This window comes from Schistocerca americana, chromosome 2 (assembly GCF_021461395.2).
Source record: "Schistocerca americana isolate TAMUIC-IGC-003095 chromosome 2, iqSchAmer2.1, whole genome shotgun sequence".
In the NCBI taxonomy this organism is placed as follows: Eukaryota; Metazoa; Arthropoda; class Insecta; order Orthoptera; family Acrididae; genus Schistocerca; species Schistocerca americana.
Genome location: NC_060120.1, coordinates 955884453 through 956028631, shown reverse-complemented (window position 1 = coordinate 956028631; position 144179 = coordinate 955884453). Strand labels below are relative to the sequence as shown.

General features: G+C 41.4%; 1 protein-coding gene across 1 annotated transcript; it reads right to left on the bottom strand.

Annotated features, from left to right (window-relative positions):
- Positions 1-70703: 70703 nt before the first annotated feature.
- On the bottom strand, positions 70704-127475 carry LOC124595782. The gene is made up of 3 exons (XM_047134668.1): positions 127408-127475; positions 107594-107731; positions 70704-71341 (listed from the first exon to the last, which is right to left on the bottom strand). Exons 1-3 carry the CDS (start codon positions 127460-127462, stop codon positions 71202-71204), a joined length of 333 nt encoding a protein of 110 aa, XP_046990624.1. The 5' UTR covers positions 127463-127475; the 3' UTR covers positions 70704-71201.
- Between the last annotated feature and the right edge of the window lie 16704 nt (positions 127476-144179).

Below are 144179 nucleotides of genomic sequence, written 5' to 3'. Positions count from 1 at the left end.
AACGAAAAAACTAGTAAATGATCAGCTTGGAAGCATACTTACAAAAAGAATCTGATGTTAATATAAAATGACTCGTTCCACATCATAAAGATTTATAGTGCAAATGATAGATGGAACATGAAACTATGCAACTAACTATTGGTTTATCAGAGAGCATGGTATAGACTTCTGTACTTTGAAAACTTCAGAATGAAATTCAGAAGTAAAATGAAGGAAATTAACAAAGAAGGCGTGTATTCCAACTGTGATATGCTTGGTGATTCCTGAAAAACTAACAGGGTTACTGGTGAGAAATATCCTTGGAAAAGAAGCAAATAGGCTACTACTGGAAAGGTAAGACTTTACGTTACACAGGTTAGGCTATCATTTCTAAAGAAATAACTTACATCCAAGTTAAAGCAAAATATCCAGTTTACGGGGGTCTAATCGATTGAGGCCATTCCCTTAATCGCGCTTATAGTATGTTGGAGCATGTTTAAAACGTTGTATCCTCTTTTTACCCAATAAATTACTGTTACTGATCACACACTGAATGAAGCAACATAGGTTAAAATCTCAGAGTGGGAGGATATGTAAAGTACAATGAACTAATGCACTGACAGCCTAATAAAACAAGAACTCTATTCTGCTTAGAGGTACGTCTCCATGCAGCTCTGTTTCTTTGACATTTCAATAAAAGTTCACTTTGTTGCCATGCAGAAGAGACGATTGCGTCCCTTGCGTCTTCCCTCATTCCTCTCATTTATGGGCTAGCAAAGAACAAGTAAATAAGTTTTTTGTAAACATGAATATGAAAAATGTTATGCATACGAGTTGAAAAAGCTGAAAATGTAACGAACCAGAAGCAGCACGAGTAAGCAAACAAGCATTCGTTTCGGGGTTTCAGCTTCATTTGCTATCGATAAAAATACAGTAAAAATGGAAGTGATTCCGAAAGCATGTCTTTCACATTATTTTCTTCTCTTCTTGGTTACATCTACATCTACATCCACACCCCGCAAGCCACCCAACGGTGTGTGGCGGAGGGCACTTTAAGTGCCACTGTCATTACCTGCCTTTCCTGTTCCAGTCGCGTATGGTTCGCGGGAAGAACGACTGCCGGAAAGCCTCCGTGCGCGATCGAATCTGTCTAATTTTACATTCGTGATCTCCTCGGGAGGTATAAGTAGGGGGAAGCAATATATTCGACAGCTCATCCAGAAACGCACCCTCTCGAAACCTGGACAGCAAACTACACCTCGATACAGAGCGCCTCCCTTGCAGAGTCTGCCACTTGAGTTTGCTATCACGCTTACCAAATAACCCTGTGACGAGACGCGCTGCTGTTCTTTGGATCTTCTCTATCTCCTCCGTCAACCCGACCTGGTACCGATCCCACACTGATGAGCAATACTCAAGTATAGGTCGAACGAGTGTCTTGTAAGCCACCTCCTCTGTTGATGGACTACATTTTCTAAGGACTCTCCCAATGAATCTGAACCTGCCACCCGCCTTACCAACGATTAATTTTATATAATCATTCCACTTCATATCGTTCCGTACGCATATTCCCAGATATTTTACAGAAGTAACTGCTACCAGTGTTTGTTCCGCTGTCATATAATCATACGGTAAAGGATCCTTCTTTCTATGTATTTGCAATACATTATATTTGTCTATGTTAAGGGTCAGTTGCCACTCCCTGCACCAAGTGCCTATCCGCTGCAGATCTTCCGGCATTTCGCAACAATTTTCTAATGCTGCAACTTCTCTGTATACTACAGCATCATCCGCGAAAAGCCGCATGGAACTTCCGACACTATCTACTAGGTCATTTATATATATTGTGAAAAGCAATGGTCCCATAACACTCGAAATCTATCAGTAAAAAACAAGTTAAAGTAACGAGGCTAAATGTGTCGTAGTACTTGAGCAAATACGCATTTAAAAATAGAAAAACTTTCCAAATTGCCTTCCTGACACTGTTATTCATGTAAGAATCGTAATTTTTAGTACTTAAAACAGTTGTTGCGTGTACACGATAGTAATAATGAACAAGAAGCAATCGTTAACAGCAGCCTGCTAATGTTTTGAGCTATTTAAGACGGCGGCAGGCCCCGCCCACTCTAGCTTCAAAACAGTGTACAGCGTAAGTGTAGAACGCCATTTCCTTTCTTTCTTTTTTTCTCAACGGTTGCTATCTACAGAGGTTATCACTCATCACTAACATTAATTGAACAAGAGAGTAAATTATATCTCCGAAGATGCGATGTAAAACAAATATTATTTAAAATGGCAGACAAGCACACTACAGTTAGCTGGTTTTATGTAATATGGTGGTGGTTTTGATCCGAAAAGTTATTTATACAGTATTATCGAGAACGACGGCTCGTATTTTTTTGTAAGAGAGTTGAACATTTCTGTTACGCCGTTGCTAAGCGAGCTGCGTAGCGGTGTAGAGGCTGGAAGACTTTATTTTGTTGCTGTTGAGTGGTAAGGTCGAGTATCTGATTTTCTATCCAACGCATACTATAGTGCATAAGTGTGGTGTGCGTACTGTAAGACCTTCAATTCACACACCATCAGATTATTTGACTTGTCGCTCTAACGAAGTAGGTGAGTGTCAGCAATATGTCTCCTGGTCTTATCGTGGCGTGTTTATCTTCTGCTGTTAGGTCAGACGATAGAAATGCCACTTGCACGCTTAGAGTAGTAGATTGACAGTGACCAACATTAAACAGAACTTGATTAATTTTCACACACATTTATTAAAATAATAAAAAAACATAGACATTACGTAACTTGATTCTGAGTGGTGTTTACAATTGACAATCTGACGTTCCCTTGGTCTTGGTACGTGAATCTTATTCTCTCATATCTCTGATACTTGACTGTCTATTCATTTACCTTCATGGCTATGAACAGGAATATAGTAATCTTATTAGGCGCAGACTGAAACTTGACTACAGACTAATGCAGACTGGCTAATCGGAGGTCTGTACACTCGTTGTAATACCTCAAGTGTTCAGGTATCACTGCACGAGTGTGATCTGCAAGGAGAAAACGTTCTACGTTATCAGCAATTTCATTGGCTGCGAGACATATTAATACGCGGATCGGCGGAAGCAGAATTTGGTCCGTCTCTAAGACAGCGCCATCTCGTAGTGCGGAGACGGACGAGCGCTGCGCCTGCGCTGTTGTGCTTAGCGGGGCGCGCTCTAGTGGGAAAGTTGTGTACACGCTGACTACGCGGAACTATGTACACAACAATAAGCATTTTCTATTGAAGTTGACATCGTCTTTGGTGGTAGTTATTCGTACGAACCTCGTAGTTTTCTTTTGATAGTCAGATGCGTTATTAACATCATTATTATCAGATTCCAGTAGGTAACACTATCCCGTCAAACCACAAATAGTATCTGTGGCAATTCCGTAGCACACATCTTGTTAGTGGTACACAGTATGGGCTGTACCAAGAGAATTTCAACATCTGAGTAAAAGTGTCTACGTTGAGATCGGCACAGACGATATTTCCAAAACAGAAGTTTACACCTGTTGGCTATCTTAGGCGTAGTCTTGCCTGTGAATTCGAGTGACGTACTTCCACAACAGACCTAACATAGCAGATTATTGTGCTGTTCTTCTTGAGAACAACCGAGCGAAAGTAAGGGTTTGATTTCTGCTGTGCACCGTTACTTTCCTCATACGTGTCACTGTACCTCTGTAGTGTCTGTTGGCTCTCTGATTTCTACATAGGTGGTCATGCCTGTAGGATTGCGCAGTCCACAGTCCAGGTCATCATCCCTGGTTTCCAGACCATATGGCGTACGACAGTCACGTTTATATCCCATCCTTGTCTGAGGCTGCTCTAGAAACGTCTTCTGCCTACTGTTCCATTGACTGGACTAGAATTGTCTTCAGTGATGAGTCGGAAGTGAGGTCCGGTGATCGGTGAAGACGTGTCTGGAGACGTATTGGTAGGCTGTGGGATACCAACCTGCCTGTCGCTACCATAAGCCCGACAACCAAGAGTGACGGCCTGGGGTGCTTTATCGATCCGTAGGAGGACCCCTTTGATTGTCATCCGTGGCACACTTATAGCACATCGATATGTCAACTATACTCTACTTCCCGTATTGTTGACCTTCATGCCAAGCCGTCGTGGGCTTACATTTCAGTAATCTAAACTCCACCCACACACGACGAGAGATTTTGCTGCTTGTCTTCTTGTCAAATCCTACCTTGGCCATCAAGTTCACCACGTGTCTCCCCTACTGAGAACATTTGGTGCATTATGGGCAGGGCCGTCCAATCAGTTCCGTATCTTGACGATCTAACGCACCAATTGGACAGAATTTAGCAAAGTATCCCTCAGTAGGATACCCGACAACTCTGTCAATCAATGCCAAGCCAAATAACAGCTCGCTTAAGAAGATGGACCAACGCGCTATTGGCTTGCTCAGTTTGTGAAGCTCTTTCTACTGAATAAATCACTCAGTTTTTCCGAAATTATATTAATTAGTTTGCACATTCATGTACAAGGGTCACTCCAAAAGAAATGCACACTATTTTTTTAAAATCCATCTTGTATTCTACATGTTTGAAAGTTTTACGGTGTGTAGATACACACTTTAGGAACAATATTTTCATTTCTCCACATAATTTCCATTCCTCTCAATAGCCTTACGCCGTCTTGGAACCAGCGCCTGTATACTCGCACGGTAAAATTCTCGACCAACCTGTTGGAGGTACTGTTTGGCAGCGTGCACCTTGTTCCACGAAGAGAGTCTTTCAGTTTCCCAAAGAGATGATCGTCACATGGAGCCAGGTCAGGACTGTAAGACGGGTGTTTCAGTGTCGTCCATCCGAGTTTTGTGATCGCTTCCTTGATTTTTTGACTGACATGCGGCCGTGCAGTGTCGTGCAACAGAAAAACATCCTGCTTTTGCCGTGGTCAAACACGACTCAGTCGAATTTGAAGTTTCTTCAGTGTCGTCTCATATGCATCAGAATTTGTTGTGGCTCCACTTGGTATGAGGTCCACAAGCAAGAGTCCTTCGGAATCGAAAAACACCGTAGCCATAAATTTTCCAGCAGAAGGTGTGGTTTTGAATTTTTTTTTTTCTTGGGTGAATTTGCATGCTGCCACTCCATTTATTGCCTCTTCGTCTCTGGTGAAAAATGATGGAACCATGTTTCGTCACCTGTCACAGTTCTTCCAAGAAATTCATCTCCACCATTGTCGTACTGTTGTAAAAGTTCTCTGCATACCGTTTTTCTAGTTGCTTTGTAAGCCACTGTCAACATCCTGGGAAACCACCTGGCACAAACCTTTTTCAACGCCAATACTTTCAGTATTCTGCAAACACTTCCTTCCCCTGTCCCAAAGTAGCATGACAATTCGTTCACTGTGATGCGTCTGTCAGCAGTCACCAATTCGTTAACTCTCTGCACGTTGTCTGGAGTGTGTGCAGTACGAGGCATGCCGCTGCGAGGACAATCCTCAATATTGCCGTGCCCGCTTTCATCACGTAGCCTGCTTGCCCACCGACTAACTGTAGTGCGATCGACAGCAGCATCTCCATACACCTTTCTCAATCTCTTGTGGATGTTTCCCACTGTCTCGTTTTCACAGTACACAATTTCTATGACAGCACGTTGCTTCTGACGGACGTCAAGTGTAGCAGCCATCTTGAAGACATGCTGCGACGGCGCCACTCACAGGAACAGGTTGCACTAAGTTTAAAAACACGCAGGAAGGATTTATCTACACACTGTAAAACTTTCACACATGCTGAATGAAAACTGTATTTTTACAAAAATAGTGTGCCTTTCTTTCGAAGTGACCCTCGTACATTGCATCCACCGATTTCCGTGACACGCATATTTCCTTCATGGAGCGTCTTTTTTGTGGTCTTAAAAGGGTAGAAGTGAGGATTATGTTGTTATTTAAATGTATTTGCTGTTTTTTCTGCGGATGTCAAATCAGAAGAAAACAGTAAACAAACGAACGTCGGAAGCGCATGACAAACGTAAATCTGTGCAGTGAAACGTGTGTCCAAGCTACAGCAACATAATAAGATGAAGTATTCAGAAATTATCAGGAGAAAACATGAGTAAACACTGTAAAAATACGAAACATAATCCATGAATAACAAACTACACCCAATAGTTCGCCATGCCAAAATTTTACAAAATTTTACCTATGTCCACAGTCCAACAACTACACAAAACACCAATATCATATAAAAACAAACCTCTCACAGCTCAGGATCAGACAAATATTAAAACGGTAAGGTCAAAAATAGGCATATGCCACGATTATTTACCTGCACATACAATTTAAAGAGTGGATTATAAACAAAAATTCAGTGCATACGATATCCTAACATCCCTTATGTTTGCAGATGATATGGAGTACTAATTTACACTTGTGGCCGATTTTGGTTGGCAGCCACAGGACACACATAATGTTAAATATAAGATAAAATACATATATAGTTTAAATAACAATAAAATCCTATGTAACATATAGCCTTCCTAAAGATAATCTGTATGCATGTATTTGAGAAAAATAAAAGAAAAAACCCCATTGTGGACTCTACTTCTGTGGTGGAACATTCCTGGGTGTTCAAAAACAATAATTTATACTCTTTAAAAAAGCGGAGCCGTACTTAATTCATTGCTGTTTTCTGCAAGCACGGGAACTGGACTCAAAATTCCAGTGTGACTGTGATGCACTCTGTATGTATGTGTACCTCATAAGGACTGTATTATACACTTGACAAAGCCTTACTAATGTTGGCTACATAAGGTGGTTTTCCTAGATTATGTTGGGTGAGAGTACGTCCACTAGCCTGTACTCGTGCGTTTTGTATTTAGTGATGGTTGATTCAAATAAACAGCATGATTGTTATTAGAAGACACGACATTTTCACACAGAAAGAGAACGGTATGGTAAAACCACTGCAGAATAGCTGATAAGCCCTTCTATCCTGCCACATTTAGACTGGAGCGTATATGGTGCACCAGGCCTAGGATGGTACACACTGACAGATAGGACAGGTTGGAGGGAACTAGAAAAGCACACAATTGAATTGGCTTATCCCTGGAGAACCCAACTTTCATTAGCCGATTAAACTGAATGATTGAAAACTGACCAAGAAGTCGGTCACCATTCTAGGCTGCCCTCAACATTTACTACCGTCCCATTTAGTGCGACATCGATAGTGCTTTTATTTACTTCAATAATTACTTACTTACGCCTTGGCGCTACAGCCCCTGTAGGGCCTTGGCCTCACTGAAGATCACAGCCGAATCCTGACGATTTTTTGCTCGTTTCCTCCATCTCCTGACTCCAAACTTCCTCAAATCATTTTCCATATCCTCCAGCCATCGTTTCCGAAGTCTCCCTTTGCTCCTTTTGCCACCGGGATTTCCTGTGTACACCTTTTTGTCAGCTCGATCCTCTGACATTCGCTCTACATGGCCCAGCCATCATTATCTGTTACACTTAATTTCAGTCACCAAGTCAGGATTTCTATACAGTCCTTCCAATTCCTTGTTTCTCCTTATCCTCCATTGCCCCGCATCATACACGGCTCTGAAAACCTTTCTTAATATTTTCCTCTCCCATCTTCTCAAGAGTTCCTCTTCTGCTACAGTCATTGTCCATGTTTCTGAGCCAAACGTCACCACTTGTCTTATGACTGTTCGATAGACAGTCACCTTCGATTTCCTGCTCAGGCTACGTGACTGAAGCATCTTGATCAGGGCCCAGTAAGCTCTATTTCCTGCAGCAATCCTAGATTTTATTTCTTCTCTTATTCTGCTATAATCTGTAACCAGCACTCCCAGCTATTAGAACTTCTCATATCTCTCACAATTGCCTCTGTTCAACTTCATATATTTCTCTTTAACAACAGCATTTTTCCTGGAATCAAAGAGATACTATAAGCTAGATTTTGGTGCGTGTGGTTAAACAGAGTATACCTAGGTTATCAATCTCCACCCTTCGCATCACTCTCTCCAACACTATTTTGAAGAGTAGTGTGGATAATACATCACCCTGTCTTAACCCTTGGGTGACCTCAAATTCTTTAGAAAGTTTTCCTTCTACTTTTACCTGGCATTTTGTGCTGGTGAAGGTCATTTGTACCAGTCTGATAACTTTACTTGGGAATTCCATCTCCATTAATGTGTCGTATAGCTTTTTCCTTTAAACACTATCATAGGCCTGTTCAAAGTCTACAAAAAGTTGGTGTACATCCACATTATATTCATAACACTTTTCTATTATTTGCCTTATAATGAAGATCTGGTCTGTTGTTGATCTGCCCTGTCCAAAACCGCACTGCTAGCTCCAAGTATTTCTTCTGTTATTGGTGTTAAGTGTCATAGCAATGACTTTGGCTAGTACTTTGTACACCACGCTGACTAAAGCAATACCGCGATAATTTTCACAGTTTACTTTGTCCTTTTCTTATGAATAGGGCATATAATGGCCATGTTCCACTGGTCTGGCATCTCTTCCTTTTCCCATATTTCCACTATCAGCTGATGTACCAATCTTGTTAGGTGTTCACCTCCACCCTTCATCATCTCTGCTGAAATATTATCGTTACCTGGAGCCTTATTATTCCTTAGGCTTTTAATTACTTTCCTAACTTCCTCTATTGTTGGTATAGGTACAGATCTTTCATTCTGACTAACATTCTGCCACGGTTGGTGACCCTGTGTTTCATTTTCTTCCAGAACTTCTCTTTCTGTAGTGACATTCAGCAGCTCACTGAAATATTCGGCCCATCTGTCTAGAACCTGTTCTTCTCCTCCTATAAGAGTTCCTTCTTTATCTCTGCAGAATACCGTACGTGATTGGAAGAATTTCATAAGTTCCCGAACTCTCTTGCAGAATTTTCTCACTGTTTGATCATTATATTCTTCTTATAGCTCTGTAATCCATCTCCTCTCTAATTCTCTTTTCTTTCTTCTGCAAATCCTATCTGCCTCTTCCCTTTTCTTCATGAATTCTTCTGTGTTAGATCTTGTTGTCCTGTTTATCATTTTCATCCCTGCCTCATTTCTCTCTTCCACTGCCTTTTAACAATATTCATCATACCATCCTGCCCTTCTCACCCTTTCTTCTAAACCTATGACTTCTTCTGCAGTTTCTTGTAGAGCCTCTTTAATCATACTCCACTTCCCTTCGATGCTTTCCAGAGCTTGGCTTTGTTTAACCTCACACTTCTTCTGCAGTTCTGTTTCACACTTTTCGGATACTACCTTCTATTTCAATTTAGAAACATTGTATCTTCGTGGAGCTTTTCTATCCCTCTGGATCTATATATGGCTATGCGTTGTCCATATTTCACTCTTACCATATAATGATCCGAATCGCAGTCACCCCCCTGCAGCTATCAACTTCAAGGATGTCAGACGCATGTCCCCTGTCGATTACCACATGGTCAATTTGATTAAAAGTAGTGCCATCTGGCGAGCGCCATGTATTTCCCCATCTCTTGTTTGAGTCCATGCAGAGCTCCTGGTTTGTTCAAAGTTCTTACATTCCAAGTAGCAAAGTACATATCATTTCTCCGTTTACGTTGCCCTTTTCCTTGCATGGGTAGTTCATCAGTATCATCAGTCCGGCTGTTCCTATCTTTGAGTTTCGTAACAATATGTTATTTCCCGATATGCGGTTGTTAGCCCCATGATCAACCCCCAACCTGGAGAGCCTGGATTTGTATTGGGTTTACTCCCTTAGGGAGACTGGCTTCACCACGCCTCTAGAGCCCTCCCTACCGTATGTTGTAGAATTTGAAAATGATAAGGAAAAAGGATGGGCTTAGGATAGGATAGGACAGGAGACAGGTTATCGATAATGAGATTTTCACTCTGCAGCGGTGTGTGCGCTGATATGAAACTTCCTGGCAGATTAAAACTGTGTGCCCGACCGAGACTCGAACTCGGGACCTTTGCCTTTCGCGGGCAAGTGCTCTACCATCTGAGCTACCGAAGCACGACTCACGCCCGGTACTCACAGCTTTACTTCTGCCAGTATCTCGTCTCCTACCTTCCAAACTTTACAGAAGCTCTCCTGCGAACCTTGCAGAACTAGCACTCCTGAAAGAAAGGATATAGCGGAGACATGGCTTAGGCACAGCCTGGGGGATGTTTCCAGAATGAGATTTTCACTCTGCAGCGGAGTGTGCGCTGATATGAAACTTCCTGGCAGATTAAAACTGTGTGCCCGACCGAGACTCGAACTCGGGACCTTTGCCTTTCGCGGGCAAGTGCTCTACCATCTGAGCTACCGAAGCACGACTCACGCCCGGTACTCACAGCTTTACTTCTGCCAGTATCTCGTCTCCTACCTTCCAAACTTTACAGAAGCTCTCCTGCGAACCTTGCAGAACTAGCACTCCTGAAAGAAAGGATATAGCGAAGACATGGCTTAGGCACAGCCTGGGGGATGTTTCCAGAATGAGATTTTCACTCTGCAGCGGAGTGTGCGCTGATATGAAACTTCCTGGCAGATTAAAACTGTGTGCCCGACCGAGACTCGAACTCGGGACCTTTGCCTTTCGCGGGCAAGTGCTCTACCATCTGAGCTACCGAAGCACGACTCACGCCCGGTACTCACAGCTTTACTTCTGCCAGTATCTCGTCTCCTACCTTCCAAACTTTACAGAAGCTCTCCTGCGAACCTTGCAGAACTAGCACTCCTGAAAGAAAGGATATAGCGGAGACATGGCTTAGGCACAGCCTGGGGGATGTTTCCAGAATGAGATTTTCACTCTGCAGCGGAGTGTGCGCTGATATGAAACTTTCTGGCAGATTAAAACTGTGTGCCCGACCGAGACTCGAACTCGGGACCTTTGCCTTTCGCGGGCAAGTGCTCTACCATCTGAGCTACCGAAGCACGACTCACGCCCGGTACTCACAGCTTTACTTCTGCCAGTATCTCGTCTCCTACCTTCCAAACTTTACAGAAGCTCTCCTGCGAACCTTGCAGAACTAGCACTCCTGAAAGAAAGGATATAGCGGAGACATGGCTTAGGCACAGCCTGGGGGATGTTTCCAGAATGAGATTTTCACTCTGCAGCGGAGTGTGCGCTGATATGAAACTTCCTGGCAGATTAAAACTGTGTGCCCGACCGAGACTCGAACTCGGGACCTTTGCCTTTCGCGGGCAAGTGCTCTACCATCTGAGCTACCGAAGCACGACTCACGCCCGGTACTCACAGCTTTACTTCTGCCAGTATCTCGTCTCCTACCTTCCAAACTTTACAGAAGCTCTCCTGCGAACCTTGCAGAACTAGCACTCCTGAAAGAAAGGATATAGCGGAGACATGGCTTAGGCACAGCCTGGGGGATGTTTCCAGAATGAGATTTTCACTCTGCAGCGGAGTGTGCGCTGATATGAAACTTCCTGGCAGATTAAAACTGTGTGCCCGACCGAGACTCGAACTCGGGACCTTTGCCTTTCGCGGGCAAGTGCTCTACCATCTGAGCTACCGAAGCACGACTCACGCCCGGTACTCACAGCTTTACTTCTGCCAGTATCTCGTCTCCTACCTTCCAAACTTTACAGAAGCTCTCCTGCGAACCTTGCAGAACTAGCACTCCTGAAAGAAAGGATATAGCGGAGACATGGCTTAGGCACAGCCTGGGGGATGTTTCCAGAATGAGATTTTCACTCTGCAGCGGAGTGTGCGCTGATATGAAACTTCCTGGCAGATTAAAACTGTGTGCCCGACCGAGACTCGAACTCGGGACCTTTGCCTTTCGCGGGCAAGTGCTCTACCATCTGAGCTACCGAAGCACGACTCACGCCCGGTACTCACAGCTTTACTTCTGCCAGTATCTCGTCTCCTACCTTCCAAACTTTACAGAAGCTCTCCTGCGAACCTTGCAGAACTAGCACTCCTGAAAGAAAGGATATAGCGGAGACATGGCTTAGGCACAGCCTGGGGGATGTTTCCAGAATGAGATTTTCACTCTGCAGCGGAGTGTGCGCTGATATGAAACTTCCTGGCAGATTAAAACTGTGTGCCCGACCGAGACTCGAACTCGGGACCTTTGCCTTTCGCGGGCAGAAGTAAAGTTGTGAGTACCGGGCGTGAGTCGTGCTTCGGTAGCTCAGATGGTAGAGCACTTGCCCGCGAAAGGCAAAGGTCCCGAGTTCGAGTCTCGGTCGGGCACACAGTTTTAATCTGCCAGGAAGTTTCATATCAGCGCACACTCCGCTGCAGAGTGAAAATCTCATTCTGGAAACATCCCCCAGGCTGTGCCTAAGCCATGTCTCCGCTATATCCTTTCTTTCAGGAGTGCTAGTTCTGCAAGGTTCGCAGGAGAGCTTCTGTAAAGTTTGGAAGGTAGGAGACGAGATACTGGCAGAAGTAAAGCTGTGAGTACCGGGCGTGAGTCGTGCTTCGGTAGCTCAGATGGTAGAGCACTTGCCCGCAAAAGGCAAAGGTCCCGAGTTCGAGTCTCGGTCGGGCACACAGTTTTAATCTGCCAGGAAGTTTCATATCAGCGCACACTCCGCTGCAGAGTGAAAATCTCATTCTGGAAACATCCCCCAGGCTGTGCCTAAGCCATGTCTCCGCTATATCCTTTCTTTCAGGAGTGCTAGTTCTGCAAGGTTCGCAGGAGAGCTTCTGTAAAGTTTGGAAGGTAGGAGACGAGATACTGGCAGAAGTAAAGCTGTGAGTACCGGGCGTGAGTCGTGCTTCGGTAGCTCAGATGGTAGAGCACTTGCCCGCGAAAGGCAAAGGTCCCGAGTTCGAGTCTCGGTCGGGCACACAGTTTTAATCTGCCAGGAAGTTTCATATCAGCGCACACTCCGCTGCAGAGTGAAAATCTCATTCTGGAAACATCCCCCAGGCTGTGCCTAAGCCATGTCTCCGCTATATCCTTTCTTTCAGGAGTGCTAGTTCTGCAAGGTTCGCAGGAGAGCTTCTGTAAAGTTTGGAAGGTAGGAGACGAGATACTGGCAGAAGTAAAGCTGTGAGTACCGGGCGTGAGTCGTGCTTCGGTAGCTCAGATGGTAGAGCACTTGCCCGCGAAAGGCAAAGGTCCCGAGTTCGAGTCTCGGTCGGGCACACAGTTTTAATCTGCCAGGAAGTTTCATATCAGCGCACACTCCGCTGCAGAGTGAAAATCTCATTCTGGAAACATCCCCCAGGCTGTGCCTAAGCCATGTCTTCGCTATATCCTTTCTTTCAGGAGTGCTAGTTCTGCAAGGTTCGCAGGAGAGCTTCTGTAAAGTTTGGAAGGTAGGAGACGAGATACTGGCAGAAGTAAAGCTGTGAGTACCGGGCGTGAGTCGTGCTTCGGTAGCTCAGATGGTAGAGCACTTGCCCGCGAAAGGCAAAGGTCCCGAGTTCGAGTCTCTGTCGGGCACACAGTTTTAATCTGCCAGGAAGTTTCATATCAGCGCACACTCCGCTGCAGAGTGAAAATCTCATTCTGGAAACATCCCCCAGGCTGTGCCTAAGCCATGTCTCCGCTATATCCTTTCTTTCAGGAGTGCTAGTTCTGCAAGGTTCGCAGGAGAGCTTCTGTAAAGTTTGGAAGGTAGGAGACGAGATACTGGCAGAAGTAAAGCTGTGAGTACCGGGCGTGAGTCGTGCTTCGGTAGCTCAGATGGTAGAGCACTTGCCCGCGAAAGGCAAAGGTCCCGAGTTCGAGTCTCGGTCGGGCACACAGTTTTAATCTGCCAGGAAGTTTCATATCAGCGCACACTCCGCTGCAGAGTGAAAATCTCATTCTGGAAACATCCCCCAGGCTGTGCCTAAGCCATGTCTCCGCTATATCCTTTCTTTCAGGAGTGCTAGTTCTGCAAGGTTCGCAGGAGAGCTTCTGTAAAGTTTGGAAGGTAGGAGACGAGATACTGGCAGAAGTAAAGCTGTGAGTACCGGGCGTGAGTCGTGCTTCGGTAGCTCAGATGGTAGAGCACTTGCCCGCGAAAGGCAAAGGTCCCGAGTTCGAGTCTCGGTCGGGCACACAGTTTTAATCTGCCAGGAAGTTTCATATCAGCGCACACTCCGCTGCAGAGTGAAAATCTCATTCTGGAAACGTCCCCCAGGCTGTGCCTAAGCCATGTCTCCGCTATATCCTTTCTTTCAGGAGTGCTAGTTCTGCAAGGTTCGCAGGAGAGCTTCTGTAAAGTTTGGAAGGTAGGAGACGAGATACTGGCAGAAGTAAAGCTGTGAGTACCGGGCGTGAGTCGTGCTTCGGTAGCTCAGATGGTAGAGCACTTGCCCGCGAAAGGCAAAGGTCCCGAGTTCGAGTCTCGGTCGGGCACACAGTTTTAATCTGCCAGGAAGTTTCATATCAGCGCACACTCCGCTGCAGAGTGAAAATCTCATTCTGGAAACATCCCCCAGGCTGTGCCTAAGCCATGTCTCCGCTATATCCTTTCTTTCAGGAGTGCTAGTTCTGCAAGGTTCGCAGGAGAGCTTCTGTAAAGTTTGGAAGGTAGGAGACGAGATACTGGCAGAAGTAAAGCTGTGAGTACCGGGCGTGAGTCGTGCTTCGGTAGCTCAGATGGTAGAGCACTTGCCCGCGAAAGGCAAAGGTCCCGAGTTCGAGTCTCGGTCGGGCACACAGTTTTAATCTGCCAGGAAGTTTCATATCAGCGCACACTCCGCTGCAGAGTGAAAATCTCATTCTGGAAACATCCCCCAGGCTGTGCCTAAGCCATGTCTCCGCTATATCCTTTCTTTCAGGAGTGCTAGTTCTGCAAGGTTCGCAGGAGAGCTTCTGTAAAGTTTGGAAGGTAGGAGACGAGATACTGGCAGAAGTAAAGCTGTGAGTACCGGGCGTGAGTCGTGCTTCGGTAGCTCAGATGGTAGAGCACTTGCCCGCGAAAGGCAAAGGTCCCGAGTTCGAGTCTCGGTCGGGCACACAGTTTTAATCTGCCAGGAAGTTTCATATCAGCGCACACTCCGCTGCAGAGTGAAAATCTCATTCTGGAAACATCCCCCAGGCTGTGCCTAAGCCATGTCTCCGCTATATCCTTTCTTTCAGGAGTGCTAGTTCTGCAAGGTTCGCAGGAGAGCTTCTGTAAAGTTTGGAAGGTAGGAGACGAGATACTGGCAGAAGTAAAGCTGTGAGTACCGGGCGTGAGTCGTGTTTCGGTAGCTCAGATGGTAGAGCACTTGCCCGCGAAAGGCAAAGGTCCCGAGTTCGAGTCTCGGTCGGGCACACAGTTTTAATCTGCCAGGAAGTTTCATATCAGCGCACACTCCGCTGCAGAGTGAAAATCTCATTCTGGAAACATCCCCCAGGCTGTGCCTAAGCCATGTCTCCGCTATATCCTTTCTTTCAGGAGTGCTAGTTCTGCAAGGTTCGCAGGAGAGCTTCTGTAAAGTTTGGAAGGTAGGAGACGAGATACTGGCAGAAGTAAAGCTGTGAGTACCGGGCGTGAGTCGTGCTTCGGTAGCTCAGATGGTAGAGCACTTGCCCGCGAAAGGCAAAGGTCCCGAGTTCGAGTCTCGGTCGGGCACACAGTTTTAATCTGCCAGGAAGTTTCATATCAGCGCACACTCCGCTGCAGAGTGAAAATCTCATTCTGGAAACATCCCCCAGGCTGTGCCTAAGCCATGTCTCCGCTATATCCTTTCTTTCAGGAGTGCTAGTTCTGCAAGGTTCGCAGGAGAGCTTCTGTAAAGTTTGGAAGGTAGGAGACGAGATACTGGCAGAAGTAAAGCTGTGAGTACCGGGCGTGAGTCGTGCTTCGGTAGCTCAGATGGTAGAGCACTTGCCCGCGAAAGGCAAAGGTCCCGAGTTCGAGTCTCGGTCGGGCACACAGTTTTAATCTGCCAGGAAGTTTCATATCAGCGCACACTCCGCTGCAGAGTGAAAATCTCATTCTGGAAACATCCCCCAGGCTGTGCCTAAGCCATGTCTCCGCTATATCCTTTCTTTCAGGAGTGCTAGTTCTGCAAGGTTCGCAGGAGAGCTTCTGTAAAGTTTGGAAGGTAGGAGACGAGATACTGGCAGAAGTAAAGCTGTGAGTACCGGGCGTGAGTCGTGCTTCGGTAGCTCAGATGGTAGAGCACTTGCCCGCGAAAGGCAAAGGTCCCGAGTTCGAGTCTCGGTCGGGCACACAGTTTTAATCTGCCAGGAAGTTTCAGGTTATCGATAGGTCGTTGTGGGACTCACTTGGTCTGGTGCCTCCCCTTCGGGCCGGCCGGGATGGCCGAGCGGTTCTAGGTGTTACAGTCTGGAACCACGCGACCGCTATGGTCGCAGGTTCGAATCCTGCCTCGGGCATGGATGTGTGTGACGTCCTTAGGTTAGTTAGGTTTAAGTAGTTCTAAGTTCTAGGGGACTGATGAGCTCAGAAGTTAAGTCCCATACTGCTCAGAGCCATTTGAACCATATGAACCTCCCCTTCGCCCTGACCGGCATGGGTGACCCTGCTGGTAGCTACGCTACCGCTGGCATAGCCCTCCAGATCCAAAGCACGCAAACCTCCTCGCCCACACGGACAGTTTAGGTTCGAAAAATGTGCAGGGATGCTGCTTCAGAAGTCATTGTGCAGCAAAGACGAAGTCAATTATGCAATTATGACCGTTAGGCATAGGAATACCATATTTTCACGGTAGCCGGAAGCCAAGATGAAAGCACACGACGTGCGACAGCTGCTTTCGGCACTATGTGGCCGTGTCTTGCCAGCACAGGGTGTGTTTGGCTTTGGCTTGTGTAAGGCAACTGTCGGCGATGGTTCCTTCCTGTCAGACCCGTTTCAGTTGGAACCCTCAGTCAGGTGGTGCGAGAGCCGCTTCACGGACAAACTTGAATGGCGAAGGTATAAAGCCACCAATGTCTCGTTGTCCAAAGATGTCACGCAGTCGCCCTCATCCCAACTCTTTCACACCAAAAGGAGCAGTTTTTCCAAGAGATGAGCCTGTCTCGACATTTCTTCCGTTGCAGCATATTACTTCCTCTCAGTTCTGGTTAGCCCCCATTAAATTACCCCTGGGAGGGGGGGGGGGCGATTATACCTGTAGAAGAACAATGTGCTGTTTCCATGTTTCTGTACAATATGTGTGTGTACTCAAGTGTACTGCTTCATTTAATTTCAAGGAAAGCTTTGGCTGTAGCTAGAACATCATCATTATCATTCTGAACAGTTTCCCATCAGAGGCTGGATCTGTTTGGAACATAAGCCTCGCACATCTAGTTCAATTTTCCCTCCACCCTTCTTTGCTCACTCTCTTCCATTCCTCGCCTCCTTTTTCAACACACTCCTGTACATCTTTGAGCCATCGATCATCGATCCCTTGGTCTTCTTATTGATCTCTTCCTTCGCAGCTCCATCCTTTCAATCCTCGTCCTGTCTTTCCTTGTCAATCATATCCTACTTCTGAGGAACTTCAGTCACATGCCTGTAATTTGCTTACATCTATTTTCTTCATTACCCATGTTTCAGACGCACAGGTCAGTGTTGGGATGTAGCAACTTCTATATATTACTTGTTTTGTCTGTAGCTAGGTGCTAATTTCAATACAGTGAACCCGGAACTGGCAGCCCAATTTCCACTGCTAAGACCATCTATATACACACTAAAACAAAACAAACAAACGACTAACCACGGACGAGCTATCCGGCAGGGACGGAAAGTGGTAATATGTACATGGACAGATAAACAAATGATTACAATTTTTAAAAAATTGCATTATTTACTCAAGAGAAAAAGCGTATCAAATTGAGCAGATCAATAACGCTTTCGTCCACCACGGGGTCCCTATGCAAGCAATTATTCGGATTGGGATTGTTTGATAGAATTGATGGATACCTTCTTGAGGGCCAAATTCTGTCCAATTGGCGCGTTGTATTGTCAAAATTCCGACCTGGTTGAGGTGGTGCCATGTAAATTATACTCCAAACGTTCTCATTCTGGAGAGGTATCCGGTAACCCTTCTGGCTATGATAGTGTTTGACAGCACGACGACAAGCAGTAGAAACTCTCGTCGTGTGCGGGCGGGCATTATCTTGCTGAAACGTAAGCCCAGAATGGCTTGTCAAAACGGGCAACAATACGGAGCCTAGAATATCGTCGACGTACCTCTGTGCTGTAATCGTGCCGCGCATGACAACCATACGAGTCCTGCTTTGAAATGAAGTGGCATTCCAGACCATTACTCCTGGCTGTCTGGTTGTCGGGCCATATAATGGGTGACAGACAAACTGGTATCGATTACTGTTCGTGCAAGACGTCTTTGCTGACCATAGGGGCTCTGTTCGAAGCGTGATTGATAACTGAAGACAGTTCTACGCACTCAGTGAGAATCCAGGCCGAAGCCGTATCAGGAGACACCCCAGACAGCTGTGGGATATCTATGACTGTCGCCTGCTGTTTGCCCCGACAGTCAGGAGTAATGATCTGAGATGCCATTTATTTTCATAGCAGGACACCTTTGGTTGTCATCTGCGATACCCTTACAGGACAGCGACACGTCCAAGATATTCTTCGCCCAGTTTTGTTGCCCTTCATGACAAGGCATGCTGGGCTTACATTTCAGCAAGATAATGTCCGCCCGCACACAGCGAGAATTCCTACTGAGTGTCTTCATGCTTGCCAAACATTATCTTCGCCAGCAAGGTCGTCGGATCTCTCCCCATTTGAGGTTTGGAGCCTTATGGGACAGCTGGACAGAATTTGGCACGTTGCCCCTCAGTAGAACACCCAACAATTTTATCAGTCAATACTAAACCAAATAACTGCTTGCATAAGGAGCCAGAGGTGCACCAACGCGTTACTGAAATGCTCAAATTGTGAAGCTCTTCTCTTGAATAAATCAACCACTATTTTTCAAACTGTAATAATTTGTTTGTCTGTACATGTATATCACATCTGCCGATTTTCGTGCCATCCAAATAATTCCGTCGTGGAACGTCTTTTTTTGGCTTTGAGTGTAGTACTTTATTATTCTCTTATAAATACGACCTTCTTTAGTGTTGAGGAACTGTGGAAAAAAATATTACTCCACCCTTTAAAGTAATGGTAAATAGTAATAGTAAATCCTCTGTCCTCAGTGTTACAGGAAACGAACCTCTCATGCAAGTGAGCAAGTAAGTCCGAAGAGCTTCTTTCGTATGGGTCTAACTACTACGCTAAATGTAGGGTTCATGCACCGTGCCAGTCTTCAGAATATGGTTGTTCGTGGATTTTGGACCAATTTAAGCAAGTCTTTGCATGAGTAAATAAAAAGCGAATAGCTTCTCCAAGGGAATATTTATATAAACATTCTCTTTGTGTGTGAATTAATTTCACATGCAGAGCAACATCTTCCAACAAAAGATTATTCGTCCCTCAGCTTCCATCACTTCTGCTCAGCTCCACACCTTCGTTTTGCCACATTTCTCCCCAAAACTATCAAAAGAAAGGATGCGAAAAATACGATAAAGAGACACCATGATAAGTAATGTGTTAAGGCATCAGGAAATTGTAAAGTGTCAACCTTAGGTGTTATAGGTACCTGATGCTTGAAGCTGCGACAGCGAAACTCGCCACAGGATGGCCACCAAACGACATTTTCTGATTGTAGTGTTGGATGAGCAGCTCACGCAACTCTTTGGACGATTATTAGAACGCAGATATTTGCACAATGAAGGCTATTTGAAGGCATAATTTGGGTACAAAGCAGAACGCGTAGCTGGCAGATATCCAAGAAAATGAATACAACCAAAGACAATGCTTTCATAGAGAAATCTTCTTGGCTAGTGTGTATTTTCTTTACCATGGAAAAAGTCAACTTTATGGAACAACAGGAGATGATTTTACCAAATAATTAGACGTCACCAAAGAGCCACACAGCCGACAGGCTGCACAATGTCCTTGTCACAACATGCGCTTAAGAACTCCAGTCATACTCGACCTGCGGCCTGAGATGTTCTGCTCGCCTTACGGCAATAACTTCAACCCAGAAACACGAACAAGTGCTTTTCTTTAACATAATGAAAGAAATGTTGAAGACGGGTATTTGCAGATTTATGTGAAGGGTTTTCACAATGTTGATTGGACTACTCTCTTTGGCATTTTGAAGATAGCAGGGGTAAAACACTGGGCGACAAACATTATCCACATCTTATACAGAAACCAGCCAGCAGTTGTAAGAGATCAGGGAAATGAAAGGGAGACAGTCGTTGATGCGGGAGTAAGACGGAGTCGAATCATATCTCCAATGTTATTCAGTCTTTACATTAAGCAAACATTAAGAAAAATCAAGGAGAAAGTTGAAAAGGGAATTAAAGTTCAGCGAGTAGATATAAAAAGTTCAGGTTTTGATGATGAAAATGTAATTTTGTAAGGGACAACAATGGACTTAGAAGAGTTCTTTACCGCAATGGACAGTGGCTGAGAATCAGACTATAAACAGAACATCAACAAGATTAAAAGAAGCGTAATGGGATGTTCTCGAATCAAATAAGGCGATGCTCGGGAATTACAGTAGGAAATGAGGCATTAAAAGTATTAGATGAGTTCTCCACTTTAGGTAGCAAAAACCTTATGATTGTCGAAGCTGAAAGGATGTACAAAGTAGAAAAAGAGGATTTTTTTGCATCTGACATAAATTTAGCAGCAGCATTTCTTTTTGGAGGATATTTGTCTGGGGTTTGGCCTTGTACGAAAGTGAAACGTGAACAATAAGCAGTTCAGACAAGAAGAGAATAGAAAAGAATATTAATGGTTGCATGAGTAGATCGAATAATTAATGAGGAGATAGGAGAGAAATTTATACCACAACTTGACTAAAAGAAAGGATTAGCAGACAGAACACATCCTGAAGCATCAATAAATAGTCACTAAGCTAGTGAACTGATCTCTGAGGGGTAAAAATTGCTGAGGCAGACCTAAGTATCAACACTGTAAGCATGTTCCAGTAGTTATTTAGAGACGAAGAAGTTTACAAAGAATAGATTAGAATAAATTGCTGGTTCAAACTGGTTTTCAGACTGAAAACCACAATAACAACAACAGGCATTTTATTGTTTACTGACATTACTCATAATAATGGAAAAATATCCTAAAAGGAAATTAATTATGCTTGCTACAAGAAACAGATTTAGTTTGTGGAATTAAAGAGATTGTAATAAACTGTATTTATATATCTGTGAATGGTGTATATATACTTTGTATGCAGGGTGTAACAGTTATAAGTGGACATACTATTACTGGTGACTGAGGATACTGTATTGATCTACACTACAGCAGTATTTACTTCATTTGCAGATTGTTAATTGCGGCTGTTAGGAGTAGTATGTTTTTATGTTTGTTAGAGCCTCCAAGTACATGTAGCAAGAGCAAGTCATGTTTATTTTCCCTTGGGCAGCACGTCAGATTTTGAAGTGTGGACATCACAAATTCCATGGTACTAGAGAGAATATAGAGGGGAAAATTGTTGAAGACAGAGACTGAAATATTACGAGAAATAATTTCTACTTGTGTTACTACGTTACTTCGCTTCACAACATTGGCCCTAACTAAATTAATCACAAATTAAAAGTTACTAGAGAGGATATAGAGGGGAAAAATTGTTGAAGACAGAGACTGCAATATTAGGACAAATAATTTGGTTGTTAGGTGTGGGTGCTACTCTGAGAAGAAATTGCAGTACACCGTATCAAATCAGTAATAAGATCCACTGTCAAAAGAGGAGAAAAAAGGAAATAATACCTGACCAAGGTATTTGTTCATCAAAGCCCTTCGACAGCATTTCTTATTGTCGTAGTAAAGCACATTGAAAATGCGACCCCCTAACTCACGAGCTAATTCTTTGGCTGGCTTTGCTTTAGCGACGTTGGACCCTCTTAAACAGCGAAACATGTAAGTTGCTTAATAAGATATTTGTCCTCACCTTTTCCGGAGCACATTATGTGAGGTCTTCGAAAATGCTAGCACTATTGGCAAGGAGTAGTAGTAACAAAAAGCAGTGAATTTATGCGTGCCTTCGAGCAGCGGTTTCTCTAAACAGTCTTGCGAAATAGCCTATCATGAGGACTACAGAGCGCAACTATCTCTATAGTTATTTGATATGAGTGCACTCCATAGTAACATTGATGCTGAAATAAGAAAGTAATTACTCGGTGTTTGCTCTTTGTTTCCGTAATTAAGGCTCCTACATACAGCAACGGTACTCTCCTTCCGCCACGGAAAATCCCCTTAACTCGAACAGAGCGACCGCGTTAACTGAGCAAGATCCAGTTTTAAGAGATTTGTGGTCAGTTATCTCCTCTCTCTCTCTCTTCTTACTCCTTTTCCCTTCTGAACATCACCTTCGCAGTATGTGTGCAGGTGTGAATGATTGGTGTGTGTGTGTGTGTGTGTGTGTGTGTGTGTGTGTGTGTGTGTGCGTGGTGCATGCCAATTAGGTAGTGTTACAATGCATACTGACACTTCAAAGTTAAAAACAAGATCAGTTAAATTACGTCCGCTGTCTGCCTTACAAAGGTGTAATACACGAAATACAGTGGTATTACTTTCTCAAACTTTCTCTTTGATTTCATTCCACCTGTAATACGCTTTAGTTTTCAGCTAATCATGGAACATTTCAACTTTCTGTCCTTTGCAGGTCAGAAGCTAGAGAGCAGCTGCGTATCACCCCGTAAGGAGTCAAGACTTAGAACAGTTTCCAGCTCGTTGGAATTACTTGGTATTTCAGCTCTCTGATCGAGAACATACTTAACAATAATGGGAAATGTTGTTGTTGTTGTGGTCTTCAGTCCTGAGACTGGTTTGATGCAGCTCTCCGTGCTACTCTATCCTGTGCAAGCCTCTTCATCTCCCAGTACCTACTGCAACCTACATCCTTCTGAATCCGTTTAGTGCATTCATCTCTTGGTCTCCCTCTACGATTTTTACCCTACACGCTGCCCTCCAATACTAAATTGTTGATCCCTTGATGCCTCAGAGTATGTCCTACCAACCGATCCCTTCTTCTAGTCAAGTTGTGCCACAAACTTCACTTCTCCTCAATCCTATTCAATACCTCCTCATTAGTTATATGATCTACCCATCTAATCTTTAGCATTCTTCTGTAGCACCACATTTCGAAAGCTTCTATTCGCTTCTTGTCCAAACTAGTTATCGTCCATGTTTCACTTCCATAGACAGCTACACTACATACAAATATTTTCAGAAACGACTTCCTGACGCTTAAATCTATACTCGATGTTAACAAATTTCTCTTCTTCAGAAACGCTTTCCTTGCCATTGCCAGTCTACATTTTATATCCTCTCTACTTCGACCATCATCAGTTATTTTGCTCCCCAAACAGCAAAACTCCTTTACTACTTTAAATGTCTCATTTCCCAATCTAATTCCCTCAGCATCACCCGACTTAATTCGACTACATTCCATTATCCTTGTTTTAGTTTTGTTGATGTTCATCTTATAACCTCCTTTCATGACACTGTCCATTCCGTTGAACTGCTCTTCCAAGTCCTTTGCCGTCTCTGACAGAATTACAATGTCAACAGCGAACTTCAAATTTTTTATTTGTTCTCCATGGATTTTAATACCTACTCCGAATTTTTCTTTTGTTTCCTTTACTGCTTGCTCAATATACAGATTGAATAACATCGGGGAGAGGCTACAACCCTGTCCCACTCCCTTCCCAACCACTGCTTCCCTTTCATGTCCCTCGACTCGTATAACTGCCATCTGGTTTCTGTACAAATTGTAAATAGCCTTTCGCTCCCTATATTTTACCCTTGCCATCTTCAGAATTTTAAAGAGAGTATTCCAGCCAACATTGTCAAAAGCTTTCTCTAAGTCTACGAATGCTAGAAACGTAGGTTTGATTTTCCGTAATCTAGCTTCTAAGATAAGTCGTAGGGTCAGTATTGCCTCACGTGTTCCAATACTTCTACGGAATCCAAACTGATCTTCCCCGAGGTCGGCTTCTACCAGTTTTTCCATTTGTCTGTAGAGAATTCGCGTTAGTATTTTGCATCCGTGACTTATTAAAATGATAGTTCGGTAATTTTCACATCTGTCAGTACCTGCTTTCTTTGGGATTGGAATTATTATATTCCTCTTGAAGTCTGAGGATATTTCGTCTGTCTCATACATCTTGCTCACCAGATGGTAGAGTTTTGTCAGGACTGGCTCTCCCAAGGCCGTCAGTAGTTCTAATGGAATGTTGTCTACTCCCGGGGACTTCGTTTAGACTCAGGTCTTTCAGTGCTCTGTCAAACTCTTCACGCAGTATCTTATCTTCCATTTTATCTTCATCTACAACCTCTTCCATTTTCATAATATTGTCCTAGAGTACATTGCATACAAGTGGTTCTCTTTTCTCCAAAGGTCTCTTTAATTTTCCTGTAGGCAGTATCTATCTTACCCCTAGTGAGATAAGCCTCAACATCCTTACATTTGTCCTCTAGCCATCCCCGCTTAGCCATTTTGCACTTCCTGTCGATCTCATTTTTCTGACGTTTGTATTCCTTTTGCCTGCTTCATTTACTGCGTTTTTATATTTTCTCCTTTCATCAATTAAATTCAATATTTCTTCTGTTACCCAAGGATTTCTACTAGCCCTCGTCTTTTTACCTACTAGGTCCTCTGCTGCCTCCACTACTTCATCTCTCAAAGCTATCCATTCTTCTTCTACTGTATTTCTTTCCCCCATTCCTGTCAATTGTTCCCTTATGCTCTCCCTGAAACTCTGTACAACCTCTGGTTTAATCAGTTTATCCAAGTCCCATCTCCTTAAATTCCCACCTTTTTGCAGTTTCTTCAGTTTTAATCTACAGTTCATAACCAATAGATTATGATCAGAGTCCACATCTGCCCCTGGAAACGTCTTACAATTTAAAACCTGGTTCCTAAATCTCTGTCTTACCATTATGTAATCTATCTTAAACCTGTCAGTATCTCCAGGCTTCTTCCATGTATACAACCTTCTTTTATGATTCTTGAACCAAGTGTTAGCTATGATAAAGTTGTGTTCTGTGCAAAATTCCATCAGGCGGCTACCTCTTTCATTTCTTAGCCCCAATCCATATTCACCTATGTTTCCTTCACTCCCTTTTCCTACTACCGAATTCCAGTCACCCATGACTATTAAATTTTCGTCTCCCTTCAGTAAATGAATAATTTCTTTTATTTCATCATACATTTCTTCAATTTCTTCGTCATCTGCAGAGCTAGTTGGCATATAAACTTGTACTACTGTAGTAGGCGTGGGCTTCGTGTCTATCTTGGCCACAATAATGCGTTCTCTATGCTGTTTGTAGTAGCTAGCCCGCACTCCTATTTTTTTATTCATTATTAAACCGACTCCTGCATTACCCCTATTTGATTTTGTATTTGTAATCCTGTAATCACCTGACCAAAAGTCTTGTTCCTCCTGCCAGCGAACTTCACTAATTCCTACTATATCTAACTTTAACTTATCCATTTGCCTTTTTAAATTTTCTAACCTACCTGCTCGATTAAGGGATCTGACATTCCACGCTCCAATGCGTAGAACGCCAGTTTTCTTTCTCCTGATAACGACGTCCTCCTGAGTAGTCCCCGCCTGGAGATCCGAATGGGGAACTATTTTACCTCCGGAATATTTTACCCAAGAGGACGCCATCATCATTTAACCATACAGTAAAGCCGCATGCCCTTGGGAAAAATTACGGCTGTAGTTTTCCCTTGCTTTCAGCTGTTCGCAGTACCAGCACAGCAAGGCCGTTTTGGCTAGTGTTACAGGGCCAGATCAGTCAATCATCCAGACTGTTGCCCCTGCAACTACTGAAAAGGCTGCTGCCCCTCTTCAGGAACCACACGTTTGTCTGGCCTCTCAACTGATACCCCTCCGTTGTGGTTGCACCTACGGTACGGCTATCTGTATCGCTGAGGCACGCAAGCCTCCCCACCAACGGCAAGGTCCATGGTTCTTTGGGGGGGGGGGGGGCGGGAAATAAAAAAACTAAATAAAATGTTTGTTTGTTATAAAAATACCGTTAAACAGAATATTACAGTTATAATGTTCGTTGTAGAAAAGGAAAAGAAGAAGGAAAAAATTCACTATACACATTTTGCTCAGTCGATGTTTCTAATAGATAGTTTCCAGTTTTCAAATTTTTTGCATTTATCTAAATGTACGCGACAATGAAGCTATAGCCAAGACAATTACTCACATAGTTTATAGGGAAAGGTAAATCATCTAGCCCACAGTTTATCACTTCGTATCCGCTTTCCGGAGGAGACATGTGCTTCTTAGGATGCCTTTAAAAATTTGAAACGTGAAGTTAACTGAATATGAACTGCAACTATGAGGACAATATTTTCTAATTTTTCCAGCAATAACAAGTGTTAACGGACAAACGAGAACGAGACTCTCAATAAATTACAGTATGTATGGCGGTTCACATAGAAAGTGTTACACATGGGGTCTATTATTTTCTTTACCATCTAATAATCGTAACTGTCCCACTGGAGGACCAGACTAGTGATTCTAGTCCTGGATAGAACAGATCGTAGTTTTCTCTCAAGAAATATTGTGAAACACTCAAGAATCGCAAAAAGTTTACTAAATTATAAATACGTGTGGATATAAATATGTGTGGATATTTGGTAGGGGATTGTGATCTAGTAGTAGCGTCTTTTACTAATAATCAAAATATTCAGTGATCCGGGTTTGAATCAAGACACTGCTTAAATTTCGTATAAACATCACCAGAAATCGCTTTCGAACACTCCCAGTATCAGGCGTCACATTTGTTCTGCCAAAGGGTCGTCAAAGAACCGGAGAAGTGACCAGAAGATCAGGGCAACCTCTTATCCTTGGGAAACAATCATCAATGATGAACGGCATGAGGGTGACGAAGGCAATGGAAACGACTGCATCAAAAAAATACACACTGCTGGCACAAGACAAGTGGTCTGTAACCGGAAAGTGTCATGATGATGGAATAAACAACTTGGACTAGTGCCCCAATCGGATCTCCGGGATGGGCTGCAAACGATGAGATAAAAATGAGAAAAAAGGCGAAATAACAAATGGAAGATAACGTATTATAAATCGGAGAGTGGAAAATCAGAAGTTTCGAAGTGACAAGAAACCTAGAAAATCCGAAAATGTAAATGTAAAGACTCAATATATATGTAGTGGAGGAAAGTGAAGTGAAATGGAAAGAAGGCAAGGATACCTGTTCAGCCGATTATAGCGTAGAAAATGATAAAACGTGAATATGAGTAGGGAGGTAGGGCAGGGAGTGATTTACTGTGAACAGTTCAGTAATAGCCGGCCGCTGTGGCCGAGCGGTTCTGGGCGCTTCAGTCTGGAACCGCGTGACCGCTACGGTCACAGGTTCGAATCCCGCCTCGGGCATGGATGTGTGTGACGTCCTTAGGTTAGTTAGGTTTAAGTAGTTCTACGTTCTAGGGGACTAATGACATCCGATATTAAGTCCCATAGTGCTCAGAGCCATTTGAACCATTTGAAGTTCAGTGACATGGCTGTTCTCATCAAAATCGACAGTATAACAACGCCGACAAGAATAGGTCAGGTATAATTGCTGACGTTGCAAACAGACTGTGAAGAGACAGAGTCAGTGTATGAGGGTAATGAACGGTTAATTCAGTACATAGTGGGAGATGAATAATAATAATGATCGGGGTGTGGAATGTGGTTGTAGTGGAAGGAGAAGAAGAAAGGGCAGCAGGAGAATATGGGTTTAGTGGCAGGAATGAGAGAGGAGAAACGCTAACTGAGTTGTCAAATAAATTTCTGCTGGCATTAACAAAAGTACTGTTCAAAAATCATAAGATGACCAAGTATGCTTGGAAAAGGCCGAGAGGTACAGGAAGATGTCTGCTGCATTTCATCATCGTCAGGCAGAGATTCTGAAATCAGATTTTGGATTGTAAGGCCTACTCACGAGCGGTTCACAATATTTAGTAATGACATAGAGTAGGCAGAAGTTTAACAGGCACGTCCCTAAGAATCATTGTGCAAATACTGAGGAATGATGAGATAGGTTTGATGTTGTCTAATGCTACGGACACTGCGATAATGAATACCACAGTAGGAATTTCAGTTGAAGAAGAATGAACATTTCTAATAACGCCTACATCTTGAAAGCGTTCTCTATTTAAACTAGACTGAACTGCATGTGACTGCTTTAGTCTTTAATAAAACTTGCATCTGACTGCGTATTTAACTGAACCGAACTTTGTCTGACTGCATGAAAATACTGTTGGAAAATTAATACTCAAAATACACATCTGACTGCATGAAAGTTTAGTGGTAAAAATAAATGAAAGTCACCAACCCGCATCTGACTGCGTCTGTGGACTTAGCTCGTGCACTCCTTCCTGTTTAGCAGATAATAAAACATATATTCAACTCAGCTGTAGTGCAATGGCATAAAATTGTCATTCCAGATAACTTTACTCATTTTGGCCCTGTTTGTTACTTAATAAAAATTCTGTCCTGATCTGAATAATTTCCCACCTGTGCAATGGCATATAGATTATTTTACTCTGATAAATGAAATTATTAGTTTTACTCTTGGGAAATTTACTTTAATGTGCCTTTTGGTTCAATGCAAGCACAGGATGTGGAGAACGACACAAGGTGTGAGATGAAACTCTAGTTTTATCTAAAAAATATTTATTGTTCAAACTTTTAAGGCACATGTGAAAAACTAAAAAAAAACTTCTATAGCATGGATTTACGAGAAAGTTTCACAAAACGCTTATTGCATCAACAATAGGATTTCTATCTAGCTTTTAGACATTATTTAACCAAAGAAAACCTATTTTATTAATTATTCTTTCTAGTTTCCCCAGGTATGTGCCGAGTTTCGCTCAATATATAGCTTATTATGTGCGTAGCGCCAATTCTTACTTTGATGCTGTCACGACCCAGCTGCCTCCTGCAGGCATCTAGCTCCGACTCGAAACACATCTGCTTTCTCTGCGCATCTCCTCACCACTACTCAAACTTTTACTGCGTGCACCTAGCTCTGTTAGCTGTCAAAGATCTTACTACTCAAAGATGTACTACTCGCCCAACCTTGCGGTTGGGAACTATCGACATTTTTCAGTGGTTCTATCCTGACCGAATTTCAGCACATACCTTTCACAACCCTCTGGTCCGATGGACCAGAATTTTGTTGGGGAATCTGTGCAGTTAGCACAGATTTCCCCACAAAATTCGTAAAAAAAATTACAATGGAAGATACAATATGAAATATACATAGTATTCTCATGAAAAGACTATTACAGAGCAATGAAATTGATCAATAAACCTAGGATGTTAAGTAAAATGTATAATGCCATGAGATTTGCTATTCACAGTGAAACAAAGAACATCAAAATGTACAAAACCAAAACAGCTCTATACAGGACAAAAACGTCAGACATATAGGATATTAAGTGAGGTGTATCAAATCAAACTTTACCAACAGTCCAGGTTTGCAAGTCACAGTGACTCAAAGAACATCGAAATGTACAAAACTGGAATACCTGTTACATAATACCAAATGTTACCAAATACAAGCAGAGAAATATGAGGGAACATACCTCACATAACATGAAACTCTACCTAACAATTATGTAGAATGTGAGAAAAAATACGTAAAATAGCGAAATACAAGTGAATCATCAATGTCACACAATACTAAGTGTTACAAAATGGAAACATAGAAATATAAGGAAAAATACCTCGAAAAATATCAAAGTTTACCTAATAGGTACATCATATAAACTTGAATGTTACCACAGAGAAGTATATAAATATGAGGGAAAAATACCTCAGATCATATCCAAATTTACCTGATAGTTATATAGAATATGAGAAAAAATGGCTATAGTACAAGAAATGAGAAGAATTCAGGTGATGGGACACACTGAACCACTACTAATTTACATTGTACTATCTTGTCATGTCAGGTGATAGAACACACTGACCCCAACAGTGAGCTGTAGTACAAGAAATGTGAAGAATAAAAGGCATCAGGTGATGGGACACACTGAACCACTACTAACGTATATTGTACTATCTTGCTACATCAGGTGATAGAACACACTGACCCCAATAGTGATCCGTAGTACAAGAAATGTGAAGAATAGTGGGCATCAGGCGATGAGACACACTGAGCTGCCAATGATGTCCATGTACACAGCATGTCAAGTCAGGTGATGGAACACACTGACCCCAATAGCCAGCTGTAGTACAAGAAATGTGAAGAATAAAAGCCATCAGGTGATGGGACACACTGAGCAACCGATTGCCTGTTAAATCAGGGGATAACTCACCCTGTAACAGAGGTCTCAGGTGATTAAAAACCCTGAGCCATGGTAGTATCGAGTGTGAAATATATGTCCAGTCAGATGACAACACCTACTGACATTCAGTTACAATTATCAGTCATATAAGGCATGTTATGTCAGGTGGCAGTCCACACTGACATACTCTTAACATCATTAACTTCAATTACTTATAGTAGACATTTGACATGAACGGGTAGCCCACACTGACTTTTGTCACATTCTCTTAAACTTACATCTAGTAGTCTTTCAGGTGACAATTCAGTCTCTGTTATAATATTAAAAGCAATATACAATAGGCAGTGGACATTTACTGCAAAATGTGTTATCTATGTTTAAGTTAACAAGAAATTAATATTTAAAGTAATATACAAGAACTGTATGCAGTGGACATTTGCTGCATAAAGAATGTGTTATATATCTTTAAAGTAACAAGAAATTAATATTTAAAGTAATTTACAATAATTGTCTGCAGTGCATTTACTGCATAAAAATGTGTTACATATCTATAAGATAACACTAACGCTACCAACTCTCTAGCAAGAATAGTCTTGGGTTGAATAAAATCTATGTACAAAAAAATTCCTTTAAAAGGTAGTAAAACATGCTTGCACACTGTTTTTGGATAAAGTGCAGTAAAGTGATCCTGCCCAAATATAGTGGGAATAAATTGTACCTAATCTTCTTACATACAATGTCAATTGAAGTGCAAGAAAGTCATGCTGCTCAATTGCAGCAATGATTAACAAATTTCATACAATCTCCTTACATACTAGTTATGTCAAATTTAGAAAAGTCATGCTGCTCAATTGCAGCAGTAATCAATGTTCATGAAGAAATTCCTTACAAGATTCAACAGTACAAGTTTAGGTAAAGTCCTACACAGTAATTTGACTTCATAGTCACATCAGATAAATTAAATCTTCCATTTACATCATACAATATAAGCCTCTCGTTATGAAACAGTAAGATCAATTCTATCCCAAAAATTTGTATTCAAAAGTTTCCTTTCTTTTTACCATAAACACACATTATTAAATAGTCTTCACAAAGGTATTTCAATAAAATATTCACAGTGCAAACACTCCCAAACGTCTCACATTAGGAAACATCAATTTGATCCTACAAATTAGTATTGAAAAGCTTCCTTTCCTTTCTAACATGAACGTAATTCTCGAAGCCTTGCATTTTAAATCCTAAGGACAATGAAATGGGGCATTACAAATAGTGATTTTACTTAACAGAGACTGGTACACAGATATCTGACAAAAACAACAGAAAAAATATTTAGAACAGAAAGAAGAGTAGACTGAGAACTCAGAAAGGAAGACTGAGTTCTACAGAGCTCAAGGATACGGGGCACCAACGCCACATGGTGTGTCGGTTAAAGAACAACCTACCCTCTACCCCATTTAGTCCTGTTGTGTAGAACAAATGGGTAATGTTTTATCATGTGTTAATGTTAAAATCATGTCAATCATGGAAATCATGTGTGAGAAAAAAAAACAAAGTTAGTTATATAAATAACACACAGAGACAATAAAGAGCTTACTAATTACTGTAGCTGAAAATAATGGTAGTTATGGTGCAACAAAAGACTTGAGTATCATGGAATTAAAAACACAGTAATCTTGTATTGGTATAGCATGATAATACCACACTTAGGGAACAGGCATTAGGAATGGACAACACACTGAGCTCAGTCAAGGAGAGGTACTGTCATGTGCCAGCAAGTAGCAGTGTGACAAAACAGAAGTGTGCATAAATAGAAGCATATATGCATAGTATGTGACCACATAATCAACATCACAAAGTATAAAGGCAAAAGCATTGATTAAAAGATCCATAAGCAGTGTAGCACAAATACGAATAATAAATATGTACACAAAGTATGAAAATAGCTGTAATGAAATGCAAGAAGTTAACGTCAGATAATAAAGCAAATTAGCATGCCAACACAGAACAAAATTTTAGCAGAAAGCATATTGCAGATAATAAAGCAAAAATATCAGGCCAACACAGAACAAAATTTCAGCAGAAAGCATAAGGCAAAATTAGCAGGCCAACACATAACAAAATTTCAGTAGAAAGCATAAGGCAATAATAGCAGGCCAACACATGACAAGATTTCAGCAGAAAGCATAAGACATAACATTACTCTAATCCTGAAATAGGTACTCTTACAAAAAAATAAAAGTGCAGAAACACAGAAAGTCACACATAACACACATGATAACCAATGAGATAGAAACAGCTGTTTATATCTTGGCGTGAAACACACATGATAAGAGAAGAAGCAACATACAAGGTAGTACAGAGACATCGTAAAAGGCAATAAGTGTAATATTTTTGGTGCTGTAGGTATGCAAAAAAAGGATTAATAAAAAAATGCTGTAGTGTGGCATGACTTAAGTCTTCAGTAGGTCCTCAATAACGAGTCCAGAAACAATTCCAATTGGCCTCTAGTAATCCCAAGTTATCACATTATTGCATTAATGGCATCAGAAAAATAGTTGAGCATTAATAAGCAGTTTAAAATTGGAGACACAAAATGTTAAGTTTTCAGAAACGTGAATGGTCTTATTCTCAAAGACAAGGGTTAAAATAAAAGTTACTGCCGTAAAGAGAAATTGGATAATAGCATAAACCATGTGTGAACATATTACTCGTATTGTACTCATCATGAAAATACCTGAATATTCGATTGCCCAAGGCAACAAGAACATTAATCCACCATCTGTACTGGCAACATAAAATTAAAATATTCTGACAGAGGTAAATTCTGGTAAACTTTGTACATCATAAAATCGTTGATACTTATTAATAAAAGCTGTGAAAAGAAATTAACTGTTAAACAGTATGAAAGTGAAACCTGAAACTCGTCATATAACGATTTTTGACATTCCTAGTAAATGCAAAACCACATCGCTCACACTTCATATTTCTTTCGTCGTAACTTCAGCACACAGTATTTGCTAATCATCACTTGTAGCGTCCAACATCCCAAAGCCTCAAAAAAAATGCAACTTCAATACAACAATACCTCATTCTCCACATAAACTTCCAATATCATCTTAAAAACTCTTATAAACCCTCATTTTCTTCAAATACATAAAATTCATCGAGAACATTAGTCTCATCTTCATATCCTCATAGTCAATACTCATACTCAATACATGTAATACAACCTTAAGCACTAAGACCCTACGTAAACTTCAGGAAGATTGTTACCACTAGCTCAACATCAACATACAAAGTAGCCTTCGTTATGACAAAATCTTCATACAAGCAGTGTCATTATGTAATAATTCCATGTAATCATCGCAAAGTGACAGTGGTGAGCGACCAACAAATAAAAAAATAATAAGAGCAAAATTATCACGTAGTAAGTATCAACATCAAATTGATGAATGATGACCAACATACTCCACTGTAACGTCAACTTCGAACGCCAGCATGAAATGAGTCCCACAGAAAACAATTACGTAGTTTATTAGTAATGTACAGAAAAAATCTCAGTTTACTACAATACGTAAGAAATCTGTAAATCTCAAGGAAGAAAACAGGTAACATTAAGAAAGGTGTCTCCAGAAAAAGATGTCTCCGAACTCTTGTCTTTATCATATTCCCAGAACAAAACAGAATTGGTGTTATTTGAAGATTGTATATGGTCAGAATGTTCGCGCTCTGTAAACGAAAAGCGCACGACGCAGGCCGATGGACGTGAGAAAGAAAAAAGTTCTACCCTCCTGAGGTAGTTGACTGGGGCTCGAGAAAAAAAAGCCAAGTGGCCGACCACCTGTCGCTAATGTGGTTCCCAGGCAACGGTTGCAGCAACGCGCTACACGCTCGCTAACTGTACTCGGTCCAGGGAGAAATAATGTGAACAAACTAGCTGGACGTATATAGCTGGGATTACAGAAGTAAATGTAAGAAATAAGATTTAGAAAGTTCCCAAAGAAAGCAGTATTGTCTATTCAATAAAATGTTAGCAGTTTGTGATGTGATGTACACCACGTGATTTCTTTGTACATAGGGTTTGTACTTCAATTGCATTAGGATGTGCTATATGGATGACACGATATGGACCCTTATATAACAGAAAGAATTTATGACTAAGATTGCGGGCTTTATTGGATAGCCTGTGGGAGCGGACGAGAACTTTATCTCCTACTTGAAAATAAACATTTCTCCTTGTTGACTTCAATTAGCGCAGCCGTTGGTCAGCAGCTCGTTTAATATTCTGCAACGCAATTTGAATAATCTCGTGATGCCTTAGGCATCGAGACTGTGGGAAACGTATGAGTTCTCTAATCTTGTCAGGTGGATGTTGGTTCTTTAAAACCAGATGTGGAGACAATTGTGTGGAAGAATTTGGTAACGAATTTATTACATCCTGAAACATGTGGAGGTATTTATCCCAGTCATTGTGTTTTGCATGACAAAAGATCTTAAATAATTTCATCCACTCCTTCATTAACCTTTCTGCTGGGTTGGTAGATGCGTGGTACCTGGAAATGAACATGGGGGAAATTTTGTGATTCTGAAGGGTACGTCGCCAAGTGCGCGAACGGAACTGCGGCCCATTGTGGGATATTGCGGATGTTACATGACCCACTTTTTTAGGAAATGTTTAGTAAAAGCACGTGAAACAGTTCAGGTCGTAGCTTTACGTAATGGGGTGAAAGTGACGAATTTAGAAGTTAATTCCACACAGACTATAACATAGGTGTAACCTCTATTTGTAGTAGGAATTTGGCCAAATACATCAACGGCCACCAGCTGACGAAGACGTAAAGGTATGATGGGGAATGTCTGAGCAGCAAAGGATACTGTAGGTGGCTTAGCTTTTTGGCAAAGTCTGCACTTTGCAAGGACTTGGCGAATACGTTTTTCCATATCGAAAAAGTAAGATGTTTGTTTAAGCAGCTGATAACATTTGCGCGGTCCATAATGCGCATAGCTAAGGTGAACATACCAAATCAGTTTGTTAATTAAGTCTTCAGGGATACAAACTAGCCATCTTGTCGTATCTGGTTTGATACGGCAGAACAGAATATTGTTGTATATAAGGTAATACTGTCGTAGAGAGGTATTATTAACATCGCGCCATTGTTTCACGTCTTTCCAGATGGAATCTTTATCTTGTTCTGACGCATCGGAAACAAAATTGTCAAATGCGACCTGGCGCATATACAGTAAACTGAAATTGTTATGGCAGAAGGTGTTGGCTGGATCGTTGTTGTCAGTTTCTAAAGTGCGTGACAAAGCGTCAGCAACGACGTTTTGAGGCCCTGGTACATACACAATTGAAAAGGAGAATTCTTGTAGCAAGAGAGTCCATCTCGCTAAACGACCATGGGATAGTTTAGCTGACATCAAAAATTCTAGTGCTCTATAGTCTGTATATACTATGGTGTGTCTACCGAAAAGAAAAGGTCTGAACTTGGAAAATGCCCATACAACAGCCAAAGCTTCTAATTCTGTGATGGAATAGTTTCTTTTGGAAGTAGTTAATACTCGACTAGCAAAGGTGATGTTTCTTTGTACTTTAGTTTCACCTTCCATAAACTCTTGGAAGAGATGAACTCCTAGTGCTGTGTTTGAAGAATCTGTTGAAATGCAAAAGTCAGTCGTAAGATCAGGGTGAGATAACAGTGGTGCATCTATAAGCGACTGTTTTAATGTCTCAAATGTCTTCTGAGCAGAATTATCCCAAAGCCATATAGAATTTTTTCCAGTTAATTTGCACAAGGTAGGCGTATCTAACGCTTTGCTGTTAATGAACCTGTGAAAAAAGTTTATCATCCCAAGAAAGCTGAGAAGTTGTTTCTTCGTACGGGGAACCTGTATGTCATGAATTGCTTTCAGCTTATCAGGGTCTGGTTGAATTCCGGATGATGAAATGAGATGGCCTAAAAATTTGATTTGAGCTTGTCCAAAGTGAGATTATTCCAAATTTACTGTAACACCAAAGCTAGAGAACGAGTGAAGAAGTTGGGATAATATTTCATTATGCTCTTGCCAGGAAGAAACGGCAATAAGAATATCATCCACGTAGGTGGTAATCCTGTCTTTCAAAGGAGCTGGCAACACAGTATTTAATCCACGCATAAAGTCTGCAGATGAGATTATTAACCCAAAGGGCAGTTTGCGAAATTGGTAGCATGTACCGAAGCAAAGAAAAGCTGTGTATTTACGACAATTGGGGTGTAGTTCGATTTGCCAAAAACTATTTCAGAGGTCCAGCGACGAAAAAATAGATACACCATGAAACTGTTGTAAGATTTCATCCAATGTTAACGGCCTATCCGTTTCTAATATGATGATCGTATTGATTTGCCTTGAATCCAAAACAAGACGAATTGAACCATCCTGTTTAGGCACAACATGTATTGGAGAATTGTATGGACTGGTAGCAGGTTTAATAATATTGTGAGCTAACATAGATTGGATTTCCTGTTTGATTTTGTCACGGTGAACTAACGGTATCGGATAAGGTGGAACAGCAAAATGGGTGTGGATTTTTACTCTAAATTCATATACAAAATCTTTGATTGTACCTGGAACTGTGGCGAAAACATGGGAAAATTCAGTTAATATGGCACGTAAACCTACCTTTTCCTGAACTGAGGCTGAATTGACGACCTTGATTTTATCCTTAATAGTGTTGCTAATCTCTGGAGGCGTATCATTATTGTCCATATGTGGGTAAGGAACAAAGAATGAAGTCAGTGTTATGTCCGACGGGAGCTGAGACTGAATGAAGTTGATTTTGTTAATATCTTGTTCTGCTTTCGACAACTGTTTGTGAAAGTCCATAAAGAAGCAAACTCCATCATCACAGAGACGAATGAAATTATCTTCAAAATCTAAAATGGCTTTATATTTGTTCAAAAAATCGATCCCCAAAATGACGCCTGTAGTGAGGAGCGGAACTATTAAAAATGTTGCATAAAGAAGGTGTGTGTCAACTTGAAATTCCAGATAACATTGTTGTCTGATATCTATACTCTTGCCTGGGACAGCACCACTGATCTTGGTATGCGTAAGCGGAAGTGTTGGAATGGTAGAAATAGCAGCGCATTTTTGAAAGGCAGCTTCACTGATAACAGAAATGGGAGAACCCGAATCAAGTACAGCAGAGAATTTTTGTGTGCCAATCGAAATATGAATGACCAGATGATGAACAATAGGTCGCAATTTGGTTTTTCCCAGCAGAAAATCCTCTCGTATATCATCACAACGGATAACGTGTGACGTTAAATTTTCTGAAGAATCATGGCACCGCCCGCTCTGCGGAGAGCATTCAGTAGGCGGAGCAGTTAATTGCTATTGTTGGTATTCTGTCTCACGCTGCGTATCTGCATTATTACGTGGGTTTGGTGGACGAACCTCTACTAACTGTATTGTTAGACCGGATGAATTGTTGATATCTGGTCTGAGGTGGAACCGGGAATTTGGTTGCTGAAATGATACACGTCCGTCATTGCCGTAATTCTGTCGGCTGTCACTGGTTTGTCGCCGGTCCTGATTTGCATAATTATAATAACGATTTGGGAAATTCTGTTGACTGTGCTGATGAGTAGGTAGATGGTTAAGGGTTTGTCGTCGTTGGTAGTCATTATTGTTTCCGTATGGTTGGTGGCGGTTCTGGTGCCACATTTTGTTTCTTTGTACGAAAGCAGAGTTGGAATTATTCCGCTGATTATCCCAGGCTCTCTGACTATTACCGTACCGCCGATTATCTTGTGGGGTATCATTGCGCAATGACACTGAGGGAGAAGTGTGATAATTTTGATTCCTTGATGAATAGGCATTGACATCATTCTGCTGATACTGGGATTGTGGAAGAAACTGTCTTGCATTTCCATATTGGGGTCTGTTACTCGGAAACTGCCTACCGTTATTAAGGAAACGATTGTCTCTATTCCGTTGCGTTTCCGCGAAAGAGTGTTGACTAGATCGTGAATTATGAGTTTCGTCTAGTTCAAGAAGCAGTAAGACGTCACGGAAAGTGTTCAAGTTTTCTGTGCGACTCCCCGTCAGCAACGGAACTCGCAACGATCTTGGTAATTTGGAGATACAGAGCTGAATGAGACTAGACGGACTGTAAGGTACTGTGAGATGTTGGTTTTGTTGGATCATATAATCAAAATATTGCGTCAAGGTGCGGAATTGTGAGTTATGGAAAGGTGGCATATTTAGCAACTGATCTTTTACAGCACGCTGTGAAGTGGGATTCTAGTAAGCATCCAAAAATTGTTGTTGGAATGATTGGAAAGACAAGCATTGTCGTGCAACGTGTCGCATTCTCGTTGCAGGTTCACCCTCCAAGAAACTACAAACAAGTTCTAACTGATGTGCGACTGGCCAATTCGGAGGAAACGCAAAAGTAAATTGCTGAATCTAATGAAGCGGATGTAAATCGTTCGGGTTATTCCGGAACGTTTTGAATTTCTTAATTGGAAGGAAGTGTTTATAATCGACAGTGTCCTGGCGGGGAAAGGAAGAAACATCATGGGGTAGGGAAAAACTGCCTGGGAAGGTACTAACTTGTTGAGGGTAATCCTGTGGAAATGGAGCCTGTTGTTGTAGATAAGCACCATTATTTCCCTGGTGTTCTGGGACAAAATTACTAGAACTTAAAACTACTTAAACCTAGCTAACCTAAGGACATTGCACACATCCATACCCGAGGCAGGAGTCGAACCTGCGACCGTAGCGGTCGCGCGGTTCCAGATTGTAGCGCCTAGAACCGCTCGGCCACCCCGGCCGGCCGCTGTGAATAATCCATGAATCTGGAGATACATCATCAGACTTGCTGAAAAATATCACGCACACAATCCAGAAGTGTAAAATGACCGATAATTGCGATAAATACCGCACAATGAAGCTATCGACAGATGCACCAAAGTTGCAGACAAAAATAATATACAGAGTATCGGTAAAGAAAACTGAGGATATGTTAGATGACGACCAAATTGGCTTTCGGAAAGGCAGGATCAGGAGAGAGGCAATTCTTAAGTTGGCACTGATAGTGGAAGCAACACATATGGAGAGAATCAAGTCACGTAAATAGGATCTGTCGACCTAGAAAAAGCGTTCGACAATGTAAAATGGTACAAGATATTCAAAATTCTGAGAAAAATACGTGTCTGCTATAGGAAATGGTAGGTAATTCACAATACGTGCAAGAAACAAGATTGAATAATAAGAATGGAAAATCAAGAACTAAGTTCTCGGAATAAAAAGTGTGTAAACAGGAACGTAGTCTTTCACTCCTGCTGCTCGCTCTGTACCTTGAAAAAGCAGTGGCGGAAATAAAAGAAAGATTTAGAAGAGGAATTACAGTTCAGAGTGACTGATGACATTGTTATGCTCGCTGAAAATGAGGAAGAGTTCAAGGACGTGTTGAATAAAGTGAACAGGCTGATGAATACAGAATATGGACTAAGAGTAAACAGAACAAAGATGAAAGTAATGAGGATTAACGTAAGTGACGAAATGATGAAATTGGGGACAAAGAAGTAAACGAATTTAAGCAATTCAGCTACCTCGAAAGCTAAATAGCACATTACGGACGAAGCAAGGAGGACGTAAAAAGCAGACTAGCACCGGCCAGAAGGGCATTCTTGGTCAAGAGAAGTCTATTGGTATCAAACATAGACCGTAGTTTGAGGAAGAAATTTCTGAGAATGTACTTTTGGAGTGCAGCATTGTACGGTAGTGAAACAAGGACTATGAGTAAATCATAACAGAAGAGAATGGAAGCATGTGAGATGTGGCGCTAGAGGAGAGTGTTGGTTCTAGATGGACATGTACGGAGAGAGAGAGAACAAACATAGGGAAAAGCAGAGTTTGGAAAACATCGAACAAAGAAGTGAGTACGTAGGGTGTAACTGCTACTCTAAGAGGAAGATGTTAGCACACAAGAGGAATTCGTGACGGGCTGCTTCATACGCGTCACAAGACTCATGAACCCTCGCCCCTTACCAGGAGAAAAAAGAAACAGAGTAGGGTGAGTGTAAAAAAAATGCCCGATGTTCCAACTCGCCAGTTCAGGGTATCCACACAGTTCATTGTATTCTTATTTCTTGATCACAGATACATGTTCATTTAAGAGTAACCACACAAGACAAACGAGAATTTTTGGAAGACGTTATGCAGTATCTTGCGTTCCTCTATGAAACGTGATGGAGCCTGTTATGTTCTTGATGTATATGAATAATTTAGAAGAAAATCTGAACAGCCCTCGTAGACTGTTTGCAAATGATGCCGCCGTTTACCCTCTAGTCAGATGAAAGGAAGATCAAAACACGTTACTGAATTACCCTGACAAAATATCTCAGTGGTACGAAAAGTAGCAACTGGCTTCAGTAAAAAGTGGTTGATCCTCCAGTTAAATACTAAGAGAATTTCTTTCAATTTCTGTTACGTGGTGAACGACACAAGGAACAACTTGAACTGGAACAATCATATAGAAAATATTGCAGGAAAAATTAACCAAAGAATTAATTTTATTAACAGAACATTTAAAAATATATATAAAATCCACTGACAGGCTCCTCATACTACACTTGTACGTCAAGATCTGCGCAGTATGGGATTCCTGCTAGACAGAAATGTCGGAAGACATCGAAAAATTCCACGTTTAGTGTTAAAACAGTTTTAAATTTTCATGTATATTATATGTGAGTTGCTATCGGAATCATGAAAGCAAAAGCATTTTTCATTGCTACGAAATCTTTTCATAAAATTTCGGTCAATAACTTTCTCCTCTGAATGCCAAAACATGTTTTTGCTTCTCTCGTTAATGCTGGCAACAAGTACCTTCCGCCATTCACTATTATTTACTTGCGAAATACATGCAAATATAAACTTTTGACACCAAAAATCTCCTTTCTTACAATAAGCCACGATGGGAGAGCTACTGCATAGATTCTGCGCATTTACCATTCGTTGCGCTTTGCCTTCAGATTCGGACACGATAAAACTTCGATATATCTATAGACTGGAAACTTATAAATTTGCTAACAGTAAAATCTCGCACTGCATGGCAGACATCGTCTGTTAAATCACAACAACATACGAAAAATCTCTACATCCATCAGAAGTGAAAAGTGTCTACTTTCGGCGTCAATGAACCGGACGCAAAGCATTATGACATCTTCCCTCTTATTGCTGTCGAGCTGCGCTCTGATTAAGAAACATTCTGTTAATGTTTCCTATAATCCAACATCTCACGTGGGAATCAAACATTATGCCGTCAAGAGCACCCTACTTACCACATTAAAGTCTTAACTAGATTAACAAATTAGGGAGTGTCGTACTAATTCGCTGGACCTCAAGAATAAAACTAGACTAGTAATAGGGTAAATGAATTACCATGGCCCGTTATATTAGGTATTGTTTATGGTAGGTTTTTTATGAGCATGATTAACTCATGAATATTTAATTTTTGCTAATATACAAATCGTTAACAAAGGGTCGAAAGGATACCTAACTCTCTCTCTCTCTCTCTCTCTCTCTCTCTCTCTCTTACAAAAATGTGTGTTATGCATATGTCATGCATATGTCATACAAACATATAATCGATGAAAGATACTGTTGGTGAGTTATTTGAGAAATTCCATGCATTATATTACATGTGTACCGAGAAACTGTGAATTAAGGCCGTTAGCATCTTGATAAGACAATGACGAAAATCTCAGATACCTCTGAAAGTATGTATATTTCATATTATCATCTCGAAACAAAATTGCTATCACCCGATGATAATTTTAAAACAGTTACAACAATGATACTCAATACGACCAAGTAATGTATTAAACTAATTTTCATATGGATTCTGATACTCTCTCTAAGAAACAAGGTATTCCTTATTTAGATTCGAACGTCTTCTACAACTTGCCCATAAACACACTAAAAGAAAATGGATAACGATAAAAATTCATAAATTAAAAGCATTGCTCATTACTCACTCTTCTGCGAAGTATGTGATTATTCGCATTGTTGATTTTCAAATTCCCATACGCACTATAGGGTACAATGTTCTCTAGGGTACAATGTCCACTATAGACAAGCCTCCGACTGTAAGGAGTATGAGAGCTGTTATTATCAAACTGTAAGAAGTTCGTTCCCAAAAATGTGTAGATAAATAAACTATAAAAGCCGCAGCTTATGACAGGGGAGTGGATTCTATATTAACCCCGTAAGAAGTTTCAAACTTAGTGTTCAGGGACGTCAGTTAGTGCCCCTGGTACGGAAAATGTTTCACCTACTATTCATCATACTTAATTGTTAGTGCAATCTATGGAAGTAGTTTATTGTGCTTGTAACAATGTATGCCTTGACTCGTTTCTGATCATTAGAAATTTCGTCTCGTGATGCCAGCAGCAGACAATGGACTGAATGAATCATTATTGTGTTTACGTTGATAATTAAAATTTCAATGACAGTGTTAACCGTTCGTACCACAAAGCGTCAAACACACAGAGAAGTAGGAAGTTCCGTCCGACACACGAAATAACCACCATCGCCTGATCTCATCCGCATTCTATAAGATACACCAACAATTCCTCATCATACATGACAAATTTAAAGTTGTTCATGCGAAGGTAAATCGTCGGTATTTCAAATATTACCTGTCCAAACGACATGACTTGGTTACAGGAGCACGACAAAACGAGCCAAAGTGTTGAACCTAGACGTTACACTATTCTCCAGTATGTGTAGATAGCGAAGTTTCCTCTCAGACATAAAAGAAGTAAAAAGGTAAAGTGCTGCTCCTATCATTATCAGAACACACGTTAATATCAAAAGGTTCAAAAGAATGGTAGTCAATTGTGGTGCTGTCGTTGCTAGAAATTTTCACCATCTGGCTGGAAAAAGAGGGTAGTGAGGTGTTGGTGCTTAGTTCGTAGTCCCGATAGCGTGTATCACAACAATGACTTAAATCCAGTACCTTTCCATAGTGTCATGTTGGAACGGGGTATGTGCCACTGTGTGTAGTAATCAATCTGTCGGATGGAGACCTTATAAGCTCGACAGCACTACAGTCCGATTAAAATTACTTGATAGTTGACACTTCACGATTTTGGAGCTGGTTTCCTCCAGAGAACTCAACTTAACGTCCAAACCGTTCGCTGTTGCCAAACTGTCACAATAATTGGTCAAGTTCACTTCCAGTACCTTGTCTGGCATTCTTTGTTGTGTCTGGATCCCTGGCACTTTTATTTCGTATTTCATCAGACATGAAAACCACACCAATAACAACACACACACACACACACACACACACCCACACACACACACACACACACACACACACACACACACATACATGAAGCAATGCCAATGAAATCCTCACGTTACATATAAAGCACTAACCAAACTCTACTGGAAACTTCCAGACAAGACGCGATTCAGCGTACGTTTACAATTTTTCACAATCACAGAGATCGGCTTACATTAGAGAATCTTCGCACGATGTTGTTTGTGTAAAGCAGAATTTTCGAAGACCGCAATTCATCTTTACGACTGGGTCACGTCAGTCGTAAATATAACTACTTAATCCAGTGTTATGGCATATCGTAATGATTAGCGTATAAACCTGCCGTGTATAAGTTCTTAGGTTCGTATCTCGTAAAACGCAGCGAGACATTTTTGTTTTTAAATCTAATGAAAAGATTTTGATTATTATATATATTCAGTTAATTGATTGAAATGTAATCTGTTTTTGTTTCTAATTATTTGTCCCGTCATTTTCCTCAGCGTATTAACTTTTTCATTTGCTCTTTTTTCCTATCATTCTGTTTTCGTTTGAAATCTGCCTGTGTCGCCTATAATCTGTAACCTCGTCCCAGCGAGGACTGCACATCGGTTGGTAACGCGACAGCTCGTGTAGTAAGTGTCAGGACAGGTTGCTTTCAACGCTGAAACTGAAATTTTTCTGTACCGAGTTTGCTCGTAGAGGTTAGCTTTAATCGGTGTGAAAAAAGCGATCGTGATTTTAGATCTGCCGCACGTTGTTGATAGCTGTTTTCTCGTATACATTGGGCATCACGAGGTTGTGGTTAGCTTAGAACATGAGTTGAAATTAAGGTCTAAGAAACGAGTAGTTGCTGTAGTTAAGTCACTTGTCACTTATAAATTGTCGACAGAACATCTCGCATTTCCGACATACCCCGGGTGACCACTTCTAACTTTGCTCCGCGTTACACATTAACTGCATTTGTAAAGTGACCCGCCATGATTTGTGTCGCCTATAACTAAGCGGTAGTCGATGGCCGATATGACAAGACGGTAGCCGCTAGTGACAGACGTCAACTATCAAATAATTTTAATAGGACTGCAGTTGCTCTGTCACTAGGTTTCATCCCCTCTTCTCATTTTCACAATCATACAGAGCAACATAAACGAGACACATTACTGTACAACCTATTGCATAAATACTACACTCAGTCATTGACATGGTTAAGCTGCGCATTTGGCGCACCATCCATAGATCAGAGAATGGCAGTTGTCCACTGCGACTTCGAGAAGAGAACGCGGAATGTACCACCTTGTCACTACGCCGAGTAGTGCTTTCAAGGACCCTCTCAGGATCACCGCGAAGCGCATGAATCCGTCAAATACGCCAGTGGAAACTACGACTCACCCAACACACGTGGCACAGCGGCAGAGCAAAAGGCCAGCAGCAATAGTCGGCGCATCGTGTGGGACGGGTCCTCACCAGTCAGCAGACACTTGCTGTGTACTGTGGCGAGCAGAAGAGGCGACCAGCCTTGAACCTTCATACTGATAGTTGATAGCCTTCTGCCATCTTGAACACAGCAGCCACCTGCGTTCGGCTAATAGTAACTAGTTTCCTCCTCGGCTAACACTGATTGCCCGGCAAGGTCGTGAACTTTTCAACCATAACTCTTCTGTTTGTTCTCACCAGTACCCAGTTTTTTTAACTCGTCACTCTTTCAGTTAGATGAACACCAATTCATCCAGTATTTCCTAAATTTTTCGTTTCTGCATAGCCACTGTTCCCATTTTACTCTATAATACCGAGCGAGGTGGCGCAGTGGTTAGCACACTGGACTCGCATTCGGGAGGACGACAGTTCAATCCCGTCTCCGGCCATCCTGATTTAGGTTTTCCGTGATTTCCCTAAATCGTTTCAGGCAAATGCCGGGATGGTTCCTTTGAGCCGGCCAAAGTGGCCGTGCGGTTAAAGGCGCTGCAGTCTGGAACCGCAAGACCGCTACGGTCGCAGGTTCGAATCCTGCCTCGGGCATGGATGTTTGTGATGTCCTTAGGTTAGTTAGGTTTAACTACTTCTAAGTTCTAGGGGACTAATGACCTCAGCAGTTGAGTCCCATAGTGCTCAGAGCCATTTGAACCATTTTTTGGTTCCTTTGAGAGGGCACGGCCGATTTCCTTCCCCATCCTTCCCTCACCCGAGCTTGCGCTCCGTCTCTAATGACCTCGTTGTCGACGGGACGTTAAACACTAATCTCCTCCTCCTCCTCCTCTATAATACTTTTGCATATTCTAATCTTTGTTCATCGTTGCAGATTTACCCTCTACTGCTACATCCAGTGCCCAGTTAACTATTTCTGTCCGTTGTCGACGTTGTTGTTCCAGTATCTGTATTACTTTCGTAAAAACATAAACAAAGAGATATTAAGTAGGGTAGGACGTCAAACGGGCAGACTTGGAGGCACCACAGCACATTTTTAATTTCCACTGTCTATACTTTTACTAATCAGTTCATAAAACCTTGTCGCCGGCCGCGGTGGTCTAGCGGTTCTAGGCGCGCAGTCCGGAACCGCGCGACTGCTACGGTCCCAGGTTCGAATCCTGCCTCGGGCATGGATGTGTGTGATGTCCTTAGGTTAGTTAGGTTTAAGTAGTTCTAAGTTCTAGGGGACTGATGACCACAGATGTTAAGTCCCGTAGTGCTCAGAGCCATTTGAACCATAAAACCTTGTCAGAATGACCAGGAAGGACTCAGGAGTCACACTCATAGCGGTGGAAGTTCAAAAACATAACAAAATAAATTTTTTACATGTAGCTATAGGTACACTTTTCTTCATAAGTAAGAGAGATTCTTCACTGAATTTTGCCCGCATCTCGTGGTCGTGCGGTAGCGTTCTCGCTTCCCACGCCCGGGTTCCCGGGTTCGATTCCCGGCGGGGTCTGGGATTTTCTCTGCCTCGTGATGGCTGGGTATTGTGTGCTGTCCTTAGGTTAGTTAGGTTTAAGTAGTTCTAAGTTCTAGGGGACTGATGACCATAGATGTTAAGTCCCATAGTGCTCAGAGCCATTTGAACCATTTCACTGAATTTTGCGCAGCATACAAACCGTAATTACGGGTGTATGAAACTCTAGATTTTATTTAATTTATGAAAAAATGATTGAGCTGTTACATTTTGAACTTCATGTTTAGAAAAACTCAAAATTTATAGTTAATTATCTCAATTTTTACCACAGTTTTTAATAGATTTGGAAAATTCTAGAGTTTCATACACCTGTAAGTATGATTCGTATGCTGTGCAAAGTTCCTCGAAGAATCTCTCTTACTTATGAAGAAAAGTGTACCTATAGCAACAAATGCAGCCAGTAGTAAGTGAAAAAATGACGAAATTTTACATGTAGAAATCTATTTTGTTATGTTTTTGAACTTCCACTGCTATGAGAGTGAATTCTGAATTCTTCCTGGCCATACTGACAAAGTTTTATGAACTTATTTTATAAAAGTATAGACAGTGGAAATTAAAATGTCCTGTGGTGCCTCTCCTGCTCCAAGTCGGCCCATTTGACGTTCTACCCCCGTTAAACAGGAGTCTTGAGTGCCGAGATAGTAAGTTACTGTAACGTGCTGTCAGGGCAGTGATACTGAAGATGAAGAACAGTATGTAGTGAAAGGGGTCAGGCAATCCAGCTTTACGAAAACTTTACACACCGACATTATAGGAGAGCAAAATCTAGTGACGGGTAGGCATGGAGATGTCGAACAAGCTGAATAGTAACTCCTAACTCTTTGCAATAGGATGGGTTCGACACTTTCTAGGGATACTGGAAGTCACGTTGTTATATCACGTGTGAAAAGAAGGTAACGTCCACGAAAACTCTCTAGGATGCTCGAACAGTTCCACGACCAGTGGCACTCTCGAAAGCCACTTAGTGTCATGCTAACTGGCGAGCAGAGTGTCTGAAAGTACGGTCAGGAACAAACACGGAACACAGACAGATTGAAAGCACAAAGTATGCACAACACTGATCAAATGAGCGTAGGCCAAGTAAGCAAGAAACCAGACCAGTGTCAGTATGCAGCTGACTTCTAAGTCCACGTGGACGCACCAGGAAAACTACGACTCCGAAGTCACTGCTCACTGTATGCAACACTCACACAGATCAGTCCGACTCTCGACACCTCCTTGTCCGACATTCAGGCGTCTGGTTGAGATATAAAATCCTTCCCCCCATTAAGAAGCGCAAAGGGCCAAAGATGCTCCAGCCTGTGCCAGAGTCGCCGACTTAAGGGATGAGTACGTCCACTGGGGTTTCCTCCTGGGTACTTTGTCCACGGTGCTCAGGAGTGACGCTTGGGGTGACGACGGGCTTACGCTTCACTAGAGACTGGAAGTAATGGAATGGTGAGGATGAGGGCCAATGGCACTTTCTGCTACCTGTGGCTAAGAAGGAAGAACATATCCCACATTTATCAGACAACCTCCTACCTCTGGTGTGTTTCTCCAGGCAGGGGCTGCTAATGGCAAACAGGCAGTGGGATAGTCGGCAGGTGCCACTCGTTAGTTGACCTTCCTGCCTGTTTGGTTTGGTTGTTTGGGGAAGGAGACCAGACAGCGTGGTCATCGGTCTCATCGAATTAGGAAAGGATGGGGAAGGAAGTCGGCCGTGCCCTTTCAGAGGAACCATCCCGGGATTTGCCTAGAGTGATTTAGGGAAATCACGGAAAACCTAAATCAGGATGGCCGGACGCGGGATTGAACCGTCATCCTCCCGAATGCGAGTCCAGTGTCTAACCATTGCGCCACCTCGCTCGGTTTTCCTACCTGTGTTAACAGCTTCTATGTGCATACATATGTATCTCTGTACAGTTTGACGCAGAGGTAGTTGGTTCTTTTGGCATACCAGGTGCTGCTGACCTACCTCAAATGTATAATGTTGTCACAACTCAAGTCGCACCATAAGGCCTTGTGTCCATCCAGGTGCGTGCCCAGAAGATGAAACCTTGCTGATACTGTGGCATATCCTGTGCATGAGAGGTGCATCGCACAGGGACTATAGATCGAAGAGATCGTGAAGCTGATCGTCAAGCAGCACATCAGCTGAACTGTGTCCATTGACTGGAGGAGCTCAGTAAAGTTCCAAAAAACTGGACTGGACATCCAGTCTGGGTACTGCCAGAAATGTTTTCTTTAGTTGTGATTTGAACGTCTCGACCAACCGCTCGACCTCTGCAGTTGGTGTTGGATGTAACACCGCAGTGGACAGTTGCCAGAGCCTGAGTCTACGTTTGGGATCTGTTGTATCATTTGCGGCTTCGTACCCTTACCTGACGTGGGGCCGCTCTACGCTCTATTACTTTATTGTAAATTTCAGGTTATGGTATGTCTCGGCACAACTTTCAATGTAAAGTATTTATAATTAATGTTTCAATAAAAAAACTTTAAACGTTATCTAAATTGTTTCCCTTCTGGTATTTCACTTTCAGTGTCTTTTCATAAGAGTAAAACCTCAAGTTTAATATTGAACGTGTTTTTAAGGTACTTTTTAAGTTGAGCGTAAGAGGGAAATAAAATGTTGTTGTACAATAAATTGTTCTGAAAAGTACTTGGTAAAGGATGATGTTCAGTAGTTTTTTCGGCCATTCCTCTAGGACGTGTTGGTTGGTATCCTCTTAAAATACAAGCTCTTGTTGCCTGTATTAAGAAGTACAACCAAAACCAGTTAAAAACAGTATGAGACAGAAGCTATGGGCGACGAACACAAATTCACAATTTCAGGACAGGGAAAACTGTTAAGACATTGCAGAAAGTTAGTTCAATTGGATATTTGACGTGTTACATGGTAAGAGACATTCTTTGGCTTCAAGTTACCAGGTGGTGGACGACCGATGGCCTAATTGCCCATACGTTATGTAATTAATTTTAAAAATATACAGAACTTTACTCACCATTAAACTCTGTAACTGGAGAATTAACAATATCTTCCAAGTACCATTTAAATAAGTAGAACTCGTAATATTTACAAACAAGTCACAAAACAATTGTAAGACAATAATAAAAACTGTAGAAAATGCCGGAAACTGCTTATGGCGGCTTTATGTTGCGGATTCCTTCAAGTTATTCTAAAATCAGTCAAAAGACCTAAATGTCGACCAGGAACCATACATTGTCCTTAGTTACATCACCCTTCAGTCACCACGCCGGGCGAAGTGGGCGTGCGGTTAAAGGCGCTGCAGTCTGGAACCGCGAGACCGCTACGGTCGCAGGTTCGAATCCTGCCTCGGTCATGGATGTTTGTGATGTCCTTAGGTTAGTTAGGTTTAACTAGTTCTACGTTCTAGGGGACTAATGACCTCAGCAGTTGAGTCCCATAGTGCTCAGAGCCATTTTCAGCCTTCAGTCACCAAAACCTCCTGTAGCAGAATACTGGGGATTCTTACCAACCAGAATTTAGAGATGAAATGGACAACATCAAAAAAAGAGCAGTGCGTTTCGTTGTACATTTGTTTACTAAGGACGAGAGTGTCACGGAGACGCTCATTCAACTGCAATGACAAATGCTGCAAAAGAAGAGTTCTGTGTCACGCAAGGGTTGGCTGTTACAATTCCGAGAACAATATGTTACATCCTCCTACGTATATCTTATGAAAAGACCACGAAGGTAAAATTAGATAGATTCGAACTCGGTCAGGAGCTTAGCAACAACTGCTTTTCAGGCTCACCATTCGCGACTGAAACAACAAATGGGGGAATTGGCAGTTTTACACAAAACCATTGGGGGGGGGGGGGGGGGGGGGCGGGGGGTTCAGCTGAGTGTACATGCGGATTGCGAGCCTGCAAATATTTAGCCATGGCGTACATGGCGTTAATGTGCATTGTCGTTGACTCTCCTCACATTAAGCCAATGGAATTCGCAAATAGAGATCGCAATGGTAGGATCAGTAGCACAATAAGATTGTTGGCTGACAATGTGCAAGTTCCACTAGCCGGCCAGAGTGGCCGTGCGGTTCTGGGCGCTACAGTCTGGAACCGAGCGACCGCTACGGTCGCAGGTTCGAATCCTGCCTCGGGCATGGATGTGTGTGATGTCCTTAGGTTAGTTAGGTTTAATTAGTTCTAAGTTCTAGGCGACTGATGACCTCAGAAATTAAGTCGCATAGTGCTCAGAGCCATTTTGCAAGTTCCACTCAACGATGGAAAATTGGGGGAAAAATGTCATGTAGTCGCAAATTTTTGTACAGTGATAGGAGGAAATGTCATTAATAACAAACTAAAAATTCCGACTGGTGGAGTGGGATCAAAGGACTGGGGGTGTGAAGGGCACTTTAGATTTCCTTTGACTCGAAGAAGGCAGTTTCTAGCGAAAATGATTACACTACAAAATTAAATTACATTATAATTCTTACGAAAAACATCACATACGTTTTTTTGTCTGTGACTTATGGTTTCCACATTCTAGGGAATGGAAACGTACAAGATTATTAAAAATAGTGTTTTGAAGATATAAAATTAATGTTCATTTTTAAATGACGCGGGTTGAGAAGAAGTTATAAATACTTGTACCGCATGTAAGTGCAGTAGATTTGTATTTAGGGATGAACTTTGTTCTTGCGGTGTAACAGACTGATTAGCCGAGTGGTCTAAGGACCGTGCGGCTGGTCCCGGTGGAGGTTCGAGTCCTCACTCGGGCATGGGTGTGTGTGTTTGTCCTTAGGATAATTTAGGTTAAGTAGTGTGTAGGCTTAGGGGCTGATGACCTTAGCAGTTAAGTCCCATAAGATTTAACACGCATTTGGACATTTTTTTGTAACAGAGTGGAAAAGCCGGGGCGGAGCTTAGAAGCATCAGAGAAGATGGATCAAAGATTTTTTTTGTCTTGCACTTCCCTCTTTCAAAGGTCTGCAAAATGAAAAGTGAGCAGGAAGTTCCCCTTCCTCTCTACTGCACTACACCACAACAAGCAACTGAATAGTATTCCGCGAAGTTATAGCGATTCTTCCATAGCTCGCCTTATGAATCACGGCGACGCAGTGTGCAGACGGCCTGGGGATATTTGTTTTTCACAACAGTGTGTTAACACTACATGGAATACAGGTATGAATGACCAACAATACCAACGCAAGGAAAGCATACGGTGAGAATCTAGGTAAATCACTGCACAGTCTTCTGCAGTGCTACAGGGGAAATTACAGGTGCAGCGTTCTTCTGCGAAAGGCCACTTCCATTATCACTAGTGCTGCTCACTTTTCAGTTCACAGATACACTACACCTCCCCATCTCTTCCTGTGCAGTTCTATCGTGTGAGTAAGTAAAATAACTTCACTGAGCTAGTATCTAGGTAGTGAAGTTATTTTCAGTTTATTGACTATTAATGAGTGGTAGTCAAATGAAAACGAGGCAAATGGAGAAAATGTAAGTAAACTATTGTTATATCAAAAGAAATCACCATATGTGCTAATACACTTATCCCACAGCGAGACAAGATGGTCAATGCCTTCACGGAAAAATGTTTACTGTTGCGTACGGGACAAAGTGAACATCTTAGTTCAAACCAAATCGACTGCCAGGATTATCTTTCTTCAGGGCTCCAGTAATATGAAAATCGCATGGGAAGAGATCGGTCTGTATGGAGAATGTGTAAGGGCTCCCCATCAAAACTTGTGCAGAGTATTCAGAACAACCTTGGCAACAAGTGGGTGAGTTTTCCATCCCTCGGAAATTACTAGTGGTAGAGAAAAAATTTAAGATCACCTTTCTTGCAGACATTTTAATCTAGTTTTTATACAGGGAAGCATTTTCGCTTGAAGAAGCAGTTTTCAAGATATTTTATAAAATCCTAAAAATGTGCCCTTGAATGAATGAATGGCGTGTGACGAGGGCCTCCCGTCGGGTAGACCGGCCGCCTGGTGCAAGCCTTTCCATTTGACGCCACTTCAGCGACCTGAGCTTCGATGGGAATGAAATGATGATGATTAGAACAACACAACGCCCAGTCCCTGAGAGGAGAAAATCTCCGACCCAGCCGCGAAACAAACCCGGGCCCTGAGGATTGACAGTCTGTCGCACTGACCACTCAGCTACCGGGGGCGAACAATGTGACCTTTAGAAACGCACACACACCACCGATTTCCACGCTCAAACTGTCGTTCATGACTCGCCGCACTACCAGTGTAGAAAAATTTGCGACTACACTAATTTTTCCCCTAGACGATATTTTTTGTCTTCATTGACTGGGCTAACGCGTATAGCGAGACCTTCAGGGGTGACGGTCCAGACTGCTTTACACACCGGTACCTACCCAATAGCACGTCCTCTTGCACTGATGCATGCCTGTATTCGTCGTGGCATACTATCCACAAGTTCATCAACGCACGGTTGGTCCAGATCGTCCACTCCTCAACGACGATTCGGTGTAGATCCTTCAGGGTGATTGGTGGGTCACGTCGTCCATAAACAGTCCTTTTCAATCTATCCCAGCCATGCCGATAGAATTCATGTCTGGAGAACATGCTGGCTACTCTAGTGGAACGATGTCGTTATCCTGAAGGACACTTCCCTTGTTGAGAGGCCTTCCTGGCACAAAGTAACAATGCGGACGAGATCTAACCGTGGTATTGACCGTATAGGCATTGTTGAAGTACAGGTAACACGAGCCGTGTACCTCCTTCGTGGTGGAATGATGGAACTGATCGGCTGTCGGACCCTCTCCGTCTAATGGCGCTGCTCGTGCATGGTTGTTTACATCTTTGGACGGGTTTAGTGGCATCTCTGAACAGTAAACGGACTGTGTCTGTGATACAATATCCGCAGTCAATGTCTATCTTCAGCAGTTCTCGAAACTGGGGTGATGCAAAACTTTTTTTAATGTGTGTGTATGAAGTTAAGTACGTAAAACCCTTATTACTGGAGACGAAAAACCCTAATTAAGTTGCTTTCGATGGTTTCGGATTACTCTCTCACAGACAAATGAAAACGTCACAACCAAAACTGGTAAATCAAAAAATAAGTGATAATCGCTTTATCTGTTCATGTAAGACCTTCCTCTTAAACAGTCCACAGTGTCAGACCATTAATTTTTGGCTTGATCGTAGCAAGTGGTTTCTTGCGTGAACAACGGCAATGAAGTAAGTGATAAATTTTTATCCTTTATAATTTTGTGAGAAGTGTCGGCGAGAAAATGTTTCGGAAGAATTTGAAATTATGTGTGAAGTTTGTTTGAAATTGCTGAATACGCCTATTCAGAAATACGGGAAAATATAGTCTGGGAAACTTGCGCTTGATTTAACACTGCTCCAAGACGTACACGCAGTTTCTAACTTTAATACTTGATTTACTATGATAAACCTTTAAAGCAATATTATACGTCATATTCAGTAGATTATGACTGCACTTTAAATTTCTACGTTTAGTAAATAATCATATGAAATACTGAAAATCAGTTTGTTGTCGCTGCTGAAAGCCTTTGGATAGGCTTCTTATAACTCGAAGTGGGAGTGCGGCATGGGATAGCGTATACAGATGGCGGCAGTATCGCGTACACAAGGTATAAAATGGCTGTGCACTGGCGGAGCTCCTATTTGTACTCATGTGATTCTTGTGCAAATGTTTCCAACGAGATTATGGTCGCACGACCCGAGTTAAAAGACTTTGAACGCGGAATGGTACTTGGAATTAGACACATTGACATTCCATTTCTGATATCATTAGGGCCCTCAATACTCCGAGACCCACAGTGTCAAGAGGTGCAGAGAATACCAAATTTCATGTATTACCTCACAGCAAGGACAACTCAATGGCCGACGACCTTCACTTAATGACAGAGGGCAGCGACTTTTCACATAGAGTTGTCAGTGCTAACAGACAAGCAACACTGCGTGATATAACCGCGGAAACAAATGTGGGATGTACGAAGAACGCATCCTTTAGGACTACGCGACTAAATTTGGCAGATGATCGACGCGAGTGACTTCGCTAACGGCACATCACCTGCAGAATCTCTTCTGCGTTCGTGACCATATTGGTTGGATCGTAGAACACTGTAAAACCTTGGCCTGGTCAGATGAGTCCCAATTTCAGTTGGTAAGAGCTGATGGTAGGGTTCGAGTGTGGCACAGACCCCATGAAGCCGTGGACCCACGTTGTCACAGGGCACAGTGCAAGCTGATGGTGGCTCTATAAAGGTGTGGGCTGTGTTTACATGGAGTGGACTGGGTTCCCATCACCGACTGGAAAACGTTATGTTCGGCTACTTGGAGACCATTTGGAGCCATTCATGGACTTCATGTTCCCAAACAATTCAAAGAAGGAACTTTTGTGGATGACAATACTCCATGTAAGCAGACTAAAACTGTTCGTGATTGGTTTGAAGTACATTCTGAACAATTTAAGCTGATGATTTGGTCACCCAGATCGCCCAACATGAGTCCCATCGAACATGTATGAGATAAGAGAGAGATCAGTCAGTGCACCGCAATATTTCCGCAATGATGGACGGCTATAGAGACGGCATGGCCCAACATTCCTGTAGAGGACTTACAACGACCTGTTGAGCCAATGCCACGTCTAGTGGCTACAATACGCCGGGCAAAAGGAGATGGGACACGACACTACGAGATGTCCCATGGCTTTTGTCACTCCAATGCAGATCGTCCCAATGATTGGAGTCCCTATCAAGTGGGCGGGATAACAAGTATTCCAACGAATTCAGGGTCGTGAGAGTTCGATTCAGCTTATATGAAAGTGTAGCAAAAGCACTCGGAGAACTTGAATTGAAATCTTTTTTAAAAACTGACATATTACCAAATATATGAGCATATGATATTCGCAAGTGTTCGTATAATAATTTTTTACGTATCGATCGCTTACAATGTGTAATAATACCTATTTTTAAGCGATCTTAACTTAAAACACTATTACAAATATCTTGAAATCCTTGGAAAAGGAAACCTATCTGCTACTCCAAGAAGACTGGACGACTATTATACCTCCATCTTCGTACATCTAACGTATGGTTAATGACAGTAAGATGAGAGATATCAGAGCGTGTACAAAGGAGTATAGAGGTGATTTATACCTCATTCAATATGTGAATGAAATAGTACATTAAATCTCTTCTATTGATACGTTGCACCATCTGCCATACGCCATAGAGTGGTTTGTGGACTAAATATGAAGATGTACATATAGATGCCTTATCAACATTTTTTTATTTTTTTTTTTCCCAGAGGAACTAGTGAGAACGTTTCTGATATTGGAAGGCGTAGAACAGCGTACCAGCTTACACTGAAGTAGTCGATACGTATATCCGGCACCCTCCCATTGGATGCACCTATGATACTCTGTCAGGCTCCATAATTCAGAATCCACAAATTACTGAGACCAAAGTGGGCACGGCTACGATGTCGCTGGTGAGCTGAGTGGCAAAGTATAGGGTTCTGATAAGATGGCTGCATCATCTTGTCCTACCATAAAGGCAGCACGCAAAATATACCAACGGTTCGCATGGCGACCGTGATTAATTTGCGGAGCATAAAATTAACCAAGCATCAGAACAAAAACAAAAAGTCTTCAACTACACAGGCCAACGACGAAAAGAAGAGTGGCTGATTCTTGTGGTTGTTAGTGTGCTGAATCCTAATTATATAATAAGAAGCCATATAATCTACCACTTTCAAGATTAAGGCTCAATAATTAACACCATTTTTAGCAATTTAAATCACACAAGGTGAGCACAGTTTCTTTCAAGAATTATTATCATTTATTTATAAGAAACTATTTCACATATAGCTATGCGGGATGTAGCAAGTGGTAGCTTACCTCACAAAGGTTTTATGGAATAATTTCAACATTCCTATCCTGTTTTCTGAAATGATAGCTTAACTGAAGAAATTTTTATGGTAACACTTTCACGTGTGCTCTGATAGTAATTTCTTTCTTTTCCCTCTGTCTTATTACTAATAGCTCGATTTACGAGTGCTGTTGTCACAATTGTCCCTATGCAGGAGAAAGTGCAGTGCATTTTGTGCTTTTATGAAACACGGTCGCCTATTACATTTCAGCGACAGTTCTGAAGTACCTTTGTTCGAGATCCTCCAGATACGAAGTGCATCAGGGGAAGGTATGAAAAGTTTAAAGACAATAGCAGTGTTTGTAATAAAACAAGGAGCAGTAGAAGTGGAGCGAGCGGCGCTGTTGATAGTAGAGCGCTTCGTCGCAGACCTCGGAAATTGAGGCGTTGTGTTCCCACAAAAACTGGCAACCCTCAGAGCATTGTGACGAACGTATGACGAAAACGCTTGCATTAGTACTAATACACAATGCATTCCTGCAATATTTTTAGCAAGACGAAAGTCCAAACTTGCTGAGTTCTTTAGGAACACGCTCAAAAGAGTCGACGTAGACATTGAGTGCCTTGGTACACTTTGGTTTCTCCATGAAGCGACTTTTCACATCTCCGGACATGTAAACAGGCGTAATGTCCCGATCTGGGGATCAGAGAACCCATAAACGAGTATTGTGGGACAGCAGATAAGGGAAACCCGAAAGAGTATGTGTGTTATGGCTCGATGCACAATATAGTTATTTGACCGATCTTTTCTCTGACACTACCATTACGGCAACAATTTACCTGTACATGTTGGAAACTTTATCTTGGCTCACAGTTACAGGAGTTTCAACCGTGGGTAGATTTCACCAATGTGGTCCATCGACACAACGGTCGTTATTTATTCTCCGGTTTTCGGATAAAACCTTTCTGGACAAAGGCGGTCCAACATCATGGTCACCATGCTCACCAGACACTAACCCTCCTGACTTTTTTTTGTGTGGTTCCGTTAAGAATGAAGTGTTCAGTTCGCAAGCTCCTGATGTGTAAACTCTTACGCCATGGATAAGAGATGTTGTATAGGTGGTGATGGAAGAGATACTAGCGACGACATGGAGACAAACTGAATATTTTCTAGACGTTCTAATGCCGGAAACGGAGCACCTGTGGATTGGTATCCGTAAAAAAATTTATGAGATAATTTTACGAAATGCATTTTAACTTTTCTGTATTAAAGTCTACACATTTATTCCGACTGGTTTCGGTTTTCAACCATTTCCCAGAGACTATACCAAATAGACAAACAGGAACACTACATGCGACGGACGAAAAAGACTTAATCCATAGTCATTAAGTCCTGAAATATCATACATGAAAGTAACCGAAAACGAGTACTTGCAAAGCGAGAAACAATACGACTTTTACATTTAAAGTAAAATGCTGCAGAAAAGTACATTACTACAGGGCATATTATGACACACATCATTAGCTACCATCGAAATATTGTAATTCATTCAACTGATACACAGAGACTGAGGGTCAAGGATACTTTTAGAACGACCAATATGCATATGGCGTCGCAGCAAACAGTTTACCTGTCAAAGATACTTCAGTCTGGAACCGAGTTGCTGCTATGATCGCAGGTTCGAAATCTGCCTCGGGCATGGATGTGTGTGATGTCCTTAGGTAAGTTAGGTTTAAATAGTTCTACGTCTAGGGGACTGATGACCTCAGATGCTAAGTCCCATAGCGCTTAGAACCGTCAGACTTATATTAGCCGCTACTAGCCGCGGAATCACCCCATACATATGTGAAAAACCTTACTGTATTTATCATAAAAATGAAATAAGACTCACACATAAGAACAAAGTACATCAGCTTGGTATGAAACCAAATGTAATCATATGAATAAAATGATTGTTGAGGAATAAAAAGTACAAAATATTACATATCACACAAAATCCATACACGTGTTAAGTTGGAGAAGCATTACAACTTAAACAAAGTGACGCAGAAACAAGAAATGTAGTTTAGCACACGACAGACAAAGAGGGAATGCGTGGGTAAATCACCAATACAAAAATCTTTCCAATAATTTTTGGTCTAATGAAAGACATTCATACATAAATATACCAGCGACTTTATAACTACACCAGTCCCCTGACAAGTATAACATCTTAAACCCATATTCTCGTAAGAGAGCAGGTAGCATGATACGAACATGCAAGGGGAAAATGTGTAACAATATTAGGTACTTAGATGTATTTTTGGGAGTGATTATCATATAGGGGATAATCCATTCCCAAGGCGCTGCACAACACTAGTGAAAATAGTAAATCATTTCTTTACTGGGACGCATTTTATACAAGAAAGTGAATACCATTTTATGGGAACATTTTAACAATTCTGTAGCAAGGTACATGCTCTAACACCTAAGAAGTGAAGTGTTATTGTGAGACAAATCATAACTGAATTGTATCTGCAATTACATGAGGCAAATTGATCTGTAACTGTCATCCAAGAGTACCCAGTTTGGAAATCATTGGAGAGACCCACGAACGTAGATTCAGTGAAGACAACAATATTTGATGAGCCAGAACTATAACTGGACAGTATTAACAAGACACTAACAGTTATGAAAAGTAGGAAAATTAGTGAAAACCAGATTTAGACATCTACTTGTTGCAGTATTTGTAGCCACATGTGGTCAAACACTGAGGAAACATCAGTATCAAAATAAAAAATAAAGTAAGGCTGTAACCTGACATGAGGCAGTCCAGGTGGTGCTGTAAGCATGAGCTATGAAGCATTTATGTCAGTTAGGAATAGGAACTATGTCATACTATAGAAACAATTTTTATACTTCAACCTGATTCCATTAGAAGTTTATCAGCTGTATTATTTTTCTCTGTTGCCAGTTACTAGTAAGAGAGAATATTACTGTTGTCCCTCATGTTCTGCACTTATTTGACTTATAAATCGATTGTTCTATATGAGAGTCACTTCCAGAAATATGTCTAGGTACCTCATATTGTTACACATTTCCCATCTGGTTATTCACATCGTGCCATATATCCTCTTATGAGAATATGAGGTTTAGATGTTATACATTTTAGGGAACTAGTGTAATTATGAAGCTGCTGGTATATGTATGTATGACTGTATTTCATTGTTCAAAAAAAATTTTAAAGATATTTGTACTGGTGATGGCATTCCATGTTTGTCTGTCATGTACTGAACTACACTTTTTGTTTCTACGAGGGTTGGAACTTCAATAGTGGCATCTATTTCTTTATAGCTCGTACAAAATAGATACGTGTTTCAAAGATTTACTGACCTTCAAAGTAGTCACCAGCGTTGTGTATAACCCGTTGTCAGCGATGTGGAAGTCGTACGATACTCTTATCAGTGCCAGTTGTGTTGACAGTTTGAGCGGCGCGGTCTATTGCCCGACGAATTTGTGGCAGTTCTGAAGCGAGTTGAACTTAGGAGGTCTTAAGTCAGGGAAGTGCAGTAGGTAGTATAGCACTTAGCGGCCCCATCAGTCAAACAAATCAGTAACAGCTTGCACTGTACGTGCTTGAGCATTTCCTGCAAAATAATGGTCAGGTCCTGCAGAAAGTGTCATCACTTCTGTCTCTATGTTGTTCGTTTTTGAAAAATAACCTACGACCAATGATGCCCGTGTATACCTCTGTCTACTTGCCTAGCAATATAGTCGACAGCTTTGACCAATAAAACGAGGGTAATTTCCAAGAACGTTTGCCTATCGAAGCCGCGGGCTGCAACGACAAAAGAAGAACGTTACTAGAATACTTGTAATTACAAGGGAAACGACTTACCTCACTCGTCGTCGACATGTTCGTCATGAGAAAGTTCATTTGATGTGTATGCTACGGGAAGCATTCCCTAGTTGCTGTAACCTGGGTACACTCTGCCTATGTCAAGCAGAAAAATGGGTGGAGTGTCACATGTATCAACTTTTCCTTGCAACCGCAAGTCTTGGAAATACAGATACTGAAACAAGTAGAGTTGGTCTATTTCTCCTGGACGCCCTTCTCTTTTAATGGAAGAATTCGCCGATTTCCACAGCCGCTCGGTGTTCTGCGTGTGCACAGTGTAGTCACCGGAAGACACGAACGCTGCGGAGTGGTTGACGAACTCATGGTTGAATCCTTCTGCTTTCAGTGTCTTGTAGGACTGAAAGTCGACTGCAAACACTTTGCTACCGGGCAGTATGAAGCGCTTTATCAAACTGACGGCAGTTACCTTGTCTCTGGAGAAAATTCTCATCACAAAGCACTTCCGGGACTCTCGTTCTATACAACCAAATACCAAAATATGTTTCATTTCATTCTTTAAAGGTCGTCCTCTCTGGTTTCACCTTCTTGCTTTGTGCGATTCGTCCACTTCAACAACTTTGTTTGGTCCACCGATCGGTACACTGTCGTTCGTCACTGTTACATAACAAACTTCTCTGCAAAACCCGAAATAGTGGCACACGGTATTGGTAGATAAGTCAGTTTCCGATGCTGTTGCTCGCAAGGTGTAGTCCCTAATCCAGCATGATACAAGAATTACGATGGTCTGGATCGATAATTTGGAATAGTCAAACAATGTATTTTTCCTGATAGTCGTTCGTTTGCCACAGTTTCCGCAACGAAACTTTAAAGCCATCTCACTGTCAGAACTCTTCTTACGAACTCTTACTGACTTCGCCCCACCGCAGTCTACACAGTCACTCCCTTCGTCATCCGGTATTAGTCCATATTTCCGACAAAAATTCGAACAATTTTTCTACATTTCATAAGCATGGAATTAGATTCTTCCACGTGAGGCAATCTGCAGAAGAAACGTCTACAATAATAGTCATCCCACTCACTACCGACATAAATCGATTGGACTTCCCTAGCAACTCACAAATAATTTATCATAACGCCCACCACCACAGTCGCGTGATACATTTAGAATCGCAAGTTCGATATCTTTCATTTGGAGCCCGCGGCTTCGATAGGCAAACATTCTTGGAAATTACCAAAACGAGTAACATGATATGCAAATTTTTGTTAATACATGCTGGCTCAAGTCATCCAACGATGGGAAAAGACAACTATGTGATATTTATCTACGGCAAAGAGTAACTGATCAGTATGTAATCGATCTTTGTACACATAATTTATTTAGTATAGCCTTGTGTGGACCATACACATCGCATCGAAGGTTTGAATAGCTAAACGTTGGTACTTACAGCACAATATAGTAATAGGCTAAAAGAAGTTAGAAATCTCTTACCTGGGAAGTCTGTTTGTCACTGAGTATAGGTGTCAGTGGGTCACTGATGACGCTATATATGTCACAGCATCTCCAGAGCCTCAATTAATTTACGCTTGTTCACATATGTAGGCCCTTCAAAGAATCTCAGTGCTATTGGTCTGGCCGCGGTGGTCTCGCGGTTCTAGGCGCGCAGTCCGGAACCGCGCGACTGCTATGGTCGCAGGTTCGAATCCTGCCTCGGGCATGGATGTGTGTGATGTCCTTAGGTTAGTTAGGTTTAAGTAGTTCTAAGTTCTAGGGGACTGATGACCACAGCTGTTAAGTCCCATAGTACTCAGAGCCATTTGAACCATTTTTTTTTTTTTTTTTTTTTTTGCTATTGGTCTTTTGATTGCTATTTCGCAGATGTGCACTAAATTAGAATTTTACAATCTGCCTTGTATTTGTGTGCTCTCTTCGTCAGATGCAAACACGGTTACCTGTTTTCCCCATCAGAAACTTTCACAGTCATCAGCTTTGATATTTCCGAATTGTGCAAATGGTTCCGTTTTATGGGTGGTGTGCTGACTGTCTTTGACATCTTGCTGTCATTGTGGAAGCCGATTCGTACGTTAGTTTCATGACAATCAGGGACTTTTCTAGCTGATATATCAACATACTAAGACAAAACAATGAAAAGCTGAGGCAAAAGCGAAAAAGTCATCATTTCAAGAATTTGTTAAAGCCTTTTACTCGTATTTCAAGAAGTTTATGAAAAAACAATACTTACAAATAGTTTCACTAACTGGAGTCGTACCCATTTATGTAAGAAATATTCGTTCATATTAGAACCAGAATGAAAATGCTCCTATCGTGCCACAAAAAGGCGAATATGTCCTGGCCAGAGTTAGGGATGTAAAAGAAGGGAACTAGCTTTTTGAATTACCTGACAGCTTCTCAGACATTTAAATCAGAACATCTTGACATATTAGCCCAGAGCATCACGTTACACACTCCAATTTTAACTAAAAAGTGACTGAATGACAGGGATGTTTGGGTATCACTCATGGAGGTTGTTACCAAGTTCCGGGACAGTATAAGTTATTCACTTTTTATTCTGTTGGAAAAGTTCAAAACGATATTCTCGTCCTATAATCCGCAAATTTCACGTATGAACAGATACCGTGATTATTTCCCCGAAAATCTGTATGACGTCAGTCAGGAACAACGTGAGTGGTTCCACGAGATCATTAAAATTATAGAATCACAACAGTAGAGAAGCTGGAATATCCGTATGGTGAGAGACTACTGTATCACCAGGGCGAACAAGAAGCAGTTCATGAGTGAAAAAGTTGTATTAGACCTTTTGAGGAGAAGAGAGAACGGAAACATAAGACAATGGAGACTTCATACGGATGTAATAAAGGGATGTTCACGTGGTTACATTTAATTAAAATCTTTTTAAAACTGAGAAATTAATTTATTTTTCTTTCGATTTAGTTGTGTTTTGTTAATTTTCTCATTAGCAATGAGACCAGAACGTTACAAAACTGTATGCGCCGGGAAAAACCTTAAGTTCGATAAGCAGTTAGTGTAAATAAGCTATTACATAACAAAAAATTACCGAAATACTTTTTTTTTTGTTTTGCTTGGCTGTGTTGTTACTGACGACTGCACATTATGGTTTAGATAATAATCACCATTTCGCTAGATTAATGTTTCTTTGAGAACAACATCATCACCACCAGCAGCAGCAGCAGAAGCCATCTGACATCCATTATTGGGTAACGTACTGCTGTGGACTGCTCCCCTGCTCCCTTCATTGCAGTCTTCCAATAAATGCATCCATTTGTTCTTTGCTGTTTCCTAATGTCACCTACTCACCTTCAATGATGATGTGGTCTCGGTGCATTCTGATTTCGTTATATCCATCGAAAAACTTCATTTGGGCATTTACGATCTATCTGCCTGGCTGTTTGTCCTGCCCGCCTACATTTCACACTGTCTGATCAAAAAAATCCAGAGACCCTTATGTAACGCAAGACTGAACCCTAGATATCAAGAAAAGCGGACCCGCCGGTGTGAAAGGAGGTGGGGGAGTATCATGCTGTCACCAGAGAAGTAGGAACAGCAGAACGGCTCGGTCAGGAGAGTCAGTGGCTTCGAACGTGGACCCGTCATTGGATGTCACCTTAGTAACGATCTCACCAGGGATATTTCAACCATTCTAAGGCCGTCCAAGCTGACTGTTGATGACGTCATTGTGAAATGGCCACGTGAAGGAGGAACCACAGTCAATCGAGACCAGGCAGATATCATGTGCAGATGGACAGGGACTGTCGGGTATTAAAGAAGGTGGTTGTAAGAAATTCGATGAATTCAGAGGAAGTAATCACGTGTAAGTTACAAAGTACTACCAGCAATCCACCTAGCACAATAACTGCACGCAGGGAGTCAAAAATCTAGGGGTACAATGGTCGAGCAGCTGTTCCCAAGATATACGTTCCTGTGGTCAGTGCAAGTGTCGCTTGAGGGGGTGTAAACACCGTCGCCATTGGAAAGCTGATGGCTGGAAACGAGTGATGAGTCATGCTGCACCCTGCAGCAACCAACAGAAGGGTTTGCTTTGGCGAATACCTGGAAGAAGCTACCTGGCACCCTGTGTTGTGTCAACAGGAAATAGAGGAGGAGGCAGTGTTACAGAATGGGGTAGGGTGTGATCCACTTGTTGCGCAGAAGGATATGTAAATGCATGTGTTTAGTAGCAGAGACCGTTTGAAGTACGTTCATGACATATGGATTTACAAAATTTTCTTTTGTCTGGTTACTAGGACCTGAAGTCAGTCGACTGGGCAGAATTTTTTTAATTTTGTTGCAGTTCTGCAGTGATTATATATTGTGAGTATTGAATACAAATATTTTTAAAATGCATCTGCTGAAGTTCCATGTGTAAGCCTCATTTTTGTTAAGTTGTATTGTGCACTGTAATAGCTTACAAGTGCCTTTATATATATATATCAACGAAATGTAATACCATACATTTATATTGCTCATACTCAAAGTATTGTATTATAATTTCCTAACTGTGTTCATGTACAAGAGGGACCCTTAAAATTGGCTACAATAGTGTAATTTGACTGTGTTATTTATATTGCCTACATTCACAGAGTTTTTGTAACTGAATAACACATCCCAGTACTTGGCTAATACCGTTTAGTAATTTTTAAGTACCGTATTACAATGATTACTATACTATTTATTTTATTAATAACCTATTCTTTCTCTTAGTTGTTAAGCTCTGTGGTCAGTGGATTATTTTAAGAAAAAGAGCACCCAGCCACTTTTTATGTATTTTTATTTAAGCTAATACGCATTTTAGGCTTTCACCCAATCCTCATTTATCGTAGTGTATACTGGATCTTCAATAGGTATATCGTTAAAACAACGATGGTTGCTGCAGCTGCCTTTCTACTCTGCTTGTTGGTATTCCAATTTTCGCCTTTATAGATGTGACACTTTTCCACTTCTATATTGCACAAAACCAGCTTAGTATCCCGCCATGTTGCCAGATCACCATTCCGCCATGTGGTGTCGGCGACATGGCGCTTACTGGGCTGTTTTTGTGCAGTACGGAAGAGGAAAGTGTTTGTGCCATTCTACAAACGCTAAAATTGGAATACTAACAAACAGAATAGAAAGTTAGTTGCAACATGCAATTTGCTCTCGATGTTTTAACGATGTACCTACTGAAGACCCAGAGACGTGTGACGCTACTTCAAGATGTGTGAAAGGCCAAAACGCATATTAGCTTAAATAAGAACACATAAAAAGTGCTTTACTTTGCTCTACGCTAACCTGCAACTTCACCACAACAAACATTTGGTGCTAATTACAAATATCAGTCATTGCAAATCACTCTTTTGTAGGTAGTTAATGATCTGTAAGGAATTATTCAAGTCAGTAAACAGTTGCAGTGGCAGTTCTGTTTCTTTGTCTTCACTTCTAAATGATGACGAAGTATTTCCATTACGGGAACACAAGGCTGCCGCCTGCAGCACGTGCTCTTACTCAGAAGGTGACCACTAGAAAGTCGAAATCAGTTAGAGCAGTCTGAAATGCTCTTGTGATGTTGTCACAAAAAGCAAAACAACATGTGTGACTGTGTTGCGAACAATATGTCGATGGAAATGTTTCCTCACAAAACGACTTATACATTTCGTAGTACACGTATTTGTGCGGGTATGTGGTGTACTTAGTGTAATATAGCCTTAAAGTATTTTAGGTAATACACAAAACAAATTACTCGGCATACAAACAGGGAGCGTCAAGGGTTTGTTAAATCAAGCAGCCAACAAATCTGATGAATTTTGAAATATTAAATAAGAAAACACTTCCTAATTTTCCGCAAAATTATTTTTATTTGGTTACAAGCTGGATATCGGCATCTTATGCCATGTTCATGTGACAACTGAATGTCATAAACGTAGATAATAATCGTGTTTTATTTGTACTGAAGATACGAAAGTGTCATGCAGTGTATACGTAGGAAACAACTACATTTTTTTGTGGCGTAGGAGTAGTTGCGTTAACTAAAACCGCAACGAAAACGTAATCTAATAAAAGGGGAAAAAATAGCTTTAGCCTGATTATTGCCACAGCTCTGCCTGACTGACCATTATACATGTAGACACATTGCATTATACAAACTACTCTGAGCCAAGGTTTGTAATTTGTCTTTACTATTGAATAAAAAATGTTATATGTTGGTTAGGTTAGGTTAGTGTTGTTTAAAGTCCCGTCGACAACGAGGTCTTTAGAGACGGAGCACAAGCTCGGGTTAGGGAAGGATGGGGAAGGAAATCGGCCGAAAACGATTTAGGGAAATCACGGAAAATCTAAATCAGGATGGCTGGAGACGGGATTGAACCGTCGTCCTCCCGAATGCGAGTCCAGTGTGGTAACCACTGCGCCACCTCACTCGGTAAAAAATATTTACATAACGTAAGTATTATATAATGCATGTCTGTAGTTGCGAGACATTAAATTTTGTTCAAGATCATCATGAACGTTGTCAGTATATGGGATTAAGCACCAGGCTTTACAGGTATTGAGGGGCTGCTTTTAGTCAGAACACAGAAGTGGAGTATTTTTACGCTTTTTTTTTTTTTTTTTTGCTTAGTATATTATCGCTCAGGGTAGACCTATTGTCATTGCTGGAAGTGAAATTTTGGCGGTCTATAGTCCTATCTGGAAGCCTGTTTGGATAACAGAACAGATATTAGATGATGCTCCATCGAATGAAAACTGGCATGTTTGTGACTGATGGATGCTGGGAGCTTGCACGGACGTGTTTGGTAAATGCTGAATAAGTATCTCCTTATGGTAATATCTATATTAAGGTCAAATAAATTTATTGTAGGATCTCCCAATGCGATTTTGAAGTGAATTTTCTGTTTTAAATGAGTTTAATGTATTTCATTGTCTAGTGGTTCTGGTCCACATATCCGAATCATTTCATTAAAACCCAATTCTGTGACTGTTTTTGTACGAAAGTTTGTTCCAAATTGTCCATGAAAAATTCAGGTGGTATAGGACTGAGAGGTGAACCCATACCTAGATCTCAGACTGACTATAACACTGATCTCTGTAAAACTGTAACAGATCTGTTAATATGTTTGTAAACTCATTAGTAGGAACATTTCAAAATTAGGTAGTGACATCTAACGATATTTCTTTACAACTGAATTGGATTTACATATCTTTAATTTTATCAATAACAGCCATCTATTTCTTGCTACTGAAATTAGGTATCAAACTTGTTTCCTATTAAGTGATATAATGTAAACCTTTCCATAGTAAATAACAAGGTTCAGAAATGGATTACACTAATGGGCATAATGGAATACCATCTTTATATAATTTAAGTAATCTGTATAATGCAGGAGCCACAAGATTCACATTAACAAGCATGTAGCCTTGAGAGAGCTGGCCATGACAAACCTCTTCCATCTGGTAAGCAAGATGTGTGAGACAGGCGAAATACCTTCAGACTTCAAGAAGAATATAATAATTCCAATACCAATGAAATCAGGTGTTGACATATGTGAAAATTACCGAGTTATCAATTTAATAAGTCACAGCTGCAAAATACTAACGCGAATTTTTTGCAGACGAATGGAAAAACTAGTAGAAGCTGACCTCGGGGAAGATCAGTTTGGATTCCGCAGAAATATTGGAACACGCGAGACAATACTACCCCTACGACTTATCTTAGTAGATAGATTAAGGAAAGGCAAACCTACGTTTCGAGCATATGTAAACTTAGAAAAAGCTTCTGACCATGTTGACTGAAAGACTCTCCGTCAGATTCTGAAGATAGTAGCTATAAAACACAGGGGGCGAAAGGCTATTTACAATTTGTACAGAAAGCAGATGGTAGTTATAAGAGACGAGGGGCATGAAAGGGAAGCAGTGGTTGGGAAGGGAGTGAGACAGGGTTGTAGCCTCTCCCAAATGTTATTAAATCTGTATATTGAGCAAGCAGTAAAGGAAACAAAAGAAAAATTCGGAGTAGGTATTAAAATCCATGGAGAAGAAATTAAAAATTTGATGTGCGCTGTCGACATTGTAATTCTGTCAGAGACAGCAAAGGACTTGGAAGATCAGTTGAACGGAATGGACAATGTCTTGAAAGGACGATATAAGATGAACATCAAGAAAAGCAAATCAAGGGTAAGGGAATGTAGTCGAATTAAGTCGGGTGATGCTGAATGAATCAGATTAGGAAATGAGACACTTAAAGTAGTTAATGAGTTTCGCTATTTGGGGAGAAAAATAGCTGATTATAGTCGAAGTAGAGACGATATAAAATGTATACTGGCTATGGCAAGGAAAGTGTTTCTGAAGAAGAGAAATTTGTTAACATCCAGTATAGATTTAAGGGACAGGAAGTCTTTTACGAAAATATTTGTATGGAGTGTAGCCATGTATGGAAGTAAAACGAAGGTAATAAGCAGTGAAGACAAGAAGAAAATAGAAGCTTTTGAAATGTGGTGCTACAGAAGAATGCTGAAGATCAGATGGGTAGATCACATAACTAATGAGAAGGTACTGAATAGAACTGGGGAGAAGAAGAATTTGTGACAATTTGACTAGGAGGAGTGATCGGTTAGTAGGTCACGTTCTGAGGCATCAAGGGATCACCAGTTTAGTATTGGAGGGAAGAGTGGAGGGTTAAAAATCGTAGAGGGGGACCAAGAGATGAATACACTAAGCAGATTCAGAATGGTGTACGTTGCAGTAGTTATTCGGAGACGAAGAGGCATGCATAGGATAGAGTAGCATGGAGAGCTGCATCAAGCGAGTCTCTGGACTGAAGACCACAACAACAATAACAACAAGAACAGCTATTGGTTTAAGATACCGTGGTTTATTAATTTGATGGTGGATTGTATTTGTTCAACGAAATCTGCCATCAGAACGTTTGGTAGATGTTCAAAGACAGGACTAAGGAGGAATTGGTTCACTCAGACAATGCAATCGCCTATGTTCAAAATAGCTGAATGACATTCTTAGATATTGTTTTATTCTTAAACCTGCATGTGAACAGGTGTTGTAAAGGCGTAAATGCAGGTCTCCACCAAATATATTGCGTCAAAAAGAAAAACTGTGGCAGTTAACAACAGATAAAACATCGACAACACCTGTTCGTAACCAACAGTTATTATGTAATAGTAAAGATTTTGATTCAATTGTAAAGACAAATAGGCACAGAGTGACTTGTATAAAATTATACAGAAGCAGTGTGATACAGTATATATTGATCAGTCAGGCAGTGCTGTGGAAGTTAGGTTATCTAAAGACGAGAGAAGCTGGAGATTAAGGAAGAAAATTTCAGTCTTTGCCGTACATTGTTTTAACAGAAAACCTTTTGTATGCTGTAGAATGTAAAGTTTAAAATATGAATAGTAAAAATGTGGTCCTACTGGAAATACTGGAAATCAACAAACTCATGACACAAATTGACAGCTTAGTATTAAAGGATCAGACTCAGTTTCCTCTTTTCCACTTTTTTAAGGTATATTTTAATTACAAATACTAGATTCAAACCGTAAAATCATTTTGTTTCTCATCAGTTGTTAAATGAATCTCCACATCAGAAACTTTGTTCCCCTCCCCTTTTTTGTTAATGCTATTATCTCTATGTGATGAAGAAACAATATGTTCGTATGTAAGCACTGTATATCATTTTTTGTATCTTCTTTGCAGTTGATATCTGCAGAAGATGCACATCATTATTACAGTGCTTGCGACATTAAATTATGCCCTAAAAATACCCAAAGAAGCCAGAAGTCAGCCCATGACCAAATAAATATACTAAACATGGCCTACGAACCCGAAAGCCAGTACATTTTTGCGGAACATCAGGAAGCGCTTTTATTTTTTAATACGTTTTGATGCTCTGCCAAGCAAAGAAGGAAAATTCAGTTAATAAATCTTTGATAGTTTGTCAATAGAATTTGGAACGTCCCTACAAAATATGTGATAGCCTGGCCGTGTCTAAAGCTCTTATAAAGATGAAATAATGTCCTTACCTTTCTTCTCAGTTTAGCAGTACCGACAACATTTAGCTAAAGGTCCGTGGATTACTCAGTTTCACTGCGATAACTGTCTTACTACGTGACTGTCACAGCATCAGACAAAGGTATATTTGGCAAGGAAGCGAATCTGGGTTGTTTATTATTTTGTGAACAAGATGTACTCAAAAATGATCAAAGATACATTACCTCTGTACATCTGACGAATAAAGTCGGTAATTCTTCATATCGATCTCAATTGAAGACTGTCACTGAGATAAAATTGAGTAAATTACTGAAGCAATTTTCCGTTGAGTCAATATTGACATTATCTCTCTGAGACTACAGTAATCATTTATTCAGATTTTTCGAATAAATTTATAATTGGTTTCGATGACAGTTCCGTATTTCTACAGTCCAGGTTTTGATTACAAATAATCAACTTTAGTTATGCAAAAGTATTTAATCAGTGGAATATATATGTTGAAATAAACTGTTCATTCAAAAAGGTTCTGAATAGCTCAAATATTAATGATCCAGAGAGACATTTCATTTATTCTTTAGTACATAGTTACTGCCTGACATTAAGAGTTTTGAAACTGTTGCAGAATGTAATACATAACAAACAGCTTCAAATGCCCGTTCTGTTATTGGCATTCACAGTATTGAAAATAGACTTGTCATATTCTGACTCTACCAGTTATTTGTAAAAATTTACAGAATGAGTGTCCTTCCTGAACAGGTCTCTTTTGCTCTCCTATAATTATGACTCATAAATGTCCCACAATTGATACTGAATCTGCAGAGGACACGGATGATGATTAGATAAAGGCTGTAAATATATATGAAATTAAATCCAGGTAAATTTTATTCTGCAGTTTATTTAGTATATATTAAATGTTTTAAACATATGTGTGGCATGCTGCAATATACTTCAGTTTAGTAAGCATACGTGTGTCGACAGAAGACGTAATAGATAACAGAAGTGACGTCCTGACGTACTTTAGATGTCATCAGCATCATTTTCTCTTTACAAATCTATGTTGGAGCCATTGCAGCCATCTGCAAAGCAATAGCTGTTTCTGTACGGTGACCGATCACGCTTGGCACAGCATCCCAGTCTGGTGTCGGTGACGTTACATGAGCAACATCGCTCTATGCTATCTGGATCTAAAACAAACACAAGAAAACCATTAAAAAGGCTCATTATGCAACTATTCTGTCAAGCAAGGCGCCGAAGTTCTCTGTGCATTGCCTGTCATCTGCAGCCAACACTAACAAAAACACTTCACCATTACAAATGTTCATTATGCATTCTCTCCTACCCTGTATCACGCAAGTCACAACACTGAAGGGGGACACGTTGTTACTGTGTGTACAGTATTGCCGGTTACCATCTGAAAGCAACACAAACACAAATAAAACAGCATTAATAAGGTTCTTTATCTAATCCTTGTCGCCCTGCTCCATATGGAAGACAACCCTCCAAAGTGGAGGTGCCGTCCCTGCGTGTACAAGATTACTGTTGACATGTGGAACCAATATAGTCACAGACATAAGAGCATTACGAAGTTTCATTACATAATCCCTATGGCTCACATACCGTTAAAAAGAAAGTGCACTTAAACCATTCTATTAACAATGAAAAATGGACCCCAGGTATACTTTTTTCTCAACCTCATATATACACTCTGTAAACTCTACCAACGAAACTGCAATTCACTCCTTCCCCTAGACAAACGGATCAGTGTCAGTATTTATCCACACTGTCAACTCTACCTCTTTCCTCCCTATACTATTCCCTATGATGGTGAGGCTAAACAAACGCTGTATCGTTGTAAGAGGTGCAGAGGCGAGTGAGTGTACCTGTGCTTACCCCAGTTGATTACAACCTGCGCCACATGATCATAATGCGCCAGTGCTTAACATACAAAGAACCGCGTTTTCATCTAAGAATGAACTTAAAACATGGTTCAAATGGCTCTGAGCACCATGGAACATAACATCTGGGGTCATCAGTCCCCTAGAGCTTAGAACTACTTAAACCTAACTAACCTAAGGACATCACACACATCCATGCCCGAGGCAGGATTCTAACCTACGGTCGTAGCGGTCGCGCGGTTCCAGATTGAAGCGTCTAGAACCGCTCGGCCGCAGCGGCCGCCTGAAATTAAAAGTTAAAATAACTTTTCCAAACTTCGCCATTGTAGACTTAAGTATATTAATGTTAACATTGTAAGATCTCAGAATAACGAAATGAATATGTTAGGTAAAATATATTATCTTAAAGAAAAAATAAATAGCACTGAATAATAAGACTACAAAGCTAAAAATTGTTCAGAATATGCAAATATTTGTCACCACCTAAAAGCTACATGTCTCAACTTGATCAGATCAATATTTCGGCCAAAATTGGCATTTTTAAGAAAAATTGAAGCCGCTAAATATTAGACTCTGAAAGACAAAAATTCGTATGTAATCTTAGTTACATGTGAAAACATTATATATGTGACACCAATATGCATACTCCTTTTCAAGTTATTTACTAAAAACCAGATTTAGAACGAAAATGTCGTTATTCATGATAGATAAAGTATCATTTGTACTTGTAACAGAAAGTTCTACTTGTAGCACTCGATTATATTCATGCAATAATACAACTGTACCAAGTTTCAAGACTGTATCGTAAGTAATAATAATTACAAGTAATCCTAAAGAGGCAGTTCAGAGGTCACGTTCTACTGTCGGTTCCATTCAAAAAATACTAACTGATAAAGTTTCAATGCAGTCGAGGTAAAACTTTGTCAGTAACATATGCAAACTTAACTCTGTTTATATAAAAGTTAAGAGTACTGTTATTTGTTAGTCCATGGAGATATTAATTAATAAATTTTCGATGAAGAGGCCATTTAATTACTGCCTGCTGTGCCTAGGGCCGTTGATGGCAGATGTTCCGTTTGGCGGTCCGCTTCGCCGCTATATAACTGCAAGCAAAGAGACAATGAGAAGACACACTTCGCACCGAGATACCAGTCTGTTCACGTCAGTCAAACACCTGAGTGCATTGTTCCCCGGATGACGTCAGGATTGGGTTTTCGATAAAAGTAGTAAGTGAACTCATGAGAACCGTACGCTCTCCTGAATGACTTCGATTTCACGGATGTAACTGTTTGTGTGCCACCCATAGTGTTGCCAAACCCGCGTATCAAGTACGAAGATTATTTTCCACTTTTAAGGCGAGCAGTTAACGTTTGCTGATTATAAGTCAGGGCGACAGACTATTTCACTTGGAACCTTCCGTAGAGGTCGCCTCTGAACAGTTAACAGTGCTGTATCCGATAGGTACATAAGATAGAACACTAAGACTTATATTTTGTGCATATGAACTTTCACAAAATATATCAGTCAGTTAAAACTCAAAACTTTTATTTATAGTCATAGTTCCTGATCCTGCTGAGTAAACAGCAAGTAAGAACTTTTTCTTTCAGTGGGCACAAAGAGACTTGCAGACTGGAAATTAAGGTCATGATGTTCTCCATCGCTTTCTGGCTGACCGCAAAAATAGTTTTAAGACCCTTGTTAAAGGCGAAGGTAAGTGTAAAGCACGCACAGACAATTTAAGTGTTTTTTCGTAACGACGTAACGGAGATTATTAGATTATTACCCGCCGCCCCACAAGGGTTTCTCCTCTAAATACCCATTTTCTTTGTTCATTTCTAATTCATAGCGTGACCGTCTGCGTCACCCAGTCCACTATCCCATTTCTGCCCCCTAATATCCACTATCCTCCCACGCAATTCTGTATTGTTCACTGGATCACCATAGTTTTTCAAATGTTTTGTCATTTAAAGTCCATCTCCCACTGCCATAAATCAGAGTTGGCAATACATACACTGAAAGTAAACTTCAGTTTTCACAAATATCAGAAGTGTGTTGTTGCAGTCTTATGTGTTTTGAAAGAAGTACTTCAGATCATTGGGACCCTTCTGTTTGTTTCTTCCCTTTTGCATGAGGCCTTGTCTTCAAATTCTTAATAGACTCAGAGCTAGTTTTATGAAGTCAGCGTTACTTTCTACAAATTTATTTCCAGATTTTCTTAACACATTGATCTTGTGTTATTAGGACACATTTGAAGCCCTTCATTCCCAACCATAATCTTATGAGATCTTCCACTGTTCGTTGAAGTTTATCTGTACTGCAGGAAACAGCAAAAAGAATGATACTGCGCAACATACAGGGTGTAATATTACATATGGCATGCTCACACCTAAGTATGACATATCCTGTATTCTGCCAAACTCTAAGAGGGCAACTGTCAGTGCCTGTGGGTCTGTCAAACAGATTTAGTGCCAGAAGTCGGGTGTCAGGCCATTGACGAGGGAAGGTGGTAGACGGGCTATTGTATTTTCAACATATGTTCGCGTTCAGGACACCAAAACATTTACAGTGGCCCATGACATCTCTTACTAAAAAGCATGACGTGCTATTCAATTAAGCGGACATTTATATAGGTCTCATAAAAATCACTAAAGTTACAGGAAGTCGAATAAAGATGTAACACAGATATCGTTACAAATTGATTACAGCTGACAACATTAATCAAAATGTCAGCTTAAGAAGCTCATCAAAACACATGTGGCGGGGTTGCAATGGGACACTCTCCTCTAACATTACCTTTTTTATATAGAAATAACCGATATCATTTGTACTATCGATTCTTGAATAGGTGGATATTCTCAGCTGTTTAACTAAATGAATTTCAATTGATTTTGTATACAATGTATAATATTTCAGGCTAAAATGTATAAAAAGAAATTAATTTGTTACTTCTTCTAATAATTTGTTACTGTCGATATGTATGAGTTCTAACGGTTAAAATTACTCTTCTTTCAAAAAAGTATTTGAAACTACGAAATTCCTGGCATGCTTAAAATTCCTAGTATTAATGGCACACTCTGACACTAATCATTAAATTTATTTCTGGATTCATTTATAAAATAATGTTATATCTTGGTGATGATTCTTCTTTGTCAAGAAAGTTTGTAAACTCTTTTGCTTTGTAAACTCTTTGGAATGTTGTGAGTACCGCAGAATTTAAGGGCAGTGTGCATGCCTCTGATGGATGCAGACGAATTTATAATCTGTTCAGCAACATTGTGAATTTATGTTCTAAATCGGAAATTGTAAAGTCGATGTGATGTAGAAGAATGGGACAAAATAAAAGAAAATCATAGCAACAGATAGTACTTCATCAGTTATTTAGTCATCTGTAACCCAGTGAGTCAAAATTTCAGCCGCAATAATGTACCCCTAGACGCAACAACTGGAGCCAACAACAAGAGAAAATGAAGATAAGTAAAAAGTTATCCTTTTGTGTATATTACGCCTCATGAAGCTTTCAGAACTTATGCAAAGACAGAGAATTTTAATAGTGATGTGTGGGAGGGAAGAATTATAAGGTACAAGAATCTTTTTCACCAACTAAGTATCTCATTGAGATATGTCGGGTACATGTAGAATCGGTAGAAAAATAAGTTAATTTAAAATGGAAGACTGCTATAGTCACTAGTAACTAGACCTTCTAATATATCAAAGTATTTACAATGTAAGTTTTTTGTAATTTACCAAAGTAATCCTTAATTCAAATTGTATAGTATCTATGACAAAAGTATTTGCACTCACGGAACGAACGGTTCATTTTACAAAAAGATGAGATGCCACGTTTCTTTTAAAATATGAAGCATTGATAATCACATGATGAAAGTGTGCTTCCATCATGATAACCTTTTTCTAAACTTTGAGTGAACTATTAACCGTACAACCCCCGATAATACTCTATTTCAATCAGCACAGAAGTGTCCATCTGAACCTATAACTCCTAACTTTTGCGATTATAGAATAACTGTACTGGTGAACAGTCTGAGCCTAATGACTAGCCATAGAGAGAGTGCAATTTATGGTTATATAAAGATAATCAGAAACTGGAGTGGAATACTTGAATTTGGGATCATGAATGTCAGTCTACACCCCTGTTTGGCCTCGCGTACCCATTTTAATTTAGAATTTAATGTGTGGGTGCTGAAGGCACTTGAGATTTTTTCGGCGTTCTGTGGTTTTTCGAACTTTATCAGTTTCCTCATGTACTGTTGTGAGAGTGTGTACTGTTTGTCGTGAGTTATCCATGCTCAGAAATTTCATTTATTTTGTGGTTTAACATAGTTTGATTTATTTTGAGCTTCAGCGCTCAGGACTTGTATCATTACAGTTGTGACTACGTTCTATGGATACTCTCGACGTCTACAAAAGTTTTCTTTTACTGGGTGCATTTAGTGCTGTTGCACAATAATACTTGAGGAACAGAAACCATTTAAGCTTACCTTACATACCAGTAAATTGTAGATATAAACGTGTGACCATTTTCCTTTATACGAAATACAGTAATATTAATACAAATAATTTGTTGTTAGCTACTGTGATAGCTATTAGCTTGCCCACGAACAAACTAACTTTGTATAGCTATTTAGCTGCATGTTATCTGCGACTCTGAACTGACAAAAGAAGACAGCAACGAATTCGAATTGAAACTCAGTCAAGCAATACCCGTATTGGGATGAACACCGCCACGAAGTTTGATAAATATCTGTTTCCTCATGTGCAAGCGCTTTCCACATTCGATAGTGTGATTTTAACTCTGGTATCAGCATTTCAGGCACGGCGTAGATACACGCAATACGGTCTTTCCCCTGAATTTAAGGAATAGCCAGTAGGGAACCATGACAGTTTCAGTGCAGCTTGCATTATTGTCATTTTTCCTTGATATTCTTTCTCTCTGGTTTTATGCCAATATATTGCAGATGGAATGAATGAAAGGCTACGTTCCCTAGTACATGACACCTCTTCCAGTAACTGACATCCCTAGTGACTGGCATCGTCTTTTTGATTCATACACCAAAGTTATATTCCCATCTCTCTGAAGTGGTTACTTAATGAGGAAAGAGGCTTGTAAATGGAACGAAAGAAACACGGTTGCGAACTTAATAACTGCTGCTTAACCCACTGGTTTTATCAATAGTGCCAGTATGTAGGCTGTTTCTTTCTTTTAAAAATATTTTATAATAACTGAATTATGACAGTAATATCATGTGTGACTTGTGCTTGAAGTCCGCCGTAATGAAGCAGTTTTAGTTTGCAGCAAAGTTTGAATTTTCGCTTGTGACCAGTTTTTGTGAATGATGTATTTTCGAATTATTTAATGTCGACGGATGATGGCGGCTAGCTTTCAAATGTTCAGCAAACACCAAGTGGTGTATGGCCTGATCAGTTTTGTTCAATAAATGTTTGCAGAATCTCGTCTTAAACATCCTACCTGTTTGTACAATGTAAGCAGCATCCTATTCAGTGCAGTTGCTCCTATAAAACTCAGAACCATTAAATTCGTTCGTCATGAATATAACAGCTGTGCACGTTATTAGCCGACTATACAGTGCTTTTTTTGGGTCATCAGTCTACTGACTGGTTCGATGCGGTCCTCCACGAATTCCTCTCCTGTGCGAACCTCTTCATCTCTGAGTAGCACTTCCAACCTACGTCCTCTATTATTTGCTGGATGTATTAAAATCTCTGTCTTCCTCTACAGTTTTTGCCCTCTACAGTTCCCTCTGATGCCTCATCTCTTAACAGTTGTCCTATCATCCTGTCCCTTCTCCTTATCATTGTTTTCCACATATTCCTTTCCTCTCCGATTCTGCACAGAACCTACTCATTCCTTATCTATTCAGTCCACGTAATTTTCAACATTCGTCTATAGCATCACATCTCAAATGCTTAGATTCTCTTCTGCTCCAGTTTTCCCACAGTCCATGTTTCACTACCATACAATTCTGCACTCCAGACGTCCATACCCAGAAATTTCTTCCTCAAATTAAGATTGATATTTGATATTAGTAGACTTCTCTCAGCCAGGAATGCCCTTCTTGCCATTGCTAATGTGCTTTTGTTGTCCTCCTTGCTCCGTCCATGTGGTTATTTTACTGCCTAGGTAGCAGAATACCATAACTTCATCTACTTCGTGACAATCAACCCTGATGTTAAGTTCCTTGCTGTTCTCATTTCTGCTACTTCTCATTGCTTTCGTCTTTCTTCGATTTACTCTCAATTCATATTCTTTACTCATTAGATTATCCATTCCATTAGCAGATCATGTAATTCTTCATCACTTTTGCCCAGGACAGTAATCTCATCAGTGAATCTTATCATTGTTATCCTTTCACGTTGAATTTTAATATCTCTTGTTGTGTCACCGCCAGACACCACACTTGCTAGGTGGTAGCCTTTAAATCGGCCGCGGTCCATTAGTATACGTCGGACCCGCGTGTCGCCACTGTCAGTGATAGCAGACCGAGCGCCACCACACGGCAGGCCTAGAGAGACGTACTAGCACTCGCCCCAGTTGTACAGCCGACATTGCTAGCGACGCCACGCTGACAAATACACTCTCATTTGCCGAGACGATAGTTAGCATAGCCTTCAGCTAAGTCAATTGCTACGACCTAGCAAGGCGCCATCACCAAGTTATATTGAGATGATAATACTGTATCAACAAGATCAATGTTCACCAATTGTGGATTAAAGTTAAGTATTCCAGCAGCTACGTACTTTTCTTTATAGCATTCATTACGTATCCTGTTTCAGACCTCACGCCAGCCTGCGTGAGTTTAAGCGCGTGCCTTTCTGCTTCCTCTCATTGTGTCTAGGCTGTCTTGTCTAGACACAACATTTTTGGCGATGAGTCTCAAAAGAGGATTTAGCGTTCGTATTGCCCTAATTTACTTGTGTCATGGCTTCGCCATAATCTCCAGATGTACTGTCCGAATTTTATCGCTTGCAGAATCAGCAGACGCAGGCGTTATTGGATGCCCTTGGACAGCTCGTCCAGGGTCAACGTGCAATGCAAAATGATGCGGCCGCCGCCGCTCCACCGCTACCGCAGCCACAACATGCAGTTGCACCACCTTTTCGTCCATTTGATGCAGCAATGGAGAGCTGGACGGAGTGGTCACGCCAATTTGGATTCCATCTCGCCGCCTAGAGAATTCAAGGTAATGAGCGGCAGCCTCACTTATTGGCGTGTGTAGGGGTGCAGACGTACCATGTGATAGTGAAATTATTTCCCCGCCGCGACGTAGCAACTCTGTCCTACGAAGAAATTTTGTCTGCATTAGATGCGTATTTCAAGGAATCAGTCAATGTAATTGCCAAACGGTATACGTTCTTTCGTACAAAACGTACGGCCGGTCAAACTAATCAGGAGTGGGTTGCAACTTTGCAAGGCCTTACTAGGGATTGTGCTTTTGAGTGTGAATGTCGACTCCCTTATTCAGATACTATGGTACGTGATGGAATTGCACAGAACGTTTCTGATGTTCGTATACGGGAACAGATTTTGAAACTAGTCAATCCCTCCCTTCAACAATTGATAGACATATTGGATAGGCAAGACACACTTGACTTTGCTCAGGAATCATTTGAAACTTCGCCAGCCGTGTGTCACGTTAACCAGCCCGCCGGGCGAGCTGCACGGAGCAGTAAACAGCCCTCGCGCTCGTCCGCGCAGCTGCCGCCAAGCTGTCAACCACGTGTCCCGCGGCAGCAAGCAAATGCAGTGCTAAAATCATGCCCGCGGTGTGCTACTAGCCATTCGCGTGAGAATTGCCCGTCACGCCACGCTATTTGCTTTTTCTGTAATAAAAAAGGACATGTTCAGAGTGTTTGCCAGAAAAAGCTCAGATCGGACATTCACCGCCATTCCAGGCCCTTTGCTTCGCGCCGGAATCGGACCAAGAATACTCAGGCTCGTGAACCTTCGCCCATGGACATTCATGTAGTTAATTCCACTCCGCCCAGTGCCACTCTCTCTATCAGTGACTGTGTGCGTCCCACAAAAAGTGTGCGTCGACGTCGCCGGAAATCACGTCAATTAGAATGTGGTTCTGTACCAGTGTCTGTTCAAATTGCACGAGACAGTCGCTCTTGTCGTCAGCAGGACAATAAACTTTTTGCAGACTTGGACATTCTTGGCCATGTGATACCATTCCAGCTCGATACCGGAGCTGCAGTTTTATTGATCAATAACGACACATGCAAACAACTGGGCACACCTCCCTTGCGTGCCGCAAATGTTAAGCTAACTAGTTATTCAGGACAGTATATCCCAGTGTTAGGACAGTGCAGCCTTCTTGCCACATACAAGGGACAAACAAAACTTGTGTCTTTTTACGTCCTTCGTTCTTCTTCTGCAGTGAACTTGTTTGGTTTAGATTTATTTCAGTTGTTTAACTTGTCTATCGTCAATCAGGTCCTATCAGTGAACCAGACTGTGCCTTCAGACAGTGTTTCTCGTCTATGTGAAGAATTTGCTGACATTTTTGCACCGGGCCTTGGTTGCGCTAAGAACTATAAAGCACATTTGGACCTTCAAGTAAACGCGCAACCAAAATTTTTCAGAGCGCGCAATGTTCCCCACGCATTGTGTAATGAGGTAGCAAGAACATTACACGATTTGGAATCATAAGGTGTGATAGAACGTGTGCAAGCTTCTCTCTGGGCATCACCCTTAGTAATTTTGCCAAAACCTTCCGGTAAATTGAGACTTTGTGTGGACTTCAAGGCAACGGTGAATCCACAACTAGTGATTGCAACTTATCCTTTACCCCGCCCGGAAGATCTTTTTGACAAACTGTGCCCGGGTAAATATTTTTCGAGGTTGGACCTGGCAGATGCGTACTTGCAAATACCTGTGGACGACGAATCTCAGCGCGTCTTGGTGGTTAACACGCATCTTGATTTGTATCGGTTCAAAAGACTGCCATTCGAGTGTGCATCCGCCCCTGCATTGTTTCAGCAATATCTACAAACTGTTTGTGCCTCGGTCCCTACTGCAGCAAACTATCTGGACGATATTGTGATCTCTGGAAAGGCAGAAGAAGAACATTTAGCCAATCTCAGAACATTATTTCAGGTCTTGCGCCAAATTGGTCTTCGCTTGCAGAAGGACAAATGTGTGTTTTTTGCTCGTGACTTACCATATTTGGGACATGTAATCAATGCACAAGGCATACAGCAGAGTCCAGAGCACCTCCGTGCCATACAGGACTTGCCTTCGCCGCAGAATTTGAAGCAGCTACAGAGTGTGCTGGGAAAAATAAATTACTATAACAGATATATCCCGCATGCCTCTTCCATTTCAGCTCCGCTTCATCGCTTACGCCGTAAAGGTGTTTCGTTCGTCTGGACGACGGACTGCGAACGCGCCTTTCGCCAGTTGAAATCGGCGTTGCTTTCAAATACTTGCCTTACGCCATTCGATCCCCAGAAACCCCTTTTGTTGATGGTAGATGCATCGGATTTCGGGATCGGTGCTGTGCTTGCGCACAAAGATGGATCGCATGATCGCCCTATTGCCTTTGCGTCCAAATAGCTCTCGTCTGCGCAAAGAAATTATTCACAGATCGAGAAAGAAGCTTTGGCTCTCGTCTTTGGTGTTACTAAGTTCCATGATTTCTTGTATGGTCGTCACTTTACCATCATCACAGACCACAAACCATTGACGTCACTTTTTCATCCGAACAAGCCTGTACCTCCACGTACAGCGTAGAAATTCATTCGCTGGTCTATTTTCCTCTCGCAGTACCGCTACGATATCTTGTATCGGTCCACTGCTAAGCACGGAAACGCTGATGCGTTGTCCCGTTTGCCTGTTGCTGAGGATAGAGCACTCGATTCCTCCGAACTTGCTTGCATGTTCATTGATGCTTTGCGTTTTGTTGCTACGCAATGGCCCTTGTCGAAATCGCGGATCGAGGATCCGATGGTTCGCCGATTTTTTGCTCACAAGGAGAGACTTTTTGTTCGACGTGGTGTTTTGCTGTTGCGTTCTGATAATGATCAGTCCAGAGTCGTGGTCCCACGTTCGTTACAGTCCTCTGTCTTACAGCTTCTCCACCAAGGACATTGGGGTATAGTGCGAACGAAACAACTTGCTCGTCAGCACTGTACTTGGTTCGGAATCGATGCAGCGATTACGAATATGTGCTCTTCTTGCATGGCGTGTGCCGAACAACAATCCGCACCACCGCGGAAATTCTTTGCATGGCCAAAAGCCGCTTCCCCTTGGCAACGCTTACACATCCATTTTGCTGGTCCATTCTGGAATGCTCGATGGTTGGTTGTGGTCGATTCTTTCAGTAATTTTCCTTTTGTTATCAGCATGTCTTCCACGACGTCATCTGCCACCATCCAAGCGTTAACCGCTATCTTTTGTATTGAGGGTCTTCCACAGACTATTGTTTCCGACAATGGCCCACAATTCATGTCCGCAGAATTTCAGTCATTCTGCAAGGCCAATGGTATTCAACATCTGACATCCGCGCCGTTTTCGCCTCAGCAAACGGTGCCGCTGAACGATTGGTCCGGACTTTCAAGTCACAGATGTTGAAGTTGAAAGAGTCGCATTCTCGGGAGGACGCGTTGTTGCTCGGCTGAGTTGCTCCACGGTCGTCCTCATCCAACCTTGATGTCTTTGCTGCATCCGCCGCATCAGGTTCTTGTGCAGCGGCAGCAACCTGTTTTTGCTCCAGGCGACGTTGTATACTATCGCAACTATCGAGGTTCACGGCGTTGGCTCACAGGGCGCATTCTTCGCTGCCTCGGCCGCGCTATGTATTTGGTTTTGGGAGCCTCTGGTGAGATGCGTCGGCATCTCAATCAGCTGCGCCTCTGTCGTCGCACGGGTTCTGCCGCTCCACGTCTGCTTTCAGCGACGGTGCCGTACGGTCAGCGCCCTGGGGACCCATCTACTGGCTCGCCTCATCCCCAGGTGTTACCGACGCTGCCTTCCATTTTGCCCCATGGCGACGTGCCGCCGCCGCCGCCGCCGCCGCCTGTTCTCCCGCCGGCGACGCCCGCAGTGGACGCTTCGCTGCAACCGCCAGGCGCCTCCCTGGGTCACGCGCTGCCGATCGCTTCGCGTGACCAGCTGTCCTCCGACATGGAAATCTTGCCCGCTCCGGACCACATGTCGTCTACGCCCGTCGGGTACCCTGACGCGGTGGAGGTCGACCCTTCGGCCCCTCCTGTCTCTCTACGGGCGCATACACCGCATGTTGACGTGCACCCTGGACTAGGTTTTCAGGCGTTTCCTAGCTCCCCTCGGACCGGATGGCCGGGTGCGGGTGGCACAGCCTCGCCTGTTGTTAGGCTCCCCACCTCGTCGCATACGTCAACATGGGGTCCTCCCCACGGCGGGCGGAAGCCTTATAACACAACCGTACGCCGATTTGCGGGGGAGGAATGTGGTGTCACCGCCAGACACCACACTTGCTAGGTGGTAGCCTTTAAATCGGCCGCGGTCCATTAGTATACGTCGGACCCGCGTGTCGCCACTGTCAGTGATAGCAGACCGAGCGCCACCACACGGCAGGTCTAGAGAGACGTACTAGCACTCGCCCCAGTTGTACAGCCGACTTTGCTAGCGACGCCACACTGACAAATACGCTCTCATTTGCCGAGACGATAGTTAGCATAGCCTTCAGCTAAGTCAATTGCTACGACCTAGCAAGGCGCCATCACCAAGTTATATTGAGATGATAATACTGTATCAACAAGACCAATGTTCACCAATTGTGGATTAAAGTTAAGTATTCCAGCAGCTACGTACTTTTCTTTATAGCATTCATTACGTATCCTGTTTCAGACCTCACGCCAGCCTGCGTGAGTTTAAGCGCGTGCCTTTCTGCTTCCTCTCATTGTGTCTAGGCTGTCTTGTCTAGACACAACATCTCTCCTGAACCTTGCTTTTATTTCCATCATTGCTTCTTCAATGTACAGATTGAACAGTAGGGTCGAAAGACTACTTCCTTCTCTTACACCCTTTTTAATTCGAGCACTTCGTTCTTGGTCCCCAGTTTTATTAATGGCTCTTGTACATATTGTATATTACCTGTCTCTCCCTATAGATTACCCCTACGTTTCTTCGAATTTCGAACATGTTGCACCATTTTACATTGTCGAACGCATTTTCCAGGTCGACAAATACTATGAACTTGTCGTGATAAGTCTTGCTTCCATTATCAACCGCGACGTCAGAATTGCCTCTTTGGTGCCTTTAGCTTTCCTAAAGCCAAACTGATCGTCATCTAGCACATTCTCAATTTTCTTTTTGCATTCTTCTGTATATTATTCTTGTCAGCAACTTGGATGCATGAGCTGTTGAGCTGATTATGCGATAATTCTTGCACTTGTCAGCTCTTGCAGTCTTCGGAACTGTGTGGATGATATTTTTCCGAAAGTCAAATGGTATATCGCCAGACACATCGATTCTACTCACCATCGTGAAAGACGTTTTGTAGCCACTTCCCCCAATGATTTTAGAAATTCTGATGGAATGTTATCTATCCCTTCTGCCTTATTTGGTCGGAAGTCCTCCAAAGCTCTTTTAAATTCTGGTTCTAATACTGGATTTCTTCTAAATCGACTCCTGTTTCTTCTTCTATCACATCAGACAAATCTTCCCCATCATAGAGCCTTTCAATGTATTGCTCCCACCTACCCGCTCTCTCATCTGCATTTAGCAGCGGAATTCCTGCTGCACTCCTAACGCTAGCACGCTTGCTTTTAATGACAGCGAAGGTTGTTTTGACTTTCCTGTATGTTTAGTCTGTCCTTCCGACTGTCAATACTTTTTCGATTTCTTCACATTTTTCATGCAGCCATTTCGTCTTAGATTCCCTGCACGACCTATTTATTTCATTCCTCAGTGACTTGTATTTCTGTATTCCTGAGTTTCCCGAGACATTTTTGTACTTCCTCCTATCATCTATCGACTGAAGTAACATGGTTTCTTCGCCGTTACCTTCTATGTACCTATGTTTTTCTTTCCAACATCTGTGATGACTCTTTTTAAAGATTTCCATTCAACTTCAACCGTACTGCCGACTGAGCTATTCCTTATTGCTATATGTATAGCCTTAGGGAACTTTAAACGCATCTCGTCATTCCTTAGTACTCCCGTATCACACTTCTATGCGTAGTGGTTCTTCCTGACTAATCCCTTAATCTTCAGCCTACTCTTCACCACTACTATATTGTGATCTGTGTCTATATCTGTTCCCGGGTACTTATTGCAGTCCAGTATCTGATATCAGGACAAATGTAAGGATGTAGAGGCTTATCTCACTAGGGGTAAGATAGATACTGCCTACAGGAAAATTAAAGAGACCTTTGGAGAGAAGAGAACCACTTGTATGAATATCAAGAGCTCAGATGGAAACTCAGTTCTAAGCAAAGAAGGGAAAGCAGAAAGGTGGAAGGAGTATATAGAGGGTCTATACAAGGGCGATGTACTTGAGGACAATATTATGGAAATAGTAGAGGATGTAGATGAAGATGAAATGTGAGATACGATACCACGTGAAGAGTTTGACAAAGCAGTGAAAGACCTGAATCGAAACAAGGCCCCGGGGGTAGACAACATTCCATTGGAACTACTGACGGCCCTGGGAGAGCCAGTCCTGACAAAACTCTACCATCTGGTGAGCAAGATGTATGAGACAAGCGAAATACCCTCAGACTTCAAGAAGAATATAATAATTCCAATCCCAAAGAAAGCAGGTGTTGACAGATGTGAAAATTACCGAACTATCAGTTTAATAAGTCACAGCTGCAAAATACTAACACGAATTCTTTACAGACGAATGGAAAAACTGGTAGAAGCCGACCTCGGGGAAGATCAGTTTGGATGCTGCAGAAATGTTGAAACACGTGAGGCAATACTGACACTACGACTTATCTTAGAAAATAGATTAAGGGAAGGCAAACCTAAATTTCTAGCATTTGTGGACATAGAGAAAGCTTTTGACAATGTTGACTGGAATACTCTCTTTCAAATTCTAAAGGTGGCAGGGGTAAAATACAGGGAGCGAAAGGCTATTTACGATTTGTACATAAACCAGGTGGCAGTTATTAGAGTCGAGGGGCATGAAAGGGAAGCAGCGGTTGGGAAAGGAGTGAGACAGGGTTGTAGCCTGTCCCCGATGTTATTCAATCTGTATATTGAGCATGAGGTAAAGGAAACAAAAGAAAAATTCGGAGTAGGTGTTAAAGTCCATGGAGAAGAAATAAAAACGTTGAGGTTCGCCGATGACATTGTAATTCTTTCAGAGACAGCAAAGGACTTGGATGAGCAGTTGAACGGAATGGACAGTGTGTAACGGAACTGAAATGATGGTGGGCTGACAGTAATTTGGAGCCCGCGCGTCGGAAACGGGCGCGCTGATGTGAGCCTGCCAGGGAGTGCACCCTGATGCCATCTATTGGCGAAACTGGGAATTAGCGCTGCCTCTCAGACAATGCACTAAGCTCTCGGAGTCAAATGTATTCTTTTTCTTGGTAGTTATAAGTTATTACTGTATGATTTAATGTTATAAAGCGCTAGTAGTAAATTATTATGACTGGTATGAACTCCAGGGTAATAAATATAAATATTCTTAAATACTAAATGATTTCGGTGAAAAGGTGGTAGGGGAACGCCCCACTCTTGGTGATACAAGCGTAGCTAGAGGTAGCTGGAGACATAGGGACGGAACAATGGAATGGCCTGGGGAGTGTTGACGTGACCGGACGTGCATAACTGTGCTCACGCAAAAGTGATTGTGCAACAGCGAAGAGGAGAATATCGTCGCCGTTTGTGGAGTAGAACGCGACGAATGGTAGTCGAAGCCGTCTCTATGCCACTGGGGCTGATTGTAAGAGTTCCTGCGCCCAGATTTTATGGCGGACGTGCAGTAGTTTATACGAGTGCTACAGCTCGTAGTTCCAGCCGCCATTGAGGGCATGAGGCGTGAAGAGCTGCGTTAGCCACATGCATCTCACCACCAGCACCGACACGTCTACCCAAGGCAAGACTGCTTGCAATTGTTAAGTCGAACTTTGTATACATGTAAAAGGAGAATACCAGTTTTCTTTGTGCAAGTGCAGAAGACAGAATATAGTAATGAGTAAAATTACGACGCATGTTGTTCATTGTAAAGTGTAGTAACCTGAAACATAGTGTAGTGAAATCAGACTGAGGCCACCATCGCCTCTTTCATTTACAATTCTTTTGGGTGTAGAATACTTTAGCATATAAGAATGTTGAAAAGAGCAATGGTCACACCAGAATGAGTCGCCTATTTATAGTTACTTAAATTTTCTGAGTAACCTTTCAAGTAAAGTCACTTAACTAGTTCTATATCAATCGTCCAAAGAGTAATATCCAAAATCATTAAATAAGTTGAAGGATAGAATTTTGTTAACCTAAGTTGCATAAGTTGTCTTGGTGGTAATTACCAAGCCAACTCACAGAAATTGAGAGAGTATTTGCTTTGTAGAATCACCTAGAATGATCAGAAATAGTAATATTCAGAATTAAGTTTAAATTCAACTCAAGCCGTTTCACTTTGAAACGAGCCAAAAAATTGATTTATTCTTTTGCTCCTTCAGAGCTGGCGACCGTAGTTATAAGTATTTTCAGGAGGATTCGACGGTAAGTCTGCTGCTCTCGTCGTGCTGATAGGATTATCCACTGCTGCTAGCAGTGGTGATTGGATACATAAGCTCACTACCAAGTTAAGTGGGTCAGGTAGGCAGTGTTACCGTGCGAACTGTAGGGCACTGTAGGCCGTGGATCGAACTCATTCAATCATCACAGCTCTTTGGGAAATAGTCCGGTTAGGAGTGTACTAATCATTAGGTAAATACTGGCGAGTAACGGTCAAAAATGTATACGCGAGTGAATTTAGCAAGGTCCATGTAGCACCTAGTTAATGTGGTGCAATGACGAGGGTAGGAGTGGAGTAAAAGTGAGCTGAGCTTGTGGCAGCTGTGCTGTCTCCAAAGATTAATAACGTGAATTCACTACTACCTATTACCATTAGGGCTGAGCTATTTACGGTTAAAATACGTAGCAGTAAGCGCAAAGGCGCGACAGCTACAAGTCCGTATTGGCTTTATACATACGGAAGTAGGAAGCGGGTCATTCCGTCAGTGGAGGGGTTAAAACAACCGAGTCAGTTGAGAACATACCCCATTTACTGATGGAAAGATTCGGCGGTTCGGTCGCATGTGGCGACCGTGACAGGACTTACCAAGTTTGTAGAATAATGGCTGCAATGAAAGTGTTTTATATAAACTTGTAGTTTGAAGAAAATTTTAAATTTAAAATTCTGTTGTAGACAAATATACCACAATTGGTAAGTTCAAGACGACAATCTGTAAATCAGCAAAAGAAAGTCCAATAGTAGGAGTTAAACAAGTAATACTTGGTTTAATAAACATTTCTATTAGGCACGAAATACAGCAGCTTAAGATGGAGTCGAATAGTAACAAGCAAGACGAAAACATTACAAGGTCAGACCCAGAATTAGGGACCATAGATAATGTTGTAGGGTTGGAAAATCTTATAGATGAATCCACACCCACAAGACAGGAGGAACGGGAAGTGAAACCAAAGGTAGTGAAAAGTGAACCCAATGTATCTGTGGATGCAAGTCATAAGGGAGAGGATATGGAATTAACAAGTTTGTTAAATAGGATGATGGCGCAAATTCGAGAAGGGAATGCTAGTTTGAAAGCAGAAATGGCTAGTCATATATCCCAGTTGGAGGAAAACCTATCTGGTAAAATAAAAGCCAATTTAGATATTTTGAATACGCAAAGCCAGCGTATCACAGAGGTAAACAAATCATTAAATAGCATTAGGGCTGAAATAACAAATGTTCAGAGAAAAGTCACAGAAATAGAGAAAAGATTTGATACCGAAATTCAGAGAATAGAGAAATCAGTGGAACCTTTGGTTAGTGAAAAATTAGAACCGATAATTGAAAGTAAATTACAGGTGATAGTACCAGTTGTAAAGAAAGAGATTGTTAAAGAAACGGCAGCTGAAATTGAAACACTGCGCAATACCATGTTGAGTTTTGATGCATGTGTGCAGGAACAGGAAAATACACTGTGTAATGAGATAAAATTGTTAAGTCAGCAAGTTCAGAATCAGACGTTTCTTAACTGTAGTGGTATCCCATTGGTAATGCAAAAATCGGAAATACTGAGTAGGGAGGAAAAATACGATCCTCAAAAGAAACAAGGTGGATGGCATCCAATGGATTTTATAAAACATTGTGAACGTGTCTTACCAACAGACATGTCGGATAAAGAAAAAATTAATTTAGTAATAGACGCTTTAGCAGGTCATGCTAAACGTTGGGAATTGAATTTGGATATCGACAATTTGAAGTTTACAGACTTCAAAGAAAAGTTCCTTGAGGAATTCTGGAGCACACAACAGAGAGATAGGTTGTGGAGAGAATTTGTTGTCGCCAGAATGCCAGAACATGGGCGTGGGCTCATGAAAGAATACTGTGAAGGATGGTTCAAGCGTTTGGAGTATCTTAAAGATCGTAGATCAGAATCGGAGATAGTGTGGGAGTTGTGGAAAAAGCTACCTGACGATTCGAAGCGTTATGTAGGAGGCACTCATCGAACATTCGATGAATTTTTAGAAAAAATCGAGAATGAAGATAGGTGGCGTGAAACTAGAGAGTTTCGAGGTTTCAGAAATCAGAATGGAATAATAAAAGGTGGTAGGAATGAACCGCAAATTAACATGATGAGTGGAAGAGGTCGAGGAGGTAACTCTCAGCGAGGGAGAGGACACTATCAGGGAAATGGGATGCATTATCAAAATCAGGAAAACTAAATACCGCGCAGGTCAAGGGCCTAACGCGCGCGGAAAGAAAGAAATGGCCCAAATATAGGGAAGATCGGAGTAGTCAGTACTATAGTAGGATAGTGCGTCGTTCGCCTGAAGAGCAGTTACATAAACGAAACTTTGCGAAGTATAATGCATGGATACAAACAGAGGAGAGAGAGCAGGGAGGAATTATTAAGGGAAATGAAGTAGGAAAAGAATATCGGTCGGATGTGAAGGCTCACGTGAATGAAATAAGTACAATTCGAGGTCAGAGTGACGAATTGATGATGGAAGAGTCAGAGAAGGCGTTGTTTGTCGGTAGGGATGGCAACTGTGCAGAGAGGCAGGGGCAAGGTAGGAGTGATGTGACTTATGGTAAAAGGTTCGTACGAATAGTCGACGAATCGCATCGAGAAGTAATTAAAGAGGAAAGGGTGGATAAGAAAAAGGGGCATAGTGCAGAGACGCATGCCGATTCAGAAATTACCTCGTATGCAGAATATGTACATCAGCTCAAAAGCCAGCCAGCACAATTAGAAAGATCTTCCACTCAAGTGATTAATTTGGACCCGAATATGACGGTGTCAGAGAGCCATACCGATTATGATGTGTACCTAGTGACAGCAAGAGTACATGACTGTGATGAAGATTCTTTTAATGAAATTGGAGAAAGTGTATCTAACCAAGAGAAAGAGTGTTGTGATCCCTGTAGTACTGAAGCAAATGAGTTGAGTGAGACTGGAATTCCATTAGTAGGGGAAAATAATGAAAGTAAGAGTGGCGAATGCACTATCCAACAAAGGGAAAGTAGAGAAATGGATTATAATTTGCGAGAATTATTTGAATCCGAAGAAGGTCATATTTCTAAGGAGGAGGAATTATCGTCAGAATCATCAGAAAGCATCCAGGGAGAAAAAGAAGTAGAGGAAGTTTCCGATTCCGCAACCGAGAGTTCAGGCATGACAGATTCGAATGAGAACGAGATGGCATTAAAGAGCCTAGACGAAGGGCTATTGGAAAAAGTGGTGAAAGAATTTAGGATGAAAAGGAGAAAGAAACCTCCAGATGGAATGGTCAGTATAAAAACCGGAAAAATAATATGGCAAGACTTGGCGGTGGAAAAGGATTTATTATGGGAAGATAAAGAAAGTATGAAAGAGGACAATAGGATGCAAACAATCCTGCCCATTAATGTATGTGGGTACGATTTATATGTATTGTTGGATACGGGTGCTCAAATAAGTGCTATTTCGCACGCATTTATTGAGATGATCAAAGAGCAACGAGGAGTAGTCATGATGCCAGTAACAGGTGTTAAAGTGATAGGGGCGACAGGGAAATGTAGTAAACCTGTTAAACATCAAGTGATGATGGAATTTAAGATAAAAAACAAGCTATTTTCGAATGCATTTTTAGTAGTTCCAGAGCTCAGTGCCGAGATCATTTTAGGCATTGACTGGTTAATATTACAGAAAGTAATTATAGATTGTGACCAAGGGATAATAGTTTGTAAAGTTGATAGTGCGGTATTAGAAATACCATTTGAATCATCTAGAGTAATGGAAGAGAACCAGCTGGGATGGGTAGAATTTAGAGATGATCATCATTCAGGAATAGGTCAAAAATTCGATTGGTTTCTGGTGAGGCAGATAGTTGAAGATGGAAATAAGGAGACACTCCTTCGAAATGTAGTGGATAAAACGGAAGGATTATCTGATGCCCAAAGGGAGGATCTATGGCAAATTCTGAAAGAAAATCAGGAGGTATTTTCGGACAGACCGGGATGAATGATAAATTATGAGTACTGCATGGAGGTAGAGGAGCATGAACCTTTCTTTAAACCACCATATAATGTACCCGTGTCTAAGAAAGAAGCAGTTCAAAAAGAAATAGATAAAATGGTTTCATGTGGGGTCATTGAACGGAGTTCTAGCCCATATAATAACCCACTGGTGATAGTAGGTAAGAAGGATGGAAGTGTACGATTAGTGATAGATGCTCATACTCTGAATAAAGTAGTGAAGAGGGAGTTGGATCGTCCAGAGAACATAGATAATTTATTGCAGAAGTTTAATGGTGTAAAGTACATGACTAGTTTAGACCTAACTGCAGGATACTGGCAAGTCCCATTAAGTGAGGAGTCTAGGAAGTGCACGGGATTTTTATTCAATGGCAAATGCTACCATTTCACAGTGGTACCATTTGGCCTAAATACTTCCATTTCAGTGTTCATTCGGGCTTTAGACAAAATTTTAGGGAGTGAACTTAGTTCGCTAATCACAGTTTATGTAGATGATTTGTTAATTGCTACAAGGACATGGGAAGAGCACATGGAGTTATGCGACAGGGTGTTCAAAGCTTTAATTAAAAGAGGAATGACCCTGAAACTGAAAAAATGCGAGTTTGTGAAGAAAGAAATAAAGTTTTTAGGTCACATAGTAACACCAGAGGGAATTGAAAAGGATCCCGATAAAGTCAAAGCAATAAGAAATTGTCCGGTTCCCAAGAATAAAAAACAACTAAAGTCGTGTATAGGACTTTGTTCCTTTTATTGTAAGTATGTGGATGATCAGGTGTTCAATAGCCCACATCTGAACAACCTACTTAAGAAGAACAGTGTGTATATATGGACTGAGGAATGTGAAACAGCATTCAACCGGCTAAAAGACAATTTGGCTAAAAACATAAAGTTATGGCACCCTGACCTGTGTGAACCATTCCACATGGCAACAGATAGTTCAGATTATGGACTGGGAGTATCCATATTTCAGGAGGTAATGATAGATGGGGAAAAAACTCATAGACAAATAGCATTTGCGAGTAGAACCATGTCTAAGTACGAAAGAAACTATACGGTTTCAGAGAAGGAGGCTTTAGCTATAGTATGGGGTTTTAGGAAATTTCAACTTTTCTTATGGGGACATAAGACTGTGGTCCATACACACCACAAAGCTTTAATATTTTTGAAGGACTGCAGATTGTTGCATAACAGGTTGACCAGATGGGCGCTGTTTTTACAACAATTTGATATAGAAATCAAGTATGTTAAAGGGAAAGAACATGCAGTACCGGATGCTTTGTCGAGATTACCGGAAGGATGTGAGACACTAGAAAGTGTAAAGAATAGGGAAGATGTTTTTGAGGTGAATTACTTCAAAAAAACGGAGGGAAGAAAAAAAATTAGGGAAATATGTCGGAATATGCGAAGATACCACAGTGATGATGATGCACTCAAGTCGGTAAAGGTCAAGTTTGACAATCCGGACGCAACTAACATAAGGGCTTCATATAAAATACACAAAGGTGTACTGTATCTTCAAAGATTAAATAATCCAGGAAAGTGGAGAGTATGTTGGCCGGAACAACACACTGAAGTGCTGATAGATTATGTTCACTTGGCATATGGCCATTGTGGTGCACGGAAGTGTACCGATAAGTTAGATGAATGCATTACCTTTAACAACATGGCACGAAGTGTAGCACAGAGGATAAGATCTTGTGATGTATGCCAAAAGGCGAAAGTAACAAATGCAACTAATCAAGGGCCCATGCAATCAATAAAACCTGATGAAGTATTAGAAATAGTAGCAGTAGATATCTTTGGACCATTACCGAAAACCATGGGGGGTTTTGTGTACATATTTGTAGCAGTTGAACTTTTCTCAAAGTATATAAAGCTATATCCCTTGAGAAAAGCTACTGCCAGAGCTGTGTATGATAAAATGGTGTGTGATTATTTTGTGAAAGTAGGTAAGCCAAAGAGAATACTATCTGATAATGGTGTTCAGTTTTGCTCAAAAATGTGGAAGGATGGGATAACTGAGAAACAGGTAGAAGTGGTACATATCTCAGCTTATCACCCATCAAGCAATCCGGCAGAAAGATATATGCGTGAGATAGGTCGGTTATTTAGGACGTACTGCCATAGCAACCACAAGAAGTGGGGCATGTATGTGAGTGAATTCGAAGAAATCATGAATTCATTAACAAACGAGAGCACCGGATTTACTCCAGAAGAAATCCTGAAAAAGACGAGAAGTAAAAGTCTAGTAGAAGACCTACTAGAATTTCCAGATAGAGTTGAATTAGATTATGATAGTAAAAAGAACTTAGTAAAAGACAAGATGAGAAAACAAGCAGATGCGAGAATTCGTCGTCATGACGAAAAAGTAAGGAATCCTAAATTCAAAATAGGTGATCTCGTTCTTGTAAAAACACATGAAAAGTCAAGTGAAATTAATAACGAGATCAGCAAATTTAAATATATATATAATGGACCATTTAAAATAGTGTCCATACCCAATGTGAATGCTTATTATTTAGAGTACCCATTAACAGGCAAACGCCTGGGAGTAAGAAACATAGTGGATCTCAAAAGGTATGAACCACGAATTCTACCAGATTGAAAATAAATATATAAATAAATATTAAAGTAAACCAATATGTAAATAGTTTTGTTTCTTTTGTTCTATGTGAAAGGTAAATGTTCACTAAAATATGTTGCAGTATTCTAATGAAACTTCTAGTTTAAGTAGAGACTAAACAGACTGGGAAAGACTGAGCTTCTAAGAAAGCCTTAATAGATGTGTAAATAAGTGTTGTGGAAGAGGTAGAAAAGTGAGGAGGTAAAGTGAAAAGGATGGGCTCTAAAGTAATAGGCGCATAACGTGTGTTTTACTTGCCTGAGATAAAAGAAGTGTATTTAAAATTTTTGTAAAAAAAAAAGATGTTTAAAGTGTACTGTGTTTAGAAGTAAGAAAATTGGAAAGAATATATGTAAATCATTTATGTAATGTTTAGCAGGAAAGATAGAAAGTCAAGTGAAATTAATAACGAGATCAGCAAATTTAAATATATATATAATGGACCATTTAAAATAGTGTCCATACCCAATGTGAATGCTTATTATTTAGAGTACCCATTAACAGGCAAACGCCTGGGAGTAAGAAACATAGTGGATCTCAAAAGGTATGAACCACGAATTCTACCAGATTGAAAATAAATATATAAATAAATATTAAAGTAAACCAATACGTAAATAGTTTTGTTCCTTTTGTTCTATGTGAAAGGTAAATGTTCACTAAAATATGTTGCAGTATTCTAATGAAACTTCTAGTTTAAGTAGAGACTAAACAGACTGGGAAAGACTGAGCTTCTAAGAAAGCCTTAATAGATGTGTAAATAAGTGTTGTGGAAGAGGTAGAAAAGTGAGGAGGTAAAGTGAAAAGGATGGGCTCTAAAGTAATAGGCGCATAACGTGTGTTTTACTTGCCTGAGATAAGAGAAGTGTATTTAAAATTTTTGTAAAAAAAAAGATGTTTAAAGTGTACAGAATTGGTGTTTAATTTTAAATAAGTAATATAAGTACCGAGGTGTATCAGTAAGAAAGGGAAAACCCTTGGTAAAAAGCTTAACGAAAATTTCAGATTCATTATAGGAGAGACTTCTTATTGAATCATCACTGTTAGATACTTCAATAAGAAGTGGGGCATGTGTAACGGAACTGAAATGATGGTGGGCTGACAGTAATTTGGAGCCCGCGCGTCGGAAACGGGCGCGCTGGTGTGAGACTGCCAGGGAGTGCACCCTGATGCCATCTATTGGCGAAACTGGGAATTAGCGCTGCCTCTCAGACAATGCACTAAGCTCTCGGAGTCAAATGTATTCTTTTTCTTGGTAATTATAAGTTATTACTGTATGATTTAATGTTATAAAGCGCTAGAAGTAAATTATTATGACTGGTATGAACTCCAGGGTAATAAATATAAATATTCTTAAATACTAAATGATTTCGGTGAAAAGGTGGTAGGGGAACGCCCCACTCTTGGTGATACGAGCGTAGCTAGAGGTAGCTGGAGACACAGGGATGGAACAATGGAATGGCCTGGGGAGTGTTGACGTGACCGGACGTGCGTAACTGTGCTCACGCAAAAGTGATTGTGCAGCAGCGAAGAGGAGAATATCGTCGCCGTTTGTGGAGTAGAACGCGACGAATGGTAGTCGAAGCCGTCTCTATGCCACTGGGGCTGATTGTAAGAGTTCCTGCGCCCAGATTTTATGGCGGACGTGCAGTAGTTTATACGAGTGCTACAGCTCGTAGTTCCAGCCGCCATTGAGGGCATGAGGCGTGAAGAGCTGCGTTAGCCACATGCATCTCACCACCAGCACCGACACGTCTACCCAAGGCAAGACTGCTTGCAATTGTTAAGTCGAACTTTGTATACATGTAAAAGGAGAATACCAGTTTTCTTTGTGCAAGTGCAGAAGACAGAATATAGTAATGAGTAAAATTACGACGCATGTTGTTCATTGTAAAGTGTAGTAACCTGAAACATAGTGTAGTGAAATCAGACTGAGGCCACCATCGCCTCTTTCATTTACAATTCTTTTGGGTGTAGAATACTTTAGCATATAAGAATGTTGAAAAGAGCAATGGTCACACCAGAATGAGTCGCCTATTTATAGTTACTTAAATTTTCTGAGTAACCTTTCAAGTAAAGTCACTTAACTAGTTCTATATCAATCGTCCAAAGAGTAATATCCAAAATCATTAAATAAGTTGAAGGATAGAATTTTGTTAACCTAAGTTGCATAAGTTGTCTTGGTGGTAATTACCAAGCCAACTCACAGAAATTGAGAGAGTATTTGCTTTGTAGAATCACCTAGAATGATCAGAAATAGTAATATTCAGAATTAAGTTTAAATTCAACTCAAGCCGTTTCACTTTGAAACGAGCCAAAAAATTGATTTATTCTTTTGCTCCTTCAGAGCTGGTGACCGTAGTTATAAGTATTTTCAGGAGGATTCGACGGTAAGTCTGCTGCTCTCGTCGTGCTGATAGGATTATCCACTGCTGCTAGCAGTGGTGATTGGATACATAAGCTCACTACCAAGTTAAGTGGGTCAGGTAGGCAGTGTTACCGTGTGAACTGTAGGGCACTGTAGGCCGTGGATCGAACCCATTCAATCATCACAGCTCTTTGGGAAATAGTCCGGTTAGGAGTGTACTAATCATTAGGTAAATACTGGCGAGTAACGGTCAAAAATGTATACGCGAGTGAATTTAGCAAGGTCCATGTAGAACCTAGTTAATGTGGTGCAGTGGCGAGGGTAGGAGTGGAGTAAAAGTGAGCTGAGCTTGTGGCAGCTGTGCTGTCTCCAAAGATTAATAACGTGAATTCACTACTACCTCTTACCATTAGGGCTGAGCTATTTACGGTTAAAATACGTAGCAGTAAGCGCAAAGGCGCGACAGCTACAAGTCCGTATTGGCTTTATACATACGGAAGTAGGAAGCGGGTCATTCCGTCAGTGGAGGGGTTAAAACAACCGAGTCAGTTGAGAACATACCCCATTTACTGATGGAAAGATTCGGCGGTTCGGTCGCAAGTGTCTTGAAAGGAGGATATAAGATGAACATCAACAAAAGCAAAACGAGGATAATGGAATGTAGTCGAATTAAGTCAGGTGATGCTGAGGGAATTAGATTAGGAAATGAGACACTCAAAGTAGTAAAGGAGTTTTGCTATTTGGGGAGAAAAATAACTGATGATGGTCGAAATAGAGAGGATATAAAACGTAGACTGGCAATGGCAAGGAAAGCTTTTCTGAAGAAGATAAATTTGTTAACACCGAGTATAGATTTAAGTGTCAGGAAGTCGTTTCTGAAAGTATTTGTATGGAGTGTAGCCATGTACGGAAGTGAAACATGGACGATAAACAGTTTGGACAAGAAGAGAATAGAAGCTTTCGAAATGAGGTGCTACAGAAGAATGCTGAAGATTAGATGGGTAGATCACATAACTAATGAGGAGGTATTGAATAGAATTGGGGAGAAGAGGTGTTTGTGGCAGAACTTGACAAGAAGAAGGGACCGGTTGGTAGGACATGTTCTTAGGCATCAAGGGATCACAAATTTAGCATTGGATCGTAGAGGGAGACCAAGAGATGAATACACTAAGCAGATTCAGAAGGATGTAGGTTGCAGTAAGTACTGGGAGATGAAGAAGCTTGCACAGGATAGAGTAGCATGGAGAGCTGCATCAAACCAGTCTCAGGACTGAAGACAACAACAACAACAACATCTGATATCATAATCTCTGTCTGACCACAATGTAATGTAACTGAAATCTACTCGTATCATCCGGTCTTTTTTAAGTATAGCTCCTCCTCTTGCGGTTCTTGAGCAGAGTATTAGCTATTACTAGCTGAAATTTATTACGAAACTCTATTAGTCTTTCTCTTCTCCCATTCCTTGTTCCAAGCCCATATTTTTCTGTAATCTTTTCTTCTTTTCCTTCCCTTACAATGACATTCCGTTCTCGCATGACTATTAAATTTTCATCTCTCTACGTACTGTATTACCCTTCAAATATCCTCATATACTTTCATTATCTCTTCATCTTCAGCTTGCGACGTCGACATGTACACCTAAACTATCGTTGTCGGTGTTTGTTTGCTGTCCATCCTGATAAGAACAACCCTATCACTGAGTTGTTCACAATAACACACTTTCTGCCCTATCTCCCTATTTATAACGAATCGACTCCCTTTATACCATTTTCTGTTCCACTGCTGTTGATATTACCCTATACTCATCTGACCAGAAATTCTTGTCTTCTTTCCATTTCACTTCACTTGTAGGGAAGCAGCATACTCACGCCTTATAAAATACACATCAGTCTTTCCATTGTGTGCCAGCCTTGTCCGCTGTAACTAGCTCTGACGTCATAAATATTGCGCAATACATTTAAATGAAGTTAATAACCTGAAACGTTTCTAGCATGTCAGGAGTAATACAAAATCAGTATGTGTTGGATATCAGTTCAATAACTTTAACCATTTTCGAAATTTGGAAGTTTTTCTGTAAAAATCATTGGCACAACAGAAAAGAGCTAGAAACTTAAAAATTTATATTTAGATTCCTTTTGCATAATAATTTAGTAGAAACAGTATTCTGGATCTCACAAATTAAAATTTTAGTTGAAATTCATGATTTTCTGGTTTTTGTCTTAGAAATTAAGGAAGCAAGATAGATTAAGTAGGCGAATAAATAAAGCTAGGATGTTTAAATTTAAGTAGAAGGGAGATCCGCTCTAATCATAAAAATGTGAGAAGTTTCAACAGAATAACTATAAAACTATAGCTGTAGCATATCTCCAAAGAGCAAGTTCAGAGCTCGTCAACTACGTGTAGTGTAATTAAATTAATTCTCTCGCCCAAAATATTTGACTTAGCCACATCAGACTTTCATTATGATTACTTACTTGTGTGCTGATTGCACAATTAAATTGAAAGCTTCATTGGCCATCAGCAAAGGAAGCAATGATTTATTCGATAACTTAAAGTGCTGCATTACTAGCCCTGCGGCTAGTCGGGAGAGCAGATTTGATCAGGCGTTCCCTTAGCCGTCCGCACCGCAGCTTTATATGTAAGAATGCTGCACGAGAAAACGATGGCTCCAGTTCTCTCCAGATGCTGATTAGCGCACCGCCTGTGCCGGGAGTCGCGTCACATCGGTATCGATGATATAAACAGCCTCGAATGCAGTAATAAGTTACTCGGGATACGCGTAGCCATGAAATCGTTTTCGAGTGAAGTGTTAACTTTGGGATGATGTTAATGATCTATCTTTAGTTTGCGTATTTTCATGTGCCACTGCAGGACAGACATTCTACAATTATTAGCGTGGCGTTTGATGAACATTATCATCAAATTATGGCGAGCATTCACTTAAACATTTAATTTGAACAGTTATAGTTGCATCAGCGCATTAGACTGTGAACTGCTCTGGTATTTGGATTGTGTGGATTCTTTTTCGTCTGTGACTTTCAGAATATAGTGAACATTTTAGAGAGAATGGTTTTTGATTATGAATCCCAGACAATCTCCTAATTCCTCAGAGCTATAAGCTGTAGCTACAAATGTATTTCTCAGATGAAGTGGGCACTAGGAATTCTAATTACAGGCTACACATTTTGCTAATCACTTTCTGGTTGCCAATATTGTAGTTAGAGAGCCAGTGTTGAGAACGGCAACAGCATTAAAGAAATAGTAGGAACATTAACAATTATGCCTCCCGCCGCCCCACACACTGATCCCTACTATATCTAGATTGAGCATTTGCATTTCCTTTTTCAGATTTCTAGTTTCTGTACCACCTTCAAGCTTCTCATATTACACGCCTCGACACCTAGAACGTTATCCTTTCATTGGTTTTTCAGTATTTGTCTCATGGTCACTTCCCCCTTGGCAGTCCCCTCTCAGAGACCAGAATGGGGGACTATTATGGAATCTTTTGCCAGTGGAGAGATCGTGATGACACTTTTTCAGTTACAGGGTGCATGTCCTGTGTATACACGTTATGGGTATTTAATGCAGTGGTTTCCATCGCCTTCTGCATGCTCATGCCGCTGATCATTGCCAATTCTTGCGCCTTTAGGGGCAGTTTCCCAACCCTAGGACAAGAGAGTGCCCTGAACCTCTGTCCGCTCCTTCGCCCTCTTTGACAAGGCCGCTGGCAGAATGAGGGTGACTTATTATGCCGGAAGTCTTCGGCCGCCAATGCTGATTAGTAATCAAAACTTAAGCGGTGGTGGGATTCGAACCAGGTACCGATGACGTTTTGATTACTAATGAAAGACGCTACCCTGGACCACGGGTGCAACGTATACAGTGCTTATTCCGTATTTTTGAAGGAGTTTAACGAAGTCGCACGAAAGATTCCCCACAAAAGTGATTCTCAAAAACTGAGAAATAACTACTTATGGCGTGGGGCAGATGTTGTTCTTATGTGGCATAGTCTTGTTCCTGTATGGATCGCCAACAGTAATCGGGTTGTGGCCGTTACTTGTGGTGATATATCTAAGACTGGTCAAGATATAGATAATGGCAGGTCACTAACTTGGTGAATCATAACAGTGAAATGTAAGTTAAAGGTAATAAAGACTACGGCGACCATAATTTTCAAGAAACATTGTCTTCAACATAATCTGATTCCCGTCTACCTGCAGGCAAATCTAAGAACTAACACTCGAATAAAGACTTCCTTAAGTGTACTAGATTCCTCATTTCAGGCTACATTAGGTGTTTATACAAGGAAAAAGATAATCTTAATCTACTTTCCCACGAAGTTTATGTCTCAGCAGTTTAACTTCGGTATTATGACCAATTGGATATTTGAGTGAGAGTTGCCAACCAAGTTGTTTGGAATACTGTCCAACCGATCACTCGCACCTAGTCTCGTAAGTTAAATAATTAAAGATACGTTTACTGCCCTACACCTAAAAAAGAGTGTGCTAACGTGGGAGGTCTTCCTTGTTTGCTGACGGAGTGTTTAGTCTCTCTGGCATACGATTTGACCAACAAGGAATGCAATTTTTAAGTGAGAGTCTGAAACACGGCATTCAGCCTAATCCAGATAGGAAACTAGCGAAGTCCCTAACAGTGGATTAGAAAATAGTCATTGACGTTTCCCCATGCCCCAGAGGTGAGAAGATTAAAATCATTTGTAGAGCTAATGAGCTAATAGAGAAAGCCTCTCGTAAGAAATCCAAAAATGTTCATTACTTATCATTAAAAACTAATAACAATGAGTTACCAGTGGTTAAAGAAAGTACTTCCACTACATAATTGACTGCATCGCCAAAACGTTATAGTTCCGTATAACATCATGAGATCTAAACTGACCACCAAAACAATTTGCAAAGAAGTTTAATTCTACCCTGATGTGACAGCGAAAATGAAAATAATGAATCCTAAAGTCTCATTGTAATGTGCCCAAATTAAAGGTCATATATTGCTTCACCCAACAGTACGATTCTAATGGTATGCTAACATGGGGCAACTAGTCTCTAAATACGTATTAAAACTTTTGCAAGAGAACTTTGTATTCAAGCAGAACTTCTCAATACGGAACAGAATACAATTATTTGATTTAGTCACAGATCAACAACAATATAAGAATAAGATTGAATAACCAACGAAAGGGTAACGTTTTACCAGTCTTGGTGTGGAATGTCAGAAGTTCGAACGTGGTAGGGAAGCTAGAAAATCAGAAAAGGGAAGTGCTAAGGGTCAATCTGGATATAGTGGGGGTTAATGAAGTTAAATGGAAAGAAGACAAGGATTTCTGGTCAGACAAGTATAGGGTAATATCAACAACAGCATAAAATGGTATAACGGGAGTAGGAGGTATTATGAATAGGCAGGTAGGGCGGAGAGTGAGTTTCTGTGAACATTCGAGTGATGGGATGGTTCTCATTGCAATCGATAGCCGGCAAACTCTGGCAACAACATTTCAGGTACACATGCCGACGTCGCAAGCTGAAGATGGAGACAGAGAAAGTATATGAGGATAACGAACGGGTAATTCAATACCTAAACGAAGATGAAAATCTAATAGTTGTAGGGGACTGGGATTGGATTATAGAGAAAGGGCTACAGGAGGAAATGGGTTTGGTACCAGGAATGAGAGAGGAGGAATAATACTTGAGTTCTGCAATAAATTTCAGTTCGTGACAGTAAATTTTCTGATCAAGGATAACAAGAGGAGGAGGTGAACTCGGTGAAGGCCGAGATGTATGGGAAGATTCAAATTAAATTGCGTCATGATCATGCAGAGACTCCGTAACCAGATATTGTATTGTAAGGTGTACCCAGGAGCAGACACAGATTCCGACCATAATTTAGCAATTATGTAAGGCAGGCTTAAATTTAAAGGACTAGTCAGGGAAAATCAACAGGAAATGAAGTGAGACAAGTTAATACTAAGAAATAAAGAAATACTCTTGACGTTCTCTGAGGCTACATATGTACCAAGAATGTAACCACGAAAAGAAACCATGGATATCAGAAGAAATACTTCAGCCGATCGACGAAAGAAGGAAGTAAAATAATGTTCAGGGAAATTCAGGAAACAGAAACACAATTCACTTAGGACTGCATTGAGGGTAAATCGAAAAATGGCGAAAGAAATTAGAATTTGCAGAAATGAACAGAAACAGAAACTTAACATGAAAATTGGGATCATGATGAGACGAAGATACAGAATTTCGCTCTCTCGGAAACAAAGTAACCCATGATGGATGGAGCAAAGAGGATGTAATAAACTGACTAGCTCTGGCAAAAAGAGCGTTCCTGGCCAAGAGAAGTCTCCTAACGTCAGCGGAGGCCTTAGTTTGAGCAAGAAATTTCTGAGAATGTACGTTTGGAACACAGCACTGTATGATGCGAAATATGGACTGTGGAAAAACTGGAAGAGAAAAGAATCCCAGGATTTTAGATGTGGTGCTGCAGAAGAATGTTGAAAATTAGGTGAACTGATGAGGTAAAGAATGAGGAGGTTCTCTGCAGAATCGGAAAAGTGATCCTTTAATTCTGTAGCGCAGTATAGTGTGGGTGATTTCCATACCATTAGGCGTCCAAAGCTCGTGGTCTTGTGGCTATCGTTGCTGCGTCTGGATCATGCGGTCCCGAGTTCGATTCCCCGCCGGGTTGGGAGATTTTCTCTGCCCGGGGACTGGATATTGGTACTGTCCTCATCGTTTCATCATCATTCATTGAAAGTGGCAAGATTGGATTGAGTAAAGATTGGGAATTTGTACGGGCGCTGATGGCCGCGCAGTTGAGCACCCCACAAACCAAACATCATCATCATCACACCATTAGGTATGCCGCCTCGAGACATATACATAGTTTCTAACTTCAATGCTTGACTCATTGTGTTGCATGATTACCGTTGATCCTGCCTATCTTTCCTACTTGTGGACAATTTGAGTGACTAAATTTTACTCTGCGCCGAATTTGGTAAGGGGCCGTTTCTTGACTCTGGTGATCTAAGTTTGCATTGATACTGATACTCTCCCTGCATTGCTTCATTCAGTGCTTGACAAATAGTCAGTAAAGGGATAGCACGGATTGTCTAAATGGTTATTAATTTAATGATGATTCAGTGAACCTATTTCGCAGCGGATAACGCAAAGGAAGTGGTGAGGTGGGGTGTGGGCCTCAAGCAACCAAAAAACCCAGCTAACCGACAGCATCTGCACCGCTTTCAGGCACCATATACTCTCATATGGAATCTTCACTTTCAATAATTTCTGATTTCACACTATTATGGTGGCTCAGTTCAGGATTGCATTTACTGGGTACGGGACACGGGGTGAAATTATTGTTTCACACACGTAATATTATCATTTAAATACCACTTTCCTTGTGGCGCACGCCCCTCTTCTCAGTTCTGCACAAGTTAACATTCACTAAGTTACAAGGACATTATGCGTTCTCCTTCTAATCTAAACGGTCTCTCAGTTCAGTGATACACACAGGATAAAGCGAAATGTTCCGTTACTCTTGGGATTACCGTTCTCACACGACACTCTCATACCCATGCCACACGTGGACTGAGTAACAAGTGGTATTTTAATACAATCTATTTAAACCGAATTTCGGTGTCCCCCTCTGATTTGGGCGGGTACAACATCGCATGCTAGGACCCGATCTTATAGCGGACGTTTGCGTGATAAGCAAGCAGAGACATTTATTAATTGTTAATACACACAAATGACATTAATTCTATTACATCAGTCACACGAACACTTGCAAAACCAACAATCAATTTCTACAAGAACAACCGTATGCAACGACGAATCACCAATAACATTTCATTAACATCTTGTCATTGCCAATAAAGTTACAATCTTTGATCGTTGATGGATAGTATCAATCCTTCACACGAAACACACGCAATTCCTACTCTATATACTGAGCGAGGCTGCGCAGTGGTTAGCACACTGGCCTTGCATTCTGGAGGACAACGGTTCAAACCCACGTCCGGCCATCCTGATTTAGGGTTTCCGAGATTTCCCTATATCGCTTGACGCAAATGGCGGAATGGTTCCTTTGAAAGGGCAAGGCCGACTTCCTTCCCCATCCTTCCCAATTGCTATGGGACCGATGACGTCGCTGTTTGGTTCCCTCCCCAATTCAACCAACTAGCCTGCTCTGTGTTTCCACAAGAACGTCCGTTAGCTCACCGACTGAGCAGCCAAGCCCACGTGGGATCTTGGAAATCCATGGCTCTAAATCAGTCACCATCTATGATCATTCTTGGATTTTATATTACAATTTCACACGCAAAATCTTATTGATTTTCATTTAGTATGCTGGTGGCCGTTTCTCCGTACAGTACTGCACGCTTAGCACCGTGGAGACAAAGGCCAAAAAGAAAAAAATAAATCAGGGAAACTAACATCACGCGCAAAATTCTTTAAATGTTTCATCCTATCCACACGCCCAATTGCTAAACTGAAGGTGATTACTCTTTTTCAGAAGGCTACTGCCGTATGGTTGAAAGTTGCACGAAGAGAGATACTCTCGCTACCAATAAAAATCAGATGAACTCTGGAATTTAATGAAATGAAATATGAACTTCAAACTAGATTACAAAGATCTCCACGCTCACGTTTGAATCGTGAACTCTAACCATCCAACACACTCGTAAAACAATTAAAAAAGTGGCCACAACGTGGGCATAGCTGTGATAATGTTGGAAAAGAGCGGATTACTGACAGAATCTATGATATACGGCATACTTCTGTTAAACACTACTGGCCATTGAAATTGCTACACCACGAATATGACGTGCTACAGACGCGAAATTTAACCGACAGGAAGAAGATCCTGTGATATGCAAAGGATAAGCTTTTCAGGGCATTCACAAAAAGTTTGACGACGGTAGCGACACCTACAAGGTGCTGACATGAGGAAAGTTTCCAACCGATTTCTCATACACAAACAGCAGTTGACCGGCGTTGCCTGGTGAAACGTTGTTGTGATGCCTCGTGTAAGGAGGACAAATTCGTACCATCACATTTCCGACTTTCATAAAGGTTGGATTGTAGCCTATCACGATTACGGTTTATCGTATCGCGACATTGCTGCTCGTGTTGGTCGAGATCCAACGACTGTTAGCAGAATATGGAATCGGTGGGTTCAGGAGGGTAATACGGAACGCCGTGCTGGATCCCAACGGCCTCGTATCACTAGAAATCGAGATGACAGGCATCTTATCCGCATGGCTGCAACGGATCGTGCAGCCCCGTCTCGATCCCTGAATCAACAGATGGGGACGTTTTGCAAGACAACAACCATCAGCACGAACAGTTCGTCGACGTTTGCTGCAGCATGGACTATCAACTCGGAGACCATGGCTGCGGTTACCCTCGACGCTGCATCACAGACAGGAGCGCCTGCGATGGTGTACTCAGTGACGAACCTGGGTGCACGAATGGCAGAACGTCATTTTTTTCGGATGAATACAGGTTCGGTTTACAGCATCATGATGGTCGCATCCGTGTTTGGCGACATCGCGGTGAACGCACATTGGAAACGTGCATCCGTCATCGCCATACTGGCGTATCGCCCAGCGTCATGGTATGGGGTGCCATTGGTTACACGTCTCGGTAACCTCTTGTTCGCATTGACGGCACTTTGAACAGTGGACGTTACATTTCAGATGTCTACCCTTCATTCGATCCCTGCTAAACCCTACATTTCAGCAGGATAATGCACGACCGCATGTTGCAGGTCCTGTACGGGCCTTTCTGGATACAGAAAATGTTCGAATGCTGCCATGGCCAGCACATTCTCCAGGTCACTCACCAATTGGAAACGTCTGGTCAATGGTGGCCGAGCAACTGGCTCGTCACAATACGCCAGTCACTACTTTTGATGAACTGCGGTATCGTGTTGAAGCTGCATGGGCAGCTGTACCTGTACACGCCATCCAAGCTCTGTTTGACTCAATGCCCAGGCGTATCAAGGCCGTTATTACTGCCAGGGGAGGTTGTTCTGGGTACTGATTTCCCAGGATCTAGGCACCCAAATTGCGTGAAAATGTAACCACATGTCAGTTCTAGTATAATATATTTGTCCAATTAATAGCCGTTTATCATCTGCATTTCTTCTTGGTGTAGCAATTTTAATGGCCAGTAGTGTATTAGGTAACTGTTTGACGGAGACGAGCTCATATTCCGTCCATACTCTCTGCCATCTGGAACCTGACCGACGACAAATGGTGGAGCACCCCTATCGGTTTCTTTGCTCATCAGTGAAGGAGGGGGGAAGACTTGCTACCATCCCCCGTATACTTTCGCACTATTGGTGCGTCTTTGCCAGTCTACCTACTAGACTTTTGTGGGCACCAGACCAAACAAAACACACATCTTTGCATTACAGCTATTATACTCTCAAATCACACCCAAAGCAAACATTCATTCTGACGTTTAAGAGCAACACAACAGGAATGGGAAGAGGATGTGCATTAATACATAGTCAGATAAACATAGTGAGGTGCACCTCTACACCAGAGCTTCATAGTACGAGAGCAAATAGTTATAAATACCATTCTGTCATTACCAATACAGGAATTTGGATACCTTGAAATGACGTAATGGGACGGAACAAGCAGGTCCGCATCAGTGTTACACCTTTAAAGTAAAATTATAACATTTAATAAGCACATTTGATACAAAAATTCTGAAATTCAGTCAATAATTACATGAAATACTAAAAAATGAGCTTTTTGTGGTCCCTGCCGCTGTGACCGTGTCAGTGAAACAGATTGGTGAGAATCTCACCTGTGAATTTTTTCTTGATGCAGGTGTACTCTCCCGGACAGGTCAGCAGCAGGTCCGCCGGACGGTCGAATGGATCTGCACAGCGAGAATCCTTTGTGGAATCGCAGACGTAGCACTTGATGGGTATATTGTCATCGTCTGAAACATTTGAAATATTTCTGAATGTTTGATTTAGTATTTCAGGCATCTCGTACTCAGATAGTCAGCGTTTGAGACCCCGCATAAATTTTTCACAGCTCTTCTGTCCTGGGTCCTTGTGGAAGTGGTTGGTCGTTGAATTCTTCTGACTTTTTGTTTAATATGAAACATATATGTAAGTGCAATAACCAAGAGCAAACAGTAAGAATGGAAGACCAAGAACGTAGCAGTCACATTAAAAAGATAGACAGAGTTGCAGTCTTTCACAACTACCGTTCAAGCAGCAGCGACGGAAGTAACAAAGATTCAAGACTGGGCTTAAAATTCGTGGTGAGGGGCTGTTAGTGCTAATACCCGATGAATGCATTGCTATCGTCAGTGTAAGTGAAGAAGGTTTTGCAGGACCTGTTGAACAGAATGACAAATCTAGTCAGTACAGATTACGGACTGAGACCAAAACATGTTGAGACGAAAGTAATGAAGATTAGCTGAAATGAAGTTAGTGATAAATGCAACATCTCCATTGGTGTCCATGATGTAGAGGAAGTTAAGATATCCCGCTACCTCGAAAGCAAAATAATATATGCTTGACAAATCAAAGACAAAACAAAATGCTGAAGAGCACACGCAAAGAGGGCATTCACTGCCAAAACAATTCTATTAGTACCGAAAGTAGGACTTATTCTGAGAAAGAAATTTCTGAGTGTGTACGTTTGGAGCACAGCATTGTATGGTAGTGAACCAAATTGTGGGAAATCTAGCGAAAAGAGCCCATGAGATTTGAGGTACCGTGCTATAAAAGAATACTGAAAATTCTATGAACTGATAAGATACGAAATGAGAAGGTTGTTCGTAGAATCGGAGTGAAACGGAACGTGTGGAGACCACTGACAAGCAACTAGTTGATAGGAAATGAGAGACCATGGAATAAATTCCATGGTTTTAGTCGGAGCAGTAGAGGAGAAAAGCTGTAGGGGACGATAGAGTTTGTAATTGCGGTATTGTACACATGTCGCGATACCACACTACAGTCGGCAGTGCGAATCGCTCCCACAGGCATTAGTGAGAGCTTGCTGCAATCGGCAACGACGTATGGGAGGTGCTGCTGGAGACCGCGCTTTCCCTGTCATTTTAGCACCATCCTCACGCCGAGGTCGACGTACTGTAGAGCATGCAACGGCTTTTCCCCATTTCGAGACCTTAGATATAGCAGTAAACAACATCGTTAAGAAACATGGCTTGTGAAGTGTCACATGAACTTGTACTGTTGCTTAAACATTATACCTCAAGAGGACAGTTTGTCAATTAGTTCATTAGGTAATGCTTTGCTAGTCCATGGTGGTTGTAAATTATCCAGTACTCCTGTTGCAAAGTTAAGTAATTTATGTAATAAAGCGAACTCATATCATCTGTTACAGTTGCAATGAATCATCTCCCTGACCACTTGTAGAACCCACACTTGTGGCCGGATGATTGTACTTTCATCAGATCACAACTGTAATATCCCCAAGAACTGCAGTTAAATTTAGTGAAACTAAACTTCTAATTGTTGTTGTTTATAGTCCCCCTAACTCTGGCTTCAGAGCTTTTCTGCTCGACCTAGAGAGCATTCTTGGCTCACTTTATAGGAAGTACCAGAAATTAGTTATATGTGTGACTTCAATACGAATTTTGTATATGATTATGCAAGAAAAAGGATGTTGGTAGATCTCCTAAACTCATATGATCTACTGCAGACTGCGTTTTTTCCAACTAGGTTTCAGGGAAACAGCAGCACAGTCATAGAAAATATTTTTATTCATTCTTTATTACTAGGTGAGCATTCTGTTAGCAAGTGTGAATGGCCTTTCAGACCATGATGCACAATTTTTTACATTAAAAGGCCTTTGTACTCAAACAAATGTCATAAATAATTATAAACTATGTACGAAAGCTAATCCAATGGCAGTAGAGAGTTCTCTGAACCTCGTTAAGGAACGAGAGTGGCAGGATATTTATACAGCCGATGACATAGATGACAAATACAATGTTTCCTTAACACATTTCTCATGCTCGTTGAGAGTTGCTTTCCACGGGAGCGTTTTAAACGTTGTACTAGCAGTAAAAGGTAGCCTGGGTGTCTGACTAGTGGGATAAGGATATCGTGTAGAACAAAGCGGGTATTATATCAAAATTTTAGAAATAGTGACAATGAAGCTACAGTAGCCCATTACGAACAGTATTGTAAGGTACTTAAAATTGTTACTAGGAAGGCAAAGAGTGTTTGGTACTCAAATAGAACAGGTAATTCACAGGATAAAATTAAAACCATATGGTCAGTTTTGAAGGAAGTGTCTGGTCAGCAGCACAAGGTTAATGATATAAAGTCAGTTCGCAGTAAAAATATTTCTGTTACTGATAAATGAGGTATATGTACACTATTTAACAATCATTTTCTGAATTAAATAAAAATTTAGTTTCTACAGGGAATCATATAACTCTCACGGAAAATGCTTTTCTGAGACTGATGTCTGAAATACAGGGTTATTACAAATGATTGAAGCAATTTCACAGCTCTACAATAACTTTATTATTTGAGATATTTTCACAATGCTTTGCACACACATACAAAAACTAAAAAAGTTTTTTTAGGCATTCACAAATGTTCGATATGTGCCCCTTTAGTGATTCGGCAGACATCAAGCCGATAATCAAGTTCCTCCCACACACGGCATAGCATGTCCCCATCAATGAGTTCGAAAGCATCGTTGATGTGAGCTCGCAGTTCTGGCATGTTTCTTGGTAGAGGAGGTTTAAACACTGAATCTTTCACATAACCCCACAGAAAGAAATCCCATGGGGTTAAGTCAGGAGAGCGTGGAGGTCATGACATGAATTGCTGATCATGATCTCCACCACGACCGATCCATCGGTTTTCCAATCTCCTGTTTAAGAAATGCCGAACATCACGATGGAAGTGCGGTGGAGCACCATCCTGTTGAAAGATGAAGTCGGCGCTGTCGGTCTCTAGTTGTGGCATGAGCCAATTTTCCAGCATGTCCAGATACACGTGTCCTGTAACGTTTTTTTCGCAGAAGAAAAAGGGGCCGTAAACTTTAAACCATGAGATTGCACAAAACACATTAACTTTTGGTGAATTGCGAATTTGCTGCACGAATGCGTGAGGATTCTCTACCGCCCATATTCGCACATTGTGTCTGTTCACTTCATCATTAAGAAAAAATGTTGCTTCATCACTGAAAACAAGTTTCGCACTGAACGCATCCTCTTCCATGAACTGTTGCAACCGCGCCGAAAATTCAAAGCGTTTGACTTTGTCATCGGGTGTCAGGGCTTGTAGCAATTGTAAACGGTAAGGCTTCTGCTTTAGCCTTTTCCGTACGATTTTCCAAACCGTCGGCTGTGGTACGTTTAGCTCCCTGCTTGATTTATTCATCGACTTCCGCGGGCTACGCGTGAAACTTGCCCGCACGCGTTCAACCGTTTCTTCGCTCACTGCAGGCCGACCCGTTGATTTCCCCTTACAGAGGCATCCAAAAGCTTTAAACTGCGCATACCATCGCCGAATGGAGTTAGCAGTTGGTGGATCTTTGTTGAACTTCGTCCTGAAGTGTCGTTGCACTGTTATGACTGACTGATGTGAGTGCATTTCAAGCACGACATACGCTTTCTCGGCCCCTGTCGCCATTTTGTCTCACTGCGCTCTCGAGCGCTCTGGCGGTAGAAACCTGAAGTGCGGCTTCAGCCGAACAAAACTTTATGAGTTTTTCTACGTATCTATAGTGCGTCGTGACCATATGTCAATGAATGGAGCTACAGTGAATTAATGAAATCGCTTCAATCATTTGTAATAGCCCTGTACTATTCTGTGATACAGGCAAGGGGGAGATTGAGTCAATAACTAAATCACTGAAGACTAAGGACTCTTATGGATATGATGGAGTGCCTATCAGAATATTAAAGTACTGTGCTGCACTCGTAAGCCCGGTATTTAGCCATATTTGTAATTTTTCCTTTACGAAAGTTCAGTTTCCTGAACGATTAAGGTACGCAGTAGTAAAGCTGCTTTATAAAAAGGGAGAAAGGGATAATGTAGACAATTTTAGACCTATTAGTATGCTGTCAGTGTCTGGTAAACTTATTGAAAAGGCTGCGTATGTAAGGATAATTGATCATTTTATATCACATAATTTGCTATCAAATGTACATTTAAGCATTAGAAGTCGTTTAATAACTGAAAATGCTATATTCTCTTTTCTCTGTGAAATACTGGATGGGTTAAAGAAAAGGTTTCGAACGCTAGACATATTTTTTGATTTAGCTAAGGCGTTTTATAGTGTTGACCACAAAATATTGCTCCCGAAGTTGGATCATTATGGAATACGGGGAGTAGCTCACAATTGGTTCACCTCTATTTTAGCAACAGACACCAAAAGGTCATTATTCACAGTGTTGAGAATGGATGTGATGTGGGATCTGAGTGGGATACAGTCAAATGGGGGGGGGGGGGGGGGGCAGCTCACAATTGGTTCACCTCTACTTTAGCAACAGATACCAAAAGGTCATTATTCACAGTGTTGAGAATGGCTCTGATGTGGGATCTGAGTGGGATACAGTGAAATGGGGGGGTGGGGGGTGGGCAGTGATCAATGTTGGGGCCACTCCTGTTCCTTATTTATGCAAATGATATCCTTCTAGTATTACTGGTAATTCTAAAATAGTTATGTTTGCTGATGACACTATCTTGATAGTAAAGGATGTTGTGTGCAATATTGGCTCCGTTTCAAATAGTGCACTCTATGACCTAAGTTTATGGCTTGCAGAAAATAAACTAACGCTAAATCACAGTAAGGCTCAGTCTTTACAGTTTATAACTCACAATTGAACAAAACTCTACGTTTTAATTTCAGAGAATTGGCATATGATCAGTGAAACTGAACAGTTCAAATTTCTAGGTGTTCAGGTAGATAGTAAACTGTTGTGGAAAGCCCACGTTCAGGATCTTGGTCAGAGACTTAATGTTGCCATTTTTACTATGCGAACGTTATCTGAAGAACGTGATCGTTCGACAGGAAAATTAGTCTACTTTGCTTATTTTCATTCGCTTATGTCGTATGGTATTATATTTTGGAGTAACTGTTCCCATTCTAAAAGGATATTTATGACTCAGAAACGGGGAGGTCGCGCAATGGGTGGTGTAAGCTGGTGAACCTCTTGTCGACCCCTGTTCACTTGTCTGGGTATTTTGACATTGTCCTCTCAATACATATTTTCTTTACTGTCGTTTCTTGTTAACAATATCAGCTTATTCTAAAGAAATAGCAGCTTTCACTCAGTTAATACAAGGCAGCAATCCAATCTGTATTTCGAACGCACTTCGTTAACTCTTGTGCAGAAAGGCGTGCAGTATACTGATGCATCCATTTTCAATAAACTACCACAAGAATTCAAAAGTCTTAACAGAAATCCACGAGCTTTTAAATCGAAACTTAAGAGTTTTCTCATGGGTCACTCCTTCTGTTCTGTTGAGGAGTTCCTTGAAAAATTAAGCTAATTCGCATGTTATATTGTTGATTGCGTTTATTTAAACTTATGGCCTGACTTTTTTGGGTTCATAATCATTTTATTTTATCTGTTATTACTTTTACGCTCTAATTTCATGTACTGACACGTTCCATGGCCTTGGAGATTTGCTCCTCAATTTGGTCCTACGGAACTAGACATGTAAATAAATAATAAATAAATACAACAATTGATAACGTTTGCAGCAACTACTACTCTGAGATCAAAAGGTTGACACAGAAGAGAGATTCGTGGTATGCTACAACAACCCCGTGAAAAGACCGATAACCTAAGAAACATCTATGCCGTATGGACGACTGTCTTGAGCATTTGTGACGCGTTTTCGATATGGCGTTGTGGGGAGGGCTTCGAATTTAACCAAGGAAATATGATAACCGTTTTATCTATAGACAGCATTAGCTATAGTTGCGCTGTTGACTGTGGTACTGCACGGACATGCCATACTTTCAGCTTTGAAGAGGATACCATTCGTCACGTAGAAGAGGACCCCACGGCGAGTACTCGCAACATTTCTCACACAATGGGCTCCTGTACAACACACAGGTCAGAGTGTTATCATCTCCGTTGTATGAGTACTGTGAATAGGATTGTTTGAAAGTGATCTGATCTTCAAACTTAGTTTACATCCTAACGGTACATTTTCGGACAAGGTATCGTTGTGAAAACTTTACTTTCTAAGTCCCTTCTACAATCTGTAGAAGTCTGTAATAAGAACTGTGATACAATAATGATGAATTAAGCATGGGTTCGCCTCTTTTGCGTGAATACAAATTACTATTTTCCGCTTAATATCAAGCACGTTTCACCACAGTTCGGTTTGAATCATCAATGGTTGATGACCTGTTATCAGTTGGAACTTTAGACTATATAGTTAGCTGTGGAATTTTTTGACAGTGTAAACTATAGCCATGGTTTTGGTTTGGCGTCAGAAAAGTAAAACAATAACCGCGTCAGAAAAGTAAATTTCTGCAGTGAAACCTGTGTCCAAACCACAGGAATATAGCAAAACACAGTATTCTTAAATGTACACGAGGAAAATCTTTCATAATACGAAACATAATCCATGAAAATCAAACTACACCAAACAGTTCTCCATACCCAATCTCCACAAAATTTTCACCTATATCTACAGTTCAGTGCAACTACACAAAAGCACGTGTGGTACACAAACACAAACCTGTCACAACTCAGGACTAGCAATGTACTACAATGGTGTGGTAAAAAACGGGCGTCTGCCAGGATTTCTACCTGAACATACATTTTAAAAATTAGATTATACAAAAAAATTCAATGTAGATGATATACTAACATCACTCATGTTCAAAGATGACTTTTTGTACTAATTTAGACTTGTGGCTGATTTCGGTTGGCAACCACAGGACACACAATATGTAAAATAGGAGGTTAAGTACATATATATAATTTAAATAACAAAAAAATATGGATCAACATCATCTGTGTATACGCATTACCGAAAAATTAAAGAAAAGAACCCACTGAGGATGCCGCAACCGTGGTGAAACATGTTTACGTGTTAAAGAAAAACAATAAATTGTGCACTTGCAAAAAGGCGGATCCATCCTTAATATTCTTTATTATTTTCTGCAAGCGCAGGGACTGGGCTCAGAACTACAATATGATTGTGATACACCCCGCTTAAGTGTGTATTTCACAATGCGTGTGTTACACACTCGAGAAAGCCTTAATGATGCCGGCTGCGGAAAGTGATCTTAGATTGGATTATGTTTGATGAGAGTACGTCAACCATCCAGTACTCGTGCGTTTCGTATTTTGTGATGGCTGATCTAAATAAACAGCATGATTATTAGGAGAAATCACGAAATTTTCACGCTGAAAAATAATGGTATGATTGAACCAGTGGAGAATAGATGATACGCTGTCCTGTGCTGCAGTATTTTGACTGAAACATACACTGTTCACGTGGCCTAGTATGGTACATACTGAAAGATAGGGTAGGACAGAGGGAACACTAGGAGAGCACAAAATCTAATGTGATGAGACAAAATAATTAATGAGGAGTTTATTCAAACATCCACAACAAGACTGGTAAAAAGGTAAGCTTTCGGCCAAAAATGCATCTTCTGAAGTAGACAATACACACACACACACACACAAGACAATTGTCTACTGCTGCGTTGCATTTGCGTGAATGTGTTTGTGTATGATGCGTGTTTCAGAAGAAGGCCTTTTGGCCGAAAGGTTACCCTTCGAGCTGTCTCTTTGTGAGTCTGCATGCGACTCAACATCTCCCATATGCTTAATGAGGAAAAACTGTCTGAACAGGCGTTGAAGGCCCAACGGTACCGACCGGCCTCCATGTCATCCTCAGCCCTGAGGCGACTCCAGATGCGGATACAGAGGGGCAGTGGTCAGTGCATCACTCTCCCGGCCGTTGCCAGTTTTCTTGACCGATGCTGCTACTCCTCAATCAAGTAGCCCCTCAACTGGCCAACTGGCCAACACCGCTCGGCAGACTTGGACAGCGACCCATCCAAGTGCTAGCCCAGCCCGACAGCGCTTGACTTCGGTGATCTGACAGGAACCGGTGTTTCAACTTCAGGAAGACCGTTGGCTTTGTATCACTTAGTTTTCAAAACAGGTCCAAGAGAGTGCAGCTGCCCTCCTTTCTTTCGAAAGATATAACGCACGTATACACATTAATAGGATCTTGTTACTTGGAGAATTGAATCTGTTGCCAGTAAAAACTACTTCCTGACACTAGCAACTTATACACAAGATCCGCAAAATTATGTTCACCGCCTGCCTTAAAAAGGTATCATATACGATACACAATGGTGCTACTTTCTCAGCCCTTTCCTATGATTTCATTCGCCCTTTAAGATGCTTTCGTCTTTAGTCAGTCACAGAACATTTCCAGTATTCTGTCCTTCACCAAGTCAGAAGCCACAGAACAGTTTGTATCATCCACTAAGGACCCAGGACTCAGAATGGTTTCCAATTCATCGGAATTACTTAGTATTTAAGTACACGGATAGATGACTTACTCAAGAATAATGACAAATAAAAGAAAAAATAAATAAAATGTTAGCTATAAAAATTACTGGTAAACGGAATATTACACCTACAATGTTAGTTGTGGAAAAAGGAAAAGAAGAAAATACATTTAGTACACTCATACTGCGTCAGTCGGTGTTCCTAATAATTAGTTACCTTTTCTGCGTTTGTTGAACTACATGCGACGATGGGGCTATAACTCATACAAATATTCACCTAGTTTACAAGAAAATGTAAATCACAAAGCGTAGAGATTGTCACTTTACATACTCTTTCAAGAGGAGACATGTTGTGAAATACTCAAGAATAGTAAAAGATTTTACTAAATTATTATTACACGTTGATACCTGGTAGGGACCGTGGAGTAGGAGTTACGTCTTTTACTAGTAATCAAAACGTCCAGTGTCCCGGGTTCGCTGGCATCCACTGCTTAAATTTCTTATAAAGATCATCGGCAATTGTTTCCAAATACTCCCGGTAACAGAAGTCACCCGCGTTCTGCCAACAGCCCTGTCAAAGAGGCCGGAGAAGCGGACAGGTTGCCCAACTTCCTGCCCTTGGGATGCGGAATAATCAGAAAAAAGAACTCCGATTAGTCCCCCAGTCGGATTTCTGGGAGGGGTCTGACAAGGAGAAAGGTAAAAATGAGAAAAAGATTGAATAACAAACGAAAGGATAACATACTATGAATTGGAGTGAGGAAAATCAGAATTTGGACTGTGTACGGGAATCTAGAAAATTTAGAAAAGGGAAATTCAGAGACTCTATATATTTGTATTGGAAGTACGCAAATTGAAATGGAAAGAAGATAAGGATTTCTGAACAGGTGGATATAGGGTAATTTTAACAACAGCAGAAAATGGCGTAACGTAAATAGGATTCGTAATGAATAATGGGGCAGAGAGTGAGTTACTGTGAACAGTTCAGTAGCAGGGTTGTTCTAGTCAGAATCAATAGCAAACCAGCGTCAACAACAACAGTTTAAGTATATATGTCGACCTCACAAACAGAAACTGAAGAGACAGTGGGAGCACATGACGGTACTGAATAGGTACTTCAGTAAGTAAAGGGAGAAGAAAATTTAAAAGTCATGCAGGACTGGAATGCGGTTCTTGGGGAAGGAATACAAGAAAGGGTTACGGGAGAATGTGGGCTTCGTAATAGGAATGAGAGAGTAGCAAGACTAACTGAGTTCAAAAATCACTAGTGGAGGACGTATAGTAGAAAAAAGCCTGGAGATGCAGGATGATTCCAGGTAGATATCATCATGATCAGACTCTATGGCTATAGTTACTGCGCCAATGAACGCCAGAGTACGTAGTTCCTTTGAAGAGGAAGAGATATCTCTAAAAAGGGTAATCACAGAATTTGGACAGGTAACGTCAACTGATCTACGGCGGAAGAAAGTACAAAAACGTTCAGGTGAAGGATGGAATAGAGAATTGTGTGTCACTTAGGAATGAAATAGATAGAAAGAGCATGGAAGCCTAGAAATGGAAGGCATAACGACTGATTCACAACAGAAGTCTCAGAACAACATGCGGTGAAATTAAAACCATCGGTTCCAGTGTTACGAGTACATTGGGAATTCCACTGTTATACGCAGAGGAGTGGGCAGATAGGCGGAAAAAATTAACTGAAGCCCCACACGAGTGCGAAGCTTACTAGTTTACGTGATAGGAGAAGAAACAGGAGTCGATAGAGGAGATATAGTGGATCCAGTATTAGAGTCAGAGTTTAATAGATCTTTGAAGACGTATTATAAAAAATCGTTCCTACCTCAGATAATATCCCTTTGGGATTTCTAAAATCATTGGGGGAAGCGTCAATACGAGGTGCACTCAAGTTCTAAGGCCTCCGATTTTTTTTCTCCGGACTGGAAAGAGATAGAAACATGCGCATTGTTTTAAAATGAGGCCGCGTTCATTGTCAATACGTCCCAGAGATGGCAGCACCGTATGGCAGATGGAATTTTACCTCCAGCGGCGAGAATGAGAACTGTTTTAAATACTTAAAATGGCGACGTTTTCCTTACTTGAACAGCATGCAATTTTTTCTGAATTTGCGTGGTGTGAAACCAATTGAAATTCATCGACAGTTGAAGGAGACATTTGGTGATGGAGTTATAGATGTGTCGAAAGTGCATTCGTGGGTGCGACAGTTTAATGAAGGCAGAACATCGTGTGACAACAAACCGAAACAACCTCGGGCTCGCACAAGCCGGTCTGACGACATGATCGAGAAAGTGGAGAGAATTGTTTTGGGGGATCGCCGAATGACTGTTGAACAGATCGCCTCCAGAGTTGGCATTTCTGTGGGTTCTGTGCACACAATCCTGCATGACGACCTGAAAATGCGAAAAGTGTCATCCAGGTGGGTGCCACGAATGCTGACGGACGACCACATGGCTGCCCGTGTGGCATGTTGCCAAGCAATGTTGACGCACAACAACAGCATGAATGGGACTTTCTTTTCGTCGGTTGTGACAATGGATGAGATGTGGATGCCATTTTTCAATCCAGAAACAAAGCGCCAGTCGGCTCAATGGAAGCACACATATTCACCGCCACCAAAAAAATTTCGGGTAACCGCCAGTGCTGAAGAAATGATGGTGTCCATGTTCTGGGACAGCGAGGGCGTAATCCTTACCCATTGCGTTCTGAAGAGCACTACGGTAACAGGTGCATCCTACGAAAACGTCCGGGAAGGGCTGCACATCCGGGAAGGGCTGCGCTGCAGTTTCTTCGTGATAACAACTTTGAAGTGATTCCTCATGCTCCCCACTCACCTGACCTGGCTCCTAGTGACTTTTGGCTTTTTCCAACAATGAAAGACACTCTCCGTGGCCGCACATTCACCAGCCGTGCTGCTATTGCCTCAGCGATTTTCCAGTGGTCAAAACAGACTCCTAAAGAAGCCTTCGCCGCTGCCATGGAATCATGGCGTCAGCATTGTGAAAAATGTGTACGTCTGCAGGGCGATTACGTCGAGAGGTAACGCCAGTTTCATCGATTTCGGGTGAGTAGTTAATCAGAAAAAAAAAATCGGAGGCCTTAGAACTTGAATGCACCTCGTAAAGCGACTATTCAAGTTAGTGGGTAGAATCTATGAGTCTAGAGAGAAATTGTCTGGCTTTCGTAAAGATATTATCCATACAATCCCGAGGGTAAAATGACCGATAATTGAGTGAACTATCGCACAACTAGCTGAAAGACTAATGCTCTCAAGTTGCAGACAAAAAAAAAGAGAACAACAGAAAAGAAAACTGAGGATCAGTTAGATGACGATCAGTTTCGTTTTCGGAAGGTAAGGGCACCATAGAGACAATTATGAGGTTGCGTTTGATAGTGGAAGCAAGACTTTAGAAAAATCAAAACATGTTCATTTGATCTGTCGATATAAAATGGTGCAAGATATTAGAAATTCTGAGAAAAATAGATGTTAGCCAAAGGGAAAGTCAGATAATTCACACTACGTGGAAGAAATAGGATTGAATAATAAGAATACAAGAGCAAGAACAAAGTGTTCCGATTAAAAAGAGTGTAACACAGAGATGTAGTCTTTACCTACTGTTCAATCTACACATCGAAGAAACAGTGACGAAATAAAAGTAAGGTTCGAAAGAGGGTTACAGTTCAGGGTGAAAGGATATTAATTATCAAATTCACTAATGACATTGTTATTCACACTGAAACTAAAGAAGACCTAAAAGACGTGCTTAATGGAATGAACAGTCTAATGAATACAGTGCATTAAGACTGAAATGACGAAAGTTATGAGATATAACAGAAACGACGAAAGTAAAGGCCACGAAGTAAAATCAGTTAGGGAATTCCGCTGCCTAGGAAACAAAATAGCACGTGACAGATAATACAAGGACGGTATAGAAAGCAGCTCAGTATAGGCAAAAAGAGTATTCCTGGCCAAGAGAACTCTTCTAGTATGAAACATCGACCTTAATCTAAGGAATGAATGTCTCGGGATGTATATTTGGAGAGCAGCATTATGTGGTAGTGAATTGTGGACTGTGGGAAAACAGGCAGCGAAGAGAATCTAGTATCTAAGATGTGGTTCTTTAGAAGTATGTTGAAAGTTAGGTGACCTATTAGGATAAGGAATAGGACTTTCTCCGAAGAATCGATGAAGGAAGGAACAGATGAGAAACACTGACAAGAAGGAGGGATAGCATGATACGAAATGTGTTAGAACATCAGAGAACAACTTCCGTGGCACTAAAGGGAGCTGTAGAGATAAAAAAATACAGGGGAAGACAGTCATCAGAAAACTTAAACAAATAATTGAGAGCGTAGGGTGCAAATGCTGCTCTGAGATAGGGTATAGGGTAGCTAGCACAAAGAGAAGAATTCGAACAGCGCATCAAACTAGTCACAAGAGTGATAGCTCTCTCCCCCACCCCTCCCTCACCTTCCCCAAATCACAAAAAAAGAGTAGTGTGATAGAGCCTGTTATGTTCTTGATATACAAGAATGGTTCACAGGATATTCTGAACAGCTCTAGTAGATTCTTTGCAAATGATGCCGTAGTTTATCCTCTAATCTCATCAACAAAAGATCAAAGCAAATTATAAAATGACCCCGACAAAATATCTCTTTAATATGAAACGTGGCAGTTGATTACAATAAAAGGTATGTGATCCTCCACTTGAACACTAAGAGAATTCCGTTGAATTTCTGTTACATGGTAAATGTCCCAAGTTAAGGAACTGCTGATTCAACTGAAAATCTAGTGATTATATCTGGCAACAACTCGAATTGGAACTAACATTGCAGGAAAAACAAACCAAAGACTTCATTTTATTAGCAGAAAATTTAAAAGACGCATAAAATCCACTGAAAAACTGCCTACAATACCCTTGTACTTCATGATCTGTGCGGTATGGGATTACTGCTAGACAGAACTGAACTGACAGATGCCATCGAAAAATTTCAAAGAATGGTTGCAAGTTTTGTGCTATGACATTTATCATATTTCGTGTATGTTGTAAGTAAGTTGCCATTGGAATCATTAAAACAAAAGCAGTTTTCATTGCTACGCTATCTTTTCACAAAATTTCAGTTAACATGCGGATCCCCCCGTGAACCATGGACCTTGTCGTTGGTTGGGAGGCTTGCGTGCCTCAGCGGTACAGATGGCCGTACCGTAGGTGCAACCACAACGGAGGGGTATCTGTTGAGAGGCCAGACAAACATGTGGGTCCTGAAGAGGGGCAGCAGCCTTTTCAGTAGTTGCAGGGGCAACAGTCTGGATGATTGACTGATCTGGCCTTGTAACATTAACCAAAACGGCCTTGCTGTGCTGGTACTGCGGACGGCTGAAAGCAAAGTGAAACTACAGCCGTAATTTTTCCCGAGGACATGCAGCTTTACTGTATGATTAAATGATGATGGCGTCCTCTTGGGTAAAATATTCCGGAGGTAAAATAGTCCCCAATTCGAATCTCCGGGCGGGGACTACTCAAGAGGATGTCGTTATCAGGAGAAAGAAAACTGGTGTTCTACGGATCGGAGCGTGGAATGTCAGATCCCTTAATCGGGCAGGTAGGTTAGAAAATTTAAAAAGGGAAATGGATGGATTAAAGTTAGATATAGTGGGAATTAGTGAAGTTCGGTGGCAGGAGGAACAAGACTTTTGGTCAGGTGATTACAGGGTTATAAATACAAAATCAAATAGGGGTAATGCAGGAGTAGGTTTAATAATGAATAAAAAAAATAGGAGTGCGGGTTAGCTACTACAAACAGCATAGTGAACGCATTATTGTGGCCAAGATAGACACAAAGCCCATGCCTACTACAGTAGTAGAAGTTTATATGCCAACTAGCTCTGCAGATGATGAAGAAATTGATGAAATGTATGACGAGATAAAAGAAATTATTCAGGTAGTGAAGGGAGACGAATATTTAATAGTCATGGGTGACTGGAATTCGTCAGTAGGAAAAGGGAGAGAAGGAAACATAGTAGGTGAATATGGATTGGGGGGAAGGAATGAAAGAGGAAGCCGCCTTGTAGAATTTTGCACAGAGCATAACTTAATCATAGCTAACACTTGGTTCAAGAATCATAAAAGAAGGTTGTATACCTGGAAGAATCCTGGAGATACTAAAAGGTATCAGATAGATTATGTAATGGTAAGACAGAGATTTAGGAACCAGGTTTTAAATTGTAAGACATTTCCTGGGGCAGATGTGGATTCTGACCACAATCTATTGGTTATGAACTGCAGATCGAAACTGAAGAAACTGCAAAAAGGTGGGAATTTAAGGAGATGGGACCTGGATAAACTGAAAGAACCAGAGGATGTAGAGAGTTTCAGGGAGAGCATAAGGGAACAATTGGCAGGAATGGGGGAAAGAAATACAGTAGAAGAAGAATGGGTAGCTCTGAGGGATGAAGTAGTGAAGGCAGCAGACGATCAAGTAGGTAAAAAGGCAAGGGCTAATAGAAAACCTTGGGTAACAGAAGTAATATTGAATTTAATTGATGAAAGGAGAAAATATAAAAATGCAGTAAATGAAGTAGGCAAAAAGGAATACAAACGTCTCAAAAATGATATCGACACGAAGTGCAAAATGGCTAAGCAGGGATGGCTAGAGGACAAATGTAAGGATGTAGAGGCTTGTCTCACTAGGGGTAAGATAGATACTGCCTACAGGAAAATTAAAGAGACCTTTGGAGAGAAGAGAACCACTTTTATGAATATCAAGAGCTCAGATGGCAACCCAGTTCTAAGCAAAGAAGGGAAAGCAGAAAGGTGAAGGAGTATATAGAGGGTTTATACAAGGGCGATGTACTTGAGGACAATATTATGGAAATGGAAGAGGATGTAGATGAAGACGAAATGGGAGATAAGATACTGCGTGAAGAGTTTGACAGAGCACTGAAAGACCTGAGTCGAAACAAGGCCCCGGGAGTAGAAAACATTCCATTAGAACTACTGATGGCCTCGGGAGAGCCAGTCATGACAAAACTCTACCATCTGGTGAGCAAGATGTATGAGACAGGCGAAATACCCTCAGACTTCAAGAAGAATATAATAATTCCAATCCCAAAGAAAGCAGGTGTTGACAGATGTGAAAATTACCGAACTATCAGTTTAATAAGTCACAGCTGCAAAATACTAACGCGAATTCTTTACAGACGAATGGAAAAACTGGTAGAAGCGGAACTCGGGGAAGATCAGTTTGGATTCCGTAGAAATGTTGGAACACGTGAGGCAATACTAACCTTACGACTTATCTTAGAAGAAAGATTAAGAAAAGGCAAACCTACGTTTCTAGCATTTGTAGACTTAGAGAAAGCTTTCGACAATGTTAACTGGAATACTCTCTTTCAAATTCTGAAGGTGGCAGGGGTAAAATACAGGGAGCGAAAGGCTATTTACAATATGTACAGAAACCAGATGGCAGTTATAAGAGTCGAGGGGCATGAAAGGGAGGCAGTGGTTGGGAAAGGAGTGAGACAGGGTTGTAACCTCTCCCCGATGTTATTCAATCTGTATATTGAGCAAGCAGTAAAGGAAACAAAAGAAAAATTCGGGGTAGGTATTAAAATTCATGGAGAAGAAATAAAAACTTTGAGGTTCGCCGATGACATTGTAATTCTGTCAGATACAGCAAAGGACTTGGAAGAGCAGTTGGACAGAATGGACAGTGTCTTGAAAGGAGGATATAAGATGAACACCAACAAAAACAAAACGAGGATAATGGAATGTAGTCAAATTAAGTCGGGTGATGCTGAGGGAATTAGATTAGGAAATGAGACACTCAAAGTAGTAAAGGAGTTTTGCTATTTAGGGAGTAAAATAACTGATGATGGTCGAAGTAGAGAGGATATAAAATGTAGACTGGCAATGGCAAGGAAAGCGTTTCTCAAGAAGAGAAAACATCGAGTATAGATTTAAGTGTCAGGAAGTCGTTTCTGAAAGTATTTGTATGGAGTGTAGCCATGTATGGAAGTGAAACATGGACGATAACTATTTTGGACAAGAAGAGAATAGAAGCTTTCGAAATGTGGTGCTACAGAAGAATGCTGAAGATAAGGTGGGTAGATCACGTAACTAATGAGGAGGTATTGAATAGGATTGGGGAGAAGAGAAGTTTGTGGCACAACTTGATTAGAAGAAGGGATCGGTTGGTAGGACATGTTTTGAGGCATCAAGGGATCATAAATTTAGCATTGGAGGGCACCGTGGAGGGTAAAAATCGTAGAGGGAGACCAAGAGATGAATACACTAAGCAGATTCAGAAGGATGTAGGTTGCAATAGGTACTGGGTCATGAAGAAGCTTGCACAGGATAGAGTAGCATGGAGAGCTGCATCAAACCAGTCTCAGGACTGAAGACCACAATAACAACAACAACATGTGAATGCCAAACAAAATATTTTCTTGGTTCGCTCGTTAATGCTGGTAAGGAGTACAGTATCCTCTATCACTCTCTGTTATTGTCTTGCGGAATATATACGTAGATGTAGACGTCTTTTGCCATCAAAACTTTTCTTCCTTAACGTAAGGCATTGTGGAGGAATTATTGCACGGAATCTGCGAAATTTCCACTCGTCTGGCGTTGCCTTCATATTCGGAGATGTTTAACTTCAATATATTCGTAGAAGAAAAACTTATAAATTTGTCAACAATAAACTCTAATACTGCATGGAAAACATTGTCTGTTCAGTGAGAACAACATATGAAAAATATGTTACTTATTGAATCTCTACTTGCACAAAAAGTTAAAAGTGTCAACTTACAATGTCAATAAAACGGACACAGCGCATTATGACATCTTCACTGTATTGATGTCGAGATGCGCTCTAAGTAACATTCTATTAACGTTTCTTATAATCCAACACATCCTGTAGAAAATAAACATTATGGCATTAAGAACACCCCACTTATCTCACTTAAGTCTTAACTTGTTTAACAATTAGGGAGTGTCGTACTAATTCGCTGGACCTCATAAATAAAACTACACTAGTAATAGGGTAAATGAATTATGATGGCCCGTTATATTAGGTATTGTTTATTGTAGGTCTTTTATGAGCATGAATGATTAATAAACTCTTACTTTTGCTAAAAATACAAACACGCAAATAAAAGGTCAAAATGACACCCTACACAAATATATTTCATGCAGTTTCAAATGTATGCCCCATGAAACAACCTGTTGTTCACTTATTTGAGGAAATTCCGTGCATTGTATTACCCAGTATAAACTGTATATTAAAAGACCGTTAACATTTTTGTAAGACAGTGAAGAAAATCCTAGCTTGCTCTGAAAGTAGGGACATTCCATATCATCATCTCCAAACAAAAGTGCTATCACTCCCTGGTGGTTTTTCTACCTAATATTCATAGACAAAGCAGTCACAATGGTGATACTCAATATAAGGTATTATAATAATTTCCACATTGACTCTCAAATTCTCTATATCAAACAAGGTGGTGCTCCATATTTGAATCTTCGTATGTTGTATAACTTACCCTTAGACACAGTAAAATAAAACAGATACCCATACAAACTCGTAAAATAAAAGCATAGCTTATTTCTCAGTTTTCTAGAAATTACCTCAGTATTTGGATTCTAGATTTTCAAGTCCCCATACACACTGTAGGATACAATGTCGACTGTAGGTAAGTCTCTGACTACATCGTTTATGACAGCTGTTATTCTCGAAGTGTAAGGCGTTTACTCTCTTAAACGTCTAAATAAAACAACCGTAAAAGCAGCAGTTTTTGACAGGGGAACGGATTATGTGTTTACTCTGCAAGAACTCGCCAACTTTCTTAGTGTTAATGGAAATCAGTCGATACCACTGGTACGTAAAATGTTCCCATTACCATACTTAATTTTTAGTGCGATCTATAAAAGCGGTTCATCGCGCCTGCAGTAACGTATGCCACGTCTCGTTTCTGATCCTTGGAAATTCTCTCTTGTGATGACAACAGCACACTGTGAAATGAAAGACTCGGTATTTTGCTTACGTGGCGAATTAAAATATGAACGACAGTGCTAATACATAACAGTTTCCTATCACAAAGTGTGTAGCTCACAGAGAAATACGAAGTTCCCTCCGACAGACGAATCACCATAACCACCTGAACTCCTTCTCAGTCCCACCATAACCTGAACTCATCCTCAATCTGTAAGACGCACCAACAGTTCCTTCCCATACATCATAAATTTAACGCTGCTTATGTGAAGTTAAATCGTCGATATTTCAAATATTACCTGTCAAAATGACACAGCTCATCTCCATGAGTATGTATAAACGAGACAAAGTGTTGGACCTAGACATTAAACCGTTCGTCATTGTGCAGATATAGTGAAGTCTCTCAGGTATAAAACATAAATTGTGATTCCTATCATTAACAGGACACACGTTAATATTATAGCGATCTACAGAGAAATAGTCGGTTGCAATACGGCCGTTGTTTAAAATATTCACCGTCTGTGTTTTGCTGGAGGTATTGCGTGGTTCGCAGTCCCCACAGTGTGTGTCACTGCCCTGGATTAAACCCAGTACCTTTCCACAGCAGTGCCTGTTGTAGGCATAGGTCCACTGTGTAATCAGTCGGTCGGAGGGAGACCTTAAGCTCGACAGCACTAGTTACATCGTCACTAGGTTTCGCCCCCTCGTTTCATTTCCATAATCATAGATGTCAACTCAAACTAGATACGATACTGGAAACACTATTGCATAAAATGTCTCCTCTATACGGAAATATACATAATGTATGTACAAGAACAGGATGTAGACATACTGTTGATGACATATCGAGTTTTGGGTCTGGGCGTGATTCATGCTCAGACAGCCTTATAGTAAGGTGACCGCTCGCGGGAAGTGATACATCCGGCTTCAAATTCCGTCCCGGCACAGATTTTCATTGTTCTGGTTCCATTCCACTGTCAACTGGAACATAGAGAAGTGAACGTGGAATATACTGCCTTGTCACCACACCCAGTAATGTGTTTACGGACCCTCTCAGGCATCATTGCGAAGTGCAGGAAGCCGTCAAATACGCCAGTGAAAACTACGACTCACCGGACACGTCTGCCACAGCGACAGAGAGAAAGGAGAGCAGCAACAGTAGGCGCATCGTGTGAGACTGGTCCTCACCACCGGCAGACACTTAAACTGTATACTGCGGCGAGGAGGAGTGGCCATCACCATTGAACCTTCACACCGAGAGCTGATAGCCTTCTGCCATGTAAAACGGAGAAGCCATCTTCGTCCGACCGATAGCAGCTACTTTTCCTCCTGGCTATCAACTATTGAAGGACAAGGTCACCAACTTTGGGACTAGTATTACTCTTCTGTCTTGTCTCATTTGAACCTAATTTTTTTTTTAAGTCAGTACACTTTCACCTAGCTAGATGAACTCCATACCTTACAGCATTTTTTAAACTTTTCATCCCTAGATAACCACTACTTCCATTTCTGTCAGCAACTCTTATGCATAATGTAATCTTCGTTCATCGCTCCCGTTTTCCCCAATACTGCTGCTTGTAGCGCCCAGTTAACAATTACTGTCCATTGTTGTCAGTGTTGTTGCCATGACTTAATTACTTTCTTGAAAAAGGAAACGAATACTCAGATGCTAGCATAATAGTACTGAGTGCCGAGAAAGCAAGTTACTGTACAGTGCTGTCAGGTCAGTGATACCGATGAACGACAACACTGTGTAGTGAAAGGGATCTGGCACTCAAACTTTCCTTGTAGATAATATAAGAGAGTGAAATCCACAGACGGGTAGACTTGGAAATGTCGAACAAGCTGAACAGTAACTCCACAGTAGGAAGTCCTCGAGGTTTCCTAGAAATGTGGAAAATCCCACTGTTACATCTCGTATGGTAACATGGTAGCACTCACGACAACTCTCTGGGATGTTCGAGAAATTCCACGACCTGTGGCACTCGTGAAAACCACCAAGTATACATCTAACTGGTGAGCAGAGGGTCCGAAAGCTTGGTCAGGAACAAACGCCGAACTAAGACAGCGTAACAACACTTACGCAAGCGAGCATAAGCCAAGTAAACAAGAATCCAGCCTAGTGTCAACACGCGACTGACTTCCAAGTCCGCTTGGATGCACAAGGAAACCTTTATCTCCAAAAGCACTGCTCAGTGTACGCGACACTCACGTCACTTACGGTGGAGTCACGAATCAGTTCGACTCTCGACACCTCCTTATCCGACATTCAGAAGTCTGGTTTGGATGTGAAATCCCTTTCCCCTTGAACGGTCACATAGGACCGAAAATAGCTTGTACTGGAGTCACCGAGTCAAGGGATGAGGGACGACTGATGTCTACCAGGGTTTCCTCGTGGGTGCTCTGTGGCAAGAAGTCTAGGGGACGTTTGGTGTGGTGATGCGCTTACGCTCCAGGAGAGACTGGAGATCATGAAATGGTGAGGGTTGGGAGCCTCCGGCACCTTCTGCTGGCTGCAGTGAAGATGGAAGGTGATACCTTATCTTTATCACAACACTTACCTCCCTCTGGCGTGTTCCTCCAGGCAAGGGCATAAATTATATTGCTAGTGGCGAAGAATTGGTGGGATAGTCCGCATGTGCCACTTGTGCGGAGAGAGCTGGGGTTGGTTCTTATCTACCACCTGTGCTAACAGCATCTACACTCCTGGAAATGGAAAAAAGAACACATTGACACCGGTGTGTCAGACCCACCATACTTGCTCCGGACACTGCGAGAGGGCTGTACAAGCAATGATCACACGCACAGCACAGCGGACACACCAGGAACTGCGGTGTTGGCCGTCGAATGGCGCTAGCTGCGCAGCATTTGTGCACCGCCGCCGTCAGTGTCAGCCAGTTTGCCGTGGCATACGGAGCTCCATCGCAGTCTTTAACACTGGTAGCATGCCGCGACAGCGTGGACGTGAACCGTATGTGCAGTTGACGGACTTTGAGCGAGGGCGTATAGTGGGCATGCGGGAGGCCGGGTGGACGTACCGCCGAATTGCTCAACACGTGGGGCGTGAGGTCTCCACAGTACATCGATGTTGTCGCCAGTGGTCGGCGGAACGTGCACGTGCCCGTCGACCTGGGACCGGACCGCAGCGACGCACGGATGCACGCCAAGACCGTAGGATCCTACGCAGTGCCGTAGGGGACCGCACCGCCACTTCCCAGCAAATTAGGGACACTTGCTCCTGGGGTATCGGCGAGGACCATTCGCAACCGTCTCCATGAAGCTGGGCTACGGTCCCGCACACCGTTAGGCCGTCTTCCGCTCACGCCCCAACATCGTGCAGCCCGCCTCCAGTGGTGTCGCGACAGGCGTGAATGGAGGGACGAATGGAGACGTGTCGTCTTCAGCGATGAGAGTCGCTTCAGCCTTGGTGCCAATGATGGTCGTATGCGTGTTTGGCGCCGTGCAGGTGAGCGCCACAATCAGGACTGCATACGACCGAGGCACACAGGGCCAACACCCGGCATCATGGTGTGGGGAGCGATCTCCTACACTGGCCGTACACCACTGGTGATCGTCGAGGGGACACTGAATAGTGCACGGTACATCCAAACCGTCATCGAACCCATCGTTCTACCATTCCTAGACCGGCAAGGGAACTTGCTGTTCCAACAGGACAATGCACGTCCGCATGTATCCCGTGCCACCCAACGTGCTCTAGAAGGTGTAAGTCAACTACCCTGGCCAGCAAGATCTCCGGATCTGTCCCCCATTGAGCATGTTTGGGACTGGATGATGCGTCATCTCACGCGGTCTGCACATCCAGCACGAACGCTGGTCCAACTGAGGCGCCAGGTGGAAATGGCATGGCAAGCCGTTCCACAGGACTACATCCAGCATCTCTACGATCGTCTCAATGGGAGAATAGCAGCCTGCATTGCTGCGAAAGGTGGATATACACTGTACTAGTGCCGACATTGTGCATGCTCTGTTGCCTGTGTCTATGTGCCTGTGGTTCTGTCAGTGTGATCATGTGATGTATCTGACCCCAGGAATGTGTCAATAAAGTTTCCCCTTCCTGGGACAATGAATTCACAGTGTTCTTATTTCAATTTCCAGGAGTGTATGTGCTTGTGCCTATATATATATATATATATATATATATATATATATATATATATATATATATGGCGCCCGCTGTTCTGATTGACGTAGACGTAGTTGATTCTTTAGGCATGTCAGGTGCTGCTGACCTACCTCACCTTTATCATGTTGCCACCCCGTATGTCGCACCATGAGCCTTTGTGTTCAGCCAGGTGTGAGCCCAGAAGGTGGAACCTTGCTGATACTGGGACAGATCCTGTGGGTGAGAGGTGCGTGGTACAGGGCGCTGTAGATCGAAGAGATCGTGCGGCTGATCGTCGTGTCACACATCAGCAGGACTGTGTACATTTTTTGGTGTTGCTCAATCAAATGCCAAAAAACTGGACCGAGCAGCCACTCTAGGTACTGCCAGGACTGTTTTCTTTAGTTGTGACTTGAATGTCCTGACCAACTTCTCATCCTCTGCTCTTGATGTGGCATGGAACACTGCAGTGGGTAATTGCTGATTTCCATGTTGGCGGCAAGCGCTTCAGAATCCTCCAACACAAACTGGAAACAATTGTCTGACACCAGGGTGCTAAAAATGACAATGACAAGGGTGCCTGAACTGCAGAACGCAGATTTTTGCAGGAAATTCGAGAAACACATAGGAATTCAGAAAAGGCGTTTACCATCAAAGGCCACACTGCCACTAGAAAACTTTGTGGTGAGGTTGCCTCGTTGTAGGCACATACTGAACAGGCTCATACGATGTGCTCGATGGCAGAATCAATTGCAGGTTATTAGAGATGTTGCTGGGCCAGTACATTTATGCATGACATCGACCAATTGGATGCATGTAACATCTTCAGAATCCATTCGCGCAACAAGGATAGAATAACGATGTGGCAATTCTGATCTTCGGTAGCTATTAGTAGGACATCTACAAAGGTGAGCCTATTGCGACGTTTGAAATACTTGGAAATCCTGTCCAATTGTCATGTTGGATTGCTAAATTCCCAAGCTCGTTGGGAGCCCCTGTCTATAATATTCCAATTTGGCAGAGATCCGGCGACCTTGCTGGCCAAGGTAGGGTTTGGCAAGGACAAAAACAAGCTGTAGAATCTCTCGTCGCGTGCAGGCGGGAATTACCTTGCTGCAATGAAAGTCCAGGGTGGCTTCTCACGAAGGGTAGCAAAACGGGGCGTAGAACATTGTCGAGGTACTACATATCCAACATGTGTGGGTATATCTAAGGCAAAAATAATTCCAATAATTGTATAATAACTAATAATGTTTAGAGCAGTGGCTCACAAGCTGAAAGTAATGTCATTTTGTAAGCCAAAAAACAACGTGATTCAATTGTGTGTGGATCATGAAACTAAATTTTTAAAAATTATTACTATTATCGCTATTTCAAAGGTTGAAACACTGACTACACAAGTTTCCAATAATTAAATTTTTCTTTTCTACGCATGACACACTGTACTACATAGTTGTTATTACAGCTCGTGGAACATCTTCCGCGCAAAGACCACCCACTACACACATTCTTTGAATTCATCTATGTTACAAAAAATGAGAGGTATATTTAACACATACTGAAATGTCTCGTGAAAATGCCTTCTCCGAGTTGTAGCTAGATACCGCAGTAGACCAGAAATTGCTTCCTTATTCACTTTGCAACAATAAATGAGATAATTGAGAGAACGACACAACAGTAACTATGTAATGGCTACAACACTGCTGTAAGGGCTACACATTATTATAATTATTATTGTCATTATTACCAGTGGTAATTTCATTTAGTTCAGAACTATGGAGTCCAGCAGTCAAGTGATTTACACATGTCTAAGTATTGTCCACACATTTTAATTTGCTTGATTTTAATTGCGGTTGCAGTGTGTAGGTGAATCAAGTGTCGCTAGGGGGAGGACTGTTGCAGGAAGTGCATGTTTTATTACAAGTATCTACCCTTATTGTGGGCAGTTAACTTTCGTTTCTGAGAAGAAATTGTAGGTAGCACTCGCGATGCACTCAAAACTCTTTTCATCATTCTATAAAAAAGAAGCTTGTTAGAAACAAGCAGTACCAATTGCCTCATTGACTCGTTTGTTCGTAGTTTAATAAAACGTCTAAGAAACAATCTATTTATCCTTAGTTATTTTAAACTTTAAAATGTTCAATGAAAATTCTGTTTCATTCCAAAGTTTAGTCAGGTGGGGGGAATGGCTATTATCTGAACATACTCAGAGATAATTGTGTCTGCCCACTCGTTGAATATAGCCTGCCTAGGAAGCTGTTTTCTCGGATCACTGGACAACAGTTCAATCAAACGTATTGTTACAGCAAGTTAAACTGATATTATTTAGCTTTGCGTATTCACAAAGGTGTGTCGCAAGCAAATGGCGACATGCATATAATCAATGTCCTTTGGTTTATACAGTTTCAATGAAAGCAAAATAACACACTTGATAAGTTATTGTTGTAGCGTTTGTATGACGGCTCGTCTTCCACTCCCTAAGACTGACTGCAATTCTGGGACATTACGAGGAACAGGCAAATCTCGTATGGCTAACAAATGCGACTGAAGAGGATATACACCTTCACTGTTTATGACATGACCAAGATACTGACACTCGGGTTAAAAAAAAAAATCACACCTCTCCAGTGTACACTTTAGTCCTGCATCAGACAACACACGAAACAAAGCATGTAAATTTGCAATATGTTTTTCAGGTGTACGGCCTGCTACGACAATATCGTCCAAATAGTTTGAACATTTTGGCACTTGTACAGTCAGCTGTTCCAAATGCCATCGGAAAATGGCGGGTGCGGAAGCACTGACAAAAGGCAAACCCAAATATGTAAAGAAGCCCAAATGAGTATTCACTACAAACACTTTTTGAGATTCATCATCGAGCGGTATTTGAAGATACGCGTCGAGTAAATCAATTTTTGAAAAGCAGTGACCAGCGCCTAATCTGTCCATGAGATCCTCCGGGCGTGACAAGGGGTAAGTATCAGTCACAGTTTGTGGGTTGACTGTAGACTTAGTCAACACAGAGGCGAATGCGACCAGAAGGTTTGAGGAGCAAAACCAGTGGACTTTCCCACTGACTAGCTTGTAATGGCGCAATAGCTTCGCTATATTGCAATTCTTTAAGTTCAGAAGCGACTTTGTCCCGTAATGCAATGGAAACAGTTCTTGTCTGGCAAAATTTCGGCTGAGCATTGTCTTTCAGAGTAACATATGCAACAAAACTGTTAGCCTTGCCAAGACCTTCAGAAAAGAGTTCGGGGAATTTCTTCAGCAAGCGAGCTACACTGCCGTTGGCATTGAATGCAGTCATTGACAACACATTGACCTGAATTTTAAAGCCAAAGAAATCAAACGAATCAAGGCCAAATACGAGGGATGGAACTTAAATAGTGGCAACTATTTATTCACAACCGACACAAAAGAGTTACATGTTTGCACCTGTTACTGTCCTTCGTGCAGAACCCGTTACCAGCGAAGTGGTAGGCGTTGTAAACCGTTAGCAGAGCCTGTTCTGTTGATGGTGCGAATGGAGCGGTCTTTAAGTTATGGCGATTCTCGTGATGGTGTTATCCTAACGCATTACGTTCTTCCACGGCAGACCGTCAACGCACAGTATTACTGTTCGTTTTTGGAGCATCACCTGCGACCAGCTTTGCGCAAGAAGCGGCGACACTTTCTGCGCAACTCACCCATCGTTTTGCACGACAATGAGAGGGCGCATACAGCGCAAGCTGTGGCTGCTCTGTTCGGTCGATGGGACTGGGAGGTGCTGTACCATCCAACATACTCCCCGAACTTAAGTCCTTGTGACTTTGATTTGATTGCGAAGATGAAGGAACCATTTCGTGGCATTCGCTTCAGAATTGTTCCAGAGATTCGACAGGCAGTAGACCGCTCCATTCGCACCATCAACGGAACAGGCTCTGCTAACGGTATACTACGAGTTCCACATCGCTGGCAACGGTTTCTACGCAACGCTGGTGTTCTCACACTCGCGTGATTGTAGCACAGTGAAAGTCACAGTTCGCGTATGCGAGCATTGCAGGAAAAGTACATTTTCCGAGAACGGGAATGTCTTGTCCAGCATAAGCCTCCAGTTGAGTGCTAGTCTTAGACAGGCGTGGGGAGACACAGTAATAATGTTTTCCAACAGTTTGGAACCACTGCTCTACGATATTGACCAAGTACTAAAAATACTAATATTACTTGTACTGCTACTTTTAAGGACAGGCACAGGTGCTAACATGTAACTCTTTTGTTTCTACTAATAATAATAACAACGATAATAATTATTTTCGTATTGCAGACGTCCGGATCACGGTGTTTCAGCTGCACTTCCGCTCTCCACGCGCCTGGACTTTAACTTCAGACCAGTATTCCCGCTTCCGTTTCGTGTGCCACTAGCCTCTGGTTTCAGTCCACGGTCTACAGTCGTCAGTTTTGGCTTCCATTAGAAACTAAGAGCTGTTAGTGTTTATTCTTGACCGCATTGAGTTTATGGACATCCTCTACAGTTGGCGCCATCTCTTGCATGTCTTTTTTCCACCTTGGTGGTCACGCCTCCTTGGCTTTTATGTTGCGTATGTAACGGAAAATCCGATTATATAAATATGTAGGACTCATACGGACACTAAGTTCATAGAAAACAATCTTGCTGCAACGAATGGCGTATGTGAAATTTACTACGTACGTGTAGAGTTCGTGGTTGTGACTTCTGAATTCATCAGTTTCTTTGTTCGGACATAAGATATTCCTCATTACCTGTCTTTCTCTCTTTTCCGATTTCTGGACCAGGGATTTTCCTATTCACAGCAGGGCATCCTGTGCTTCGTATTACTATACAGTAATGTCCAATCTTGACATTGATTATTGACTTTTTTTTAACAGACTCTGTCTATATCTACATCAGTACTCCGCAAGCTACCTAACTGTGTGTGGCAGAGGGTGCTTCTGGTACCACTAACTGACCACCCCTTCCCTGTTTCACTCGCGAATGATGCGATGACAGAATGATTGTCCGTTAACTTCTGTATAAGACTTAATTTCTCGAATTTTCTCGTGGCGCTCATTTCGCAAGATGTATGTGGGACGACTTTATATGTTGTCCGACTCTTACTGGAAAAATGGTTCAAATGGCTCTGAGCACTATGGGACTCAACTGCTGAGGTCATTAGTCCCCTAGAACTTAGAACTACTTAAACCTAACTAACCTAAGGACATCACAAACATCCATGCCCGAGGCAGGATTCGAACCTGCGACCGTAGCGGTCCCGCGGTTCCAGACTGCAGCGCCTTTAACCGCACGGCCACTTCGGCCGGCTCTCTTACTGGAAACTACGCTTTCGAAATTTCAACAGTAAACCGCTTCATGACGCACAATGCCTCTCTTGTAGCCTCTGCCCCTGGAATTTGTTGAGCATATCTGTAATGCGCTCGCTGTGATTAAACGATCCCGTCACGAAACGCGCCGCTCTTCGTTGTATCTTCTCTATCTCTTTTATCAGTTCTGCCTGGTAAGCGTCCCACATTGATGAATAATACTGAATAATCGGTCGAACGTGTGCTATGTAAGCCACTTTTTTCGTGGATGAATTACATTTCCTTAGGATACACTATTTGTTTAATGTAGTCATTCCACGTAAGGTCGTTGGGGATAGTTACTACTAGTTTTTTTACCATGGTTACTGTTTCCAGTAATTTGTCATCAATAGTGTAGTTAAACAAGAGTGGAATTCTCTCCGTATGTGTGTGCAATATGTTACATTTAGTTACGTACAGGGTTAACTGTTAGACCCTCCACCATTCATGAACCCTCTGCAGGTCATTGTGCAAATCGATAATGTCTTACCACGTTGCAACCTTCTTACAGATAACCATATCATCTGCGAACAGCCTTACAGAGCTTCTGCTAGTTCACTTATATACACTGTAAACAGTGATGTTACTCTCATGTTGCCGGCCGGAGTGGCCGAGCGGTTCTAGGCGCTACAGTCTGGAACCGCGCGACCGCTACGGCGCAGGTTCGAATCCTGCCTCGGGCATGGATGTGTGTGATGTCCTTAGGTTAGTTAGGTTTAAGTAGTTCTAAGTTCTAGGGGACTGAGCCATTTGAACCATTTTACTCTCATGTTCCTTGGCGTACCTACGAAACTATCTTTACATCCGTCGATTTTTTTGCGTTAAGAGCGACGCCTTCAGTTCTGTCAGCAAGGAAGTCTTGAATTCAGTAGTGGATATGGTCCGATAGGCGGTAAGCAATTTTTTTTTTCACTAAACGGCAGTGCGAGACAGTATCACGTGTCTTCCTGAAGTCGAGGAACACAGAATCAACTTGAGCGCCAATGTCTACAGCGCTGCACATCTCATGGAGCAACAGAGAGAGCTGAGTTTAGCTAAACCTCTCGTTTGCGGAATTCATGTTGATATTTATACAGGAGATTTCGCTGTGCAAAAAAGTCCTAATACTTGAGCACAAAACATGTTCCGTAATTTTACCACAATCTGATGTCAACGATAATTATGTGCATCTGTCTTACGACCTTTGTTGAAAATGGGAATGACTCTTTTTTCAAGTCGGTAAGTACCCCTCGTTGCCCTAACGACGTACGATAAGCTGCTGCTGGAAAGGCAGCCACTTCTTTCGCATAATCTCTATAGAATCTTACAGTTATCTCATCTGGTCCTGATGACTTTGCACTACGAAATGATTGTAATTATTTTTCTATTCCACTACCAGTTATCATAATATCTGCCCAACGTTCGTGTGATGATTGAAAGTAGGGGTTGTGTTACGATCTTCCGCGGTGAAACTGATTCAGAAGACCGAATTAAGGATCTCCGCCTTCTCTCTGCCACTATCCGTTTCGTTGTCATTATGGTCGCGGAGTGACTAAATAGATGATTTCGAACCGCTTACTGATTTTACTTAAGACGAAACCCTCTTAGGGTTTTTAATCAAATGGGTTGACAAAGTATTACTTTCAAACTTATTAAATGTTTCTGTCATTGCTGTACTTACTCTCATTTTTGCTTCGTTCAGCTTTTGTTAGCTTGAATTTGACTTCTCTAGAACCTGTGATGAAGCTCGCTTTGCTTACGTAGCAGTTTTCTAACACGGCTATTAAACCACGGTGGATCTTCCCCATCCTTTAAGACCTTGCTCGAAACATACTTTTTTGAAGTACTCTGAACAATGCTTTTGATTTTTTTCCGTTTGTACTCCACGTACCTGTCCCCAGCACTGAATATTTGATGTTGACTACTCAGATACACTGCAATTTGTATCCCATCACTCTTGCTAATCAAAAATATTTTCCTATCTTTCTTAACATTTCCTGTAATAACCGTAGTCATACATGCTATCACAGCCTTATGATCATTGATACCCCCCTCTATGTTAACTGGTTCGAGAATTGAGGTCTTTTTGTTGTTAGGAGGTGTAATACGTTACCTATACGCATTAGTTCTCTAATTTTTGATTGCTTAATATGCTAGTCCATGGTCCAAAGCCTTCTTTCTCAGAGGAGTCTGACTCTACCCACTTCTTAGATATTTAAACTTCTCCGTTCCTCTGATTTTTGCTTCTGCTATCTCTAGTCTACGTGATGATTTGGTGTTTGTAATTATAGTAATAATGAAATAGTGGTAATATAAAAAATTAATGTACATATAAGGCAGGGCCCAAGAGTGATAATGTGAAGTGATAAAGAGACATGAAGTTGGCTGCTTTGGCTATAAGATGGAGGAAACGCCTAGTGCCCATAAAGAACTTTGGTTAAAGGATAAATGATAAAGGGAGGTAGTTGTATCCAAATTCAACGTGGAACATGTTGTTGTAGGAAATATGTGATCAGTTAGTTATCTTTTGAAAGTAAAGAAATGAGTCAGTTCTCTGATATCGTGAAACACAAAATTTCGTCATTGGGTTCACGCTGCGGGTAATGGTCGCTGATGGAGGGTGCGAGTAAGAAAAGATATTACTGTGACTGGAAGGTCTGTTTCGCTATGCTGTCAGATGAGAGGGCTTACTTTCAAAACATACATAAGGGACTAAATACGCCGAGCAGACTGTTAAGCAAGGAAGCGTAAATTTCTGCTGTAGTCGAGATATGTAAGCACAAGTGTTTGCGCAAATTTCTAATACACGTAGAAAGAAAATATTAAATGTTTTGTATTTCGTGGAGATTTGATGGTGGCTTCTTGCAAGTTGCGTGTTCAGCCCGATTTAGTTTACTGTCTAGTATTACTCACAGCCATAGAAAAAGAAATACGCATTTCTCCCACTTAAAAATAAAGGTAGCAGTGCTTCCAGAAATTCTGGAATGACCACTCAGAGCCGCACGGGATAAGGACAGAAGGATATTATATTGTGCCTAGTTAAATAACGCTGAATGGGCATAATAGTAACAATGTCAAATGACATTCCTTCTTGAGAAGTGCCACATGACAGCTATTGAGATTATTTCATCTCAAAATATTCATGAGTTTACGTCAATTCCATTCAATGAAGAGAAAAGATTTCTTTTATTGCATCTACATAAGAGGAAAACACTGAAAAAAATCAATGTTTTTAACGGGTTTATGTTATACCAATCTTTGTTCCCCAATAACTGTTCTGTCTGAGAAATATACGTCACTAGATTTTCTTCTTCTTGTTCTGGCGTCGACACGCTATGCATGTAAGTTGTACAAAATCCATACTTTCGCTATTAGTAACTGTAATGCTGCACTTTAAACCTGTTTTGTGTCCGAAAACGAAATACGGATCTACTATTACAACCTGAGATTAATTAGTACTACACTCTATTAGTACACCAGGAAAAGCGAAGAAACTTCCTATCGGTGGAAAAATGGATTACAACCTTTGATTTTTCCTTACAAGACGTTATCATTATTTACTGTTTGGAAAAGGGTAAAGACATGACAGATTATTTGGCTCAGGTTATTAGATCATCCGCAGAGTGGAAAATAGGAATCACTGATCGCTTGTCTTATTTGGCTCTTCAACCAAAGAATGCACCAGCCCATTCATGGGTCACTTCTATGGCGAAAGTGCATGGGATTTTACCATAGCTGTGGCTATAGCCATGTGTTTTTAAGGAGTTTTCATAACCTCCTTACAGGAAACAAATTTTCGTCCAATGCAGAGACTTTTCGAGCTGTAAACTGGTATTACGCAGAGTTATAACAAGTTTCATTCTTGAGCGAATGCAACAGTACTAATCTCACTGACATGATTTCTACCATTTTCTTGCTGTCATTTGCACTAATTTAGTGCTTTAACACAAAAGTGATTGTGAATGACAGGGATGTTTGGGTATCGTTCATGGAGGTTGTTGGCCAGTTCCGGGACAGTGAAAGTAATTCACCTTTTATTCTGTTGGAAAAGTTCAAAGCGGTATTCTCGTCTGATGATCCTCAAATTGACGTTTTGAAAATTTACTGCGATTATTTCCCCGAAAATCTGTATGATGTCAGTCAGGAATAACGTGAGTGAAACTTCCTGGCAGATGAAATCTGCGTGCCGGACCGAGACTCGAACTCTCCGCTGCAGAGTGAAAATCTCATTCTAATAACGTGAGAGGTTTCACGAGATCATTAAAGTGATAGAGGCACAACAGCAGAGAAGCTGGAATGTCCACATGGTGAGAAACTATTGTATCAATATTAGACCTTTTGAGGAGAAGAGAGGACGGAAACATAAGCCAACGGAGAGTTCATTCGGATGCAATAAAGTGATGTTTACGTGGTTACATTTCATTAAAACCTGTCTCGCACTGAGAAATTAATTAATTTTTCATTCAATTTAGGAGTGTTTTGCCAATTTTCTCGTTTTCAATGAGACCACAACGTTACGTATGTGAAGGGGAAAAAACCTTCAGTTCGATAAGTAGTTAGTGTAAATAAGCTACTACATAATAAAAGATGACGGAAATAAATTTTTTTTCTTGGCTGTGTTATCATTTAATGACCACTGTATATTATGATTTACGTAATAATCACCATTTCGTTAGATTGACACTGTATATTATGATTTACGTAATAATCACCTTTTCGGTAGATTTATGTTTATTAGAGAAGAATATCATCACCAGCAACCGCAGCCATTTGACATCCATTGTTGGCTAAAGGACTGCTATGGACTGCTCCCTTCAAAAAAATGGTTCAAATGGCTCTGAGCACTATGGGACTCAACTGCTGAGGTCATTAGTCCCCTAGAACTTAGAACTAGTTAAACCTAACTAACCTAAGGATATCACAAACATCCATGACCGAGGCAGGATCCGAACCTGCGACCGTAGCGGTCTTGCGGTTCCAGACTGCAGCGCCTTTAACCGCACGGCCACTTCGGCCGGCTGACTGCTCCCTTCATTGCAGTCTTCCAATAAATGCATCCATTTGTTCGTTGATGTTTCCTAATGTCACCTACTCGTATTTCATGATGATGTCGCCTCGGTGCATTCTAATACGGTAATATCCAGCGAAAAACTTCATTTGGGAATTTCCAGTCTATCTGCCTGGCTATTTTTCCTGCCCGCCTACATTTCACACTGTCTGATCAAAAACATCCAGAGACCCTTATGTAACGCAAGACTGAACCCTAGATATCACGAAAAGCGGACCCACCGGTGTAAAAGGAGGTGGGGGAGTATAATGCTGTCATCAGACAAGTAGTATCAGCAGAACAGCAGAACAGCTCGCTTTAGGAGAGTCCTTTGGTTTCGAACGTGGAACTGTCATTGGATGTCACCGTAGTAACGATCTCACCAGGGACATTTCAACCATTCTAAAGCCGTCCAAGCTGACTGTTGGTGACGTCATTCTGAAACGGACACGCGAAGGAAGAACCACAGTAAATCAAGACCAGGCAGACCTTATGTACAGATGGACAGGGACTGTCGGGTATTACGGAAGGTGGTCGTAAAAAATTGGACAAGGTCGGCGGAAGTAATCACGTGTGAGTTACAAAGTGCTACCATCAGTCCATCTAGCACAATAACTGTGCGTTGGGAGTTAAAAATCTATGATTAAATGGCCGAGCAGCTCCTCATAAGCTAAACACTTCTGTGGTCAGTGCAAGCGACGCTTGAGGTGGTGTAAACATCGTCGCCATTGGAAATCTGATGGCTGGAAACGAGTAATGAGTCACGCTGTACCCCGTGGCAACCAACGGAAGGGTCTGCTTTGGCGAATACCTGGAAGAAGCTACCTGGCACCATGTGTCGTGTCAACAATATATGTCGTGTTCACAATATATATAAATGACCTAGTAGATAGTGTCGGAAGTTCCATGCGGCTTTTCGCGGATGATGCTGTAGTATACAGAGAAGTTGCAGCATTAGAAAACTGCAGCGAAATGCAGGAAGATCTGCAGCAGATAGGCACTTGGTGCAGGCAGTGGCAACTGACCCTTAACATAGACACATGTAATTTATTGCGAAAATGTAGAAAGAAGGATCCTTTATTGTATGATTATATGATAGCTGAACAAACACTGGTAGCAGTTACTTCCGTAAAATATTTAGGAGGATGCGCACGGAACGATTTGAAGTGGAATGATCATATAAAATTAATTGTTGATAAGGCGGGTGCCAGGTTGAGATTAATTGGGAGAGTCCTTAGAAAACGTAGTCCATCAACAAAGGAGGTGGCTTACAAAACACTCGTTCGACCTATACTTGAGTATTGCTCATCAGTGTGGGATCCGTACCAGGTCTGGTTGACAGAGGAGATAAAGAAGATCCAAATAAGAACGGCGCGTTTCGTCACAGGGTTATTTGGGAAGCGTGATAGTGTCACGGAGATGTTTAGCAAACTCAAGTGGCAGGCTCTGCAAGAGAGGTTCTCTGCATCGCGGTGTAGCTCGCTGTCCAAGTTTCGAGAGGGTGCGTTTCTCGATGAGGTATCGAATATATTGCTGCCCCTACTTATACCTCCCGAGGAGATCACGAATGTAAAATTAGAGAGATTCCAGCGCGCACGGAAGCTTACTAGCAGTCGTTCTTCCCGCGAACCATTCGCGACTGGAACAGGAAAGGGAGGTAATGACAGTGGCATGTAAAGTGTCCTCCGCCACACACCTTTGGGTGGCTTGCGGAATATAAATGTAGATGTAGATGAACAGCAAATAGTGGAGGAGGCAGTGTTCCAGAATGGGGTAGGATGTGATCCCCTTATTGCACTTAAGAAATCACTGAATGCCGAAGAATGTATAAATGCATGCCTTTAGTAGCAGAGACCTTTTAATATGTATGCTCATCACATATGGATTTAAAAATTTTTTTGTCTGTTTACTAGGATCTGACGTCAGTAGACTGGGCAGAATTTTAATACAAATACTTTACTATTTTAATTTTGTTGCAATTCCACAATGACTATATATTGTGGGTATTCGGTACAAATATTTTTAAAATGTGTCCCATTAAGTTCCATGTGTAAGCGAATAGATTTAAAAATAATAAAAAAATATATGTTACACATATACATTATCAACGAAATGTAATGCCGTACTTGAATATTGCACATACTCAAAGTATTGCATTATAATTTTCTGGCTGTGTTCAAATACAAGAGTATCGTATATAATAGTGACAGGAATGGTTAGTATTCAATGAAGTCGCACAAAAGAGGAAACCTCTTTAATAGAACAGATATTTTACATTACTTTATTTCAATTCTTGTTCTTGGATGTGACACTTAAAATGGGCTTCAATGGTGTACTTTCATAGTTTTATTTGTATTTCTAAAACTCAAAGAATGCTTATAACTGAATAAAATATTCAAATACTTGGCTAATGCTGTTTAGTAATGTTGACATGTTACAGTGATTACTATACTATTTATTTTTATTAATAAACTATTCATTCTATTTGTTGTTGAGTTCTGTGGATTGTGGATTATTTGAATTTAAGAAGTACCGCAACCATCAACATTTTATGTATATTTATTTAAGCTAATACTCGTTTCAGGCTTTCACCCAGTCTTCAATTACCGTAATGTATATCTGTATCTTCATTATGCACATCGTTAAAACAGAGATGAATGCTGCAGCTAACTTTCTGCTCTGCTTGATGGTATTCCAATTTTCGCGTTTATAGGTATGACACTTTTCCACTTCAGTCTTGCACAAAACCAGGCCAGTATTCGTTATGTTACCAACTCAGTTTTCTGCCATTTGTAGTCGGCGACATGGCGCATACTGGGCTGTTTTTGTACAATACAGAAGAGAGAAGTGTTTGTGCCATTCTGCAAACATTATAATTGGAATACCGACAAGCAGAATGGAAAAGTAGTTGCAACACTCAATTTGTTGTCGATGTTTTAACGATGCACCTACAGATGATCCAGATACATGTTACACTAGTTCAAGACGAATGAAAGCTTGAAAAGCGTGTTGTTTTAAAAAATAACGTATAAAAAATGCCGTACCTTGCTCTACACCTACCTGCAACTAACTATTGTTGTTAATTACGAATATCAGTCATCGCAAATCACTCTATTGTAGGTAGTAAATGAACTGTAAGGAATTATTCCATTCAATATACAATTGCAGTGCTAATTTTGTTTCTTTGCGTTCGTTCCTAAATGATGACGAAGTATTCCCATTATGGGAACATAAAGTCACCGCTTAGTCAGAATATGAGCAATGGTTAGTTCAGTTACAGCATTCTGAAACGCTCTAGTGATGTTATCAAAAAACTAAAACAACATATGTAACTATGTGTTGCGAATAATATGTGCTATGACTCAATGGAAATATTTC

What these genes read in the sequence shown, in the direction of transcription:
- LOC124595782 (XM_047134668.1), bottom strand. Translation starts at nt 127,462, where the DNA reads ATGCGCCTACTGTTGCTGCTCTCCTTTCTCTCTGTCGCTGTGGCAGAC. An exon ending in CGCTGTGGCAGACGTGTCCG is followed by an intron (nt 107,732 to 127,407) that starts GTGAGTCGTAGT and finishes CAAATGTTTCAG; the next exon opens with ACGATGACAATATACCCATC. An exon ending in CATCAAGAAAAAATTCACAG is followed by an intron (nt 71,342 to 107,593) that starts GTGAGATTCTCA and finishes TGTTTGTTTTAG; the next exon opens with ATCCAGATAGCATAGAGCGA.